The sequence below is a fragment of the Harpia harpyja genome, chromosome 23, assembly GCF_026419915.1.
Source record: "Harpia harpyja isolate bHarHar1 chromosome 23, bHarHar1 primary haplotype, whole genome shotgun sequence".
NCBI lineage: Eukaryota > Metazoa > Chordata > Aves > Accipitriformes > Accipitridae > Harpia > Harpia harpyja.
In genome coordinates, this window is record NC_068962.1 from 7,183,295 (window position 1) to 7,307,337 (window position 124,043).

Here is a 124,043-nt window from a genome sequence, read left to right on the forward strand (position 1 = left end):
GACGTCAGAACAAGAATTAATCCTATCTCTTGCAAATAAGAGAAGACCAAAGTTTATTTCTCCATAACCTATAGCAGGTCTCGCCTAAGTGCAGCAATTAAAAAACTTGTAGCATTAAAAGCTAACTTCAGTGTCATTTAAAAATTATTAATAGAAAAATTAAAATTATACACCCTTAACAGCACTTAGTTGAGCTCTATATCGCCAATAAGACTCAGTAAAGTTAGTATGTTCCAGACCCTCCATTAAACTAAAGGTTGATTTCTGGTACTGTATCATGGCTTTCTTCTTCCTTTCAGCTGTTTTGCTACTGCTTATAGCTTGCTAATGAAAACTGAGCGCAGTCCTGAAAGTGCATGAGGTAAGATTGTGCAGAGCAGTAAATTAGAAACCAGAAAGCAAAAACAGAGATTCATTATTCTTCTTTTTCTATGGTCTCATCAAAATTGGAAGGTCTTTCTAGGACTTAGTTATACACAGATAATAGCCTCCAATATTTTTCAGTTTTCAAGACTGTAATGGGAATAAGGTTTACTGCATTCTTGACTTCATTTTTTTAATGCAAAATCCTCTACTGCAGAAAATATTGGTTTGCTTTTTGCAGTGGGAATTAATAAATCATCCTTAATGTTAACATTTTAGCTTTTTTTTTTGTTCAGCAATTTTTCTGGGGTATTCTTTTAATTCTGTTAGGATATAATAGTAATTAAAACTTTATTTGGACCAAATAATAAATATATTTTTAATATAAAAAAATAGAAAGTCTTTCTTTGATTATTTTTTTTTTAGTGGTAATCAATTATAGTACCTTAGTACCTTCCTATATTTGCACATAAACCACTAATTTTCACATAAAAGAGGTATCAGGCTTGTATTACACAAAGGCTTACATTTGAATACTTGTAAATAAACATAATAATAACGTTGATTTTCAGAGAAGGAAGAGAAGGATAATTAAATACCGGTAAATGCCACTATCTTTCCCTCTGACTCACTACTTCCAAAGTATTGCAGGATACCATGGGTTTATCTCAGAAGAAACTGAGCCATGATTTCATGTGACTACTGAAATCAAAACAGCATAAGCACAGACAGGACAAAAAGGGAAGTGCTGCATCAGTCTGTTACCTATATTCACAGATAGGAACTTTTTTATCCATTTAACCCTGAGTTGCTGAAATGGAATTTTTTTCCAAATATTTGTTAACTCTTACCAGTTACACAATTGACTAATTTTTTTTTTTTTTCAGATTTGTACCATAATGCATCACTGTATTTATTTTCACAGCATACTTAAAATTGGTTACTAAGTAAATCTTGCCAATGGCCCAAATCAGTGTAACTTTGAAACTCCGACCTTCTGCTTTTGGGTTTCTTCAGAAGAAAGAATGTAACCCAAACTAGTGAACCTGTTACAAAGACAACAGGTATTTTCATCTGCAAGGAGAAGACAGGCTTGACATTACCAAGATATCATGTGAGATACTGCAATTGTGTTTTACTGAATAGCACTGAGAACCTAGCACGTGTGCCTTCAAACTATGTTTCAGCTAAAGCACCTTTAGAATTCAGATTTATGACTAAATGCTATCTTTCAGTGAAGGTAAAAGCTATTCACACGTGCTATTTGTAATAAAGACATAAACCCCCTGAAAATCAGGATTCTGCTTTAACAGAATTTGTTTAATTTTTGAAAGTACTTTCCAGTAAATTGGAAGGTTTTGGCCCTGACTCTCCTCGTTGTATGTTCTTGGCTACTTCACTGCTAAGAGAATTAGGAAATCTCCTAAGAAGATCACATTTCAAGGTCATTTATGAGGTTATTCCCAAGGTCAATTACCAGGTCATTACAAGATTGGTGGCCACGCTGCTCCCAGCAATGCAGCTTTTCTGAGCCTGCTGCACATCCACCAAAAATCCTGGCAGGTTTTCCGTATCCCAGTGAGATTCCTGTGTTGACATCCCACAAAATTAATTGAACCATCGAAAGTTCATCTGAGCAAAACACAATAAAACTCTATAAATTGTCTTTTTCAACAATGCTTTACGTAAGAATATTTATTACCTATTCTACTGTCAAATCACTCCAAATGTGACTCTTAGGAATATCACAAATAATTTTCTTATGTCCCTTGATATAACTAACTCTCAGTTTTAAACATAAATTTTCTGAAGCATGGGAGTAATTTTTAAACAATCTAAAACAACTTTGTGTTGTACAATGGGAATATTTGTTACAATTGAGATGACTTATTTTTATTCATTGATTTTCCTAAGTGTATCATCTACCACTTGTTGTACAGCAGCAGTTGTCCAGTAGAACGTCGGTGCCTTGGGTTCCAAACAGAATATTTTACAACTTGCCTTTAGAATACATCCACAGCTCCTGTTCACTGAGATATACACCTACATCGCTACCATCAAGAAAGAAAATGTGCTGACCTGATACAGCCAGTGAAGAAATGAAAAACGTTGGTCTAAAACTGGACTTGGCAGTAAAGAAGCAACATGGTTAGCAAAGGAAATAATTTTGCAAGGTTCCCATTGCCATTTTAATATGCTTTGGTTACCAGTGCAGTCCTGTTCTCACAAATCAGACAGGTCCAGAGAGGCAGCAAGATGGATATGCAAGCTCAGACTTGAGCGTGCCCTTGGACGCACGGAGGGACTCACGTGCCTGAACATGTCCAACTGCGCACTATCTCACGGCATGACGGGACAGGTTACAAGCACGGCAGCTGCGCACGTAGGTGATGTCCTTTCTTTGTACAGAAGGCTGAGGAAAAAGACCTTAAAGAGAAGTTTAGACGACTGGTGGCACTAAATCTCAAACAGAGTCACTGGCAATATTGTTTAGCCACCAAATTTTCCCTCATTCAGGTGGACTGCAGGCTTTGATCACTTCTCAGATGACACCTGGCTGGTACAGTTAGACTAGAAAATCTCATTGCTTAGACACATCTCACCAGCACATTGCTTCGCAGGTTCAACACAGATCAGATCTACCATCTACCTCCCATACCAGCTTCCCATTAAAAAAAAAAAAAAACATCAGGAACATGCAAGGCTTCATCATTCTTTTTCTATAGCCTATAGGGGCAGAACACCTAAAACTGCCTAACATTCAGGGCAAGGAACTCTGCTCCTGTGGCACAAGAGAAGTGTCATAGGGTAAGGCAGGTTCTCAGTCTACTCAATTAAGGGAATATACTTGTCAGCTGACCTGAAACCCTGGGTAAATCCCTCTAGGAGATAGGACCTGATCTGAAGACAAGACTCACTTATACAATCATAATTTTTTTTTTTTTTAAACATACCATCTTGTTTGATGTTAAAAACGAAGAGCAGTAATTCTATAGCAAGCTTCTTGACTGTGTTGCTTGTCCTGAAAAGGAAAGGATAACTGATGTAATTATTGTTTGTCAGATTGTTTAAAGCAATACTGGCAGGCAGTAAGATACTATATCAGAGCTCTTCTCTATAAGTAGACAGGAATATATACCCTTTTCTAAACTTAGCATAAAAGAATTATGGAATATGGGAAAATGAAAGAAAAAATAAAACATGGATGTAGCTAAAATATTTGAAGGCTTAGAAGTTTCACAAGCTAACATTTGACCAATGATTACTGACACCAGTAGAGACAAAGCAGAGTTTTCTTTGGAATTTCATTAATTGTTCCTTAAGTCCATTGTGAGTAGAAAAATTCTATCTCCTAAAATTCACTGAAGGCAAAAGTCATAACAACTTAATTTTTTGTATAAGTGTTAAAGTCTTCAATGCAAGTTACGTACACAATATGTACACGGAATTCAGTTTTGCTCAGCATAAAAAAGATAATTTGGGCTTCATTTAGTTCACTAGCCAGCATATCAAGGATAAGTCTACCGGAGAAGATTCCACCAAAAATTTTCATGGAGTGCAGTATTTCATACTAACTTTTTAACATATTTGACCTTAAAAGCTAAGAATTTTTATTTTGGTCATGTAAAAGTGCAAAAAGGAAGAAAACCAAAGGCCACATCTTCAGTGTTTGCTTCTGATCATCCAAAAGAAGTCTAGTGTTTATTCTAACAACCTGAGATCTTATAAACCTACTATAAAAATGGTCTGGTATACAACCAGAAGTGCTGACCTCTACAAATGCAGAATAAAAGTTGAATCTCCAGTAAGGTCACATAAACATAGGTGTTATAAAGATACTCTGAAGAGTTTAACTTTTTGCATACTGTTCTGAAATATGTAGTATTAGCAGCATTAATTATGAACAGGCTAACTGTAACAAATTATGAATCAACATATTTTCAGGAGTCATCTTTCAGGTCTCTTTGGAAAGTATTCCTCAGATTGTCAGTCTATTAGAAGGATTCATTTCTGAGATGTACCTATACATACACAGAAAACTATGTATAATAATATTAAAGGTATTACAATATTATATATTGCTGTCATCAAAGATCCCACTCACTGAAGCTTAGGCCTGCAGAATTTGTTATTAGGCTTGTCAAAATTATATTCCCTCCATCACCTTATCTTCCATATATATTAAAAATACAAGTATTTTTAAAATCTCATGCCAAATTTAATCTTCAAGCAGGAGGTTATTTTAAAGTTAAATAAATTCATTGCTGACTAACTTACAAGTATTTGCACAGTCAGATAGTTATAAACCCACATGAGCTTCTCTGAGAATAATGTGTTTTCATGTGTAATGAGTTTTCAACTCATTAGAGATTTAAAAATCCAAACAAACACTGTGATTTAACAGCAGAACAATTTATATGCATGTGAGAGTTACGAAACGGGAGATTTAACCTCAGGACCTCCTTTCCTTCAAGTCCTTTTGCTCCAGATCCCACACAATTTGCTTTCTCATCTGATTTCACTTGTCTTTCTGTGTGATACGCTTACACAAGTTACCTCAAAATATATGTGAAAATTCCTATCATTAAAGGAGTGCTTCTATTTGGATAGTATTATTTCTAATTGTAATTACTCAAGAGGAAGAAAAGAGCAACCAAAGTGTAAATAGAAATACAATTTCCATTTCCAATGTTTTCAGTTTGTTTACATAGTAAAAAATGAGGTATCTGTGAGAATAGCTGTGATTATGGCTCAAGAAATCTTTTTCGGAAATGCTATTTGAATAGGCAGGACAGTGAAAAATCTACATTAGCTGTACAAAAATCCATTTAATCAAAGTCATGTCTTGCACAATACTTACTCTCCTCAAATACTACAATGATATATTTTAATGGTTTGTTTTATTACTAATTTGAGTAACATGGCTCATTGAGAAATACTGTAACAAAACTTAGGACAGGTTACATGGCTCTCATTCTCTCATTGTGAGAAAAAGACAGGTTAAGAGTCTGCAATGCATTATTTGATTGGAAACCGCCACCTTCAGCACAGTGTTACATTCCTTTCATTTACCATGGAATGAAAACATGGGCACAAGCAATTATTGGGGTGCAGCTAGTACATTGCAAAAAAAATCCATAACTTTCCTCACACTTAATTTCCTACTTTAGTCATATGCTAGCTTGTCCATGTGGCCAGTAGAAGTCTTTCTGGAAATTTCAAAAACTCCTCCTACAGGATCTGGTCCAATGTACTTTTTGCCTTAAAAGAAAAGAATGTAGAAAAGGGAGAAAAAGGTAATTTAACAGAGCTATGAAAAAGTAACACACAGAGGCACAGACTCTCCTAAGAAACTCAATAAAATGTATGAATAATAATGTGACAAAACAGCCAGAAAACTTTTATATACATATATATTATAAATGTATATATAATATCTATTGCACAATATTAAATATTATATATTAATATATAATAATATATGTGTGTGCATATAAATATTGCATGTACATATATAATATATATGTGTATATATGTATAATTTCCCCTCCTCCTTACTCCCCCATGGGTTTTTTTCTTCATATTAATTTTGAATTTCACTGCAATGATATTTTGGGAGCAAAAATGATTCAACAGATTTGAGATTTGCTTTTGCCTGTTACTTTTTTACCTTATCATCAATGTCATGGTACACCGTATTACTTTTAAATAAAATTGCTGCTAAGACCTTAATAAAATATTTTGCAGGACTATGGCTGTCCGTATCCAATCTATTTCATACTTTTTTTCTATAATTATAGAAGAATGTAAGATCTTATTCATAGATCTGATAAATCTTTTCCTGGATTAATTGTTTGAGTGTATGTGTCTTCTACATTAAGGGATACCTTATAAGCATTTATTTGAACATACATTTTTCCCTAAAAGAAAATGAAAACAAAACAGCTTTCTTCACCAGATTCATATTACAAAACAAAGAAACAAAAAACCTACTCTGGAACACTAGTGACAAGAGGAGGAAAACATTTTTTCCACATCCAGCCTCATCTATCCCACACTCGGGATAAATCTAATCAAGATCCTTTCCTCATATGAGGCATACCTGGTGTCTGAGTTCAAAATGGAATAGTTAAGCACTTAGCTATTGTAGGCCAGAACTCTGAGTTATTTAAAAAGAAAAATCCTTATAGTCATATATTAGATTGTTTAAAAATGATTTTTTTCTTTACAAAATAAATCAGTCCAGACAGAAAAAAAAAAAAAAAAAATGTTCCACACAAACAAGCTCTTCTCTGTGAATACAGGAGAGAATTAAATAAAAACAACAAAACTGTCATCTTCAATAAAGATGAGATAAAGCAGCATGAAAGATGATGCAAGTTGTCAGATGTAATGTGAATGGCTCCGGTGTCAGGGGAATTCCCCTGACTCATAACAGCTTGGGTCCTAAGGAAGACTAAACTAAATCCCCACTGCTCTCAGCAGAATATTGTCAAGAGGCGGGTATGAGAAGCATGCCTTAAAATGTGCAGTCTGAGGGCAGTCTTAAATTAAGAAGCTAGATATAAGCCCAAAACGTCGGCTTACAAAGCAAACCCGCAATAACAGGTTGTTAGACCCCCCCAAAAACCCCAAACACCAAAAAACAAATTAAACCTCTTTTTCTTGATTTATGTTTTGCGCAAGGCTGGATCCTCCCAATGCATTTTAAGAACGGGAAAGGGAGTAAGTCTCCATGGGAACACAAGCTCAGGTGTGCCCATCTCCTGAGGGCTGAGAACGGAACACTTCGGTGCCTCGATGACTCGGGACGGCGCGTGTAGCGACAGAAGCTTCATCCCCGCGAGAGCTCAACAAGCAGAAGCTTAGGGTAGGGTGTCGTGGCAGTGAGTCCTGCGTACGCGAGGAAAGCTTCGGCGTGAGCTGACGGTTGGGCAGGTTTACCGAGGACCTGCATTTCGGCCTCGCAGCCCTCCCGCGGCAGCCAGGTATTTAAGGACCTCGCAGGTCTGGTACGTGCTGCTCAGAAAGAGATGAAACCAAACATCTTCGAGGGAGCCAAAGTTCTGAAGGCAGTCAGGGGGTTCTGGAAAGACTGCAGGCAAGAGAAGAACAAATCTCGTGCTTTTTAAGGGCGGAGGGGGAGGAAAGAAGTGGGAAAAGCTATAATATAGAAAATAGAAAAAGCTTTCGTTCTGCTTTGAGTTTTAAATTAACTGTCTGGTAAACTGGCTTTGTTTAAGGGAAACCTGAGATAGAGCTGTATGTACTTTTAGCAGGTTGTTGCATAGGGATGGATGACAAACTGCCTGTATCCTTTCTTGGGAAAACAGAAGCGTGAAGGTTGGGCCACCAGCGCAGCGGGTAGAGGCACAGGGTCTCTACCTGTGGCCACTGGGAAGTCAGCTCTGGAAAAAGAGGCGTTTCAACACTGAGAAGGCACTGGAGGATGAGGGTTAGGGCAGCTCCTAGGTTTTGGATTAAACCTCTGCTGCTCAGAAAGAATGTCTTAAATTAGGCACAAGGCTGCGGTGATTTATCCTGGTTTGGGATCATGGTGATGGCATTCAGCACCTCAGAGCAGCAGTAGAGGTGGTGAGGGCTGCCTGCGCTTCTGTATGTGCCCAGGACGTTTGTGAGCAAAGTCACTAGCACTGCAGTGTCGAACCTTTACTGCAATACAAACAGGAAAGACTTCAAAATACAAATTGTCACCACCAAAATTTGAATAAAGATGGTGTAATATTGATTCAGTATAAATACGTGTTTATGCCTCCCAGGTGTCAAAAATTTCAAGATAGACCCTCACCCGGCATTTCAAATATACGACTTCTGCTGGAAGAACCTGTTAACTGATGGGAAATAAAATGATAACTTGTCATAATTAGGTTTACATTTGGATCTTTTCTGAATTACACAATTATTATTCCTTTTAACATACTGCAAATACATTCTTTAGATCCTCATGCTCTCAGAAACAGAAAGGAGACACACAAAAAGTTTGGATGAGGATCAGACCACATTTTCCAAAAATGTGTTCAATAATTTTAAAAAAGAAAACCTGGAAAGTCCAGGAGCTCATTTAATTTTTAAGCGTACATTCTCTATGTTCTTTGGAACTGTCATTGCTTCATTGTGATCTTAGAATTGCTTTCACTGCTCTTTTTTTTTTTTTTAAACATATAAAAGATGTATCTAAATAATTTTTCTTTGTCTTTAAATGTAACAAATTATTTCAGCAACCACTTTTTCCATATTGCCTGAATAACAGAATAAAGTAGATTCTACTATTGTTCTGTATTTCTTTATTACCTTAACTGGTTAAAATGTTTCTAGGAGACAATCCTATGCCTATGATTTACTTTTCATATAAATATAAAGTCTGAACCATGTATCATATTAAAAAACAAGAATATAATCTAGTACAAAATAATGGATTTTCCATTTCTTTTTGATTTATAACCAGTTTTTCATTTTGACTATTATCATAATGTATAATAAATACATTTTATTATAGATATGGTTGTAGCAAACTGTGTCATCTTGGCCTACAAGCCAGAGGGCATGGAAACAAGAAAAAAAAGGGAGACCTGCATATTCTTCTCTAACTTCATATTACCCACAATACTGATTACTCCAATATTTTGTAAGGCTTTCACTACCATCTCCAATACATATAAAAAGGCAATATTTGCATCTTCATGAAAACTGAATTCTACTGCAAAGTTTCAGTTACCTCATGTACTCCCCCACGAACTGCACCAGTAACTCAGCACAGGCGACTATGTGGTACTTTGTACATCAAGGGATTTGCCTTAATATCGAGTTGGCCCTTTAAAAGTTCCTTTATTTAACTTATAGTGGGAGCTTCTTAATTCAAAGGAGTAAGATGGCAAAATAATTCAGGAAGAAAATAAACGCGCAAGTCTAGACAACCTATATTCATTGTTGCATTAAGATTTCAGTAATATTACAACCACTGAAAACAGGCAATTTTAATATGATCTAATTTTGCATTGTTCTGTGCAGAAAGATTTCATATGCAAAATACATCAGTTTGCGATAGGCATTGTTACTTTTGCAGAAGTACCTCCAATTTAAACATATGCTCTAAAATAAACAGAAGAAGGGATAGAAATTCCTATCATTTCCTAGCTCAGAGTGTTTTAAGGAAGCACAAAATTTGAACCTCCTGGATCACAAAACTTAGTTCTTTGTTATTACAGATAGCATTTAATGCGCTCACTTTCAAAACTGTTCACAGCCTTAGCTTAAAATAACTCCTTTTTTCTCCCCCCCCATTTTCCTTTAAAGATAGCCCCAAGATATATTGTTCCAGTAGACTGGGCCTTTTGCCTCATTTCCAGCCCAAGTTTATTTATAATTGTTTTCTCCCTTTCTGTTCTTGTACAAACATTGGCTTTTAGCCTAAATGGTAATTTTTCTTCCAGTTTTTATCCTCCTACTGGATATCTTGATAACCACATGCCCTTTTCACTTGTTTAGCCTCAGATAACAAGCTCTAGCTCTTTGCAGAAGGTAAGCCCCCTGCTTTCCTTAGTCACCCAGCAGAGATTTTGTGTAATTGTTTTAGTCTGAATTTATTGTTCTTGGATGTAAGTAATCAAAACTAAGTGAGTATTCCAGATGAGCATCACCAGTGTCTTGTAGTAGGAACATCTCTATTTCTACTGGAGTTAACTTTTCAACACAGTCATCTTATTTTGTGGCTAAATGACTTCAGTAATTTATAATCCTGCTATTATTTAGGACAGCCAAGTGCATTTCTACCTCAGTTCTTTGCAAACTTGTAGCTTTCAACAGAGGCTTGATACCAGTACCAGGATGCGTCACCTTATGTTATCTATTATTGAATTTCATCCCATTTCTACTAATCCAGTCCTAAGAAGTTGTTTTTTACGCGATACCTTACCCTGTATTGACAATGCTTACAGATCTATATTATCAACACATACAATCAGCTTTTTTACTGTATTTCTACCAGGGCCATTACTGACAATATTAAAGAAGTTCACCACCAAGTTCTTTTAGGAACATTGCTAGTAACTAATGTGCTACCAAATATTGCAGGGCTGCCTGTTGCTCTTTCCCTTTTGGATAGTTTTTATCCATCCTCCAGTAACTCCATCAATTCCTGTCATTTGTAATTTAACTATTAGTCTCTCCAGAGCTGAATTTCAGAAAGATGGTATCAAGTGTTTTCTTCATCTGTTATATCAACTATAAAATAGCATCTCAATCTACATAGAGAACTTTATGGTATTTTACTTCCACCTCTCTCTATATTTAATTTATCCTTTTAATTGTCTTAGTACGTCTGTGTATAAAAATCTGCCCTTTGCAAAACCAGATTTGAATAACAGGCCTACTTATTTTTTCCATTTAATTAAAAATAAATCAGTTTGTACCTTTTTTTCCACAAAGCTGGTTTTTTACAGCCAGAGCCTCTCAAATGCCCCACTTCTTACCAAAACTCATTTTAATTAATGTCAACTTTTGCAAGTTCACAGCCTAACTAACAATTTGCTGGCCAGCATGCACACAAATATCCAGGCCTTACCATATTCTTAGCATTTGTTCTCTAGCCCGTACCTCCAAAGTTGAAGATCCCACAACATTTATCTATCCAAAAACATTACAGACAAGATCTTCATCTATATTTATATAGCCAAAACTAGGGTTACAATAGATAATTGTTTATTCTATGTTACTCCAATCAAAACTTTTCTACTTTTTTCTCTAATGATTTTGAAGATAAGAATAATATTTCTTATGGCATGGGTCAGACCAAAAGTCCATTTAGCTTGCTATGGAGTCTCTGACTGTGTCTACTGCCAAGTGCTTAGGAGAAGAGTTTAGGAACAAGTTTAGGAATAGTGCAAGTACACGATGGGTTTTTTTCTCTTGGTATATCCTACCAAATTTTGGGAGTTTGCACATGAGGATCTCCCTAAACCAGAAGTTGCATCTATTTCCTTGCGTTTAATGGTATTTCATAGATCTTTACTTTCATCAATGTAGCTGTTCGGTTCTTGGAATCTTTTATACCACAGCAACCACAACATCTTGCAATGAACTCTAGAATTTAACTATGCATTTTGTGAAGACATTCTTTTTACCAACAAAATTTTCATTGATTTAAGTCCCCCAGCCTGATATTAAGAGAAATAAAGAGAAGTCATTTCCTGTTCACCTTTACTGCAAATTGCGTGATTCTTCCCTGGATCTCTTCTACCCTGGAAAGCCCTTGCATAAGTAATGCATGACCTTTGCAATGCCTTTGGATCAATGTAGTTGCTGTTATCCTTCTCTGTACCTTTTTGAATTCTACTGTGTATGCCTGGAGTTAGCCCAAACAGTATCTGTCACAGCAAAATGACTTGCTCCAGCTCTGCCGAAATGGTTGGCCAGTAAAGTCCTGTTCCCACAGGGACGTGACTGCTGAAAAGCCTGGAGCAGGCAATATGTCAAAGGGGTGACGCACCTCTGAATAGCGCGATCATCTGCAAATGGGAATGCTGAGAAAAATTATTTTCTTGCACTTAATTAGAATTGCCCTTGCTGCAGCTTGTGTCCATTACCTTTTGCTGTGCGTCACCGAGGAGAATCTGGCTCCAGCTTCTGTGCAAATACCTACAGAGAGTTAAAGATTGCAGTAAGAAGCCCCTATAGTCTTGCCTTCTTTAGGCAAAACAAAATCAGCTTCCTCAGCCTCTCTTCACACATCATATGCTACAGCCCCCGACCACCTTGGGTACACAGCAGAAATTCCTTCTGAGAGCAGCCACACTAAATTAGACCCTAGTCTATGTAACCCACTTTCAGTCTCTGAAAAGGAATGCTTAGAAAAAGAGAAGTGAAAAGCAAGTTGGAAGCGGTATTTCTCCAGTGTGTACTCAAGCACCCACTAATCTGTGGAGTGAACACGTCTTGACACACTGGTTATATCTTTGTGTTCAAAAATCTTGGGTGATGGGGTTTTTTTCCTTCTAACCCTTTCCAGTCATGTTGTGCCTGCAATATTCCAAACGTGGCCTTCACAGCACTATTCAGTGCAATTCTACATAAAGGCTCTTCAGGCTGTATGCATAGTCACCCTGAATTAAAATTAAAAATTTGTGAGTAGGGGATTTTACAGTACCATTTAAAAGCAAATTACTATTTTTCCTCTAATTTTGAAGTCACAGAAAAGCAATAAATTCTTAAGAAGAAAACTACAGGCCTGGAGGGATGTTAACAAGCAACATTATGAAGATCGTTGTATTTCAGTAGAATTAAGAAACTTCGTAAAACCCTAGATGATTTATTGCTAATCCCCAAAATACAATGGAAATGCCATTTTTATTTACGTCCTAATTTAGATCATCACATACTTCCATGATAATAAGCTGCTCAGGTCAGAGGCCACATCTTCCAGTGGTGTTATTCAGAGAACCTCAATTTATCCTGTCACACGGAGAACATGGGGTGGATTGCTGCTTACAATTTGAGTTGTTACTGACCTAAACTGTACCAAAGTTGCTACTAGGACTACAAGGAAGGCTATCTGTAAATAGCTAAATGCAGGACAGAAATATAGAACAACACTAGCTAATTGCATCGTTATCCATAGATCAGCTGGTTTTGATATAATCATAATATTCTTGAAATATTGTTCTAGTTTAGCTTGTTGACTCTACCTTCTGCTCCTCCCTTTAACAAGATACTTAGCAAGAGGTCAAGTACAAAGATAACAGCCTTCATCTCTGAAGCGATGATGGACAGCAGATGAACAACAGTCTGAACAACTGCTGCCCCTGGAAGCAGAAACTACTGCCAGCTCAAACCCCTGCCAGATCCCGAGCAATAAATATACCAAATCACAAGACAGAACAGCAAAATTCAGTTACATGGTGTTATGCTCTACATATTATACAACTCCATAGATTTATTTATGTAAGTCTCTGCACGTAGCTGATCATTTGTGTGATTTATGCAACTGCTCCATACTAGGTAATAACCTGAAGCAGTAACTTGGTCATCACCGCCTGTAGGTATTTTTCTGCACTGCTGTTCCAAATAGCAATAGTAATAGTTTTCAATAATAAAGCGAAATGAGCACTCTTCCAAGTGAATGTTGAAATAATTGTGTTGCAGTTCTTTAGCAAAGACTTACATAAGGGACTTATATACATAAGTACCTTATAAATACATATTTAAATCAAAAGCAAAAAGCAGAACACTGAAGATGCTTATTAGTAATACATATATAAAGATTTAAAAACCTTCAGTTAGCCTCTCTCCTTTTTCTTTTTTCTCTTTACAACCATCTGTCCTGGAACACTGGCAGTGCGAGGAAGTACCACTGCTGCAGAAACAAAAGAACACAAGAGAACAAAGGAAAGAGAACCTAAAGGTATTCAAGAAATACAGAGACTGTGTTACTGAAATTCAATCTCACCTTCAGTCTCTTTATACCGTTTCATCTAGAGCTGAAGAAGGAACAGTACACTAGTAAAAACAACTGCATGAAAAGGTTTTTAAACTCTGAAGCTGAGATGGTCAGTAATTGATCAGTTAAAGTTCGCTGTATTTCCTCATCAGCCATGAGGCTCTTGGGACACCCAGACACTAGACAGCCTATGATAACAGTGTTTGTTATTTTGTTATGAAGTTTTAAAACAAAAAACCCTAGATGTCTTCTTGCATTTCAGTTGCTTTCTGTTTTATGTTCTTTTCTTTTTCTACGGTCACAATATGTTTTGTGTTTGTAAACTGAAGGATCATCTGCCAATTTTGTACTCATAATTAAAAAAAAAAAAATAAAGCTGTTCTTTAGGGGAAAAGGTCTTAACAGGCAGCAAGATCATCAAAAGGTAAGAGGAAGCCAATGGAAAGAGGGCTCCTTTTGTTATTTTTATCATAAGATAAACCAGTGCAAATAATTGGAAAATCCTTGGAAAATCCTTATGCATCATTTTAATTTCTTAATCTTTGTAATTTCAGTGTTGCTTTTATCTTTGTGCAATGCATATATTTTTGTTCAAATATATACTTTTTCATGTATATTGATCAGAAGGAAATTACTCCCAAACGTTAATTACGCTCCTTATTTTTGCTTTTCATGAATATTCTAGCAAATTAATTGCTTTGCAATATCTGTAAAAACAGCTGGAGGAATATCCCTGGAAAGGTAAATTTAAATGCAAATATTTGCACTTAAATCTTCACTGTATTCACCCAAGTAAGGGGCAGAAATGTCGTACGGCTCATCCAAATAATACTCGTCATTACAGCTCATACTTTACCTTCATGCAAACACACTCATATAAATACATCTAAAGAAATACTACCCATTCAGCTTCTTTTATGTTTCTGCACAGTATTTGAATTTCACAAGTTTTAAGCTTTCACATACCTTTCATTGTCTGTATTTATTTGTTTGTAGCTATTATACTGGAAAAGCGATAAATGTTTATGTATAGAGCTGAAGAAAACCCAGCATTCCAGACCTGTTTAAAGCTCATTCAAAAGTGTAGAAAGGGTGTTCAGAAGCTCCTTTTAAAGTTCTTTTATCAGTCGTTCAAAAGTGTAGAAAGGGTGTTCAGAATGTCCTTTTAAAGTTCTTTTATCAGTTGTTGTCTTTGTTTTTTTAACTGAATAAGACATGATATTTTTTGCATCACTTCAGAGCACAGCAGTTATTACATACCTTTTATCTTACTGGATTTCAATAACACTTAACATTTCTTGTCATTTGGTCTCCCTCACTTATACCCTCTACAGCTTTCAATATCATCACGCTCTGTCTGTCCGCTAATGAGAAGGCACGCACTTACAGAGAAATTACTACATCTTGCAAACTGAGATAGTCATCCCTAATGTCTGATATTCCTGCAGATGAAACGAGCAGCGCTCCGTTATTCAGCTTGAGGCTGAGGAGAGAGAAGAACTAATCCCCCGTTCCGCAAGCACCACTTGCCACCATCTCCTTTGAGCTCTCGGTACTGGGGAGTCAGCGCTACAGCATCGCGCTCTAATGACCATCACGTACAACAAAAGCGTAGGACTGGGTTAACAACTGCAAATGAAATAAAGGTGAGTGCATGTTCAAGATGGTATTTTAAAAATCAAGGTTTATGACTTCTACTTTTGGTAAGACATCCTGTAATTGTTGTATTTTCCTCCTCCGCCTACTCTCATTGTGCACGGATGAATACACATATAATCACAAATACCTTGGTATGTGCGTTTAAAAAGACAATACCCTGATAATTACACGTAAGGAACAAACATATATGCTGAATAGCTGTAGGAAATCTGAACAACATGCTTTATCTTAATGCTCGCTTCTGTTCTACCTGGAATCCTTCAAGGCTTCACATTCATACAGTTACAGCGTAGAAAAGACACAGAGAATTCATAACCTCGTGTAAAGCTTGTAAGTTGTATCACCCTCCAAAATATCAAATACACCAATTTGTCTGCGACGTTGACCTACCAGTAACTAAAATATTGGCAACTACATATACATGTTTCCACAATGCCAAGGTGTAGTCTGGCATGCAAAGCCCCACAAACCCCAGCATTTCATTTCTTTCTCTGTTTCTGTCCCCATCTGAAAAAGGCTGAGCTCACCCACGCGAGCATGTAACCTCTAAACTTGCTGTAAAGAAAGCTAGTGCCTCTGTATGGACATTTAACAAAAGACATTTACAGTTCTGCAAGCATCGGTGAAGACACAGCTGAACAGGGACTTTTTACTCACTTTTTTTTGATAGTATATTTCTTACGCTGCAGTTATTTGCATTATGCTGGAGTATTAACATTATATTATTTTATTTTAAACAGAATTCCTTAGTTCAAAGTATATGGTATCTATAAAGTCCAATTCTCTTTCTACCAATCTTTGAAAGTGTGACACTGTGGCAGGGAAGGTTAAACGTGTTTTTCTGGAACTGTTTCCTAGCCCAAGAATGTTATATAGCTTATTATGTTGTTCCCATCCCAGGATAATTACGCAGAAAGTTCTGTGATGGTTTTTTTTGTTTTGGTTTGGGGTTTTTTGTTTTGTTTTTGTCATCAATTGCTTTTTGTTTGATGATGTGTTTACACAATTTCTTCTGGCTGCTTGCAAGAGAGACATATATCCCGCATGCAGGACCACTGTTTTGTAGACAGGCACTAAATATTAGACTGCAGAAAGCAGTTTTTAAGTTTTCAAAGAATACTAGCCGCACTAACACTCACTGAATGCTGTAACATGGTATCTATCTAGGATTATTTAAAAAAAAAAAAAAGTAGCATAGTAATGTACGTAACAGAGTAAGCTATGTTATTTTGATCCCAGGCAGGAATGTCTTACCTTTTCGTAAGCTATGTTGGAGGTTTGGGGGACAGATTCTTCTTGATCAGTTGAAACCCTATACGAAGAGTGTTACAGTTTTGTGTGGAGAAAAAGTGAGGTGAAGGAGGGGTGGAAGGAGAGGTGTCTTCCAGCCTTCCCATTCTCAAGCTTTCTGTCTAAGCAAAGCAGGATTCCTAGGCTGAAAGTCAGAGAAGCGTAATTTTGGTTACATGGCAGTGGCTGAAGCAGGACTCTACAGGAGTAGCAGGTTCTGCTGCAGTTCCAGACATTTTGCCAGGCAGAGGTGGATTACAGAGCCTCCGCAAGAAAAAGCCCAGCCACGTACACTCATCCAAATTGGGACTCTTCCCAGTGCTTTTGTGGGACGCAAAGTTTGCAAGAGCCTGGGGCGGGCTGCTAACTTCCCAGAATTGTTTTGATCTTCATCGAGTCTGTCCAAAGAAAACTTCAGGAAGGAACAAATGCCTGCACGTTCAGCCCAAAACTCCATACCCTGGAAGAAGGTATGTGAGCAGCTTTACAGCTACGAGGCACAGCTAGATCTTGCAAAAACCTCATCTGACAATGAAGTGGCAGATGGCTGAACTACTGCACCTGAAGAGCTGCTCTCAGCAACCCCTTGGTCTGGGAACACCCAAGAGCTGGGAGGAAGGGAAAGCTGCTGAGATGTTGTGCTGGACAACCTGCACGCACAGCGCCAAAATGTTTCAGCAGCTTTTGCTTTGGGTGAGTGCTTACTCCTCTATCAGAAAATTGACATTTCTCACAGGTCAGTGCTTTGCTCCAAGTCCCATTAAAGATGAGGCTGCCTACCCCACAGGCCTACGGCTCAGCCGAGTAATAAAACATACTGTTGTCAGCAATTTAAATCCATTTAGGGGGAACTCAGTAACTGTACTGTCATACCTCCTGGAAAACAAAGAACACGTGCATCTTTTGCATCCCGTGGGCACAGAACAAACCTGTGTCCCCTTCAGAGCAGGAGGATCTTCGGAGCCCATCTGCTTCACGCCAGAGAGCCAGTGGGGAATGAGGAGCTGGATGAGAAGTCCCTGTAGGTTTTACAGCTACGCAGGTATTATTTCACAGGTTGAAGCTGAGACCCACTTACCTAAGACTGCACTAATTACATGCAATTTTCCTTTTAAATATACTGAAATTGATGTTATGTTCCAAAATAAGGTGCAGTTCTTTGCATAGTAACTCTCCACAACTGAGCAGAGATCTAAAGCTTCCCATTTCCCTCGGTTAAAGGCTCCAGCAACACACGTGTTGCATGTTTTCTTGCCTTTCTTTATATGAAACCTTCCATCCACAGCAATTTTCCTCTGTTTACTCCTGCTTGACTTTATCTCTTCCAGTATTGCCTAATGTGCAAACTGCACTGCACATTGAAAGGAATTTCTGTCCTACTTCATCCTTTGTGACTCCACTCTGCAACTCTGTACATGCCTGTTTGTAGGAAAAGGTTTCCTATTCTTCACAATACCCAGCTATTTCCCTGACAGAGCTGATAAAAACCAATAGACTGAAAAAAAAAAAAAAAAAAAAGAAATCAGATCTGAACGATGTTTTTAACTGGTTGTAATGCAAAGAGTAATACTTAGAAAATGAAGCCCTAGGATGTTTCACATGCAATACAGACAAAAAAATCTTCATACTCAAAAGATTAACCTACAATTGCACTCGTCTTTCTGCAACTGCACTACCCATAAGTATCCAGTTGTCCCAACTATATGCGTGCATATCCAATTAATCCTTACGTTTACATTTATTTACCTCTTTTTATGCATATACTCACCTGCAAAAGATCCAAAAATTAATCTGACAAAATGCATGAGTCTGCACTGAAATTATATGCACAAATGTGTATAACACTTAAAAAGCTTATTGCAGCTGTACATGTAAGTTTGAACAATTTGTGTATGTATGCAAAGATGATATAAGACATCTCTTCAGGTTTCTTCAGCAACCACTGCCATCGCATCGTATGAGAAGAGGGCTACAAATTATTTTAGTATGCCTGTCCCATCCTTGGAAGTTTCCAGTTCTTGCATATTAATGAAATGGGGAGTTCTGGAAAGGGATTACATTTACGGTGTTCTTGCACATGAGGATGACAGGGAGAGGAGAAAAGATAGGTTGAATTGAAAGCGGAAAAACGCCTGTCGATTATTCTGTTCTATCTGCAAGCAAAGCCAAAATTATTCTCTTTGATAGTTTACCTATGAGCAAATGCTATTTTGATTATTTTTCATAAGTTATGCCACTTCAATTTACTGAACCATTTTTCTCACGTGAGTTTAATTTTAATATGGTTGACACATCCTAACAGGCTAAATACAACTCAGCACACTGACATTAGTCAAAATACTTGTTTTTACTAAAATTTCTTTAAAAGAGACAAAAGGGGCATGGTGCCTGATAACAGACTGAAGGACTTAACTCCAGCATCCGTCAGCTTTCATTAGTCTGATGATTTTAGTTAGTTAAACCTGATGGCACCTCTTAGTATCAATAAACCTAACAATTCTTGCTAGTCCCTAAAGAAGAGCTACTTGGATGGTCAAGATGAGAGCAGTGTGACAGAGGCTCAACTGCAGAAATCGAGAATGTGCCTTTACTCCCCTCTTCAATTTACAGACCGAATGAAAGTGTTGCGGCAACAGGACTCTGGCTGCTCTTGATACCAGAGAGAGGAGAATCCTGGCCTGCTCCATCAGAAAGTACCTTTTCTTACTACTGAGTTCCTTCCATTTTCAAATGAATGTTCCTTTGTATAACCCAGAACAATGACTAATTCTTTTGTAAAACAAAGGTTTGGACGGAAGACTTAATATGCAAGTTAAAGTTTCTATAAAGGTCAACATACCAGCTATTTTAGCTACAAGTATCCGAGTTATTCACAGACAAGATAAAACAGCGATTTTCAAGGTGTGGTCAATAGATTCCTGGGAGCACTTCACTACAAGCGGCACTTAAAAACTTTTGTATGAAGAACAGCTGCACACCACATATCTGTTCCTGTCCGCAGCTTTTAAATCATGTTTTTAAAAACCCACTTCCCTCCCCAGCCCCCCCAGTTATTACCATGCAAGCAATTGTTGTGGTAACATTACAAATGATACATAATAAAGAAAAGTCTGTGCAAGGCCTTCAACCACTGAAAATCCCTCCCACAGAGATAAATACTACATCTTACAGCTGGATTACTGCCCGAGGCAGAAAGCTGAGCAGTTACAGAAAGGATTAAGTTTAAACAGTAGAGTTGCTAAGGAATACTTCTACATCATGAAATAAGACCAAACATGAAGAGTAAGAGTTAGATTTAATGATTAATTAAATTATTACTGAACCCAGCTCTTACACTTCTTTTCTTTCTCGTAATTAAGGAAAACATCAGGTTTAGGTAATCGGTAGTATATTTAAACAAAAATATATGCATTGCACAAGGATAAAAGCAACACTGAAATTGCAAAGATTTTCATTTCATGTAAGAAATTAAAATGATGCGTTAGTGGAAAAGCATAAATGGGAATATTTTAGTAGTCAAAATAAATATTTAATAAAAACCACACACCCATGACAAAGTATCAAAACAACAGAACTTAGTATTTGGAAGGATACTATCTACATTTCCTTATGTTAAACATTGCTAAATTCAGTGGCTTAATTATTATCACACTTCCTTCAGCAATCATTGCTTACATTAGTGTTGTAAAAAGTCATGAGAATAGAAACACTGTTCCAATGACAGAAATAGTAAAGCCAGTTTGCTATAAACAAGGAAGAATTTACTACACACCAAGGAGTCAATCCACAGCCATTGATACAAAGTCAACAAGGACTACTGCATAGCATACTGGTTACTGTACCAAAAGTGCATTTATCAGCATTCAATGAACTGCGGAAAAAGTGAGAAAACCACCCTTTTTTATATAATTTTTAAAAACAACCAGGTGATAGACAGTTGAAGAAAAAACACACATTTCCTTTACAAGTAAAAGCATAGTCTAAAGATCTTAAGAGCACCATAAGATTTCTATCAGGTAAAACAGTACAAACCATTAGCATTGTAAGTAAAGAACGATTAAAAGGTTACTATATCATTCCATATTTAGAATGCAACTGAAAATTTTAGTCTGTTGTTGCATCCTCCTATACTACAACCAGTGGCATTTTGATGACTTTGTTAAGTTCTGGAAACAAATAATGCAAAGATAAACTCTTTTTCATGTATAGCAGAGGTCTAGAAAGATTTAAACTGATGATGTGTAAACTGAAATGTAGATAATGTTAATACAAACAGATTTATATGGGGGAAAGCAGCAGTGTCTGGCTTATCCCATTAATTCTCCATTCAGTTCTTAAGCTGATTCTTTGAAAGTAGCATTACTGAACATCCCTGACTACCAGTGATTTTTGAGTGCTATTTTCTCACTATTAGGATTCTGCATTTAAGATTATTCTCAACTCTTTATCCTTCGATTCCCACCCCCCCATCGTATTTAAAAGTTGCAGTTTTCTCACATAAAGCACTGTAATGCCTTTTGCCGCTTGCTAAGTGATATGCAACTTTATTTCTATTTTCAAAGCACTGAGACCACTTTCCAGTTGGATCACATATTAAACAATAATTAAAAATAGTATTCTCCCCTTACTCTATTGTGACATGATAAAGACTATTCACCATTTAATATACGTTCAATCTCTTCTAGTCTTTTCAAAGCAGCAACTCTCTTTTTCTCAATGTCTTTGATTTCTTTTGTAGATTTTTTGGGAGTCTCTTTGTCCATATTGTTTTTCTCTGTTCGTTTCTTATTTTTTGAGTGCCCTTTATTGTTATCAACTGTTGTTTGGGTGGTTTTCTGCTCATTTTTTACGTCTTTCGAATTTTGAAATGAATTTTTTTTTTCTTCTGCAGCTGCAGTTGCAGTCCCATCTGCTGGAAGCGATGACTCTTCCGTAGCACCGAGTGATGCAATTTTACTTCTAACTATGTTTAGATGACGCTGAATATACTCTTCATGAGGTGCCAGTGCTAGCGTTTCAACCAAACATTTTTCCGCTTTTATCAAGTCTCGTTCTTCGAAGTAAACCACACAAAGATTATGTTTTCCTTGTACATTGTTGGGATCTAGTTCCAAAATTTTCTCAAAACACATTTTTGCTCCAACGATATCCTTCTTTTGGTTCATAAGGATATCTCCTTTCAAAATCAGACCTTTGGTATGATCGGGGTAGTATCTCAGTAGGTCTTCCAGGATGGGCAAAGCCATCAATTCTTTTGCTGTCTGAGAATAAAGCAGTGCCAAATTGAACAAAGCACTTCGGAAGTTTGGCTGTAACCTTATGGCTTTCTTCATCCATGCCTCTGCTTCCATATCCTTTTTGTCATCCATTGCGAGCATACCCAAATTGAAGTACCCATTTGCATCCTGTGGTTCTTCTTTCACATAATGTAACAGCCTTTGTTTAGCTTCAGGTCTAAGCCGAGCATCACCTAAATGACAGAAAATGCATTTAATTCTAGATTTACTCTGAAGGATTTTTAGACCAGGCCTGTAAAATGCTAATTTTGATACAAATTAAAATGTAACATCTTTAATACAACTGTAAAAGGGAAAGGGTTTAAAATGCTACTTTTTATCATTGTTGTGTAACAGAAAAAGTAAATGACATCTGCCTTCTTTACAGAATGAAACTACTTACAGTTGACTCGTAGCCAAAGTCAGCATCATTATTCTATTATCTGTTGAATTATATTTAGGTTTGGTATAATAGATGCAAAAGGTGTCTCTACAAGTTTAACAGAAGTTATTTTCATGTATGGTTGAGCAAATGGAATGCAGAGAAGGCATCAGTTCTGACAAACCAGCTCTTAGAGAGGCAAACTTGGAGTGGAAGATCTCATTTTGTTAAAGATAGATTGAAAGAGTTTAAAGACAGAGATCACATAGGGTGACTTCAGAGGTAGCCAGGCTAAATATCTTCTAACACCAAATCAATAAAATCTATAACTCCCATATGTTAATTTGCCTCAAAGTCTGAAAAAGATACAATAAAATAATCTTGTCTGATAATACCAGGATTAGCTAGACTAGCTTGTAGTCTGTACTATTTTTCTGAATACTCCAGTGAACATATTTTAGTAAGGAATTCCAGGCACAGACTTACTGAAGGATGGGGGAGCAGGAAGCTGATTTTAACCACCTTCTTTCACCTCCTTAAACAGTGCTGCACCTTCCAGTATGAATAACTGAACAGTAGATAGCTAATGCTTCTGCTTGTGTGAAGCACCTTGTGCTTCTACAGACAAGAAACAAGGCACTTCTTGTACTACCTGACTTACAATGTGAGAAGAAATGGAGAATAATCCATTTGCATCAGATCCAATCAACTCCATATTATGTCTTTCTTAGGGGTAGTTTACCATCCTAACAAAAGGGAAACAAACCTTACTAGTCACTTGCCAAATACTCTTTGCAACAGCCTGAATTCACGAAAGGCTTACACTTACCCATACAGCTAGAAGCTATACATATGAAAACAATAAACTCATGAAAATCCGACCTAATTCATCCTAATTAGCAGTATTACAGAGGAACCTATGAAAACATTCACATTTCCTAGGGCTAGATTTAAAGCCCACAGAAGTCAGCTATATTTTTTAGTCAACAAAGAATGAAATCAATCAATATAAATGCAAAACATAGATATTACATGTATTTTACTAAATATGTTTTTTTAAGATTATATAGGCACAATTTTGAAGATGTTTGTGTAACACTATTCTTTATAGGTATAAGATGTTATATTGTAAAACAGCTGATCAGCTAAGGTATATATACACTTTGCACAAATTCTATACGCTACCAATAAATTACAAAGCTGACTATTACAATAAACAGTTTCTTCCTTGATGATGCTACAAACTTCTGCTTTCCCAAACTAAACCAGTTCATTAAAAATTAAATAGTATGGATCCTATAAATGCAAGTACACAATATTTATATAAGGGACAACTAACATACCAGATTCCTGCATTAGCAGTGCCGAGTTGAATAATGCCAGTTTATGCGTTGGGTTGAGTTCTAGTGCTCGGTTGAAATTCTTCAGGGCTTCTGTTGGATCTTTCAGTTCAATGTAAACAATTGCCAAGTTGTACCACAGGTCTGCATTGGTTCTGTCTAGTTCTAGAGCTCTAAGATAAGCTTCCTTAGCTTTCAGAGGTTTGTTCATTTTTAAAAGTAATTCGCCCCTGTTGAAGAATCAGATTTAAGCTTCAACTTTTATTCGCACTAATATGAAAATAATTGAGTTTTTTTAAAAGTTTGCCCTCCTATAGACAGTAGACGTGAGATAACAGCAGTTTTTGTTTGTTTGTTTCAAACACAAAACAATGCAGGACCTTCTTTACATACCATTCCCAAAGCTTTCAGCTCTCAAAAGTCTGTTTACAACAAACATATATGCAGGACAAAAACCAAAAAAGTGATCAAGGGTTCCTGATATTGGCTCTGTAATTACACTACAACAGCTATAGTTCAGGCATCTTTGTACCTCCCTAAGTCCCAATGGGAATCACAACTAACAAAATAGTGAACAGAAGCCTCAATGCCTACAGCCACATTACTCTTATCTATTTAGTTGACATTTATGTGCCTTATAGTTAAGTCCTGCATTTTCTGGACCACCTTTAACAAAGAAGGATAAAGCAAGGTCCACGATTCAGACTAACCAAAAGCTTTTTAGTTCAAAACTAAACTAGGAGATTAGAAATTTGAGTTTGAGATTCATAAAGAAATCTAACAGAAGCATCTTGCTCTACAGTGTTTGAATACACAGCCTATGGGAAAACACACCATTTGAAGCAGGAATTTAAAAGAACAGGGCTTGTAATGCATAACTGATTATTGCCCCAAATCTTCTTCTCATTTGGAAAATGAATTAATTCCAGCAGCTAATTCAACTGTATGAACTAAATACTGCTCATAGCACTGCAAATACATAAATGTTTATTCAAGAATATGTATCTCTAAAATTAGAAAAGATACCTGCTGATGTAAGCCTGCTTGAAATCTGGCCTCATACTAATTGCTTGTCGATATAATTGATCTGCTTCTTCAAGGCGAGATTCATTTGCTCGAATTAAGTTTGCAAGATTAATATAAACATTCAGATGGTTAGGAGCAACTCTTGCTGCATACTTTTTACCTGGAATAATCTGTCAAAAAGAATATATGTACCAAACACAGATGAGTAAAAATATAAAAGACAATTAATACAGATGTCCTCTTCATCACATTTGTTTTAGGGTATCACTGGACATTAGTGTGCAGGCTCTTAGTGATTACAAGTAGCAACTCTTCTTTCCCAGAAAATAATACAAAAATATAAACAGGATATTTTGTCTTCTTTAATTCTATGAAGAAATATATGACTCATATCATATTTAACATATCAGTTAATTAAGCTCTGCTACTACCTAATTAGGCTCATGCAGATAGCCATTAGAAACACACCAGACCTTGCAAAACTTTCCCCATTCAGACAAAGAATATTTCCTAAAGCCTAAACTGACATTTTATCAGACATTTTAATTCTTTTTTTTTAACCCTCCAGCCTAAGATAAGTGTAAGATTTTACCAGCCACTGATATAGCAGATGAAAAGTAGTCATGAAAGATGAAAATGACACTGCAACTGTTGTACTGTTTATACTTTATCCATATAGAATCTTCATACTGTTTCACAATACAAACTTTTTAATGCCATACTTCTACTCAAGGGACTGCTGATTTTTGTTGTCAGCCTCATTTTACCCACAGCTTTTGTTACCTTCATACATTCTCCAAAATATTCCTCTCTTTCTCCTCCAGAGCTAGAATAAGTAATATTTGCTAGGTATAAATTTAACTTAACAAATTCTAAAGGCAACAAAGCACTTGTTTTTAAAAGTATGTTCAGGCAAAGAATTTCTTTGTCGCTGCTGCGGCTACCTTCTCCCACCTCCAGTGCTGCATTTAAGACTTCTCTTGGGAACTCAGTCATCATCAATGTATTAGCTGTAAGTGAAAATAAACCCACTGTGACTAGAAACTGTAGGTGTACATTTTTAACTGCTGCTTTCTTTTATATCCTCGATTTCAGCAAAAAAACCCCAGAGCAGTATAAAAAGTAACTTAAAATAGTTTTACTGAAGAAGTGCCAAGTTAGCATTTTTTTTAACAGCCACGATTGTATACAACCCACTCTTTTAATAGATAGATTTAAAAAAAAAAACCCAAACCCTAACAACTTTAAAGTATACAGCAACACAGAGCTTCAGGAAAAATACAAAATAGGTATCATGAATATAGGTCTGAAAGAGTTCCCTCCTGTGGTGGTAGATAAAATAAAGTTACTAATTACCTGTGGCATCAATGATTTAGCAATCATATATGATTCTTCAGCTTCTTTAGTTTTGTTTAAGTTTTTGTAAGTTCTTCCTACATTCATGTGGGCACCAATATCATCTTAATAAAGAAAAGAATGAAATTTCAAATACTTCCATGAACTAAGTATCACAAAAATAAATACCTATGCCTTCAGAGTAGCATGAAGTACAGGTACTGCAGAAAGACCACCACCACCAAAAAGCAATTCTATATTATTTTAAATCTTAATTATGAAGCTAATAATTTAGCCATGAACCAAAGATGGATTATAAAGTTACTTGGGAAGTGGTAAAAAATCTGAGGTCATACTTTCACATATCTATCTTTAATCTCTTGTTATAGTAGAGACACATAAATTGAAGGTTATTTATTAGGCTTCTAAAGGAAAAAGGAAAGGTTGTCCAGTACTACCTAGAACTTCTTTTGCAACAATATGTAAAATAGAATAAATGTGCACTTTGATACAATCTAGATTTTGTAATTTTTTTATACACCTCCTTAGTTTTAAATAAGACAATTAAATAATAATTATGTTTCATAAGAAATTACACAGAAAGAATGTCATCCAAATAATCGTTTTAAATGGAAAGTCTTTTCATCTTTTTATAGATAGAAACTCTTCTGGAGGACTTCTCTTGAGTTTATTTCCAAAAACTATGGATCAATTAACTTAGTGTATGACATTGTTTGATGCTCAGTTGGAGAAAAACAGATCATTGAGACTATTTTGTTAAGTAAGCTAAGCATACTGAAATACTAGGAATGCGGAGATGCCATTCAATGGCAACGTCAAAGCTTTTACCTGGTTGCACCTGCGTGGCTTGTATGAAGAATTGCAGAGCTCTTTCAAAATTCTTTTCATTTTCTAACGCATGCCCCACATTGTTCCATAGTTTTGCATTGTTCTTATTTACCTAAAACCAGAAAAAAGATACCAGTGCATAAGGTATTAAGCTAAAATTACATAACAACTTATTTTCTTTTAACTATGTCTTAAAAGATGTAAAAATGCACAGCAAATGACAGATTTCATTAAGCTGCTATATGTTAAGAATAACAAAACACTGCATACAGAATGGTTACATTGAACTTGTTGCTCGACATCCATTTATTTTAAGTTATTTGCCCCTAGATATACCAAACGTTTTAAAATTCATTATAATTGTTATGGGATGTTGTACAAACTATTCTATCCTGCCATATGCACATTGAAGAAATTATTCTATGCATCAAACTTGTTGTAGAGTTTTGTACTGAAACATATGCTTTCATCCAGATATGAGATTACATTCAACGGCTTTAACTCAAGAAAAAATTATCATGTATTTCTTGCACATGAATTCCCATGTGTGCATCACACTGCTTTTAAAGCATTCCCAAAAGCAACTAATTAGACGTTAACACTGTCAATGTAGGAATAAAAGTGGCAAAACAAGCATCATTTCTCTCCATTTTTATCATGCTCTGCTGCAGCTTTTTGAGAAGGACAGTAACACAAACTTTCCATTATCCTTTTCAAATAGAATACAGTACCTTTAAAGCTGACATAAACAATGTGTACTCTGACTCCCAATCCCAGTTTCTGTGCAGTGTTTTTAAGGCATGAGTGAATAGTACCGCAGCCAAACAAACCCAAGAAATTTTTCTTAGCACACTATTAAATAAAACAAAGATTTGTTATAAGCACACAAACAATTCTAATTTATGCTAGAGTATCTCATACGCTAGGAGGCAAATAAACTGAGGACCATATTGTGAATGGTATATTCCAATTTATTTGCCTCATCACCAAATGGTGCACTCCAGAATTTGAAAGGGAATAATAATAAAATTAACTTGAAATTGGACAGTTACCTAGGTTTTTGTTATCACTATGTAATTCACTTAGGAACAAATACAATCCACATTATGCAATGTAAACAAAAAATATACAAAAATTATACTTCTGTTGGAGCTTATCTGTAATTTAAGGCAATGAACATGATCATGATGTCAAACAGTGAGATTCTTCAAAACACTGTACAAAACATTAAAAAAATAAAAAAAGCAACTACAATATCATCCCATTCTTTTGTTTCCTATCAGTCAATTCAACACAAATTCTTTACTGCGCACATCACCAATCTTTCTGACACTGCAGAACACATCTTAATAGAAAGGTCTGCTGTGGAAACTACCCGATCTTCCATAAGCAAATAAACCCCTAGTGCTACTGTCACATCTAAATAGGAGAAAGGTTTAATGTCTTCACAGCAATTTTATTTTTAAAACTGCACATTGGGGCAGAAGTCACTCTCTCTGACGAGGTTGTCAGGAACAATCATCTGGATTTCGTGCAGTTTATTTTTCTGGAGTTTAAACATGACTGACTTTAACCACAACAGATATAAAACATACGCTTTAACATGCTGGTCATTTGATCTCTGAATTCTAATCTAATTATGAAAAAAATATGTTAAACAACCAGTAGCCTCCTTACAATTATGAATATCATTTTGTTTTTAAAAAACTCATTCTTGAGCAGACATACAGCTATTCACCATTGCCAGCTATTTCTTATACCTGACTTATGCAACAGCTGTTCACACCACTCTGTACTTCACAGGGGTTTGCTAAAAACTGAAAGGTTTTTTTTTTCCTTCCATTTTTAAGATATACAAAATGCTGTACACACTTAGACTACTGTGCTTGGTTTTAAAAGATATTACAAAATAATAAGTAGAACAGAAGAATTAAGAGAGAAATTCTAAAACATTAGCAAAGCAACCAGTGAGAACTGGCATACACAGTAATCTATATCCTTATGAGAAAGTCTTTTCTTTCCACGCATTTCTAAAGCAAGGAGCATTCTCTCTCTCTCAAGACTTTTTAGAGTGCTGATTTCCAATAATTTTGTAGTAAATGACACTGCTGCCTAATTTTTCTCCCCAGCCATCCTCTCCTGGTTCCCTGCTTTCTTTCGCATCACTTCTATTTTTACTGCCTCGTAGTGCGACTTGTGGTAATACTTTATCCTCACTCCCACAAGATATCACTAGTTTCTCATTATCCAGTGCTGTCAGCTTTGGCAGCATCTGTTAGCATTAAGTTATACTGCAAGGCCTCACCTCTAATGATTGCAGACAACATAGACTGGGAATTGCTGCCTTTTCATTTGTCTGAACTAGCATTAGGATGCCATTTGGGTAACAAAGGTAAAGCATCCAGGTCAGAGGGAGGTACGCGCAGATCAATGTAGAAGATAGCAGAAAAAAAAAAGGTGCATGCAAAACGTGCTTTTAGAGCAGAATTTCCTAAGGAGAAATTGTTATCCAAAAAATTCTTTAGTTAACAAATAATGAATGGCTCTGATGTCCATTCCTAGCATGGCATGTCTGAAAATTTAATCAGTAAAAGACATTCTAATATGCTGTGGACTGATATACATGCATTATATAAACTTCAGTCAGTAATCACCTTTGAATAAACTACAAATCAAATCTGGCCAAGAAATTTTTTTGCCTAATCCTTAAAAATGTCTAGGATTTAAACAGAAAATATTTGTATTTCTTTACAAAAAAGAGATGGGTTATACTACTAGGCTTATACGTAAAGTTCAGTTTGTAGCAATGTGTAACGTTAAGTTACACTGCATTCTAAAAATGTATGGTGCAGTCTGAGGCTTTTTTTAATATATATGCTTATACATATATAAAAAATATATATGCATATACATGTATGTGCGTGTATATATACTTAATTAAATGTTATAATACCCTCAGAATAATTCATTGGTCTCCTAAGAACTTCCTCGTCATTTGTTCACACGACTGCCAAATGGTTTCTTGGTCATTACTCTGTGTTAAGAGCTTGAAAGAGAATAAGAACTATAAGGTAATAAATTCATACTGGTAAGAGCTCTACTGGGGAAGCCTGCAGTTGTAAATACAGTTATCTTATGAAATTAAGAGAGATGAGTTAAACCAGTCATAGGTAACACTACTTTACCTTTTATTTGATAATTTCTTCCATCCATGTGCTACTAAAATGCAGAATCCCATGCTAGGAACATATAACACTCGTTCTGCTACTACGAATCCAACAGGAAAAAAGAGGTTTGAAGCAGGAATGAATGGTAGCACTATTAAGCAGAGTGCCTAGAAAAGAAACCCAAATGCATTAGTAATCAAGATTAGGCAGTGACAAATTGTACCCAAGAAACAAATTATGAAGCAATTACAAAAAAAATCCCAGAAAAACAGACATACATAGTAGATCTTCGGGTTTTTGCTTTTTTCTTTTAAAAATCAAGATCTGTTTTACATTGAGACCATTCTGAACATGGCAAGTTTTAACCTGCAAATGACACTATTCCTTACTTAAGGGCCTACAAGTGTATTTGCTTTTCTATACTACAGAAAAGAGCAGCTGTATAACAAAAGACTAGGATCAAAGGATCAAATTCAACACAATGTTTTAATAAGAGTTCCACATACAAAACCATGACAGTCTGAGAACCTTGGACATTATCTTTTGTAACAATTAAAAATCTATACCAGCTTATATGATGCATAAAGCAGTTATTTTTACAATACAATAAAGTGCATTTTGAGTTTCTGCAAAAAACGTGAAGCAGTAACATAAAAATCAGAATCAGCCACTGAATAAACATCAGTGTTTAGACAGTGCACTAAGTACACCCTGAAATATCTAAAATGACAATGAACTTAAGAACTGCATAATTGCAGCTCTTAGGTGGGTGACAGACATCTTAACAAAAGGTGTGTTCATTAAAAGACAGAGAAATCCATCTGCTGCAAAGGAAGTGGACATGACCATTCGCTTTAAGTCCTAGGTGATTGTTAAATAGCAGCTTTATAACCTCTGGTACCAGAAAAAAATAATTATTTCAAAATATCTGGCCTCCAAGTTACAAAAAACAAAACCCATACAGAAATGGAACGTTTCTTTGAAGAGAGAAAGAGGAATTTTCTAGAAATTTTCAATACAACTGGCTGTCACCTTCTGTCTAGATTTAAACATAACTTTAACTGTTTTTTCCATGCTAAAATAGTTAACACATCCAGTTTGAAAGTCAGTCTAGGATTTCATATATAAAAATGCAACACTGATTTAAAACTTCCAAGTAACGTTTTAGCTCATATTTCAAGGGGCCAAGAATATGCGCATGGATCATTAACACAGCTCAGCTGATCCACAGCAATTCATTAAGCTACACGAAAATAAATACATAATTGAGCTTTGAAGAAATCACAAGCACAATATAGAGAATATGTTGATTACTTGGGGACAAAATGTAATTTAATGCCATTTCACATTCCTCTCCCTTTCTCCTTTACATTTTTATAGTACATGCTCCTTACAGAGCACCTACCAATCTGTAAAAGTAAAAGCCTCAACACAGAACTCTAGACAGATTTTTGAAATGCAGGATTCATCATGCTATCCCCAAGCCAGTCCTCTAGTTTAGTCATAGGAAATGCCTTCACACTTTTGGGGGTGGATTATGGAAAGTGAGGGTATCATTCTGTATTTCATTCTGTTTTGAGCAGCCGAATGCATTTCTGAGTACAAAAGCACGTTCAAAGTGTGCTTTAGCTAACAATGTGCTGTTTTGCAAATGTTTTTACTCTAATGTGAATAAACTCTATTTAGCTTTATAATGTAAAGCTTGTACATAGGCTTAAATTAACTAACTTATTTTATGAAATCTTCTGATAAGCTCATTTGAAGAAGTCACCTCTTAAGATTTTAAAAAATTATTGGTTTATATTATTGCTCAAAAAATGCAGGGATTTTTGTTTTGGTTTTAATACAGTAAGGACATCGGTCGCATAGCTCCATGAGGTCAACAGATGTATAGTGAGAGCCAATTCTTTCCATTGGGTTTGAGTGGAAAGGATTCTGCTGCTGATATAGCAAGTGCTCGGTCTCCACTGAGTGCTTATGATCTAGGCGTCTACTAAAAAGATTTTTGCATGTTCTGCTCTGTGCAATTCCTCTGACAACAAATGTTACACAATGTTTTGCCAAACTTCTCTTTAGATCCTTTTGCCTCTCCTCAGTACGCTGTCCTTCAAACACAATTTCTTGGGCAATGGAATGAAAGCCCTAGTGCAGATAAAAATGCCTTCTCTTCTGTTCATCTATTCTTTCTTTTTATCATAGTCCTTCAGCAAATGTAGAGGCTCCATTCAAAAAATATCCTGGTCAAGGCAACTAAAAACAAAAACAAAAAACCACACACAACAAAGACAGAAACCATTAAAGTATGCAGGAAGAAAAAAGCATATGACAAAACTCTAAAATACAACCATAAGCTATGAAGAGTATCTGAACTGCTAAGTAAGCAGTCAAAAGTTCACAAGGAAACATTTCAAAGCCTGAGTGAGGTGTAAGCACACGGAGTAGAGAAATAAATATTGTTAAATTTAGAAGTACTGATGTCCTGGCACAACACTTAAAATTGTTAAAAACTTACTCCAAGAACCCTAAGGATACCTGTCTGTTCCTGACAGTTGCACAGTAACAAGCCACCAAAGTTTGCAGCTAAGTAGCATGGAGTGCTGTCTTATCAGAAGGGAGGTAAAGCACCCTTGTTTAGGACACTTAGCAAATACCGAAAGATACTAAAAAGCTGTTATTAAATTTCACCAGCCAGCAAACGAATGTCTGTACCCAAGAAATTCTGTGAACAAGGGCCATGATCAAAGCTTGATTCTGAAACCTACTGAAAAGCCACCAAAGTAATTTTAGATCAGTACTATTCTTAGTAGTCAACACTTTCAGTATGTATAGTGTAACCTATTTATAAAGGCCACTTAGTCCGACAGTCAAGTTATCTGACTGTTCACAGGGATAAAGTAAACAGAAAATATAAGAGAATTTAGCCGCTCATACATTGTTTCCAGGGCGTGTCCTTTACTAATATAAAAATAATCAATTAATTTCAAGCAGTATAATGACACCGACCTGTCAAAGCATGTGTTTTGATTTATAATATACAATCCCATTTTTTGGTAGTTTAATACTGTCAGCTGGTAAAAAAAAAAAAAAAAAAAAAGCATTTTATCTGTTTTATCCTCTCCTAGTTCTGTTATTCTGAAAAGACAATTTTAGAACCTATGGCAAAAATTAAAAGACAAAATAAAACATAACGTACCCACTTACCGGGTTTATTTTTTCTAGAGATGACTGGCATCAAACAGATGAAAACCGACTGAACATGTGTCCTTCAACTTTTTCATCTCCCAGTAATGAGTTCATCCTGTGAGACGGTACTTGGGGAGAACTGTGAAATGTCCACTGGCACATAAGGAAGCGAGAGAAGGAATCCCTTTTTCTGTCTTGTCCCTCAAGCAGTACAGCACCAAATCCATATCCACATCAGCAAATACAGAAAGACACGTTCAGGCATACTTGTGACCTCCCTTCTCTTTCGCATTTTGTATCCCTCTCTTTTGCCTTTTTTTTTTTTTCCCCCCAAAGTCCGAATAAACATCTTTAATTCTGCAGCAGGTCTGAAGTTGTACCTTTTGTGATCTCATAAAAAAGTAACTTTAGACTCTTCCCTTAGATCAGGCTTCAGCACGACACCTCAGGGTCTCACTGAGCTAGCAGAAGAGCCAAACCATGCTAGAGATTTGTAATGGCAAAAGCTCTTTACAAAGCCCTTTATTACTCCTTGAGAGTGACGCTCATTAGACTGTGAAACATCAAACAGGTCAATCATGGTACCAGCTGTGATGAAGCCACCATTATACTAATACCATGTGGCATCCCGATGGATAGCACACAGAATCCATACCTGCCAGGGTAGTAGTTTATTTTGACCAGCAAAAATGCAGGCTTTTATTGGCAGAACTGAGAACCAAATGTGAAAAAAAGTTTTTTTAAAATTAGTAATTCAACACAGTTATCTGGAACATTGCCATAATTGTGTAAATTAGTATCACTAAATAAAGATTCACCTTCTTCACTCTAAAGATGGTACTATGATTTCTCTAGTAAGTGAGACTAAGAAGCCATCAGAAAGAAATTGTTCTCTCCCCCTCTCTCTCGGCAGACTACCCAGTCTACATAAGGACATTAATGGCTTACTGGAAGGCAGAAATAGGTTTTGGCCTACAGTATTGTTGCATGTTATAGTACATAACAATTAATTTTTAATATAAAATATTGCACTCTCATTTCCTAAGAAATTAGCTTCCAGGCACTTAGATATTATGTCTGAAAAAAATCAGCACCATACTGAAGATTATATACACAACATAGGTATATATTAAAGGAAAATTACTTTCATTAAACAAGGATTATATTGTTAAGCAACACAGACTCGCACACTGGAGTGAATGATCTCGGAAGACCCCTCCTATAAAAAACACTTGGAATAATAAAAAAATAAATATTAAAAAAACCCACCCTCAAACAAAAACTGACTTACAACAATGTATGCTGACAATTCCATTAACCCTTTCCTCTTCTGAGCTTTACTGGGTAGGGAGTAAACATATTTAGGGAAATAAAGAGCCTTAAAGTTCAAGAGCTGTTCTAAGAAAAAAACTGAACCACTCCCCACGCACATTTTTACTGCCATCAGTGCAGTGGAGAAAAACTGTTTCAGCTCATGTAAGAAGGAAGATTAAACTACTCTTGTTACATTTTTTTAAGTGCTGTAAAACTATAACATTTTTTTCTGGGTATGTCACCTTGCACATTTATTATATCGATAAGCTACCTAAGTTTCTTTTCTTCATACACAGTTTCCAAATTCAGGACAAGAGGCTTCATCAGCAATACTATAGATCATTTTCACAGGTTTTCTAGTGAAACAAATTGCCTCACTCCAGTGACAAGACAAGAAAAACCGTATGAGTCAGTACTGTTAGGTCTCTCTGAAGTGAATCAAAGTTTTTCAGCTGATCAGCGAAGCAATCCTTAGTCTTAAGTTGTGCATAAATATTCCCACCCATCTGAAACTTTTGTTGGCTGAGTTACATATTAAAAAAGTACATTATTTCTGAAGCAGACTAAGATCTGTGCATGCAGGTTTGTTGTACGCATAATTGCACCACCGATTTAATAAAAAACATGGTATCAAGTAATCATTAATCTTGTGAAAATTTGCAGTGGAAGCATTCAAAAACATGACTGTGTTTGGATGAAAAAATACTTGCTCATTTGCTCCTTTCCCTTTCCTCCAAAATATTCTTTCCTGTTAATCCATTTCAGTTTTAAGGTCACATAATACTGACAAACAGGAACTGATCTTAGAGGTTGACAAAATTACTTTTTCCTTAGAGTATGGAAAAGACTACAGAAGAGTGCCTTTGTTAAAAGAACAACAAAAAAAGAGGAAAACTTATATTCCTAAGTGCCAAAATATGTCCTTTTCTTTTATACCTATGAGAAAGAAAATCAAGTCTTGCTAATACACAGCATGACTACTGACATCTAAATAAGGCAGACAGTTTGCGGGACGGAAATGCATTCCGATCCTTAAAACATACCTAAGTTCTATTGAAAACCCCCATTTGCTAGTTGAGTTCTGAATACCTGAGAAAGGCTGCAATACAGTTTGCAAATACATAACAAAGGGCATATTTATTCTCATCTCTTGTGTATTCTTCTCCTCATCCCTGACACAGTCACATACTTCATTGCAATTTAACAGTTTTGTTGCTACAATTTTCCTCTTTTCTCATGTGTTCATTCTAGCCCAAAAGGAGATGCATGTAATACCTCTGGGTCACAGCAGATTAGACATGTAACCAAACAACCTGAGCCACTTATACTCTTAAAAAAAGGACAAAACCAATGCATCATTCATACCATCAATACAGTCTTGGAGGAATCCCCACGGTATCGGAGACTGAAGACAATCAAAGATCCCAGAAAGCAAAAGAAGGTAAGGGTGGCAACATTTCTAACATCTAACAAAGACTCCACGAGAGGAATAGTTCCCATTGTCCAGTCACAGCATAATTCTGAGGGGTTGAGAAGCAGCCAAGCATTTACAGGGAGGAGGTAGTTGAAAGTCAGCTGTCTTGCTGGGGATGGACTAACAGCAGCTGGGTTATCAAACCTAAAGCAAAAGAAAGAAGAAAAAGGAGCTTTTAATGAAAAAAGATATGGTCTTGACCCATTTTATGCTCAGAAACCAGCAAACTTTAGATTCATAGCTAGAACTACCAACTACAGACATGTACAATGTCCTAATCTTCCTGCATTTGTCAGGTGTGTAACTTGGGAACCATGCACGATGATTCATCTTAGTGTGGGACACAGCTTCCTCCAAGTTTAAGAAACTGGTTTGGGATATAATCAACCTAAGTTCGAAGAAACAGAATAATTTACACCTAAAGTTGGGTTCGGTGGTCCTTGTTTGTGTTTTTAATAGTTTGCCTCATTTTTCTAGGAAAATATTAGATTCTTGTATTTCTACATTGCTCAGACACTTTTAAGATAAATGACAGTTCTTCAGTTCTAACATTATTCATATACACTTAGCTTCAAGCACCGTACCTGAAGTCAACCATGCTTTCTGCATAGTACATACCTAAACCCAAAAAAATATTTTGTATACAGAAGAGGAAAAACTTATTAAGAGGTTTGGAGTATTCAGCCAAGGTTCAAACACATAGCCAATAAAAAATATTTTACTAATAAAACATTTCATTTCTGAATTACTAAGACAAACTAACAATCCTAAGTTTTTAAAAATTAATGCCTGCTCAGATATCTCAGTATTTTGGATGTTCTTGTCAATAGGTACTGAAATATACCATTTATCAATTTCAGAAAAAATTTAATATTGTACAGTCATTACTTACCGATATTAAAACGAGTTAATAAACACTTAAGTTGATGTATTTTTAGCCATTTCATTCAGACCTTATTAAGCCACATCTTATTTACCAGTGTCTGTGAATAAGAGACACTTTAGTATTACCTTGTAAACACTGGAAGCTGAGATTGGATAACCTGGACTCTGACAACTACAAGCAGCAGTGTGCTGAACATTAGGACTATGAGCTTCAACAGTGTTTGGAGCATAGAGAAAGGAATACTGCCCTTCCCTCGAAGAATCTGTACAGCTGTGTCCAACAACACTGGCAAGGTGTACTGCAAAGGAAAAAAGTGTTAATAATCAGATAGTGTACTCATTAATCCCTTAGATAAATATGAGCTACCTTACCTTTTTTTTGTCTTGGTTTTCTCTAAACACCTACTCCCAATAGTTACTTAAGTCACCTTTTTAGAGCTTTCATGACAAGCCCCAAAAAGAAGTCCACTATTCTAATAAAAATAACTCTATTCAATTATTCTTGCTAACATTATCATAGCTGAACTTCTATGCCTGTAGTCCTGTATTTTGCACTGACAGATTAAAAAATTTACCATCTTCAGAGACTTCAATAAACCAAGTATGACCATGAAATAAATTTTGAAGAAAAGAAATCACTATTTTTAGAATTATCAGCCCCTCTGAAAACTTGTCCTATAAACAAAATTCCTCAGGAACAGTAGCAATACTATTCACTTCCTGACTGGCCTTGGATTTCTATTTTATGCCTTTATTGCAGTAACCCATCTCTCTCTGCCTCATGAACATTATAATCTTGCACAGTTCCCTATTACATACCCTAATTTCTTCCCTATGTATCTCTTTTGCTTCACATATACTGGTTGGCTGAACTACAGATATTGACAGGGTTTTGAGAACTGCTCAAACTCTTAGTTCATGCCACATCTGTGCCCTCAGAAGAAGCCTCACTTTGGATTTTATCTTTTATACTCAGTTGACTTACACAAACTTGTTAAACTTTCATGAAATTGAGGATCAGATCAAAAGTTACTAAAAGAAAAGGAAGAGTGGATTGAAAAGTATGGTCACATACTGGTGATTTCCTTAGAAATCCCGTTTGAAAATTATATGCTTATTCACTAGTCTTGCAAAGGCAACAGTTACAAACACACATATTTCTGTAAGCACAAAGAAAACATGATTTTGGTATTTTGGCCTTGAATCCAAGACAAATAATCTTTTCGCTTTTACTGGTGCAGTTTTTGCAAAATATTCCTTCAAGTAATTAAGGAATAGTAAACTAGAAAATTTTCTTAGAATATGCAATCATACATTTTTAAATTGCATATGGCTTGACGATTAAAAAGCCAAGAACTACTTCACTGCAGGAACATTTTGTTTCTCTAAACACAAGAAATTACTATTAACTTAAGGACTTATCAATGCTTAAGATGAAACCTATCAGATCAGAAGTTAAATTTAAAGGTATTCTTAGAACAACAAATTTCCTAAGACTATTACTGATTCAAATAAGACTACTCTAAAGTTTCTGGTTATTCATTAGAATGTGATGAAATGCATTTGTATATAATATGTTCTCTATTTACTACAGGAATTAAAAACAAATAATCTCCCATCTTTATGCACCTCAGACTTTAATCAAGACTGTTACATGCTAGTTTTACAAACCTCAGTCAACTAAAACCCTAGGTTTCCATTAAGACATGTCAATTCTTTACTGAGTATATTTGGTAACACCTCTGTATAGCATGTAAAGGACAACTTAGAAGTCATTGGATTCCCTCACCATGAACCGTGCATGTTAAACATTAGTTGAGTCAAAAAAAAAAAAAATCTGAAAAATATAACAGAACTATAGAGTTAGCCTGAACTGACAAAAATCAGTGCTGAAATATGACACTTCAAAGTACTTAATGTCTCATTACAGAATTCCTGAGAAGAAATCCAATTTATTTTTAACTGCTTACCCCTTGAGCAACGAATACTTCATACACACAGCATATCCCCACCACTGTTATTCCTTGTTCTTTACACAGTGTTGCAACAGCTACTAGAAACACAGTCACTGCAATTGGAGTCCACACTGCAAATAAAGAAGACGTTATTGAAAATGTTCTATCTTACAACAAAACTAAATATTTAGTAAAATAACCTAAAAAGTGAAGGCTTTGGCTCTTCATGTTTGAACATGCTATGTTCTATAAACTTATTCAGTATACCAATTGTTGTTAAAGGGAAGATGACCAGTTTTACTCTACAGAAAACAATATACACGTGTCAGTTTTAAAACTGCCTCCCTTAAATTGAAAGAACTAAATGAAAGGCAAAAGACTTATCTATGATAGGAAAACAAAAAACCCCAATCTTTCCTAATTCACCAGAACACTTTTTCAAATGGAATGTTTTATAGGGAATCATGAATTTTCACAAGGTCAATTTGACTTTGGAAAAGAGGCAAGCCTCCTACATCTCCACAGAAACTTTGCAGCTTACTTGTGACTGTCTGTAGCATCTCAGCATACTTCCACTTACTTGCATTAATAGAAGTCAGTGCAAGAGTCCCCTACTCTAGGTGTCACAAAGCAAGTGAAAAAGTGCTTAAGTCTTGAAGAAAAAAAAAAAAAAGCAATTTATAATGGAAAGTACTATAACATGGGTATCTTGGGGTTAAAGGTGTTTTGTACACACTTGCTGAATAACAAATACAGCCATATTACCATTTTAAGAGCTCTATTATCAGTGATACAGAAATTAAGTTATGTATATATTTGTCAATCATTTACCTATGGTATTATCTGGCCCTTTAGATTTTGTATATGACAAAAAAGCAGCTAGAAAAAAGATAGATGATAAAAGCTCTGCTCTACCCACAACTCCAGTTACCTGAAAAGAAAAAGAAGAAAAAACAAGATTATTCTTCTAGTGACCATTCTAGTACTGGAATAGTGCATGAGTGATATACTATCAAGATATGCATAAACAAGATCTGTAAACCAAGCAAAAAAGGCTAAGAACAGTAAGACTGCTTTCAGTTCAATCAGTACTGAATTCAAGAACAGGATGATACAGGTGGCTGGTGGCCACCTTTGGCTGATGTACTTTTTTTTATCTTTAGTAACACCAGCCACAAATAGCATTTGAGGCAGAATTTGGGCATGATAACAACTGCTTTCTTCATAATACTTGGAAGAAACTAGCTTTCATCAATAGAAGCTTTAAGTGAAGCCTGACACGGACTGTTGTATATATACATCCTACATACAGCGGCATATAAAAACTATGATTGCTATTCTTGTTCATACCTTTTCTGAGTGAACAGATCTGAATCTGAAAGAAGCATTCTCTTGACTGGTGCTATGGCAGCTCTTAGGTGAGCAGTCAAGAGTTACAAATAAATCGATGGCAAGCTCTGTGCAATGGAGTTAAAGAATTACTCAAGCTTTACTACAGGTCTGGCAATTTTCTGAATGATAATTTGGTTGGCAATATTAAAATTGCAGGTAGTGCCCCCTTTGGTAATAAGACAGAAAGGAATGGATTTTATGAAAATTTAGAGAAGTGCTAAAATCCATAAGGGAGAAGATTGTTTCAGAATCCCCAATGAAATACAGATTAATTTCCATTTCAGGAGCTGTTTTCAAAAAACACTAAGGTGCAACCAAGAACCAGAGATGGAAGACAGGTCGCTATATTAATGGTTACTGCAGTAGCCACTGTGCTGACCACAGTACCGTTTAGGCCTGCCTTTCTTTCTCATTTGTCCTCTTCTGTAATGCCTCTGCATCCAAAATTCTGCAAGTAAGCTGGCTGAAAAATGGCATGCTATCCCAAGGTAGACAGTCATATTTGGCTAAGGAAACCTCATAGCTCACCATTTAATTATGACGATGCTGAAAACTGACTTTCAGCCATCCGGACCCAGCTGGAAGTATTTATTGCTAGGTACATTCTTGGTCAAGCATGATTCATCCAGCACAGCATAAAAAGAGAAAGTAACTCAATATCCAAGGTCACAGTGTAAAGAAAAGTATTCAAATCTGAATCTGAAATCATGTTCTGGTGCTTCCATTGGGACTACTGTACGTTTACCAAAGGACTCACTGAATCATGCACTGACAAAGCATGTTTCAGAGTTTGTGTTAGCATTTTTTGATAGTATACAGGTGTTTGCTTCCAAAACGTCTTAAGATGTTTCAAGGATTCCTGGTCTGGGTTTCAAAATTGTCCAGCATTAAGACAGAAATTCAAGAGAACTTTGTCTGTAGATTAGTTGAGAGAGATCATTAGTAAAGTAAGTGTGCTGGTGTGCCTCCACAGTCCCCTGCCAACAAAACAGAGATTCTATTTCTGGATACAAAGGTGACTTCTGAGACAAAATTCCAGCATTCACAAGGTTAGTTCACATCCCATAGCTGTAAAGGCAGTCAACATGCCTCTGGCCAGAACAGTAGCAAAGTAGCTAGAAAGACTGAACTGGAATTCTAAAGACAAGGACAAATGAAACTATGACGCTGTTATTCAACCCATTTCCTCAAAACTTCTTCCTCAGATAATGAATGATCCACTACCACCGCAAGAGTCCAGCTTCTCTCTGAAGTCAAGCAGAAAATTATTTTTTATTTGTCCTGCTCTGCTAACTTTTCCAGGAAAAATCCATTTATTATAAGATAGGTAAAGGTTTGAAATGTTTACATATTGCATCTGCTGTTTCAAACTCTTGTCCAGGGGAGTAATAAGCAGGAGACTAATTTGAAGGAATTCAAATCAGATACATTTCAATTATACAAGATACAAAAGGTGCCATCAAATGATATAAAAACTGGGAATGAGACCTGTTTTGGAGTTTTCACTAAAGTCTGAGTAAGTTAATCAGCACCCAAGTCCCCATTTCTAAAATACAAGTCATTATTACCTCCTCTTTTCCATGTACGGAAACTTCCAGTTGTTTTGCCTTTTATACATGTGCATAAGTCTCAAATGCCAACTCTAAGAATCCTTTCTTGGTTGCACGTTAGGCAGAATTCTCAATGCAAACAATTGAAAGGATAAAATGCACTGTTTCTCAAAAGCAGAAAGCTGAAATTGAAAAAGGTGGGGGAAGGAGGAAGAAAACCCCTTAACGGATTCTTCACTGAGCACCTAAGTACAACAGCAGGGAAATTAAATTACAATTGCACTTCAATCTCAGAGTCTTTAAGTGCTTTAAGTACAGCAAGTTCTACCAATCACGTAGCCTTAAAGTGCCCTCATGTGGCCAATATCAGGGATTACACACTTATTACCAAATTGCTTCATAACTGTATTTCATAACTTTGTAATATATTGTCTTACACAACAAGAGCTTTCATTACGCAATGTTTTTAAGGATTTGTATGATACTTTTTTACTAACTCTATTGCATAGTACTAAAAGCAACTGTGTTACTGTTATCTCATACAGAATCTGACAGGTCAAACACGATAAAGAATCATCGTATTTGCAATGAAAGTGATAAAATTACATAGGATGATCTAAGCCACGAGCCAGTAATGTAAGTCACTAGCAACTTGCTAATGCTCCTGTAAAGATACTACCACATTTACTACAAAGTGGCAAAGTCAAACTTCAAAATTTAAAGCATGTTTTTTCAAAGAAAGAGAAAACCAAATGAAATTAACGAATTATTTTTTTAACCCCTACTTTACCCAAGATTTTATGGGGGTTTGTGGTTTTGAGCACAAAGGCAAGAAAAAATTTTTAGGTGTTTAACTTTTGCATTTTTAAACATGCCACTAACTTCTTTTAGCAAGGACATACTAGTAGCTCAAACAGCAGCCAATTATAAACCCCATGAACTTAACTCCTATAAATACTAGCTCAAAATACAAAACTAGCACAAAATACACAGATGCAGGCTACTGAATTGCTACTGAAAGGGATTTGTGCCTTTAGAGAACAAGAGAGAGAGATGTAAACTCTTTACCCAAACAAATTGGGACCAAAAAAATACAACATAAGGTAAGAGCAAACCTTTCTCATTTTCTTAATATCAAAAGACATCCCCCCCAAAACACACACAAAAAAAGGGGGGGTGGGGGTGGGGATAACTCCTCCAAAGCAGCAAAAGGTTTAACCATTTTCTGGTTTTGAAAATCAGCTAATACTATAAGAAAAAAAGAGACTGAGAACAGGCTTTGCAACACCTGTGAAATGGAAATCTAGGAAAGCCAATCTAAGTGGTGCAGAAATAGCAGCAGAGAATTCCACAGGTCTGCTTTATCAGTGTTTCTGACAGAAACAAATCTAATGAATGGCAATCACAAGACTCCATTTACTCCACAACACCGCAAGCCTCGTTGACCATTGTAAAGTATATAATCAGACAGCTTGTATAAATAACACTTTTCACAGCAGTGAAAAACTCCTTCAGAATCAAAGGAAAGGTAAATATGCGAGGAGAGAAATGCATTTCCTCCTTCTTATGTTGGGTATGTTAAAAAATGGAAGGTTCAAACAGAATGGCCCTAAGCTGGATGTAGCATAGCAACAACAACCCTAGAAAAACTCCTGATTAGATAAAGATATTGACATAAAAGAAAGTAGACAGAACAAACTTGGTGACTAGCTAGATGGGAGTGCTTAGCGATTCTGGAAATTAAGAGGTATTCATAGTATTTGCAAAATATGATACTGGATGAATCATCACAGAACACAAATATCTATTTAAGCTAAAGTAGCCATCATCATAAAAGCCAACGTTCATAGCAGAGACCTAAGTTATTTAATAACTAAATTAACGTTTCTTTAACTATTTTTCAGTAGCTGCACGGAATACCAAACAACTCAGGATTAAAATTTGTCACCTCCACCACTTATTGCAAAGGGCAGAGTAAGTACAAGGAAAATCACATACTTTTTGGAGTTACAATACATAAACAGACACAAAAACCATTAAATCTAAGGTTAATTAATACAGCTTGAACAAATTAAACACATCACAGCTATACCTACCGCTTCAGTATGTATTGGGTGCACTGCGAAGAGCAAGGATGCAACTACGCTGCTCCTGTTGTCCAGAAAAAGCTTACAGACCTTGAGGAAGACTACACAAACCACCACATGAAAGACCAGATTTAGGAAGTGGTAAGAAACTGCATTTAACTCGCTGAACAAGTAGTTTAAGCGAAACGTAAGAACTGTAAGGGGACGATAAGATTTATGACTCCTCTCCTAAAATAAAATAAATAAATAAATCAGTCACCACCAACTTACAAAGGGACTTTTACCCCAAAATATCTTTCTAAAAATCTATGCATACATGATTCCCCCCTCTGTTCTCAGGCATCTACCTTTAAAATAAAGACCTGTCTGAAAAACAGTAATACTAAAAAAAAAAAAAACCACACCAAAAAACCTAGTAAATTAAATGAAAAATCAATTAATGTAAAATTAAAATGTTAAATAGATAAGTTAGTTCTGACTATTTTTCCTACTTCCATATAGTTTTAATGTATTATTCAAGTATTTTGATTACTCTGCCATTTCATGTTTTAGATCAGTATTTTATAAAATAAAAATTTGGTGTGCTCAGCTAAATGTATTATCTACATATTTTCAGTATGTCTACCAGTCAATATGTCTATGTTGCCAGTTACTCCATTCATAAACCCTTTTGAAAACTACAATTAACACCATCTTCCTGTTCCAAAAAGCATTTGTCAACCCACAGCCTGTTGATATTTTCCTCAATATGTCAGTAAAACAAAGGAAGTAAATCTACGAAAAAACTGGGGGGGGGGGGGTGGGGAGGTGGGACAGGGAACCAAATTGCACATACAGACAGACAAAAAAAACACAATATAGGAAAAAATATTTTAAAAGCCATGAATGATCAAATTAATCTGACTTCATTTAATTAAAATTAACCTGACTTTCAGTTAGTTTTAAGTGCAAAATCAACACTGAATGAGATGGCTTTCTCCCGCTCCACATGGGTAGGGTTTTTTCAGACTAAAAACATGTTGAAAAATGCTACTTAAAATTTTACTTGGAGGAGTTTAGGAAACCACTTACTCTCAATGACTACAGGACTAGATGGCATCTGAAAGAGTCTAGAAGCTTTCATTACAGTATTATACGAAAATTATGTACCAAAGTCTATTTGTAGAGCTAGCAATTATCTCACAAGGAACTAACCCTGTATGTTACAGACATAAGAAAAGAGAAGTTTACAAGGCAGAATGCCTTGATAGGCAAAAAACCTATGACTGTCAGAGAATTTTTATTCATTTGCTCAGCAATGGCACCATTTCCTTCTAAATTATATGTAAATCCTTAGCCATTGCCATTTAACAAAGTTTATCAACAATTTTAATGCCAATGCAGCTTTTCAGATAAAAACACAGCCACTCTACATGGGCTACAAACCAAAACCTCTGAATTCCACATAAACATACTCATTCAAATAAACGTAATGTATTCAATACCCATTCTCTAACTCCCAGCTTTGTTGCTTAAGAGTGTTATCTTTCCTTCCAGACTGCAATTAGAAGTAAATACCCTTGTATGTCGATGTCTAGCTTTTGCAGGGGGAGAAGGCAAAATGGTCAGAGTTGACCAATTTCAGTAATGAAATTAGGTAACACACAGCACCTTGAAGCGTGATACATGACTTCATTTTCTTTCAAGTTCTTTTTTTGAACAAAGGGAAAGAATATAAGCAACAGGTGTTCGTGATCTTATAGTACAAAACACTACCACCACCAAATTCCATCAGAAGCAAACTATTCTGTTAAAAGCACATTAGGGAAAAGAAGTGTAAGAACTCCCTTCAAGGTTTTTTTCCATTTCCTAAATGTCTCAGTATTTCGCAAACAGTTTACCTCAGACATTGGAGTGCCCCAGAAGTCATTTTGAAACAGATTTTTTAATGGAGTAGAAGGATGCAAGTCTTTATTGTCCAAAATCGCTGAAACGTCATCAAAAACAAAGCCACAAAAGAGACTGTTCCAGTAGCAGGCTGCCACCACACCAACTATTAGTGCTGCTTCCTTCAGGCTTACATCAGCCATCTTCTCTAAGAGTTTTCATGGACAAAAGCTGAAATATATGGACAGAAACTTGAGTAGTTTTACTGATTAAAAACTAAACTTGATAAATAAAGTCAAATTACAACATCCGGTATTTTAGAAGTTAATGACACTACATATCTAAAAATCAGTAAGATAGAAAGCTCTCCTAAAGTGTCATCCATCTTACACAACTTAGTGTTTAAAAAAAATACTCTCATTAAAAAGTCTCACCCCTAAAAAGCCCTCATATGAGCTAGATACACTGCTACATTTCATGTTTCACTAAAAAAAGAAGATTGATGATAAATTGTGATGTAGTTTTTAGCAGACAGCTATGCAGTTCAAGTGAATGCTGCAAACTATGAAAATTAAGTTCTCTAGAACCCTGAGTTGTTTACCATACTGACACAGAATACTAAGTTACCAAAAAGACAGAGAGTGTGTTAATTACTCATGTTTTTTAGGATAAAGGTGTTTCTCAAAATATTTCAAAAGCAATTAAAGAAATAAATTTCAAACATTCTGAAGAACAAACAGGAAATGAAGAACTTCATAAATACAGGTGTTCAAGAACAGGTGAAGAAGGACATCAGTAATAATAATAAGTTAAACTTACCATTGAAGCTCACACTTTGTTCATTCGCATTCTTCATAGAAGTTCATGAAAAGTATTTTTTTTCTCAACTCTGCCAATTACTCCAGTGTCACTGAATATTCATGAGAGTCCTGTCTAAATAAAAATAGCATGCAAAAAAGACACTACAAATGAACTTCATCATGTTATTTCCTCTCGTCTTGCATAAACTTCCTAAGCCCTAGACATTATTAAGCAGCAGTTTTATGATTATTTAAAAAATACATGGGTGACCTGATCAAAAGGTGAAATTACTATGTATTGGGTTGTTTGAAAACACTGTTCTCCCCTGGAAGAATAAGAAGGTAACTACAGGTCAAAGGCATTCTTTTTGACCACTGGATGACACAGCATGTATTACTGGCAATTGCTGGGATCGAAGATACTGGAAAGGTACAGACAGTTGAACGCTGACTTAGTTTTGTGAAGGAGAGATGACTGAACAAAAATATGTAGCATTTTCCCCAAAACTAGAAAGGGGTAACATCTGTAAGGGCACAGAACAGCTAATATTAGCCAGATAATGTGGACCCATAAATATGTAAAAACACTAGCCTTATGTCTATCAGGGCTCACACATCAAAGCTGATGAGTTATTTGGAAGCTGTAGTCTCTTTTGTTGTCCTAAACCCTGAAAAGCTAGTGATTTTTTTTTGCTTTGGTTTGTTGGGGTTTTTTTAATTGTGTTCAGGTTTAAGTATACTATCTTCTAAAAAGAGGTCACAGAGATACCTCATTCAGATAGGTAATCTCAGCTGTGGTTTGCAGTCTGGGCCTGAGAGCACGACAATTGCCTATCACAACTAGTGGTAAAGGAGCAGTGGTACAGGAAGGAATGCATGTGCAACAGGATGCAGGTGCAATTAAACTAAAAACCAGGACAAAGATCATTTAAAAGGAATCAAACCAATCCATTCAGTGTTACTCACATAATGGCAGTGAAGGTGTTTTCTTCTTTTGTAGTACTTGGAGCACTGGCTATTGGTGTTACTTCAACCAAGGAAGTGCCTTTTTTCAAAGCTGCCACCACCTTTGTAATAAAAAAAAGAAAAAACCCACAATGTTAAATGTTAAAGGGTGCTGCTACATCTGTTTGCCAGGCTGGATCACAGTACTTTAAAACACTAAGCCAAGGTTAAGTCTGAACACGTTTATGGTCTTCTTGGAAGCCAGAGAAATCTTATTTAAAAAGAAAATAAAGCATACTGCAGGAATACATGAAAAGACAGCCCACTTTTGAACTTCAACTCACCAAAGTTTTTTAGTTCTGCCCCCAAAAAATGTGGAGAAGAAGAAACTGCTGTTCCTCACCCTGCTAGAAACAGAGTTTGAAACTCCTTGTTTGCAACAGGTTCTCAACAGTGCACTTCCTACTTCCTGAGGTTCACTATTTCTACTGAGAAGCAGTGACATCTGAAAAGGACCTACAGCAAACATGTAATGATTTTCCAACACACATTTTTTAAATACTGTGTTCCAAAAATTAATGGGACAAGATAATATTGCCACACAGAACCAACCACAAGGCTTATTTAAATTCGCCCTTTAAGAAAAAGCATCGCAAGGGAGTAGTTTTTTGGTGATCTGTGATTTTTTTAACAATGTAAGTTTATTGTATTCGTTGAAGCAGCAAGCCCTTGCAGATACTGCTTTGCATAACAAGGAGTAATTCTGAGGTAATTCTTTAACAACCCTATTTCAGAAACAGCTACTGCTACCCAATTAGGAAAAAAAAAAAGGATAGATTCCTAAGTATAGCTTCTTATCAAAAGGAAAAACTTAACCAACCTTAATTGCTAGCTCCTCAAATACTTTTTGTAGGTTTTTACTTTTCCCTACACAGAATATATGTCAAGACAGCTACTCTACTTATCCCTTAATCCTAAGGCAATTCTGATGCTTTCACAAGCCTTTCTTTTTGCTCTGAATTTCTAGTATTTCTTCCACTCAGAACTCTAACTTTACACCACTACTGACCATGCTGTTCCCTGACAGAGCTACGTTACATGCCAACTGTAGGGAAAATACTGTTTTCATTTGAATGAAAGGGAACTCTTAGGCATAAAGAAATAAATTAAGATTTTTAGCTACATCCAAAGTCAGGTTTAAGTGGCTAGCCCACCATCAGGGAACGCTGTTTAAGAACTCCAGAAAAAATTCACTTTTAACATCACAATTTTTTAATTTGAAATTCACCCTCTCCTTTACATGCACATTTCAACCACAGACATGACTGCAAATACATGCAAATATATGGCTATAATTTGGTCTTTCAAGCCAAACATTTGAGCCACAGACATTCCACGCAATTCTGAACATCTTACTAAATTTACTGTAAGGAACGAGCATATGCAACAACGCATTGTTCTGGTTTTAGCGGCAAGTCACAGAACACACTGCTTGAACTCTGCCAAGCTTGGTAACCTGAAATGCATCACACATCAAATTTTTGTTGTTGCACACATCAAATCGCAAAAGCACTAGGAGGTCTTGGCAACAGACAGGCATAATGGATATCTGAAGAGCCCCAATTTTCCAGCAATCTGCTTCCAGGGCAAGCAGAAAGAGAAAAATGGGAAATGCAAGGCCACATACAATCTGTAGATTGCACAAAACTGTAGCACAGATACTTTACTACTTCTGACTTGCATTCTGGCATTCCAAGGTCTTATTTTCCTAAAATTTACTGTAGAGATACATGAAGTTAGGAAATTACTTTTTCCACCTGGTCCAGTAACAGGGTATTTTAATGTTCTTGCTGAATTAAAGCATAAATACGGAAGAGATGTTTTTCCAGTCCTTTATGTTAGCATAACAAGGCAGATTTTGAGGAAGGCTAACCATCAGAACTACTAATTCGTATCTGCTACTTCAGCTGGGTCCACAACCAAACTCCAAGCTTCAAACCTGCAATGACCATCAACATGTTGAAAATTCAAGACTAAAACTGAGGGAGGCCTATAAAACCTCATCTGTACTTGGTAAGCCAGGCAAAAGTATGTCTGCCATTAATCTCAGTGGAAAACAGCAATTGCTGTTTGGCAGCCAACACTCTTTTCACGCCAACTATCTGTTACCAGTTTGATGTTGGAAAGTAAGAAGCCATATAAGGACTATGCAAGACTGAGAACCTCATAGATCACAAATGTGCAAAAGACTGCTGAAGCCTTGGTATGATTGGGGTCCTCAAGTGAGTGGATATATTCCCCTTCCTGCCCAATTGACATGTTGAAATTTGCTATCAACCCAAGTATGGTCTTGCAAGTGCCAGTATTTCACCACTCCCAGTGATGGATGTATTGATAAATACCCGTAAAATGCTGCCTAACAACTTGTTTGTTAATACTGGCTTCCTGTAGTGGAGAACTGCATCACTGACTGCTCCAACACATGTAAACAGATTGACTGTCCCTCAAGTTATTTTTTCATCTCACCTACCTGCTACCTTCACAGCTTGCCATACTGCCCATCAGATACCTTAACCACCCCTTGGGCTGTACAACTGCCAGTTCGTGGTCTATGGAACAGGCACAGAGCCCTCATTTGACTGGATGAAATCAAGACAGACACATACTTTATTACCAAGATTTCTGTTGGATGTTTTAATTTACAACAATATCTGACCATGTCATGAAGAATATACAGCTGTAAACAATAAGCAGCAAGATAAGCCTTGTGAGAAACTGCACGATCATGAGACCTGATTGTGGAAAAACAGAATGCCCAAGCTGTGCAAAACACCTGATTGTTAGTCTAATTTTCTAAAGGTGTTTGGCACAGAAATCTGCGTTTTGCACTGTACTGTTCTCATGCGCGTACAGAGACATTAAGTGGAAAGGACAGACAAGAACCAGAGCTCTCAAGCAGGTTTGGCTTGTAAGGCATGTCATTTTCCTTTTCCAACTTCTTGAGAACCCTCTACCAGTTCATCCAGTCTTCTACTTCAAGAACTACAGAAAAGAGTAACACATAACAAAAAAAAAACCAAACCCAAACCAACCAAACACCAAAAACTTTTAGAAAAGTAGGAAAACAAAATATTTCTCTACAATCACTACCAAATCCATGACATTACGGATGGTTTAGCACAGCATACTGGAAAATATAGTAGTCTGCACAAAAAAATTCAACACAAATGAAAAATGCATAATGATGTTCTAAGAGTATCCTCAGTTGGGAGATTTGGGAGTGTGGAAGCCATTTTCTGCCCACATGAACTTAAGAAAATTTAGGAAGTACACATTTAGGCAGGAATACAGCTGCAATCCCTAGATATGCAACAGCTAATTAGCACTCCATAATTAGCTATCACCTAATAAACATGCTATCTGCCACCTTACATCAACAACAAACCCTTGCAGGAGCAAATATGTTTGTGTTGATTAGACATATCTTACTACCTAACTTTAGAAACTTAAACATAACAGTTAAAATTTTTCTTCTACTGGGTAATGGCACTTTTACACCCTAAAAGGCATTAATAACAACTTCTGTTCCAATCAATCCTACTTCAAAGAAAACGTTCTATGCAAGTCACCTTTTTCTTCTTTAGGAAAAAAGACATGGGTAGTGGCAGTAATAGAGAATTTGAGAACCATGGCACTTCCATATGGGAAAAAGCTTGTACAATCTACTTAATCCTGCTCAGGACTTCCACAGAAACTGACAGGAACAAACATGATCATTAAAACTCACCTCAAACAGATGTCACAATTGCAAAGTTTCAACCTGTTCCAGCTTTTGTACGCAACCTCTTACTACTCCTGAAAATACCCAGCATAATTGACATATTATTGATGTCAAGCTGTCAGAAAACTTTTTTTAAAATTCACCTTATTCACTGTCCATAAGAGAATATTAGTTACTACAATCTAAAGATTGATTTTTTTTTTATATCTCATATTTGGAGAATATTTTCATTCACACTTTATTAAATATTCGTAGATATTAAAAATATACCTGACACTTTTCAGTCATACCAAGATGTCAGCATTTTCAACCATAATCAAACTGCAGCTGTTCTCTGAAGATGACGATGTAAGCATCAGTGAAGCAACAGTCTGCAACTCCATAGAGTCACTTTGATGAACAGTGCTTTGAGTGTGCAATGTGAAGCATAATTATTATGTAAATCTCAAGGAACTTAATTTTGTGTTATATTAATTAGGCTACTGGAAACAAAAACCAGGCAATTTGCATATGGATCAGGCAGTTTCCTGAAAAGCTTTGAAAACAAACTAATGAGCATTTATGCACATACCTAATCATAAAATGCGGGCTTCCCACTCTCCTGTTTGGAGTTCTAAAGCCAGTGGAGAGATGGACATACACAAAGGAGCTGCCAAAAAATAGTCGTGCATCTCATTTACTCTGGAGACATACACTTTGATAACCATTGAAGGTCCTGAACTGTTTAAAACATACTTACAGTTCACACAGAAACCCATCAAATTATCAAAGGTGGAAGAAAACAGAGAACTGTTAAAACACTCCTAGATTTATTTTTAAACAGGTGAGCAACAAGTTCATCTAAGAGCTGGTGGCTGAATTGATGAATATCAGCAGAGATATACACAATGGGTTACTAAACCCAGTAGTATAATCATTTAAAAATGGCGTGTTAATTCAGCTTCTGAGACTCTGCTAATGTCCTAATTTGTCTTGCCTACCTGCTACCCTTTCTGTATTTTTATTTTTGGCTAAATTGAATATTGTTTCTGCTGACTTGATACGAGTGTTCAATGACAGAAAGAGATCATCATTTTGTTTCTGTTGTTCCCTTCCAACACAGCCTTTACATTTATCTTCTCTTAAAAATGTCACTCCAACGTACAGCTCCAGTATGAAACAACTTAGATGCACAGCTGAGATTTAAATGATTGGGTTTGAACCTCATATAGGTGAAGGCAAGCAGTATTTGGGAAGATGGGAGGAGGAAAAATGCAAAACATGCCTGGATTCCCACTTCATCTTGCCGAGATCCTAGAGCAGAATAAATATAACAAGAAAAGTTTTATTGTGGCAACCTTCCTCTGCAAATACTACAGGATCAAGAGGAATGGGACTAAACTGAAGTACTCTTCATTCCCCAGCAAGGCAATGGCCCCCAGCCTTCTCTTCATACAGTTCTGAAGCATCAACTAGATGAGGAATGGCAGCTCTGACATGGAGTCAGCACATGTGTTGCAGGCCAGAGGAAAGATTTCCCAGGGGGAAGACTGTGAAGAGCTTGCTGGCAACCAAGCAGCTGAACTAACACTCAGGACATTTTAGGGTACTCTGGTACAAACAAGGATTAAAACATAAAACAATTTAAAAACAGGCGAGATGAAGATACTGTTTTAGCTGGTGGTTTACCTTCAATTTGTTCAATGCAACTGATGCAACAGCAGTTGAAATACAAACCACAGAGATATGGTTTGTATTTTAAGGTATTTTATAGTTTAGAATGATTAGCAGGATCTCACACTTCAAAGTCAAACCTTTAGGGTTTTTGTTTTGTTTTTTCTACATGCAAACAGTAACAAAGTAATACCTTTTATATTTAGAATAACTACATAAAACACGATTTGTTTCCTCACAGGACACTGATGCAAAAATAGTGTCTCTAAAATAATTCTGATCAACACTCCCAGTGTTCTAGAAATACAACAGCAGAAACTGCATGTTTGTTAACTCCAAAGAATAAACGAACAAAAGCTACATGGGTGGCACAAGCTGAAAAGACAGCCTTTAGACTCTGCTGTGCATGTCCTTATTTAGCATGCTTGGTCTGTATATGACTTCTTGTGGTATTTTTAATAACATTCCACTGGGTCTTTCATATTGCAGTTTTTGTATTAGCTCTTTGAAACGGCATAGTGTTATCAAAACTGTGCTTTAACATGGATGCCTAACTCTTCTATCAGGGTAGGTCAAGCTGTGTACTATAGAGCTAAAATGTTCTTTGGTTCCAGAACCACAAGCAGGTATTCCCACTAAAAGAAGATCCACTTATACAAAGGTTGTCACGCGATTAGATGTGATGCAGAACAAAAGAAAAACCAATTCATTTGCTCTAAGCCATTCTGTATTTTAAACCTTTTCTCATTTTGTGTGGGGTTAATAATTCCATTCTTTTCACTCTTTTTTTTCACTTTTGGAAGTTTTCATGCCCACCTCAAAATCCCTTTTAGTTCTGCATCAATCTTCTTTACTAGCTGCACTACACAATTATAACCTAGATGTGGTTTCACCACCAGTATATGCAATGGTGTATTTTCTGTTGATTCTATAAGTCAAAAAAATGCTGAAGCACATTAAATAAAGCACATTAAATAGCTATACTGGCCTTAACAGCTTGTTAACATTAACCTGATGAAGAGGATTAAAAAAAAGAGTTATTATTCGAAGCATCCTAGCATCAATGGATTATTTTATTTTCTATATCACAGGGGGATCCATTTCCTGAAAGCTCATCTTGTAGCAAGGCAGCATCACTCTCTGTGGATCACCTGCTCCACCTATAGAAGTCCCTCCTGCTAAGAAATCATTATTTTACACTTGACCATAATGAATTTTATTTTTAGTAACATCTCCCATTCATGAAATATAATCCGGTCTCTTTTCCTTCCCTAACCACACAGTTTGCTTTTCCTACCCAGCACAGAGGTGTAATTAACCAATCTCTGGTTGAGTTATAAAAGTCTTTGCTTTCAATCAAGTATTAAGAGTTACGCCACGACTGGAACAAGTTGCGTAACTATAAGGAGTGCCAAGCGTCTTGCGTCTTGTCAGCCTCAATTAAATATCAACACTAATCAGGAGATAGCAAAGAAAAAGAAAACAATGAATAATCCAGGAAATGGCAAAAGTCCAAAGGTGACATTATGACCACCTTTCTCTTTCCATTAAGAAAGAAAAAAACAAATCCTCTTCAGCTCTCCACAGCTATTGAATGAATACGAAGATATACACACACCTCGATCGGTTGCTGGGTTTCCATTCTTATTTGAAAAGCCGCGTTCACACCCATTTACCTAAAAACACAGGATCCCAAACTTTTTGGGCCATCGGACCACTACCAACGCTCAGCCTTCCTCGCTGGCCACCAGTACCCGATGGATCCGAGTAGTTTATAGATGCCATCTTTTCCCTGTACTGCTCTGCACGCTACCTCCGGGGCTCCGACTCTGACACACCTGCCCACGAAGCACAAACCTACCCGGGCGGTACTGCAGCCCTCCCCTCAGCCGGTGGTGCGGGAAAAAGCAGGCTGCCCGCAGCCCTGGGGCGAAGCTGGAAACGTGAGGCCAGGCCGGGGGGTGGGGGGGCCGCCGGCGGGAAGCCCGAGGAAGGGAGCGGGCCGAGGAGCGAGGCCGCAGGCCCGTGCCCCCCCTCAAGCGGCGGGGAAGCGCCGCCAAGGACCGAGGCCGCACCGCAGCGGACGGCTCACGGATAAGGCCCGGCCAGCGGAGAGAGAGAAAAAGAGAGAGAGAGAGAGAGAGAGGACCACCCGCCGCCCCGGGAAACTACCGCGGGCAGCAGCTACGCCGGACCCAAGCCTCCCACCCACCCCAAAGCCCCTCGATGAGGGAACAGCCCGCCGCTGCCCGCCCTACCTGAGGCCGCGGAGGAAGCGGCTTCACCGCTACCGGCTGCTCCGCCGCCCGCACCTCGCTCCGCCAGACACTGCGCATGCGCACAGCACCCCGCCACCGCCGCTCCGGCCAGCAAAGGCCGCCGGGAAGCCGCCCCCCGCCCCGGGACGGCGGGCCCTGAGGCAGGCCGGGAGCCGTGCGGCACGCCGGGACGCGCAGTCCGCCGCCGTTGCGGCGGGGAAGCGGTTCGCCCGAGGGGGATCGGTGGGCGTCCTGCCCACCCCAGCGTCTCTGCCCACCCCCCCCCCCCCCCGCACATTGCCGTGCAATACCTCGGGATTGGGAGCGCCCGGGCGGCACCCTGCGGCCCGTCGTGCCGGCGGAGCGTTGACTTTCCCCGCGCCTACGAGCATCCGGGTCCCCAGGAGCGGAGCCGGCGGAAGAGTTTGATGGCGTCGCCTAGCAGCGGCCTCCGCCACCGCCGCCCTCCCCGGCGAGCGGTGAGGTCCGGGGCGGCGGAGGGTGCTCTGAGGAGGAGGGGGCCAAAATGGCTGCGCTCTGCGCTGCCGCCGCCCGGGGCGGCCCGCGATCCCCTGGGGAGCGCCGTGGACAGGCGGGCGGGCGGGCAGCCGGGCCGGGGCCGCTCCGGTGGTGCGGGAGGGCCGCGGGTGACGGGCAGAGGCGGCCGGGGGCCGGCGTCGGTGCCCGGAGGAGGTGAGAGCCCGCTGTGTCCGCTCTCGCCTGCCGCCTCAGCCGTGCCCCGTTGTGAAGGCGGGCGCAAAAGAAGGCGGTTTGTTAATTAGTTCAGCGGAGTCAGGAGGCAGAATTGTCTCCCGGAGGGATCGCGGTCTGTCACTGTATCGTTCCTGGGGCTGGGTTATACAAATTGGAAGAAAATAGGAACTCTGCGCAAGATCCTGTTTCGGTTGGGGCTTTGTGGTTTTAAGAGCCAGCGCTCTGTGGAGCTAGTGGATGAGAGCTAGTCTGGGTAATGTAGTTTGAAAATCAGAAGTAGCTTAAGCCGGGTTAGTCCTGCTAAGCTGGTACGGAGTTAGCAGAGCACATCTCCCGCATGACTGTGCTGCTTCTTGGTATTTGCTCTTGCTCAAGTATGGGTGACGATGTGCTTGCTGCACGTTATACACGCCTTTATGGAAAATGACAGCTGTTCCTACTGATGCTTAATTTCACTGAGATGATAAGGTGTCATCATGGTAGCTTAGCTGCCTCTCTACATGGCTTCTTTCCTGTACGCAGCGCAGGACATTATTGTTGTTCTGATAGTACTTGAACGTGCCCGCCAGACCGCCTTTTCTATCTGCCCTTGCTGAACTTTGTAACATCTGGCCGTTTTATGTATGTTTGAGTCCTTGAGTAAGTCAAGAAAATTTTGTGATAACTAATGTCAAATGCAGATCTATTTCACAATTTTTGTAGAGCCATGATCTCAGTGTTTCACCACACAGATCATCTGTCGACTAAAAGCACAGGTTCTAGTTGAGGGCAAGGGATCAGCTAAACTTTATGATGGAAAACTCTTCAATTAAATGAGTTCTCTCTTATTGTCCTTAAGTATGTACATACTGTGGAACATACTATATGCTTAGGTTGTGCCCTCTGCACCTTACTACAGCTGGTCTCCCAACAAGTTGGGTTATTTTCTTTATGTACAGATATCTCTCCTTTTGAGTAAAATTTTAGGACTGATACTTTCTTAAGATGTTGTTTTATAAGTTAAGAGAAAAAGAGATTTGGAAGGTGGAAGGTACGAAAAGATTGACAGTAGTAAGGTTGTGTATTTGCTTTCAGAATAGTTTTGATTGTTGGGCGTTTCATACCCATAATTCCTACATCTTATTGTTTAAGAAAAAATTAATGTTTTAAAAAAACCAACCCTTAAGTATGTTAGTGAAATCAAGTAGTATTCAATTAACTGAAACAGTAGGAGTGCCAAGATCAGTATCCGCCTGCATGTGGTTTTCTCATATTTTCGTTTACTATGACAAAGCAGAAAAGGAAAAATGTATATATGATGTCATTCTTATGCAGTCATGCATTATATGGAATGCATGTTTTCTAAAACATTTAGCAAACACTGAAGAAATGGTAAATACAGGGGACCTCTTAAGTAGTTCGCGTATTCAGAAAAGATGAGGGAAGTTTGATTTTTGTCCTCCCTTAAGCGTACAGCTGGATTTCAAAGTCTTAGAGCTCTTCTTTCAGAGTGCTTAGGCATATTTTGGAGGAAAGTAATACCAGTTCAGCCTTCCATTAAGGAAGGAAGTTGCAGTTGTTGAGTCTTTAAACTGCTGAGTGATGAAGAGGGTGCATGATGGAACAGATCTCAAAATATCATGCTTAGCATAGACCATTGTTACAGTTACTGATTGAGCTTTATTTTTTTTTCTATAAAATATGTATCCCTGCTGTGTCATTAGTTTTTTTGAATAATAATGAATTTAATATTCTAGTTAGTTTTATTTCTTTCTTAATTTTCTTAACTGTTTGTGCCATATTCATAATTCAGGGCAATAAGTAGATTAAAAAATGTTCTGTTTTAAACTTGGCAAAAACTATTTTTTTGAAATATTGATAATAAAGGCTAGAGGCAGCTCCAGAGAATAGAATAATCCAAGACTTCCAATCCCTTCTGCCTTTTCAGATACGGCATTGACTTTCAGGTGTATGAGAAGTCACGGTGACCCACAGTAACCAGTAGGTAAGCAGCAGAACAAAACTTTGCACCACTTTCTGACCAGATTTTTGTCAGTTTCCAGGCTGTTTACTGTCCTTTATCAACTCAAATATTCTAATCAAAAGGAAAGGATATTTAATACAAGAGTTTAATATCTTAGAAATTAATGTCAAGAAGTGGATACTCATAGTATCAAACTAAAGCAGGTGTTGGTTGTGTTTTAAATATTAGAAATAATGATTTTGTGACTCTACGGAGATGTTTATCCTACAAGGGCTGGTTCAAAGGACATCTGATTGTGTTTGATTGTTAACATAAAAATACTGCATTGAGAGGTGGGAAGGAAAATAGGGATATTAAGATTAAAATAGAGGTTTCACATGTGTCCTGATCTTCACTGTTAGTGTCAGAAATTCATTGAGTATGCATGATGTCAATTTTAACTTAAAGAAAAAACAGTTTTACTATAGTCATCTTGTTTGCAGGAGACCAAAATGTGAACACAATGTTAATCAATGTTACAAAATCGATAACCGTTATTAGAATCATCTCGTGTGGTTCAGTGGCCAGCCTCCTTTAAATCATTTGACATAAAATTGATTGGCACTGATAATGTCTGATAATTGTTATTTTAATTTTTGTTCCAGGAAAAAATTAGAAATTCAGTATGGCACCCATTTTAGATTGGAAGAAGCTTATGAAAGTTGATCCAGATGCTCTGCCTCGTCAAGAGGAACTAGCGGAAAGGTTGCTGGAGAGCATGTCCAAGGTATTCAAGGGGAAAACAGAACATAAGAGTTTTGTTATACATTCTTCCCTAAACTGTCTCTGGTTCTTCGCATACATAAATGATTTATTTTGTGGATTTCATTGATGATTGTATAAAAACATTGTTGTCTCTTTCCTCAGGTTGATGGGAAAGACTTAAAAACTCAAACTCAGGAACAGCTGATACATCTTTTTAAAATCACTCAGTCGCTATTGAAGGTTTGTATTAATCCTCACTTTCTACAATTCTGCAAATGCATTTGTTTATTTTTTGTTTAAATGAAAGCATCATTACTCTCGCTTTTTTTTTTTTTCTTTTCCTATTCCTGCATTGAAAACACTGGTTGCTCCTAAGAGCATTTATATGCTAAATGTGTGCTTGCATCAGAGTATCTGCTTGCAGCTGTTGGGATTATGGCATGTAGCAGTTGGAAGTGAATAGGCCTAACATAGTTGTATAGTTAAGGAACCTTAGTTTTATAGATGGAAAATACAAACAAATATCTCAAAAATTCATTAGATGTTTTAAGCTGTTGGTAACAATTTTAATTTTAATAGAAGTTTTTGTGGTATGTTGATGTTTTAGAGTAAATAAAAATGTCACCATGAATGAAGAAACACTGCCATCCTAAAACTGATCCTATAAATCTATCATACTTTCTTGTATTTATTCATAAATGTACTGAAAGCAAGAAATAATGGCAGCATAGGTTAGTACATTGGTTTTAGAGAGGCTTTTTTGCTGTTTTTAATTCTCAGCAGTATGCTTTTGAATGTTTAGGTAGCCCTGTGGAATAAATTACTAAAGAAGTTATTTCGACAATCTGAACTTCTTAATTGTCAGTATGGGGAAAAATGGGAGTGGCTTCATTTGTTTAAAGAGAGAAGATCGATATTCTTTTGTAAATGTTTTCATCACTTTAAACATGAGGTCTATGGAACAATCTTTTAATTTACGTTAGTAGTAAATATTTCTTCTTTGTTTACTATACTTTTTTTCCCAGATGAAAGCTCAAGAGGTAGAGCTGGCACTAGAAGAAGTTGAAAAAGCTGGGGAAGAGCAAGCCAAATGTGGTAAGCAAGCCTTTTTATGCTGTTCCTGAATGATTTGTTAAATGTATTTTTTAATTGTGGTTTTTTTTAAGTTTAGGGAACTGAATAAAATACCAACTGCTCTGAAGTCAATTGCTTCAGTGAAGCCATATATTTAAAGACTAAGGTTAACCATTGTTGTTTTATGTACTTTTACCTTGTTGGGTAATTCACTGTATCTGTTCTGTTTTAACAGAAAATCATTTTAAAACAAAGGTGATGAAACTTCAAAATGAATTAGAGGTATGTTTTAAAATTTTGTTAGTTTATAGAGTCCTGTTTGGTGTTTTTTGTAAATGAGGATTTTTAGACTAGTATTCTAATCTAGAAAAGAGATGTAATAGCCCTACATTTTAGCTAGTATTTTGTATTGGCTTTTGAATATTCACAAGCGTCAGGTTTGCAAAGAGCTGTATGTACAATGAATTTTTTTTATGCTTTAATTAATCCCATTTATTTTTAGAGATTTCTGGGTTTTGTTGAAAGAAGCTAGTGAGCCCTTCCTGTTGCTGTTCGTGAACATTAGGAACGTTAGTCTTAGCATCAGCTTTGGTTTTTTAGTTCTTTCTATTTTGAAGAACTGTACTATATTTATAATGTTATTTTAATGCTCTTAAGACGGCACAAAGATCTGCTGGTGGTCGTGATACTCGTTTTTTGCGTGATGAGATCCGCCAACTGGAAAAACAATTAGAACAAAAAGAGAGACAGTTAACAGATACAGAAAAAGAATTGGAAAAAGAGAAGAAAGTGAATGAACAGGTAAGAAGGACCTAGCCCAACATCTCTGAAAGCTGGTCTGGCACATCTTTTGAAAAGTCGCTGTTCTGAATAGAGCCTCTGAAATTAAAAAAAACCCACTGATTAAATAGGACTGCTGTGCATTCGTTTTCTGTTTTGTTTCTGGACTTCTTGGTTTTCATAGTTTGTGGTGTTAGTGATACGTATAAAGGTTTTCCGTCTCGTTCTAGCTTGCTCTTCGAAATGAAGATGCCGAAAATGAAAACATCAGATTAAGGAGAGAGGTTAGTAAAGAATTACTGCTGATTTACTGTATTTTTAACTTTATGTATAAATGCATTATTAGCTTTCTGTATTTATAATCTTTGGAGTGGCATGATGTTTAATTCTGTTTTAGAATGTTTCCTGGTTACTGGTACAAAGAGAATATGGAATTTTAATCACATTTAGCAAATATATAGTACGTCTGCTCCAATGAAACTTAGTTAATTGAGGTCAGGAGGTGTCTACATTTGAATTTACATAGTGCATTAATTTTGTCTGGATTTTGTGTTTTGAATTTTTGGTATTTTTCTTAAATACTATTGACAAGTAGATTTGGTGGATATTAGAAAGGATGGGGTTTATGCTTGCTGCCTTTGCTAAGATTGTCTGATTGGTTAAAATAAAATTATAAAAAGCCAAAAGTTACTATAACAGTAAATGCAAAAGTAGAGTTAACATTCTTTATTATTAGGATTTTTTTTTTAATCATTCTTGTCAAACATTTTTTTCTAGCTGTTTTTGGAAAAAAATGCATGTTTTAGAGCTTTTAATACCTGTAATCTTGGCCTCTGAGAGAATAAAACAGACAGCAAAAGTTAAATTAATGTCCTGGGGGGAAACCTTGAGAATCATTCCTCAAAATGCCCTTTTACGTATGTGTGTGTATGCATGTACATGCATGCATGGGTATATAGAAAAAACTATTTTATTTTGTCTCTATGTTGATTCCTATTTAGTCTTCCTAAAGCAAAGATAATTTCTAATATGTTTCATGCTTTGTTCTCTTGGTCTTGTTCTCTCCTTTTTAATCTGAAGAAAAAATGCATAAAGAAAAAGGTGAGGCTTCTAAGTTTTTTTTTTTTTAAAAGCAGACTGTAGGAATTCGGACAGGTTTTGACTGTCTTAGCTCGTTGTGTTAGATTGCTAGAAAAGCAGCAACTTTGTCTTCAACTCTTCAAAACAGATTTAAGTTTGGATTGCTCTCTCTGCAGAATGAACAATTGCGTCAGGATGTAGTTGACTATCAGAGGCAAATAGAGTCTCAAAAAGAAACAATTCTATTACGAAGAGGAGAGGATTCTGATTACAGATCGCAGTTGTCCAAAAAGAACTTTGAGCTTGTCCAGTATTTGGATGAAATTCAGGTAAAATCTATGCATACTATTGAATATTTATTAGAATATTACTGGCAATAGTGTTTTTCACAAAGCTACGTCAATTTACTGATCATGTGGAGTAAGGGAATTCGTAATGCAGTTGGGTTCTGTGATGCATATTCTCTGCATCTGTGAATCTGGCAGAGGTGAGGTAATGAAGTTACTGGCAATGGGAGATGTGTCTTTTATTTGCTGTTAGGATTTGTTGAAATTGCTGATCTAGAGGTGAAATACTCTCTTCTGTGCTAATTTTATGTAAGACTTTCAAGTCTTGCATTTAAGGTAGCTATCAATTACTGCTTGTTCAGGTATTAAGATGTGCTCTTTTTAAAAGTGACTTTTTCTTTAATTTTGCAGAATTTGACTGAAGCTAATGAGAAGTTAGACATTCAAAACCAAGAAATGAGGAAGAATCTTGAGGAATCAGTGCAAGAAATGGAGAAGATGACTGATGAATATAACAGAATGAAACTAATTGTGCAACAATCTGATATTGTTATGGATCAGTTAAGAAAAGAGAAAGAACAGTACAAATTTCAAGTAAGAACTGACTCATATTATTGAATATAATTTTATTTTAGCTTTATACTGTATTTTCATATTTTAGCTTAAATTAAAAAACATTCAACATATCCAGTTAAAAACACACGGTCTATTGAAATAACACTCTCTAAAAGTAGTGTGGTCTTTAAATTTGGTGCAAATTTTAAAACTTGACTGCAGATCACAAATTTTTTTTGTACAAAATGTTAGTCGTGCTGTTCTTAAGAGACATGACCTTCCCTTGCTGCTGTAATGCTAATCTGTTAAATTGTATGTGCTTGATGTAGTGTGTTTGTACATACACATTGCTTAAGCAAAACATTTTTTGTGATATGATGTTCATCCAAATGGCATTTCTAGGTTCAGGAGCTTTCAGACCAGCTGAAAGCAAAGAATGAGGAGGATGATCCACTCATGGCAGCTGTAAATGCAAAAGTTGAGGAATGGAAGGTACTTTTTTAATACTTTTTAATTATTTTTAGGAATTATTTCAAGTGTTCTGATGGTATTTTATCTTCTTTTCAGAAAATCTTAGCTTCAAAAGATGATGAACTCCTAGAGTATCAGCAAATGTTGTTTAACATGAAAGAGAAAGTGAAAATGGCCCAACTTGATGTAGACAAAAGCAATATACTGGCCCTTCAGCAGGTACAGTCTATGTGAGAAATTACACAGATAGAAATTACCATTCACTGAATATGCTAGTGACCAAATAATTATTTAGCCTTTCACAGTTTACAAATACCAGAATATGTATTACTTATGCTTGAGAATTATGAGACAGGTTGATTCATTCCACTACAAAATTAGCTTAATAGACAGTACACAAAGGAAACTTCTCTTGCTGCGTGTATGAACTGTTGGCATGGATGCTGTTGGTATTTGGTTCTGTTACTTTCATATTTATCTTTTCTAGCTATTAGTAGAGTGATTGCTTTAATATCTAAGCATCCATAATTTAATGTTTTTAAATTATAGCTTAGTTCCTGTCCTCTAACTTTGTTAGTAAAGGAAGAGTCTTACCTAGTGTTTAATTTTCTGTGTTCCTTTGTCTCACCTGATGCCATACATTAAGTCTGTGGTTCAGCCGATGATAGAGCTAGCTGAATTTAAGTATGTCTCATATTCATGCAAAATTACATAGTTCTTTTATAATTTTGAATTTCCCCACTTTCTTGAAAAACATAAAAAGAATAAATAAATAAATAATGTGGCCCATTAGGAAGCCTGAAATATGCATTATGGAAAGCATGCTGTATACCAGGATGATTCCCTGCCTTGCTTCAAGTTTTTTAAGTAAATGTGTCATGACATTTGTGTTACATGTTGGGCCCTTGTAGACTGAGCGGTATGGTGAGATGTATTTGTGCAGTCTTCCAAAACTAGGAACAGATAGCCTCTCAGGAGAAGAAAAACAAAACTGAAGTACAAAACAGCCTCTGGTGATCATAAGAAGGCAGCAGCTGAAAGTAACTTTGATAAGTAGTTGTAGAGTCTGGTTTTAGCTGACTAGATGGCTGTAGGAGTTGCTTTTATTGATAACCGTCATTAGCATGTTTTTCAACAGTTTTGTGGAAATAAGCATACTTTTAAAGCGGACACTTAAAAGTTAAATCAAGTTACTGCACTGTGTTTTAACTCAGAATGGACTGAGCTTGTTATAGTTCAGTTTATGTTTACATTCTGAGAGGTTATGTTTAGCTTCTTACAGCTTTGCTAAGCTCTTTACCTTTAGATTTGAAATGTGGTTATATTTGTCCCCTAAGAAAGCCTGAGCTTTTGTTTTTCATAATATTGGTATAAAGTAAGGTCAGCAACTCTTGAGATTTTTACATTATAATTACTTTCTGTAATTTTTTTGCAAGTCTCTTTTTTATCTTTTTCCTCTTTTTTCTTTTGTCACAGAAAAAATAACATTAAGCTGTCTGTGATATTTCTAAAGTTCATGTATAAGCACAGAAATAGTACAATATCAATAGAAGTCACTTTCGCAGTCTGTGTGTACTTATGGTTGTATATGCATGCAAAACAAGGTGTGATACGAATTTTTAAAAGTTGGATGATTTGCTGAAAGGCAGTCTGCAATACAGGTGTCATGTATGATGGATTGTTAGTCCTCCCAATCTTGAACTTGTATCTCTCGGTCCCCACTGGCAATTTTTTATGAGGAAGCTGTAAGAAACCCGTATCATCTGAAACTTTTCATCATATATTGGCTAACTCTTAGAGAACTGTTCTATATAAAATTGATATAGTAAAATACTACTTTTTTGTGTGTGTTTGAATGCTTTATTTTTACTCTTTATTTTTCCTGCTTTGCCTTTATATACCCAACTTCTAGATAATATCTGAACTCTATATTGTAAGTACAGTATATTTGATGTTCTATAAATTGTGTTGTATTAGATACTTGTAATTTCTTCATTTACTGTGTGGTGTTCTATATTGGTAGCTTGCCTGTTAGTAAAGAAGAATTCTCTAATGGAGTTCCTTGTTTTTGTGTGTGTAGGGTGTGCAAGAGCGAGATGCTCAGATAAGATTGCTTACTGAGCAAGTTGAACAGTATACCAAAGAAATGGAACAAAATGCATTTGTTATTGAGGAATTAAAAAATGATCTCCAAAAAGATACAGGTAACATGACCATTTTATTTTAATGTTTATGGAAAGGAAAGTAAGAAACCACAAATTTACTGTGCAGTCTTTATTCTCTAGAAATACAGAAAAATATTTGCAGTATTTGAGTAATATTAGTCTCTAATTGTTTTTGTTCATTTCTGTTTATTGAACATTCATGAAGAGTTTAAATTTATTCACAGTACTTTGGTGGGCTTTATGGCTAATACAGTGCCTAGTAAAACTATACCTGGTCTTTAAGGGTTAGAGTATAACATGCAAGGTCTCAGCTCTATCAAGAATTGAAAATGAGTAGTAGCATGCAATTCAGAATAAATTCTGATGTCCCTTCCATGCACTTACTTATAAATATTGTTTGAGTGAGCAACTGGGGAAAAAAAAAAAAGCTCTTATATGTAGTCTTTTGTAATTACTTAATTAAAAAGAGCAGAAGATTAAGGTCTCCTTTATAACATCATCTGAAGTGTTTGTTTCTTGCTTAATGGCTGACAGCAAGAATTCCCAGTTGAATTGTAAACAGATCAAGGTTTTTCTTTCCAGGTCACTCATCTCTTGCTCAGCAGAATCGTATTGGGGATATGCAAGAAAAGTTAAAAATGCTAGAAGAGAGAACTAAGGAGGCTGAGAAATCAGCAGAATTAGCAGAAGCAGATGCTAGAGAAAAGGACAAAGAGCTCGTTGAGGCTCTGAAACGAATGAGAAGCTATGAACTGGTAAACAATTTGTCAGAGTGGACAGGGTATTTGATCATATTTTTAGGAGATCATTTTGTCCTTCCATTTTTTATTAACTGTGTTCTGATTAGAAATTAAATGAATGACTTCTGATGCTGTTTTGTTTTTTAAATTTTCTTTCATAGTAACATTTAGTGGTCATTGCATGCAACTTGTTAGCCATCCTTAAAAATTTTTACAAGTTGTCAGTTTTAACATATTCATATGGACTTCTGAAGTCCATTGAACATTAATTGAACACTCAAGATAAAATTCTTCGAAGGATCATGTAGTAAGAGGACTAAATTTTGAAATAAGCAGAGACTGCTCTACTGTAGTCAAAAGACAGATTTGCGGGATCTGATTTTTATTCAGTAACTTTTTTCACTAAGCATAGTGCAGAAGAGTGATACAGGTTGCAAAGCATTTTCCTTATCTGTGTAATGATGAAAGACAGATTCATAATTTATTTTCTTACATCTTCTGTTCATTGTTTTGGTTTTACTTCCATTTGGGTTTTTACAGGGAATATATGGTTTGGAAGAGGCTGTTGCCGAAATAAAAGATTTAAAAAAGCAAATCAAAATACGAGATCATGAGATCGAAACATTAATTAAGGAAGTCAATAAACTTGAACTTAAAATAAATGATTTTCTTGATGAAAATGAAGAACTGAGAGAGCGCTTAGGTATGCTATATCCGTTACGTTTTCAATTATTTGTTGTGTAAGAATTGAAATAACATTATATCATGGAAATCTTTTACTATACCAAATAACTACTTGGAAATAATTTTGTATATTCTGCTAATATTTGCAAGTAGTTTTAGTTAGTTAGGACAAACTGCATGAATGTACTTGCCTAACTTGGCTTACAGATTTTTTTGACTGAAGAAAGTAGGAGAATAGGTTTTGTAGTGCTTTTTTAATTTTGATTCCTCTTTGACTCTACACTGCTTAATTTCATAATAGGTTATTTGGAAACCATAAGGTACTGAGGTTGTAATGCTAGTCTGAAAAACACAGAGAAAACTTTGGACAGGCTTATTTTTACATAAAAGAATCTAAACATAAATACAGTTAATTTTAGGTGGCATTTTATTGCATTTTGGTTTTTGAGTAACTGAAGTAAAACTATGCTTTCTTCTGGTGTTATTATACAGGGAGTATAAGATGTGTATACATATAAAGGAATACATATATATATTCAACTATCAACATATTTTTTTAATTCTACCTATGTTCTTATTTAAATTAACTGCATTCTAACGATTACTAACATTAATGTTCCTCCTTAATGAATAATTATACAGCATATACTGTGTTTTAGGTCTTGAGGCAAGGACAATGATTGATTTAAGTGAACTCAGAAACATCAAAGCCCTAAAGCAGCAGCAATATAGAGCTGAAAATCAGATTCTTTTGCAAGAGGCAAGTGAAAAATCCTGGGTTTGTGTAAGAGCTACATAATAAAAATGTATTTGGACAAAATGAAATACTGATCTGTGCATAATAATATGCAGATTGAAAGACTAGAAGAGGAAAGAATTGAACTGAAAAAACAGATTCGTAAGTTGGCTCAGGAGAAAGGAAGAAGTGTTGCAACAATAGGTAGGGTTTTTTTATTATAAACTGTCCTTTCAAAAACATGCTGTCTATACTTATTAATATAGCTCTGTTATATTTACTCGTTGTTCAAATTACAAGGCTAAATATATTTCATTGAATCTGTAGGAAGAGGTGAGTGGTTTTATATTCTGTAGTCTTACAGCCCAGTAGCTTTTTGACTTGTGATGGCTAGTAATGCATCACTGAGAGTTGTGTCATTGGCTTGCAGTTCTTGGCTTGCAGGATGATCTTGCCATGACTTCCAGTAAATCTATATAATGTATGTGTTTCAAAAATCTTAAAATTTCAATTCTGTGCCACCCAGGGAAGCATAATGTGCTCAAATGGAAAGGTTTACAGCTCCTTACTTTGCAGGTAGAAAACTAAAACTCAGATATACTAAATGGCATATATTCCCTTGCTTGGAGACCAATTAAAAGTTCATAATCATTTTTTACTTGTACATTTACTTGCAATTAGGCTTGGGTGCTGGTGATGTGCAGATAACTGATAGCTTTACTGAAGAGAAGGGAATGAATAAGAGGAAGTTGGATTTCTTGAACAGACATGATATTGCTGAAGTAAAAGCAAAGGTAGGTTCATAAAGCAAGTTCATAAACATTTATTGTATTTCTCTTACAAAATAACATTATTTTTATTTTGAAAATATCTGTTCAAATATTTCTCCAGGTGCTTTTATTAACTGCTTTTAAAAAATCAAGAAATAATTTGTAATTTTTTTTAGGAGACTAATGAGTATTCTATATTTTTTGTGAATATAGGCTAGCAGCTCGTGTAACGTGGAAGGGAGAAACACACTTGCAGATAGAGAAGCATCAGTTAGACTTTTGAAGTCAGAGAGAGATCTAGCTGAAAACAGTAAGGCTGTGGGAAAACTACGTGGAAGAACTTCTGGCACACTTGAGAATTCATATGACTTGGAAAAAAATAGAAATACTTTAGTTCATTTAGGTTCAAAACTTGTGACAGTGTGGCAACTAGTTAATGACAACTGTAATTCTGAAACTCTTACTATACACGATCTTTTCGTATCACCAGAGCTACAGTTTGCACAGTCATCAGGGATAACAGATTATACAGACAATAGAGAGATGTCAAAGGACTTAAAATCAGACCACACAGGTTTGTTTTCTGCTTATCAGCGAGCATGTCAGACCTCAGAGGTAAATAACCAAAATTACAGAAACAAACCATCTTTTCAGAATCAAGTGTCCATAACTTCTAATTCAGACCAAAAAAGTCAGGAAAATTTTTACCCAGGACTCTCTCTCGGCAATAAATCTCTGATTTCTTGTGCATCTGCTCTTGGAAAGCCCTTAATGCACAAAACACGAAAGATGACATTGAAGGATAAGCAAGACTATTTGCAAGTAAAGTTTTCTGATTTAAGTTCCTTTCAAGAAGACAGAGAAGGAAAGAAATGCCTAACAGAATTGTTGCAAGTAAAAACCTTGGAAAGTGGACTTGAAAATGCAGAATCAGAACGCTCAGGTCAGGTAGATCCTGTTGAAAATCTCATAGAGCAATTGAGGAGAGAATTAGCCCTTCTTAGATCACAGGTGAGACACCTTTATAGTATGTGTATGTTTGTATCTGTTGCAGTTATTTAGAAGATAAATTCAAATAATAAAGATGTGTTAGTTTACTTTCATCTTTATTAATTAAAGCTATAAAGGATAGTTCTAATAGAATTTAAAAATTGTTTTAAATAAATACAGAGAAATACAAATGGTAATTTACAAGCATTAGTTTAATGAAGTAGGGACTGAATCAGTCCTTTGGTATGAAAGATAGAAGATGAGATTTCTGTTAAAAATTTGTTATTTGACTAGAGGATGTCTCCTACCTCCAGAGAGAACAGAGGGTGTAAAGTTAGATTTTTAGAATAAGAATGGCCTTTCCTTCTGGGAAGCATCTAAGAAGTTCCTGAGTTGGTTCTTCTATCCTTTTATCCATTTCCATGCCAACTAACAAAGATAATGTATATCTTTTCAGAAAAAAAGATTTCCAATTAAAAATTCCATTATTTATTAAAATTATCTCTAATGATAAAATCTTTTAGGTTCTCAAAAGGATTTTTGAAAACTTTTTATAATCAGTGAAAGAACAGGTTGGTTTCAGGATGCTTGCTGTGTTTTCTTTTATTCACATGATAAATCATGTAAAAAAATTATTCACAGGTAGCTTCCTAAATTGGTACCTTGAGATGCTGTGTTAGTTTTCTGTAAAGTGGAGGACGTTGCTTTAGTTGCTAGAGATGCATTTGGGGCATGGATCAAGCCAGTCCCTCAGAGTCTCACAGACTTTTGGTCTGTACCCCGCCGTTGCAGCTGATGCCTGACCCAAGAATACACGTTTCCCTAGACGGTGTTACATGGGGCACACCTTGTGTAATTCTTCCAGTGAATTCATCTCTGTTGCTGTTGCATTTCAGGCAGGAGATTCATATGTGGACTGGGAAATTTTCATGAAGGCATGCTCCAAATTTGAAAAAAGGCTGGGATTAGAACATTAGATTGCTAAAATTAGAATCTGTGTATTTTTTGTCTGGGAGAAACCATCTAAGAATGTGATGAGGAAACATCATGGTTACAATGTGTAAGATAAGCAAATGGGTCTTTCCTATCTTTAACTGAAATGTTTTGGAGTTGGTGGCATTTCTGCTGAGTCTGTTGAGCTATGTAACTGATCAATGGAAAGTATAATATATATATCAGACTTTTTTTCAATTATACAACAGTTTTTCCATGCTACAGGAGTATGCTTTGCTGTTGTGATTTCTCTTAAACTACTGTGTTAGCTAAGCCGTGGAATGAATAATGCCTACTAATTGCATTTTCAGTAGAAAAGAAGTGGGTTTTGTTATATTGCGGAAGAAAAGTCCTTGAAATATATTTTTTTTTTTGTATACAAATGAAGATAGAATCCTATACTAACAACTTACTGTTGGGTTTTTTTAGAATGAGCAGATATCCAGAGATTTGTTGATCAGGAGTATGCTAAATAGTTATATAGAATTAAATCTTGAAAGATGCAGAAGCCAGGCAGTGCAGGTAGTACAAGGCTTTAAAAAAAACAAAACAGGATAAATATTTATATAAAGTTTATTCATGGTTTAAATAACTTTTTCTTGATAATTTTGTTGCTGCAAAGATGAGGCTATTTCTTTGATTGTTGCCTTCTATATAACATGCTCATTTTGGTTTACACACTGTAATTTCCCTGTTGAATATATATGGATTAGCAATATTTTCAGGCATTTATTCTCATTTAACCACAGTCTTAATGAAAATTCTAATACCAGAATTCCTAAATTACAATTTTTGAGTTGTCTTTGTTCTTTTCTTTAGAATGAGTATCTTGCAAATGAATTAAGTGTGAGAGAGAGAGATTTGGAGAAGAACAGGACTGTAATAGTCAAATTTCAATCTAAATGTAAGTTGCAACCTGTTTTAAAGCTAGGAAATATTATCAGGTACCTGCAGACAGTTTGCTTGTTTAGTTGTTCTGTTTCTGTGACTGTGACCACAAATATCTGACTTCACAGTTTCTGTTTGAAATGCAGTTTACTTTGGTATCTTTCAAAATGATAGAATTTGCTGTGTACATAGAAGTTTATTACACAATCATTCTGATACAATTCTGAACTGTGGAAATTATGGTTGTGAATTGGTCCAGGTGTGAACACAATGATTACAAAACAATGAATGTAAATGGCATTTATCGAATTGGAATTTCTTTGAATTCTCATTAATGACTTTAAAAAAAAGTTTCGTGTTTATATTAGTGTATATCTTTTGTATGCATGTGTATAAATACATATATAGTGTTGCTAATTTTAAACTTAAATTAGTGATCATTCCTGAAACATAGTTTATTCATACTAAATACATTAAACTAGGATCTCTTATGTTTTTCCTTCCTGAATCAGACCTAAAAAGGGTTTTAAGTCTGAGTGATCCCAGTTACAACAATTATATGAGTTACTTGTGTAATTGTAGTGCTTTTCTGGCTCCAAGGAAGTGTTGGGGAACAAACCCACTTGCTGCTTATGTATATATGTATGTTAGCTGAAGTGCACTGCTTGCAAACTCTGAAATAAAAATAATGCTAATTTCTTTAGACAAGAATCTTAATTTTTTCCCAGAGAATGTGAATTCTAAAAATTCTTTTTGACTTTTCAAAATAGACTTGGTGAAACTGCTCAAACTGCTCCAAGTTTTGCAGTTCACTTCTGGGTCTTCAGGACAGTTAGCCATATTGTTAAGATGCAGAGAATGTATTGACAGGTTTGTTGTTTTTTTAAAGTTTCCAGACTTCTTGCCCTGTGCCAGAAACTCTGGAATTCCACTGAGAAATTAATGGTGGCGGGAAAATTGTATGTCTTGAGAGTCCTTATTACAGACAATAATTTAAATGTTCTTTTTTCGCAGTCTGCAGCAGGAATTCAGGCAATTCCTGTATACTTCATTTTTACACTGAAACATTTCCAAGATAGCCAGTTTCTGGATTTGTGAAAGCCAGTCAGACAGGCTACTAAAGAAGTGAAAAAAGTGGCAGGAAACGTTGACGACGGGAGGGTTCAATAAAGTCAAATGTGTTCCCATGAAGCATTTCATTATTGTTTTCTTGGTATTTGTCCAGCAAAATACACTCTCTGGATGTTCCTAGCAGCAATACTTTTAACTTCCTAATTGGTTATGTCTATATATAATATGAACATTCTTTTTATATATCAAATCAACAAGTATTATGATGAAATGTCCTAGGAAACCTTAACTCATTTTTTTAGTCCTTTTAGACGCATTTACAATTTTTATTACAATTTTATTTATTAGTAAAAGAATTATCAGAAGAGAATAAACAACTTGAACAAGGAATGAAAGAAATATTGCAAGCTGTCAAGGAAATGCAGAAGGATCCTAGTGTGAAGGGAGAAGAAACAGCCTTAATAATTCCTAGTCTGGAACGTTTAGTTAACGTAAGCTTGCTTTCTGAAGTACTGTTTAGCTTTATAGGATTTACAGGCTTTTTTTTTCCTCCTCAATTATTGTATAATTAAATAGTAGCTTCCTTATACATATGCTTCCATAGTTACAAGTAGAAGTACACAGTGTGATACCTCTTTAAAAATGCGAATTAAAAATATACAGCAACAAGAGATTGCCAATAAAAATTAAAAAAAAAAAATTTCTTCAGCTGGATAGTATAAAACTGTCTTTGACAAATTTATTGTCCCAGTCATAAAGCTTAGGTAAAAGTTCATTTGCATGTCTTTTATCTCTGTGGGACCTGCAGGAAATGTTTTAAGAAAAATTCTTTATTCAAACATCTTACAAAAAAAATTAGTGTTTTTACAGGAAAATTTAACCATTTAAATAGCAGTCTATGGCAAATATACCATCAGGAAACTGATATGTAGATGTTAAAATGTTACAATTTCATGCTTTTTGCTAATTTCATGTACAACAAAGCTTTTCTGCACTTTTTCTCTGTTTTGCTAATTAAATATTTACTGCATTAGGCAATGGAGTCAAAGAATTCAGAGGGAATCTTTGATGCTAGTGTGCACTTGAAAGCTCAGGTTGACCAGCTTACAGGACGAAATGAAGAATTAAGACAGGAATTGAAAGAGACTCAGAAGGAGGCAACCAGTTTCTCTAATCAGCTGGCAAATGCAAATGAAAAGGTATACAATTTACTTTATACAATTTATTTTGTACTTGAAAAGTGGCTGCTCAGATAAGTTAGAACAAACCACACAATCTATAAGATATTGAATTTAGCTTATCTGAAGAGTGTAATTATACAAATCTTAATTAAGTTTATGTATTGAATCTACCAATTTGTCCATTTTAAGTTCAAATCTTACTCTTCTTAATGTTACTGTATCCTTGGAATAGCCTATCGTGTTAAACAGCAAGCGTGCCTATCTTTTGGGGAGAGCTGTGCCCAAAAAAGCTCACAGATTTCTTTCTTCAAAAAGCCACTAGTCTTGCATTTGTTATTTATAAATAAGTAACAGAGATGAAGTGTTTTAAAATCCTGAATTATTCTCTAAAATCCTGTCTCTTGTTTTAAGTTGTACAGTTGATTCTGTGGAATGCTTCTTCCAGGACAGAAATGAGGAATGGAATATTAACCTTACCAGACGCGAAATTTAAATTTGCCTATTAGAACAGTTTTGGTGGTGCAAAAAGATTTGCCAGTAACTAATATTCTAAAATAGTGTTTTATGTACAGTTAGAACAGAGAACCAGAGAGCTTTTAAGAAGTTAAATGAAACAGCAAAGATTTGTTTAGAATAAACCATCAAGTAACCACTGCAATAATTCTTTCCAAAATTTCCATCTTTTTAAAAGGAATAGAAATGCACTGTGTTTTAAATCATTTGGAATAAAACTGTGGTGAATCCTCGGTATGTGAAGCTGCCCTGATTGCTGGAGTCATTTGATAAATTTGGCTTAAGATATTATGCATTTAATGATTTATGGAATCACAGCATTTTTAAAAGGTTACGTTAAAGAGTGTTTGAATGCTCTAGAATGTAAGTGGAAGTGAATTAAGTTGTTAATAACAACTGATGTAGCACAAGAAAACAATATATTTTCCATCATTTTTTTTTAATTGAATAGCAAGAGCTACTTCTTTATGGTTTTGTTTCTTTTCTTTAGATTGCACAACTGAAAAATGAAATTTGCTTATTACGTCAGTCAGAAGGTGCCAATATTGTCTTCCGAACAGTGAATCTTCCAGAAGGAATGGTTCCTTCAAGTGTTAATATGATTAATTCTCTGAATGAATATTTAATACGTCTTATACAGGTAACTCATTTACACCGTAATGTCAAGAATATTTGTAACATATAGCTAATTCCTCCAAAATCTAGTACTATGCCAGGTATGGACATGGGAGAACTCTCCAAAGCTATCTTGAAGTTCTGACATCCAGTAAATTCTTTGGGCTATTCTGTTTTTTTAAAGCTGTAAGTATTTTGCTGTGTTGTAAGCCTGGAAGGTAATACTTAATTAAATTTTTGACAACAATTTAGATTTTTTTGTTTTAAATCTGAATTTTGATCTAAATATTTGCCCGCTCCTACTTCTACAGTTGCACTCTCTATGAGAAATTCTTTCTTACTGCTGTCAGGATTCCACACCTGAGTCTGCATGTGCAAATCCTACTTGAACAGTTTTTCTCTATACAGCAAAGGTCTCTATTTATTTACCATGTGAATATTCATTCCATTATTTGTCAAAAATATGTCAACATTTGTAAACAGAGGCATAAATACATTGAAACCAAAGCCAGTGATTCCCATGGAAAGCATAGCAGACAACCATATAGTAAAGAAGATTTGACTCTCAGAACTGGAGTGAAAAGAACTTACCTTTTTATTATTATTATTATATTATTTTGTTCTGTCTTTGATCACTTTACTTTTGTTGATTAGACAATATTTTTCAACTGTATATGATAGTAGAAGAGTATTTGGGAACATGAGAAGTAAACATCGCTTTCCAGTTAGACATTCAGTTAGTATTCTGTGTGTGGTAGCAACATGTCATGGTGTTTTGAACTTTGAGGGCTGTAATCCACAGTGCAATAATGCACTGTTTCACACCTATTAATATGAATGCCAAAGTTTATTGCGCTTTTTTTCATCTGTTCCTTCTAAAGAAAATACACTTTTCATACCTGCAGTTCACACAGTTCATGACAGAAGCATCTGTTGTGAAAATACAAGGGACAACTGGCATTTTCATTAATCCCTTCATGTTTAAAACCTGTGTTAATCACTTCAATATTTTTATTTGGAAAATAATCACTAGGAACTGGAAAATAAAGAACAGTTACTTAAACAATTAGAAGATGCAGTAGAGGACTACAAGCGAAAATTTGCAGTAATTCGTCATCAACAAGGCTTACTGTATAAAGAATATCAAAGGTATTGTTCTCCTTTCTGAATTACGAAAGTTCAACTATCTAAATGTTTAATAACTCTGAACAGAAGATTTGCTGCTGTGTTGAAGTAGTTCTTTGGTTAATGTCATAAATGCTGCTGCTCTTGGATATGGACTCTGTATATTTTCTTTAGTCCTGTAAAGATTCAGAAAACTCTTACAAAAACATTTTCTGATGGACTCTTTTCATATTGCATACTTTATAATGAGGATTGCATTGTGCTTTCTGCCTCTGATATCTTGTATTTTATTAGAATTTGGTATTATGGAGTCTTCAGTCTCATTTTCTTTTGCTTTCAGGTATGGGTCCTAACATTTTTTCTGAGTGGAAAAAAAAAAAACCTGTTACCCAAATACAGTCACACAAGATCTCTGTTTCAAAATTTCAGATCATCGGGACTTCATAGTTGGTTTTCTTTCAGACTCTTTGTTCCTTTATATGCTTCATTGAATCTAATTTCTATAAAATTTTTCTTATGGTCAAAAATCCAGGATTTTCATCTGTTAGGAGCATAGGCATGAATATTGGTGATTTGGGTTCTTCAGTTAACAGACTGTTAGTTGTGTCCTCTTTATCTTTGGGTTGGAATGAACAGTCACTGGATGGCTTTTGGAATAAGGGTTTTTCATCTCTTAGGACGTTCTGTTTGTTCTTTGAATCAGTTAAGACTTCCCAGATAACATTATCTCTGTTTAGCAATTATAGCTTTTTGAAAATATTAAAGGCTATAATATACTACCTCATTTACTACTAGATTAGAGATCTCCAATGACAGGGATAAGATGATGATTCAAGGCTCCTTCTCCAAACCTGTTACAGATTGAAGATAGGGGAGGGGATTCTTTGACTTGGCATCCTATAAAGACTCACTTTTAGAGCATTTTCTTTCCTTTTCCTCCATTTTCTTCCATTATGGAAGAAACTAAGAGATCCTTTTTGAAGAGAAAATACTACTTCTGAAATACCCTTGATTATTTGTTTAAACTATCCTAAACTATCCTATACAGTCTATAGAAACTTCCTTATTAAACATGTATAAACAGTTCACAGTCTTTTCTTGTTTCCAAATAAATTAATAAAAGTGGATAGAGGAGACCAGTTTGGGCCAAAATGAAGTTGAATCTTTTTATGTTTTTGTTTCTTTTTCACTGAAATAGAAAAACTATGGTGGGAAATTCTGTCCTTTATGCATTTGAAATAAAATGAATGTAATAGAAGGAAAGATTTGCAAAATGATTGAAAAAATTGAGGTAATATTACAGCCATTGCCTGCCCTGTTCTTTAGAAATCTGACCTCTAACGCAGAATTTGGATATGGGAAACCTAAGTTTAATTCTGTCCCCTTCCTGAGGGAAATTTGGACCAACATCATTTAAAGAAAAAGCTAGCTACTATGCTGTGGGGAATTCTCACAGGATGACCGAGTAATCTTTGCCTTATGATACTGTACTGTTCTGTATGATGAATTAAAAATACTTAAAAATCAACTTAGGTATTCTGTCTCTCAGGAACTGCAGAAGCCTTGTTCCCCTTGCAAGTTGTCTCTCTTAGCTAATGAATGTGCAAGTGCTTCATGCAAAGGAAATGGTTATGGAAAGAGACATTAATTATTTGTCAAGCCATTTTATCTAGCGGTAAATCTTATCAGCCAAATTACTGGGCACAGTTGTGAATATCTGCTGAAATCTGCTGGGCCTAGTCTGCTTCAAAAAGAAAAGGCCCATTTCCAGACTCACAGCGTGGTAAGTGCCAGTAGTATGATTTTTGTGTCCCTTCCTATAAAAGGGAGACCTGGCGTTTCCAGAGAGGTACTCAAAAGTGGAAATGTTTTTATTTGCAAAGTTCTAAACTTCACCTATTTTTACAAAGACACGTGCAAGAAAATAATTTGAAATACACGTGTGTAATTTAAAGCAGATTACATCCCATGTGTGTATATTTTGGGGGAGTAGGGCATCTCTATCTCTGCACTATAGTACACATGTGAAGAAGAGATAACACACTTTAATTCAAGAATTATTTTCATCATTAAACCAGCTGCAGCCTAAACAGAGGGGATAGTTTTTCAGGAATCCATCTACAATTTATAATGTCGTTTTCAAATTACGTTACTGCTAAAAATAAGTATCTTGGTCTGCAATATTTCAGGGTTGCTGTTTCAGTTACAGTTTTAAAAATCATCAAGTCTTTCATCATTCTAAATGAAAATATTTAATTACTCTTTTAGTCAAAAGGAAAGCTGGCAGAAAGAATCAGAAGATATGAAAGAGGAAAAGAAAAAGCTAGAAGAGCAAAAAGAACAGGATGCTACAAAAATAAAGGCATATTCTGTAAGTAATTTTGTTGCTTTCATTTTTCAAAAAGGTTTTAATAGAACAGAGGGATTAATACAATACTGTAATCTGTTAGATGGGGAAAATGTTGCAGGGAAAAACTGCTCGATTCAAATCAAATCAGAAGGGAAGTGGTTTATTGATTTATTAGTGGAATGTAAATAACTAGCAATCAGTGAACTATACATGCAGAATCAGTATCAATACAAAAGGTAAATCCCAATATTAAGGCACATACAAAATGTTACTGTAGACCTAAAAATCTCTAAGCACCATTCAGGAATTAATCCCAAATATTTGTCATCCCACACATCCGCATTCACACAGTTACGTTCACTCCCTGGCCCCTTCAGGTTACCAGCACACCCCCCCTTTCCTCCACGTACACACCCCCCTCTCGTGCGTGTGCTCCGGGGTGCTGTGTACGTGCGGGGTGCTCTGGTGTTACGCGTACCCGTGTGCCTCCCTGCAGTCTGCTAATCCGTGCACTGGTGAGAAATCGCCCCAGGAGGTCACATACGCACACGCGAGGTGTGGGTGCCTGCTTGTGGCACTGGGTACCTCCAGTCCGTTCGCTGTGGTGCTGAGGCTCGTGGCGTGCAGCAGGGAGGAGGCACTCACATCTGCAGGGACAGTGGGGAAACTTCTGAAGCTGAACTAGGTTATGAGTGCTGCATTATAACTCTCTCTGCCCCCGCTGTTAGAAGTTTTCATGCTTCTTTTATACTAATTTTCAAGCTGACTACTTCTTTATTTCAAATCTCTAATTTTATGGTTACTATTCAATCTCGTTGATGGTCATCTTTCTCTTTATCAGTTTTGAGCAAATGCCCCCTCAGACAGTCTCAGGTATTCTGTTCACACACACTACTTACACTCACGCTGCTCTCTTAATGGCAGTTGTTATCCAGGCTGTTTGATTGGGACGAGGAACAGTGCAGGCACCCCCATGGAAAACACATTAATTTATACTAAGAATTAAGGTTATTACTTTGAATTACATCTTATTTATGTATACCTGTTACTGTATGTGTATCAGTGTTTCACAAAAACAGGAAACAAAATTCATCTTTCTATTTTGATTTACTTCCACCAAGACTGAATTCAATATTCTATTAAGAAAACTGAAAAATAACTTTTTAAGAAGGTAGTATTTAAAAGTTCCTGGAATTGATGCAGGCGCCTAATCACAGACATAGTGCAATTTTAGATGGCTTCAGGTGTCTTTGTGCAGATACCAAAAGCTGCCAAATACAGCAGAAGACATGTGGGACACGCGTGTCCTTTTAGAGAAGCAGACACAGGGCAAGGACATCACAAGGTGTTGAACATGACTGCAGATGCCTAAGTTTGGACAGCCAAGTTCTAACCCTTTTCTTTTGCTGAGTGGTAACTGTAGTGGTACGTGGTCCTGCTTATAATCATGTTCATAACTGTAATTGATTTGCAAAATAATTGTATCCTAAAGGAAATGAAGTCTAAATATATTTCCAGAAAAGTGAAACTGAAATTGTTTTCCAGATGTTTCTACTGCACGTTTAAAAAAAACAAAAGAAAGATAGAGAGAGTGCCATTTTACTTAATCTGTCCAGTATCTTATTCTGCATTTCCAAAGTCCCAGGAGTAGATTGTAGCAGGATTAAGATATTTCTGGGATTATTTTTTTAAATGTCTTTAAAATATAATGGAGTTTTATGATGTTAGCAGTGCTATCAAAGTATTGCTGAGATCTTTTAAGAAATTACTGTTTCCCAATAGCTTTTGTTTCCAGAAACACATCCTATCTAAATATAAGAAATATGTACTATTATTTAGTATTATTTTTTGTTAGTAATTTTGATTAGAATTAGGTGAACATTTTCAGATTAAATGTTTCTCTGAAATTAATTCACTGTGAATGATCAGTGAAAATGTGTTGCTTGCTCTTAAAATCTTAAGAAAAAAAAGGCTTCTTGATCAGATAAGCCAAATCTTTGCCAGTTGTTACAGAACTAGATTTTTTTCATGGCTTCAGGCTTCCAGGACTCTGGAGTTTTTTTCTAGCTACCTGCTCACTTTTCTTCGTTAGTCTCATAGGAATCTGGGATTTTACAGCTTCAATTTCTACTCCCTGTCTCCTTGGCAAGCTGATGTGTGCGACAGCAAAGCTAAAGCTCACATGCCTTCTGCGACCTGAGTTGCTGTAGTTCCCTCTCCCCCTGCCGCCCCTCCTCGGATTTATACATGCATGCAAACACATGTGTGTGGACGCATACACACAAACATACATGTTTCCACAGGAGGGGTCCTGTGGTTACTTTACAAATACTGGTTTGGTCCTCACAGTAGGATGTTATTAGTGTTTGTTAGGAGCCATAGGGATTCTATTTGGTTTAGGAAATTGTTCCAATACATTTGTTTTGATTCTAGTAAAAGGGGGAAAGACTGATGACAATGAATGCATAAAATTATTTTTATTCTAAATTTTGAAAATTTCAGCACTAACTAAAATTCCAATTAGTCAGCGAGATGTATTTAGTTTCTTTTCCTCAGAAACTAATGATTTTGAAGATTTAATTTTTTTCTTTTGTTTTATTAGAATATTGTATGCCCATGCATGTGTTGAGTGTGAGTATATGTTTTATTAGCAAAAAGAAATTATTTCAGGCAGTTGAACAGAATTGTTACACCTAGATTAAAAAATGTACAAGAAAGCTTGTCTACATAGCTGAGTTTTACCATATTTCTGTACAAAGTTCTTATTAAAAAAATCATTTTACAGAATTTACTTAGTGCACTTCAGCTGGATCCTGATGAAACAAAAAAAGTGCTTGCAGAAAATAATAGAAAAATAACTGTTTTACGAGTTAATGAAAGGTCACTAACAAGGCAGTATACCACTTTACTTGAAACGGAACGGCATCTTAGAAAAGAAAATGAGAAACTAAAGGGTGAAATAACACATATGGAGACTGCAGTTATAGAAAAGATTGGAAACTTGCAACGATTCAAGGTATGGTTTATAGTAGTAATAGTACACATCTTTATTTTTACAATTTGGCAATAAAGACACTTTTTTTAAATGGAGGCAGTACTAGTTTCTTGACTGCATTACCCAAATACTTGTTAAATGCTGTTATAAATATTGTCAAAACATTCTTTGTATTTAAATAAGCATCATAATACGAAACCTGTCAGTTTTCCCCTTCTGAAGTTGCTTCAACAAGTTCTTTTTATTGAAAGTGTCATATGAAATCAAATCTTACTTTTTGGCCTTGCAGGTTGCTAGGGCCTGTATTAACTCATCTTTATAAAATATGTTTTTGACAGTGCCTTATGACTGAGAAGCAACTATTTATAAAATTACCCAGAGAGTTGGAATACCAGAGAAATTTTGTCAATGTGTATTGCAAGTAATTTATAAAGATGGACAGTAATTCAGTAAAATAAACCTGTATTGTGTTCTAAAGCATTATATTAAGTGGTATTCTTTTTCCGTGGAGTAATTTTTCAAAGATCTAGCAGACCTTAGTAACACATTGTGTTGATTATTTTCATAGGAAATGGCTAGCTTTAAGATTGCAGCTCTGCAAAAAGCTTTGGATGGTAGCGTGCCATTGTCTGAGCTAGAACTGGCTAATAAGCAGTATAATGCATTAACTGCTAAATACAGAGATATGTTACAAAAAGATAACTTGCTCATCCAACGGACAACAAACATGGAACACATGGAGGTAATGTTTGCGTTATGTTTGAACCCTAAGGGAAAAAAACCTCATTATACATTTGTTCTGCATTGGTTTTTGTCCTCACTTAATAGATAGAACAGAGGTCCCCGTGCTAGAACTGCTGGTTATAACAGTTCCATAGTGGGTATGAGATGTTGTAGGCAGTCTTACTCTTGCTATCGAATTTTAATTTGCTTACCTGGTATTTTCAGTAGATTAAGAAACATACACAAAGTCCCAGATTTTATGTCAATGGGCATACACAAAAGCATTTTGTTAAATTGTTTTGGTGGGTTTGGTTGTTTGTTTTTTCTGTTTGTTTGTTTGCTGTTTAAGTTAAGCTCTGGGTATGTTCCCTCACAAAATATTTTTAGTTCTTTGATTACCAAAACAAGGCTGGTAGAAGGAATATTTGCTATCATCCTCAGTTTTGGAGGTCATAAGGAAAGTAGAATGAGTGTAAACACTTTCAAAGCTTTCTCTCAAAGTAAAGTGCTCTTACTAATTCCTGACTTAGAAGAATGAAATGTTTAGTTCCAAAAGGCAGTAAACCTTTGGAATTTTACTTCAATAAAAAAAGTAAATAACCAAAGATTGTTCACAGTGTGTTTGCAAAATGTCATAGGGACTGCAAATATGTAAACATTCCTTTGAACTTTTATTCTCATGTAGAAGGCAGCTTCTTTTCAAGAGCTGTGAAGCTGGCTTCAAAGATACGTTACTATCCCCTACTTTTCATTTATATCAGAAATAATAGTCCAGGAAAGTAGTAGTTTAACCGGTAGTTAAAGCTCATGTCATGTTCTTGTCTGTTGGGTTTCTATGGTTGACAAGGGTTAAATACATGTGGTGGGTAAACTTACTGAACTATTAAATTTGTGTGCTTGGGAACAGGTAGGTGCATTTGTGTTAGCTAAAGAATGATTCCTTCTCTGTTGTATGAAATTTTGTGTGTATGAAAATTTGCATTGCCTATTTCAGCAATTTCATAGAGCTAGAGAATCATTTATCAATAGCAAACTAAAAATGCATTTAGAAAACCAGAAATTGAAAATTAATATTAAGTATTCAATTTGTTTTACTGGTTAATGTGGAAATTTGTGTTTCTATTTGGAGGAGTAAAAGAACATTTACAAAACTAATGTTTGGCATGATATTAGATGCCTAAAAGAACTAAAAGAAGCATATGCTCAAATATGTATTTATGTGCAAGATGAAGTATCCTGTGTAGGATGAAATATCCTCCAGAAGTTCCTTCCCACTGTTAATGAGGTGTTTAGTATGACAAACATAGATTTCTTATCTAATTCTAGACACTCTAGGAATCACAGTCACTGTTGATAAATATTCACAGTAATACTAGTTGACAGTAAGATACAACATAGAGAGCAAAGACTAGCATTTTTACACTTAGGAGGAAACTTAGGCTCTTCTGTTGCCATATATGTAGATTATGGGTTGTGCATAGGTAAAATCTGTTAATTTAAAAGATTTTATTGATACTAAACATCAAGTCTGCTACAGTTAAGTAGTTTGCTGTTACGTTGTTACTTTTTTGTCATACAGCGTGAGAATGAATCCTTGAAAGCACAGATAAATTTATTGAATAAGGAACTAGAGATTACGAAAGAGAAACTTCACACTGTAGAACAGGCTTGGGAACAGATGACTAAACTAGGCAAGTATGAAAGTTATATTGCAACATTAAAAATCAAATGGTATGTCCTGTTTAAAAGTAATATTTTAAAATGTTTTAAAATTGATGTATCTTAAAACAACAACAAAAAAAGTCAAAACTATTTTGTATCTTTCATTAACAGTCTTAAATTTTTTTGGTGAATTTTTTTATTTGTTTGTTTCATTTTATTTATCTGTTTGACCAAACCCACGTTTGGTATTTTCCTCTGGAAACTGTTCCACATTGACTTTTCTTGGGTTACTGGGTCAAGGGCTTAAAAGCTGGAACTTGTAAAGCAACATCACCTGGTTTTGTTTTTTTTTTTTTTAATAAGGTGCAATATGTTCTAACTTGATTGTCAGCCAAAGTATTTCATAGGTTGTCAGGAAAATTATTTCTTTTTCCTGGTGTCATGCTCTGCAACGAAGTACTTTTTCTTGATAGCTGGGGCTTCTTTGTGTACAATTTACATTCCCATTATTCAGGAAGAACTCATCCACATCTATTTCTTTTACAGAACTTAAATTTAATTTCCTGAAGATTTACCAGCTGAATTAAGGATAAAGTGAAAGGCTACATTGAAAATAGTTATCAGTCTCAATAACCATGGTTGCAGATATACCCATTTATAATTGATAATAATACTTTATTCAAATTAGGTATTTCTCAAACATGTAATAACGCAGGATAACCATGCCTCCGGTTTAAAAAAGTAATACAGGTGTTTCAATAAAGTTTATCTGACAGAGAAAAAGCAAAACTCATGTTCTGTTTCATGATGCAAATTAGTTGAATCAGCTTGTGTATTCCCTAATTTAAATATTTTTTAATGTAGGGGATGACAATGCCATGAACAAGGCCACAAAAGCAATAACCAACAGTGAGATTTTGTCCATTTCTAAGAAAATCACAATGTTGGAAATGAAGGAACTAAATGAAAGACAGAGAGCAGAACATTCGCAACGAATGTATGAACATTTACGGAATACTGTAAAGCAAATAGAAGAACGTAATTTTGAATTGGAAACAAAATTCGCTGAGGTAAATCTGTTGAGATTTAGCGACATAATTTGGTGCATCTTAAAAGTATATTTTTGAGCTTTTCAAAAAGTATTAATCTATTCTGTATCACGACTGGCAAATAAGCTTATGATACAAAATACAACTGCCTTTAAGAGCTGCAATTTTGCATGCACAGGACATTTTTAAAAAAATATAACTAATTAATTTGTCAGTAGTTTATTTCAGACATTAGTTAATCTCTGTAAAACGTGGTATCTTGACAGACAGTTTGCTAATTTTTCAGCAGACTGCTAGAAAGAAGTCTGTTCTTGACCTGTTATTTCTTGTGTCTAATTCATATGATCCCTTTTCTGCTAATTTTCCCTTAATTACCAATGTTCTGAAAAATGTTAGACTTTTGCATCCCTTTTGCAAATGATAGTGTCATGATTTGGCTGGCTATGTCCTCTGTCACATGCCAAATATTATAATACAGGAACAGAAGAGAAGTCATGTGCCATTGAAGCTGATGATCCTTAGTATTCCTGTCATATCAGTCTTAAATTTCTTAGATTTTTTTGTGTCCACTATTTGTATTTGAAGTTTGTTACATAAATTCATTATTTAACAGTAGGAGACTTTATTATAATTTCCAGTCTAAATTTATTTATAGGCAGTTGTACACATTTGTTCTTGTGCCAATGTTGGCCTATAATTTAAACACAAGGGAAAAGAAAGAATAGTTATGTTGATGGGAACGTTGATAGATTGTATTCATGCCCCCTCTTTGTGCTTTGCTAGACTTTAGCCTAGCTATTTTAGATTGCTGTTAACTCACTCACTGTTTGTTGGTTTAGTAGTATTTGTTACACTGTTTGATTTGGGACATGGAATAACTGAAAGCGTATAAAGCTTTTCAGCAACTGTATTGTTAAAGCCTTTTCTGATGGCATGACTTCTTTTATTTCATTAAGAAATACCTCAAGTGATGAACCCTAGGATCACATTTTCCTTTTTCTCTTTTGCATATATTATTAGCTGTCTTGTGATACGTTTAGGTATGCTCGTCTTCCTTCATTCTGAGTTGATGAACTCCTAATGCCACAATTTTTTCGTATTAGTTCCTCTGTGTATCCCTTTTTTCCTCCTTTCTGTAGCTCCAGGACGTACATTTTCTGTTTTATATACTCTTGTTGTCAGTGCCTCCTAAGCTGGCATCACTGCTTTTTTTTTTTTAGAGAGAGAGAGAGAGACATATATCTAACAAGATTGTGCTAAGGTAATTAATGAAAGTTTTAAGTGATACCAGTTGAAGAACTGGTAACTAGAAGAAGTCTACTAGTCATCTCCTCCTAAACTCATAAATCTACTTCAACACAATTGTTAGTTTTCCAGATAGTACTGCCTTAAATATGTGAAGTGCAGATAATAAGATACACCATGCTTTTTTTGTTTGTTTAGGAAATCAGTTATTTTATTAAGGAGTGGTATCAGATTAGTCTGCCACAACTGTATTTACTAAACTAATTCCAGAGGCTTCTCTATGTTGCCTCATGCTTTCCAGATATCTGTCTTTTCTTAATGCTCTTTGGTTTGAATTGAAACATTGATTACTCAGTATTTAACAATCAACTTGAAAAATCAGGCTGTTTGAAAGAATATCACTTAATTATGAAAGTTCTTTTTAGAAAGAACAAAAGAACTACACTATTGTGAGTCTTGGCACTTATAACCTGTACTTGTGTTGCCAATCCTGATATACTAGACAGTACAGAAATATATAGGTAAGCCTGTTCATTTCCTAAAGAGTTTACAGTCTTATTCTTTTTTTTTCTTTTTTTCTTATTTTAGTTTGTTATTGTGGTAATGTTTTTAAGAAAATTCACTAATAAAAATTGTGTTTAATTTAGAATCCTGTTCTGGGCCGACCTGTGTATCTGTTCCTATGTGTATGCAGTGCTGCAAACAAGACGTTTAAGCAGAGAGGAAAGGAAATTGTTTTTTGAACACAGCTGAACAGTGTTTTGTAATGACTAAAAAAGAAAAGATACTTTTGGCACTGCTTTTTCTTTGCAGGGTTGGGAGCAGTTGTGTGCTTAGGATACCATTTTCTTTGTTTCTGGTTTTGTTTTTTTTTTTAAGCTCACCAAAATCAACCTTGAGGCACAGAAAGTCGAACAGGAATTAAGAGATGAACTGTCAAAGAGTGTAAGTAAGGCAGTAAGTGATGCAGATAGACGACAAATCATGGACCTAGAGAAGCGTGAGATGGAGCTCAAGACTGAAGTATCGAAGTAAGTGTTGAAGTAACAAATTTTGAATGCAGTGTGTTCAGATGCACACAAAAATGACTATAAAGAAAGTAATTTGCTTCATTTTTATTTGAACAAGGAATTAAGTGCTGGCCTGGATAGACATGGGTAAGTGTGCACTTAAGATACTTATTACTAGTATTTTTAAACTAATTAATTCAGGTTTATTTTGTTTCTGTGCCACAACCTCCCTTAAATTTATGAAAATCTCATAAAAAATATGGGAAAGTGATTCTTACTTTCAAAGAGTCATAGATATCGAAGATTAAACTGCAGGGGGGGTGCCATTTACTTACAAGGGATTAACTTTGTATGCATAAATTGAAAAACTGATCTTTTTAGATATGTTGATATGGACATTTGTCTTTGAGTAAATAATGTAATCCTGTTCTACTCCTAAAACAGCAAAGTCTGTGGGGATGTTTGCAGTGATTTTTGACACTGAAAATGAGTGATTAGACTTGGGGAAGCAGAGAAAGGAATTGAGAATGAAACCATTTGAGCATTTATGTCCTGAAGTGGGAGAGAAATAGAGGACAGAGATGCTTAGTTCAGGTAAAAACCATGGCATTGTTTTCCTGGAATAGGTTAACTGCTAGCAAACTTCTGTGTAACTTACAGGAAAACGTCCTGTGAAAAAGTTGAGAGACAATATAGAAGAATTTTCGTAACAAGGACTCTGAGTAGTAGAGAAAAGTATGCTGAAAAGAACAAAGTCTTCAGATGTTTTGATATGAGGAAACATACTAAGCATCTTTTCTTAGCATTTTCTATGTAGAAAACTTAATAGGTTATTCAGTGGTTTCAAGTGACACAACACTCGTTTTCCCTGTAAGGTTAAGAGAACTGTCTGATGTAGCAAGAATGCAAGTTGAAGCTCTGGAGGCACGCCAGCAATACAGAGATAAAGAAGTGGAATCTCTTAGAATGCAAATTTTAGACTATCAGGTAAAATTCAACCTTTGTTAACACTGCAGTTTGGATTTTTCTCCCTGGAGTGAGAAGAAATGAAGTGATTTTACAGCGAATTAGGAAACTGCAAAAGCATTTCAGAAGGCAGTTGCCTTGTAGTGGCCATACCCTTTCAAGAGTTCTCTATTACATTAAGTATTCCCTTCTCCATTTTTTCCATTTCTAGCTGTACAGCTATTACAGATCCTGAGCTTTTTTCCATGTTATTTAGGTAATATTTATTCCTATATGATTAATAGCTCATGATCAATATTTAAATATAATATCAGGAAAGTGTGATCTTTTTTATAAGACAAGCAATGACTTGTAAATCTTGAAGACTTGTAGTAGACTTATTAAATTGCTTTGTTATTAGCTGAAAGAATTTCTTGGGATTTGTTTTCATGTTCTAGAATGGTTTGAGTGTCTAAATACAACACTTGTGTCAGCTTTTACGTTACCATATTTTCTAAGTTCAGGTATACATTTCTTCCTCATTTTCTCTGGTTTGGAAAGATACAATTTTTAAGATCAGTATCTGAAAAGGTGCATTTCTAAAATCTGGCTGTAGAAACAATAGTGGAAAAGTAAAAAGCTGGTTTTAGAGGCTAATTCTTGCTCTGATCTATGGAATAAAATACATGCAATATATAAAATAAAAAAAAAACCCTAATTTGTTTATATTTACATATACACTCCATTGACATATTCAAAATGAAAAATAAATTTGTTCTGTAAATTTTGTTCTTAGGCACAGTCAGATGAAAAAGCAGTTATTGCAAAACTGCATCAACATATCATAGCCCTTCAAGGTAGTGAATCTGTTGCTATAGGCAAATTGGAGACGCTTAAATTGAAACTACAGAAGGTGGAGATCCATAATCTACGTTTAGAACAGAAGCTTGATGAGAGAGAGCAAGCCTTATATTTTGCCCGACTGGAAGGAAGAAATAGAGCCAAACATCTACAACAGACAGTTCAGTCTTTGCGGCGACAGTTTAGTGGTGCTCTGCCTTTAGCACAGCAAGAAAAATTCTCTAAAACAATGATTCAGCTACAGAATGACAAACTGAAGATCCTGGAAGAAGTTCAGCATGCCCAGCAGGAGCGTCGAAATGCAGAAAACAGAGCATTAGAGATGGAGTTAAAACTGAAAAGTTTAGAAGAATTAATAAGTGCATTGAAGGATACAAGAGGAGCTCAAAAGGTTTGCTGGTTTACAACTTTGAATAGCTTCGTTCATCTGATCTGCATTTAAATTACATTTCAGATCAGCTTGTTCCCTAAATGTCTGTTTTAATGTAGGTAGAACTTAATGATTTCAAAGTACACTTTATTAGAATATGACAGCTACCATTTTTTGTTTTCCTATTTTAAAAAAGTAATATATCATTAGTTATTTGCCCTGTAAAAGTCAGTGCCGTCAGATTTACTAATTTTCTTTTGTGGCCAATTAAGAGTCATAGGAAGTAGAGGCTATCTATGAATTCAGTTATATTAAATTGAAGTAAATTATGAATTGAATTAAATAACAAATGAAATTAAATTAAACACAGAGTAGCATTCTGAAGTTCTGTTTCATGAGCTTGCATTGAAATCTTTACTACAAATCCATGCCCTTTTAAATAAATGCAGGGGCAATAATTTAGGCAGCATGGTCAGACGTTATTGTACTCATGTAATTCTACTCAGTCATATTTTGCTAGTGTAAACAATGATGCCTTGAAATTTGAATACAGTTTTCTCACTTCTCTTCCAGATCACTGTGTATTTTATAATATGTTTATATTTGTCATAACTAAAGATGTCTGCATGTAAGCAATAGTTGTAGCGCTCTTGGCATGTTTTAGTTTTAAGCCAGTTTTCAAATATTTTTCTAGAGCATTTTGACATAAATATGTCTGTTATTCTTAGTACATGTGCATTTTTTAACACATACAGGTTTTAATGTTTTTGAAAATCTTTTGCTGTTTTAGAAAAGTCAACCAAACTTCTTGAATGCTTTTTTTGTTAAGTCTGGACAGAGGCATAGGGTATAGCTTAGGTCATTTGAAAATTATTTGCAATGCACTTGTCAGCGTAGGGGAAACCTGTTGCCTCTCAACTTGTCTGCTGCACTTTTCAGTCATTCCGCTTGCAGTTTCATGCTCTTGCCATGCCTCCTCACTCAAGAGAAGTGAAGAAGCTTAAAAAGGCAGAACATCTTTCTTCCTGTTGGTTTGATAAGTGCCATACTGCCTCAAAGTCAAAGAGTGTAGCTGCATCTAGTTGACCTGTGGGCTTGGTAAATTACAATACTGTGTGTCATTCATTATTAGGTAATTGAATGGCATATGAAGATGGAGGAACTCCATCTGCAGGAACTTAAACTCAATCGAGAGATAGTCAAGCAAAAGGAAGAGGTGAAGTATTTGCATAATATAATTTCTGAATATGAACGTACAATCAATAATCTGGAAGAAGAAATTGTCCAGCAGAACAAGGTATGTATTTCCTGCATGCTATTAGAAAAACAGTCTATTCCATATTTCACTAGGTGACTTTTAAAAAGGAAGAGTCTTCCTAGTAAGGTTTTTAACATAGATGTTTGTATCTTGGTTCTGTAATTTTTTTTAATAGCACATTTGAGTATTTTACATTTTGGTATATCTTTTTTTCTGTTATAAAATTCTGGGTTTTGTTTATAAAATTCCCATTGCCTTCAATAAATAAAATACCTTTATCAAACATTTGTTACAGTTTCATGAAGAAAGGCAAATGGCTTGGGACCAGAGGGAAGTAGAACTGCAGCGCCAATTAGACCTGTATGATCATCAACAAAATGAAATACTTAGTACAGCTGTAAAGGTACATGCACCGAATTAACTAAAAATAGACTTATAAGCACATTTTTCAGAGCTGTCAGATTACATGAATATGAATCTTTCTGTGCAGTTAGAAAAGGCTACAGGATCGGTTCCAGACCCTAGCTTGCCACTCCCACAACAACTTGAGTTGGCTTTGAGAAAGATTCAGGAGCACATTCGAACAATCCTGGAAACTAGGGCAACCTGCAAATCACTGGAGGAGGTAATTAAATGTATAAATTATCATATAAAGGGACAAAGTTTGTTTTTCTATGCCCTTTAATTTTTATATATAATGTCGAATCCCTTATAAGTATTTAACACAGAGAAAATGTAAATAATATAATCACACTGTGACTAAAATGAAATGTTTTTTCCATTGCAACAAATTATTGGGGAAAATTTTCGAATATTTTAGATTGTTCGTTTAGTAGGGTAAGATGCTCTTGCTGTACAAAATTCAGTTGACTGTAGCTAGTTAAATTTACCAAGTGTTACATTAAATTTAACGAGTAGCACAGCAAAATCCTTTTATCTTGGGTTACTAAATTGAAAATCTGTTACAGAAGATAATTTGTGGTTCTTAAGAAATTTGAAAAACACCAGCTTCTTAATTTGGTAGCACAACATGAGTTGCATAAGAGTCTTGTGCCAAGCAAATAATACATAAAGACACAGTAATGATATTCTGGGTCTTTTTTCATCTAATAGTAATCCCATACAGCCAGAACCGAGTGCAAAACGTTTTGTGTTTACAAGTCTGTTAAGACAAATCTTTCTGGTACATTTTTAAAAAGTAAGATCTTTTTGCAGTGTTTGAATTCTGGAAATGCAACAACTGCCTTTCATTGCAGAAATTAAAAGAAAAGGAAACTGCTCTCTGGAAAGCTGAACAAAATGTTTTATCAAGAGACAAAGTTATAAATGAACTAAGACTTCAATTACCTGCAACATCAGAAAGAGAGAAAATAATGCCTGAATTAGGCAAACAAGAAGATGATCCAGAGTACCATCATGCCATAAAAATTGCTCATCAAACCATTGCAAATATGCAAGCAAGATTAAATCAAAAGGAGGAAGTGTTAAAAAAATACCAATGTTTGCTTGCTAAAGCAAGAGAGGTAGTTAAACTTTTTGTACAAAATTTCTTCTACTTGTAAGTTGTTTTAGTTGATTCTTTGTTTCTCTCATTGCTAGTGAAATCTTAAGAAGTTTCTGACCTCAGCGGTAACAGAACAGAGATGATTAGTAATTTTTTATGTAGAAAGTTCATGTAGAATTTTTTAACTTCTTAAAATAGGAGGCTTGCTCAGTCAAGAGGCTATGTATATGATGTCTGTCTAGGAATTAAATTAGTGTGACAGGAAGAAAATTAAGATTCTGCTGTGATAAGTGGTCTCAGTATATTGTATATTTATGTGGGATATTCCAGTACTTGCAACAATGATCTCTGGACTGCATCTTGCAGTGAATTTGGAAGGTACAGGAAAGACATGTTAAGGCATATTTTAAATTAAAGCATATTTTAAAGCATAAACAGTGTATCTAAGCATACTTTATATTCTTTATACCCTTAAAGCATATTTTAAAGCATAAACCATGTGTCTAAGAAGTACTTCAAGAATAAACATGCATCAGTTTTGGTGTGTTTGGGTCAGGAGCATATTTCTGAAGCAGACTTCCTATCATCTTAGCTTAGTGTGCTGTGCTTACCATGCATAGCTATTTCTTCTGGGAGAAATGAAGTTTTTTGGTTTGGAACTAAACCAGAAGATACAGTCTAAAAATGAGCCTACTGTGCTCTGTCTGCTAGCAGACATTCAATCTACAGGATCACACTGTAATCTAAAGTAAATAGACTTGAAAAGTACATACTATGGATATCACTATCCATATGGATATTCATAGTTGATGAGAACCAACACCAACTGTTTTGCTCTCCAGTTCCTGTCCTGTTGTGCCATACTGCTTGCTACATAGCTTAAAACTGCAATGGTAGGGTTTTTTCAATAGTGTTAAAAAGGGGGAAAAAAAATTATTGATTAAAGCAAGAAGAAAAGAATTTTAAGAACTGCCAGAATTAGAGGAAAATTTGGGGAGCAATACTGAGCAATGAGTGAGCAATCAACATGAAAGTACTGTAGTTTCATGACTTTCTGGAATAGTGTGCATCAGTAGAGTTGTATTTTTATTTTGAACTAACAGGAACAAGAGGAAATAGCAAAGAAGCATGAGGAAGACCTTAGAGTTCTACACCAGAAGTTAAATTTGCATACTGACAATTCTCTTAATAAATTCAAACAGACTGCTTTGGTGAGTTATGTGTATTTGTGGGATTAGTGAAGTTGTTCCCAAATTTTTGAAATTGTTGCTCAAAAGAACAGTTTTGCAGTCAAAAGTAAGTAAGAAATGATGGTGGGAAAAATAAATGGGTGGTTGATACAGAATTACTGTATTATTCTTGAGAGAATTTGCAAGAGATGGTTGAGAGTCAAGTGTAAAAAACCAAAGTTACCACCTCAGTATATACGAGTATTTTTCATATCTTCCTCATTTATGGAGACTTCTAGGAGAGGTATATTTTGTTTTCTGTTCTTTTCATTGAATCTGTGGTTATGTTAAACTAATCAATTTCAATACAAATTTTCTCTTGACACTTTATGATAATGTGAAACCTGTATTTAACTGGTTATTCTGTGGATCATTAGATGCACAAAGCTCTTTCAAACCAGTGTGACTGCTTTCTCTGCAGACTGAGATTCACATCTCAGTAAATAAACGGTAGATATTAATGTTTGGCTATATTCAGGATTGAGTTTAAAATGCATCAGTAATGTTTACCTTTGATTTAAAGCTTAAAATGTTCATCACATGCATTTGTTCTGTTTTACAGGAGTTAATGAAAAAGACTTCTTTATCACTTTCCAACAACAAACATTTTCTCCGCTTAGCTGAAATGGAGCAAACAGTAGCAGAACAGGATAATTCTCTTGCTTCACTTGTTGGAAAATTAAAGAAAACATCATCTGATTTGGAAAAACAAAAACAAATTACTGTAATGAAAATCAAAGAGTTTGAGACTATCAGAGCCCAGTAAGTTTTTAGACTGTTAACATAAATCACAATTGGATTGGATCAAGTCAATTATGTATTGCTGCTACAGGACTGGTCTATCGAATTGAACATGTTTTTGCTTAATTTAAGATTTGGCTGAAAACACCAACTCAAAAGAGTTACTGTGTTTGGTAATTGTAAATTATTTTTAATCTGTAGCGCTTCTGGGGGGCTAATATTGAAAAACCGTGGCTTGGAAAAATGCCTTTCAGTTGTTAGCTTTGTGCCATTCAATGGAAAAGAAAGTATTCAAGGAGTCTTGGTATGAGAGTTGTCTTTAAACTACCGTGCTATTTGCTGGTTTGTGTTTTGGTTTTTTTTATCCCCTGCTACATCCATTTGGGCTTGCTGCCTAACAAGTTTAAACTCACGAAAATTTAACCCCTGTTTAAAAGGAGAAAAGTATGATGCTTGCTTTACCTCTGAGGGCCAGGAGTTAGAATGAACAATGCTCTAATCTGCTTTTGCTGATCTTCTTAAGTAATTTTCTTTTTCAGTGGAGGCTCCCTTTGTTGAGTCAGTCTTTTTTTGCTGTTTCCAAATCTATGCGTCATTTGCTTTAACAATAATAAAAAATATAACATCGTGCCCTTTGTTATTTATTTGGAGTTTGCTAACTTGATTATTGCAGTGTACCCTATTAATGGTTATTTTTTATTAGGCTTCAGGAAAAGCACACAGTTGATGTGGAACAACTAAAAGATGAAGCAAATGAATTGAGGAACGTGTTATGTCAGATGGAGAAGGAATTAGCAAATGTAAAAGCTGAACTAGAGGTCCAGAAAGAAGCAAATGATAGAGCACCCACAGCAACACTGAAAAACCTGGTGGAACAGCTGAAGAGCCAGTTAGCCATAAAAGAGAAGCAGCAGAAAGTTAGTCAACAAAAATTTATCCCTATGTCACATAAAGGTTTAATGTTGCTTAATGCTTAAGAATTCTACGTACAGTACAGCAGGAGGTAGAATATAATTGCATAATATAATATAGTAAAATATAATTGCCTTTTCTTGTTTTGTAATGTTCATATTAGCAGCTTCTTCACTTAAAAGAACTTGAATTTATTATTTTTAGGCTTTGAGCACAGCACTTCTGGAACTCCGAGCAGAAATGACTGCTAATGCTGAACAGCAGGTTATTTCTGCTGCGTCACAAAAAGAGGCATATATGAATGTCCAGGAGATTGTTGACAGGCAAACAAAGGGGCTTACGGTGAGTGCTAAGTAATATCATTGTATTGCATTGTTGTATTGTTGATAATCCTGACTTTGGGGGCTTGCTGTTTTGTTTGTTTGTTTGTTTGTTTTCTTCTAGACACAGATAGAGGAATTAAATAATCAGATTACAAAACTTACAGATAACCTCAAAATAAGTAAAACCAGGGAGAGTTCTTTGTCTGATGAAAGGGATGAGTTGAACCAAGAACTTCAGAGGAAACAAAAAGCATTTGCTAAAATGTTGAGAGAACAAAATGAAATGGAAAAAGAAAATGAAGAACTGAAGAAACGGATTAGGAGGCTAAGCAGTAGCATTCAGGTAGAAGTGATTTTTAAAAATATGTTTGATCTTGGTCAAGCTTCTGCATAGATGTGCTGGTTTGGAGGGGAAAGATGAAGTACTTTCGGCAGGCATTGAGACTTATACTTGATTTTAAAATTTATTTTTGCTCATCAGCCGGGTTACATGTGAGCTATTAGCTTTTGCTGTTGGCAGCATGCCTCAAATAAAAGGAAGAGACTGAAAAATACTTGCTCCTTGGACTATGTTTGAAAGAGTTGGAGGAGTTGAATTACCACTTTCAAGGCTTCTTTAAAAATGGAATTTTGTGGTCTTTCTGGCTGTCCTTATTTCCCCTTTCAGAAGAAAAGGATTTACAGTAGAATCATCTAATTTATTTTTTTTAATTCAGCTACTCGCTGCTGTTTATTCAGTTTAGAATGCAAAGTTACATTGCAATACTTTTAATTTAAAGATAATTTTTAAAAGATCATTTAGGTTGTAAACTAATTCTACCACTTGGAATTAAAGTCCTTATTTTTTGAGTGGAGAAAAATACTTAGGTAGTGGTCATTAAACTTTAAGTTTGTAAAAGTTTGTAATTTTTCAGAGCAAAGCTGATGAACAAAATATGATAGATGCACTTCAGAAAAAAATTAAAAAGTTGGAAAGTGAGCTTGAGAAGAAGTGTGAAGAAATGGAAAAAAAAGGTGTAAAAGAAGACAAGGTAGGTGATACATAAGATTGTGGCTTTGAAAGACATCATCAGCCTAGGTCTAGGCAGTTTAACTCTCCCTATTGCCTTTAAAAAACCCAACCAACGAACCAAACTTGATCAGAAGAAAAGCAGTTTCATGAGTGTAACCTCTTCATGTTTCCCATGTTCTTTATTAGTGCTCTTGTTGCTTAGTACTGGTACATTAGTGTTTTCCTGCCCTTTTTGTAGAATTAAAGATCCGTTACAAATCTTAGAAAACTAAGATTTTATAGGTAGCAGTGAAATTGATTACGTAAGTGCTGTCAAATCTGCATTTGCAAAATCAATGCAATGATAAAAACATGAAGTACTTAGGATCAAAAGTGTGAATCTTAGAAGGGATCATGTCTGTGTAAGTGATTATTCTTCGTAGTAGTGATCTCCACATACAAGAGGTTCTGACTGATTGGAGATGTGTTCATTTTACCAGTTGTTTTGTTTGGTTTTTTGCTTGTTATTTTACTACTTCAGTAACTAATTAGTGGCTTGTCAAAGTAATCATAAAGTATGCTGGAATATTATAGCATGCTTGTATAATGACATTCAGACTATGGTATTAAATACTATTCTAGGACTGTTGTTTAGTGTCGAGATATTTTTCTCAAACTTTGCATGTTTCTTCCTTTTTCCAAGATTTTGCTTTCTGTCTGTCCCTTAGTAGCAGTAACTGTTCAGAATGGAGACAGAAAATAAAGTACAGGGGCTAACTGGCAAAGAGAGAAGTCCAATTAAAAAGAACAAAAATTGCTTACAGGAATGTTGACTGTGATTTTTCAGTAGCCATTTGTGATCACATAAGTAGAGGTTTTAACTGATGTATAATTTATAGTTACTGAATTGTAACTTTAAGTAAAAATGACCAATTTTACAGCTGTGCAGCAGGGACATACAGACTCCTGGTGAGCTGCAGAAGACAGATCTGCTGTAAATTGGCATAGAAAAACACTTCTGTTTCTTTAATCTGTCTTCTTTACTAACATGTAATTCAAAGTAAAAGGGTACATTGCACTAGCACCTCTAATTTCATAAAATGTGTCACTCCTTTTTTTGTAAAATAATTATTAAAAGCTAAGGAAGAATTTGGGAATAGCATTAAACTGCATCAGCTTTATACACCAGTCACTACAGTATACTTAAGGTATCCAGCTGGGCCTGCTATTTACCTTATCTACCATAGGATAAATAATATATGCCTGCTGTGGCTTCATGTTTTAAATTGATAAATGAAGAATATATCATTCTTGGTTTTCTAACGTGTTTGCTTATTTTGCTTTAAGAAAAAAATTCAGAAAGAAATACATAATTTGTTTATGTGCTTCACAGACCTCCAAAGAAGAAATAATTCGGTGGGAAGAAGGTAAAAAATGGCAAATCAGAATGGAAGGATTGCGGAACAAACTAAGGGAAAAGGAAAAAGAAGCAGATGCTGTAGCCAAACAGCTGAATACATTGAAGGAAATCTATACCAAGTGAGTTGGTTTTAACAGATTCCGCTACAAAATGATGACATAAGGGAAATCCAAATATGTTTGCTACATAATAATTATAAGAGTTTGTTATGTTTATAAGACTGATGTCTAGAATTTGATATTGCTATTGAGATTAAAAAGATTAGTTAATTTTCAAGTAGAAGGCTACTCCTCTAGTATCCTTTCCCCTGTAGAAGCCTTTATTAGAAGAAACTGTCTCTGAATAAAACTAATTAAAGTCCTTTATTATGCTTCTTGTATATAGGGTTCTGTTATTCCCATGAAACAAATAACAGCTTTATGAAGACAGCCTGTTTCTCACCTCTGTGTTATTTAATCAGATTACTAGGATTGGATACAGTGCTACTGTTACATGGAGTGCTACTGCAGTACTGGCAGTTCTAGGATTATGAGATGGAAGCCCTTTAAAAAAAACACCTGCGCAAACCCTCTGCAAATGTTACATTTACTTCAGTATGGTAATGGCAGGGTTTTACTGATAAAAGGTGCAGAAAACAAAGGAAACTGTGATGGTGATTGTAGCTGTCGTTAGATTGTGGTTTGAAACTGCTTCAAAATGGCATTTAGTCTTAGCAAGTCTTGCATGAATTTCACATAAAAAGCAGGCAAGAACAGCAAGGTTTTTATGACATGCATAATACTGATTTAATGTTCATTGTTTTTTCCAGGTTTGGTTTTTGGTTTTTTTGTGGGCTTTGGGGTTTTTGTGGTAAAGCTGTACTGTCTATAAGGTAACCTTATTAAACAGAAAAGGGGTTGTGGTTCAGTGAGCAAATAAATTGCAGTTGTGGATTCTTTAAGACAGAAAGTGTTTTCTCCTAAAGAAAACAAGTTAGCAAATAAAGTTTTAAATGTAAATTTACTGGATGTTACAGGACTGAAAAAGAGAAAATTGCTTTACATAAGAAACTGAAAACTACTGGTGTCACTGTTGACCATGTTGTTGGAGTAAAAGCCTCAGAGACTGAAAAAGAACTGGAAGAACTAAGAAAACGGAATCTAGATTTAGAAAACGAGGTTGCTCACATGAGGTGAGAGGCATTTTAAAAGAATCTATAAAAACTGAAAGATCTAAATGAGAAAAAAATCTGTGGAAAGAGATAGAAAGTCTCTATTAGAGCAACTGATTCAATAAGGAAAAAAACAGATGGGAATTTCAAAAATCCTTCTTTAAGTCTGTGATGAGCAAACTTAAAGCTACTTGGGAGCAATTGTGCATGTTCAGAGAATATGCAGCATTGGTTCATTATTCTAAAAAGCTAAGTAACGTGAAAAACATCTGGCTCCTATTGTGTGAAATTATAAGTACAATTCAGAGTTGGTGAAAGTTACTGGAACTGCTAAGTTGCAGTTAGGGAGTGTATTCTTAATCAGTGTATCCACTATCACAGTGGATAGTGTACCTGAGTAATATAAGCTGTACACATATCAAAAGAGCAGATTCCTTTTGCCAAAGTAAGTACTTTCAATTCACAGGAATTAGCTGAAATAGCCTGTGTGGCTAACGTTGATTTAGAATAACTAGCCCAGTAATACTAGAAAGTCCAGTCTAGTAATCCAGAAGTTCATGGGGTTTTTTACCTTAAAGGATGCTTTTCTGCATTAATAGCCATTTGTTTGTTTTGGCTTGATTTTTTTTTTTTTTTGATACAGAACACAGCAAGCAATGCCACGAGATTCTGTTGTAGAAGAATTACATTTCAAAAATCAATACCTCCAGGAAAAGCTTCATGCATTGCAGAGACAATGTTCGAGAGAGATGTATTCTAGACCCTCGGTAAGTTAATAATGTAACCATATTACCTAGAGGAATCACACTTACTTAACAAAAATATTTGTTATCCATTTGGTATTCTGTGCCATTTAAGTGGTTTTATTTCAGATGGTAGTATTCTAGAACAGGATAGAAAATACTCAGCTTTTAGTGGTTTTAAAAAACACAACAAAACACACCAAAAAAACCCCCAAACCCAAAACTTAGAGTTTCTGTGTTCTACAGATAGAAGCTGAAATATTCAGCATCCTAGCATATGTGGAGAAATACGGGATATGTATTTTTAAATACGTGAGTCTGCAACTGAGAGACTACTATATTCCATAATGATGGAAAATTCAGGATACAAATAGTTTGGGGAAATACTGAGCTGCATTTCAGTTACATTAGGTGTTTTTGTTGTGTTTTGATTTTTACAAGGTTCATTATACTGCAAATATTGCATTATGAGTTTATCTTAATCTTTCAAGAAATCGATTTAACAGTACATTCTAGTTTTCTTTATTTCCTGTTTTGTTTTACTGTCTTCTGCTTTTCTTTCATGCTTCGTTCTATCTTCAACTTGAATCAGAGTACATGTGACCAAAGTGAACTGACCAAGTCTGTTCCTATCAGTATCAGTAAACAAAAGTATTTGAATTCCCTTCAAAAGAAACCTATTTCAAATAGGGATGAAATCAAGCATCAGACTAATCATAGCATTGCTGATGGTAATGAAATAGATGAGGAAGCAGACACGCAGACATGCACCATGCATAATGAAGGCCATGAGGCTACTGCAGATGCAAGCACAGAAGCGTCTCCTGAAAACCATCCTGAAGATGGTGAGAAATGCAAGGACGCAGATATTTCTAGGGAAGAACTGGAAAACAAAAATATAGCTGAAGCTGATGAGAACTGCAGTGAAACAGAAGAAAATATAACCCAACCTGAAAATGGAAAACTTAATGAGGAATTTGAGGAAGAGGAGAGGAAGCAAGAAATACTCAAGCACTCAGATGTTGATGAAGAAGAAAGTGTAGAAGAGCCTGATACTGGCAGAATGAGCTGCAGTCAGTCTGATTCAGGGGAACCTTCTAATCAAGCTAATGACTATGAAGCAGAAAAAATAAATGTGAATAATGAAATGAATCAACACACTGCAGAGGATAAACATGAAACTTACCGAAGTGGTACAGAGGGGCTTGAAACAACCCCAGAATTTTGTGAAATGCCTGAGGTTTGATACTGTAGAAGTCCTCTAGCATTTCTTCTGTATAAGTGATGTAGAAATAGAATAGTTTGATCTTGATAATGCAGTGACTTCCTATGTATGGTCTGCAGGGATACTGAAGTAGTCACCAAGTGGTCCATAAAGCAAACCTTACACTTTCATGATAGGCATGCATGTCAGCTCACAAGTAAGCTACTGTCAATTCTAAAATTTTGATCCAGAAAGTTTACAAATAATCCCAATGAAACATGCAGCTAGTTGATGACTTTCATTCTTTAAGAGACTTATGATGTGTTATTACTTACACTAAGAAAAAAATATGCTTTATTGAAGCAAATACCTTATTCCTATTGCTATTAGTGATGAATTAATCGATCATTCTGTTAATTCCGTAATTACATAAGTAAAAACTGCTGATTATTATATCATCAAAAGGTTTTACTCTTTACTAGTCAGGCATAGTAATTTACCGTATACTTATGATTTGAATTGGCAATATAAGGCATGCAAAGCACTCTTTATGTAATAGAAATTTCTGGCCTCCATGGATAAACACTTAAGATTGTAGGAACTAACAGAGTAAGAATTAGAGTTACATACTACTCTTCCTGACTTGCTCTGTGATCTGTTTGACTTAAGTGAAATTCCTTATGCCATATGTACTATTTAATAAACATACCAGAATATGTCCTTAAAATTAGATGCTGTTCCCAGGTACAGTGTCACAGCTTACTATACTCAGTAGCTTTTTTGTCTTTTAGACTTTGAGATTAATTTTTACCTGATTGATAGTTTGTGAGTTAATTTTGGTTTGACAAAATTTTTACTGGTTTATACTGATTTGTAAACTTCCCCTAAAGGTTAAGCAAGTTTAGAAAATGTAAGAAGAGTTAAAGTCAGAGCAGATTAGATCAAAACTGGCAATACAACTGTAATCTGTTTTATTTCTGTGAAAAATACTAATTCTGTGTTGCTCTTTATCAGCTACAACTGATACAATGATTACTGCATTACCACTTAATAATTTTTTTCCCCTCTGTTTTCTCAAGACATCAGGAATAGGATCAGATGATCAATATCGAAGAGAACAAGAGCTTTTAAAGGAAAATTTAAGATTGTCATCTGAAAACGTTGAGCTAAGATTCCAGCTCGAGCAGGCCAATAAAGATTTGCCAAGACTAAAGGTAACATCTTCTTACCTTTAGTCCCCTTTACCCTGACACAGATTAGGGGATTGCTTAAAAAGAAATTGATATCTTTTCTGTACATACTGTAAGTTTTTAATGGTTTTAGGGAAGATGAGAAGGCTGAATGGCTGGTAAAAATGATGAAAAATGTCATTGTGATGGGAAATTGCTTTTTCTTTACATTTTTCAAAGTAAACCCACTGTATTTTTGTTACTGATAACCTCAATTTGAAATCTAAGTAAGTTGCTTATTACTTTGGTTTTTTAGGACCAAGTAGGTGACTTAAAAGAAATGTGTGAACTTCTCAAAAAAGAGAAAGCAGATGTTGAACGAAAGCTGGGCAGCATTAGAGGGGTGAGTATTGTAACAGCATTTTTCATCATAATTAAATGAAACTGAAATACAGAAAAGCACAATGTTTTATTAAAGCTAAATTATTTGGAATCAACCAAAAGCAAAAAGGAATTGTTCTTACTTGTTTATTTTATTGCCAAAGTCCTATAATAAATGAATGAAATTCAGTTAATAGGACCATTAGAAGGACTAGAGCTACACTATTAAATATTTGCACAATCATGGCCTTATTTCATCATTTGGATTAAAGTTATCTTCAGAAACATATTGGTACAAAAAAATAGGAGTTGCAGCCCTAGTAATGAAAATTATATTCATGTATTTAGGTAAATGTGTAATACAGTTACAGCTTTATGATTTAAAAGATAGGATTTTATTTGATGCAGATGTTAAAAAGTGTAAGTTATTGTTAGTGAAGTTGTCTGTTTGTTGTACTACGCAAGATGACACAGTTAAATTTTACCCTAGCTACTGTCAGCTACTTTAATAGAGCAGTACTTCAGAAGTTACAGGAGAAAAAGGCTTCAGTGCTGCCTAATATCTCGCTTGCCACTAACTTGTCAAACTATTTGTGTGACCTTTCAAAGGAAGCTGACTTAATAAAAGCTCTTAAGTGCCTTCATAGCTCTTTCAGTATACAAGGAGAATGAGTTCTACTTCTGGGTACCTGGAAAAGATTGTGTATTTCCCATTCTTTTACTTGTACCTTGCATGGACTGCTTGTGTATCTGCCTGTCTCTAATGCAGTGGTAGTTTTTGGATAGGGAAATTCAGTTTATAGAACTGTTTCATGCAAAGGTTCTGAGGAGGCAGCAAATTCTGAATCTTCCTCCCTTTTCAGGCACCAAGATCTGACAGAGGTTTTTCTTTAACTCTGCCGTGTGCCAACACAAACCTCCTAATCCCTCCAGTTATTTTAGAGAAGAAAGAATAAGTCATTTTTACTTCCAAAACTTGGCCACTGTATAGGTTTATGTAGGGCTCCAGGGAGTAAAATCTTCCAGATTTTCCACTGTACTGTGTTCATTACCTCAATAGAAAGAAAAGGAGGTACTTCATGGGCCCAGAATTAGAAACAGCAGCATCTTTAAGTTATTACTGCTGAGGAAAACAGTTGGTACAAAGATAATGAGAAAATAAATGCATTTGAAGACCCTTTAACAGCTTTTCTACCTCATAAATGAACATAGTGCAAGAACTAAAATGGAGAAATTACAAGCTTTTTTCTCCATATTTATTTATTTATTTATTTATCTATCACTCTGCAAGAATATATGCCTTGGGAAAGGGAGAAGATTTACTCATGCTTTAAGATGCAGTTCTGTCACTTTAATCCAGCAGAAGTATGGTTGCTAAAAAAGGGCCCCTCCCTCAAGCTCCCAGCCATTTTTTAAATTTTTTTTTTCCCTCCAGACAGTATTAGCTTTCATGCAATTGCATGGTCTGTTGTATCAGGGAATTGTTCTACAAGAAAAGCTAAAAAAATAAAGTAGTACTTTGATTTATTTTCCTATGTTTTAGTTTAGTTCATAAAGTACAGCAGATTTTGAGACTAACTGCAGCTTTCTTGGGTAACACAGAAAATGAAGGAGCTGACGACTTTGGGGGTGAATATATCACTAAACATTTTGGGGAGCTAAGTATGCAAGAAACTTTAGGGTTCAAGTCACACCAAAATATAACATCTTTTTTATAAATATAAATTTCAATGGGAAAATAAGCGATAAAGTAAGATTTGGAGTATCTCTGAACATTAAGATGAACTGTTTACTTCCTTGCAGTTTTTTTTCTTCCCTCTCTATAGGCTGGTAGAAGTGGAAAGACAGTCCCAGAATTGGAAAAAACAATTGGTTTGATGAAAAAGGTTGTAGAGAGAGTCCAAAGAGAAAACGAAGAGCTGAAAAAAGCTCCAGCTGTGGTTTCTAATGAGAAATTACTTGGTCTTGAACAGGAAAATGAGAGGCTAAAGGTACTGATTTATCTCCAGTAACTACATTTAGATAACACTTTATATGCATTTTAGTAGGAAAATGGAGCAGCAAACCTATTGTTGACACTGATTGGCACAAAAGTGTTTTAAAAATACCAAATATGAAGCGTGTAGAACAGAAAAGCAAAACTTCATTTTAGCATAATATACTGCATGATTTATGTAAAGGTACTCTGTATATATAAAATATATACATATATTTATGTATATATGCATATATACATAAATATGATGAAATGAATGTGATGAAATGTTATGTTCACTGTGCTAGATGGCTGTAACTATGCTGTGCTTTAAAAATGGAAATCTGAAATTTTCTACTAAGCAAGGTATATGTGTTTTAACAACCCGTTTCCTATTTAGTCTGAAATAGAAAAAATGAAACTTCATCTGGGGGGCCAGCTGAGTATGCATTATGAATCTAAAACCAAAGGAATGGAAAAAGTCATTACTGAAAACGAGAGGCTGCGTAAAGAACTGAAAAAGGTACGATCATTGTAATGCATCCCTTTATTTCCATTAGTTACTGGTTGTGGTAAGTATCTTTTTTTTTTTTAAAGTGGTTGATATGGAATGGACACTTTTCTAAGCACTGATATTGCTATGACAGAATTTTTAGTTCTATGTGGAGAGGAGACATCCAAGGAGCAGCCCAAGACAGAGTTTGGAAGTTGTAGTGCTAGTGATCTTGGATGCACTGTTTTCCTCTAAATCAGCGCTGACCCTATCTCACCACCATTTTAGATAATCCTGTGCTTCGTGTGAGGTTAAGTATTCCATAAACCTTTGTTGTTTTTATTGAACAATAGGAAGCTGACAGTGGAGAGAAGCTACGAATAGCAAAGCATAACTTGGAGATATTAAATGAGAAGTTAACTGTACAGCTGGAGGAAACCGTTAAGAGGCTCAATTTGGCTGAGAGCCAGTCTGACGGAGCTGACAGCAAAAGCTGGAAGTCTGTTGTTACAACAAGGTAGGAACTGAGAATGAGGTAAGGAAGATAAACAGAAGTGTTAATTTCTCTTTAAATATTAGCAAACAAATTAGACTTTCATTTTTGTAATTTTTTCTTTCCTCTTTTGAAGACAGTTTTACATTATCCGTATTTTATTTTCTGATTCCGTATTAGTATGTAGAATCAGTATATGGGTCTCTGATATGAATCCAGCAGAGATCTAGCATCCTTAAGTACTGGCCTTGTTATCTGCTTCTATACAGTAGCCAGGTACTCACGTCCCTTCTTCAGATCAGCGGTAGACTTCTGGGTAGTTCTGGTAAAGGAAATACTTTGTGTTCCTTCCTGCTTAAATGTATTGTATTTGTGCTTGGTGGAATAATGTCGGCATTTTTGCTGAACATAGAAAGTATTTCAGTACCTTACCACATGGATGACAATCTGAAAAAACTGGAAGCCAGCAACCTGCATTTTCCAGCCTGGCTGTATTCGAATCTCCATTTAACCATGTGAATGTGCAGAGGTTGTGTTAGAAAACCCACTGGGATTTCTGTACTACTTGGGACATGTAGGCATAGCTAAAGATCCTTCATGTGTGTTCTGAAGGCCCTGAAAGCTAATTGCAGTCAGCCAGTTGATTCTGTTATCTGTAGAAGGAGAAAAGCTCTGAGCCTAGCACTGGATTATCTTTTCCAATATATAAAATGAAGTGTGGGAATCGCCATTTCTAGAGTTTTAGATAAAACTCAGACTTTGAAATCAGCATCAAAAATGATTTTTGGTTTGGTAATAATAGTAAATGTCTACAACTCTTTACCAATAAGTTATCTGAAAGTTACCTATCAGTTGTTACAAAATTCAAGTATCATCACTTGCATCACTCAGCGTGGAACAAACTAAAGAAAACAGTTTTATGACACCAATTTCTGCTTTGCAACTTAGGTATATATTTTTAATTTATCTGTACTTCCGCAATTAGTTCAGATGCTTTTTCTATGGCAACCTACTTATACAGGCTGTACATCTTAACTCTATAGCCTGAACAACTTTGATTGCATTTCTTCCTTTGCTAGAAGCAAGCTGTTTAGTTCTGTTTTGTGGTTTGCTTACAGAAATTATTTTGGCAAACAGTCACCTCAAAACCACTGCCAGTCCAAAAAGCATTACTATCATCACATCCGTCTTCAATTATGAGCTATGCACAGAGATGCTAGTTATGTGTCATGCTAGCATGTTTAATAATGAACAGATTGATATAGAATATGAAGTTTGATACAAGATACATTCACATGAAATATGCCTGTGATTCATCAAAGTGGACGAGGAAGGAGAATTTTAACCCTCTTGAGGCAAGGGTTTTTAACTGGGTATCATCTCTTGTACTGCCGTATCTCAGAAAAGGATGAGAAAATGAAACAATGCTTATGCTATTAAGAGAAATAAACGGCCTGTGTCCTGCATAAGGATGGAAGAGAGCAAATTTTTTGGAAGAAATACTTAGTCCTGGACTCCTGGATGACCTCAGGATGAAATAAGATGACATTTTGCAAAAGTACTTTTTAATAGTTGTAAACGGAGATGGAAGGTATCTACAAAACCAGAACCTCTGACAGCAACCTTACTGGGGCAGAAAATCAGCTGGACAGGAGAGAGACTTGTCTGATTTCAGCTTAGGTCAGATCACTGTTGAACAGTCTTATCTGCTGATGTCCAAGATTTTACCCACCTCCCAGTCTTGCACTCCCACGGGATCCCTTGGAGGAGTTCTAGTGCTTCCCTGACACCTTGCTGAGCCATTTCACTTCACTGGGACTTCAGGAAAGCCATTCCTTTTTTTTAACCTTTCCCCTAACTACGTAGTGAGGTAAAACGTCTCTATGCAAGGGCAGATGACAGCCATATTTAGCATAAGGAAGGACAGCAAAACTGGCTGCCAGTCACAGGTGGAGGAGGACAGGAACATGCAGGGGAGATGGCAGGCCCTTAACAGGTAGCATATCAGCTCAGTAGTTTGAATATAGGTTTGGTGGTTTTTTTTTTTTTTTAGTTCTTTACCTCCTTGAAAAACATTTCTACTTAATTCTATTTAGTTGATATAGAGAGGTAGTTGTGTATAGACAGATACAAAATACATGATTGTGCTTAATTGTATTTGCCTATTTCAACTGGTGAGTAAAAACTTTTATTTGCATTTACTTTAATGTGATTTTAAAGTAAGTAAGTGAATAACATGAAGACATTACTAACCTAGAGGAGCTCATTGGGGCACTTTAACATGCAATCCACCTCACCAGTACATCTTCCAAAGCATGTACGTGGTAACAAAGTATTTGATAGGGCAGACAAAGGTGTCATCCAAGTGATCCTTCGGAAGGCTCTTTGGCAGGTAGCAGGATGTTGGAGATTGTATGGCTAGCTGAAAACCCACTTCAGATGGGAGGCTGGACTACATGATGTCCAGAGGTACCTTCCAAACAACATTTCAATGATTCTACAAAAACCTTTTTGTAGCCTTGTATGGCTCAAAGCAAAACACAATCCTCCTCAGACTGCAGTCACTCTAGGGTAAACGTAATTTCTTGCAGAACACTTTTGCCCTTGGAGTCTGCATCTTCTGTATCTGTATTAGCCCTTTTCTCAGTACATTATCTTCCATAAATTATTAAATCATAAGAAAAATACTGTCAAAGTTATGACACTGAAGAAAGACCTGACCAATGTGCACTCTACATCAATAAGACACGTGCCTGTTTTTAACAGGAGGTAGTCTGGGGTTTATGTGCAATACCATAAAAAGATTCCAGTCCCCCTGTAATGAAAAGTAGACACAAAGTAAGATCCACAAAGGTGTAACATTTGGAAAAGCCTTTATTCTAAGATTAAAAATGTATTTTTCATTATGCTTCTTTCAGCTCACTTATAATTACTTAATAATAACCAGTGATTATTTCAAGGCCAATGCCTCAAACATATTTTAGGGTGTATTTTATGGCATTTAATCTCCTAAAGATATTTTAATCTCTATTTCTTCAAAGTATCAGCTTTTGCTCTTATCTTTTTCTAAATAAAAATACTACCAGAATGCATGAAACCAAGATGAAGGAAATGGAAATGGATATTGCTAAAAAAACCCAAAGCATTGCTGACCTTAAACGGCTGCTTCAGGAAGCAACAGAACGCGAACATGAGGCTGATAAAAACTTACAAGATCTAAAAGAACAAGTGAGTAAAATTTAGCCAGATGACTCTGAGAATACATTGCTTAATATTAATTAATTTCTTTCTAATGTCTATATTGGCAGAGTACATTTTTTTTCTCTAATCCATGCTTTTACAGGTTTTTTCAGTCCTAGTTGCCCTAATTGTACATTTACATATTTTAGCCAATTAATAAGGTTTACCACATATTATCAGTATAGTCATAGACTATTCTATGCAGTCTTAAAGGAAAATTAATCTTTTTCTACTGTATTCTTCTGTAGGGTTTTTTTATTATAGTTTCACTAATCCCATGAAAGCCTGTAGGTACAGGTACTTCAAATGGTCTTAAAATCTTTCTAGCTTGTTCCACAGAGCAAGTTTGCTGCAGGGACTTCCCTCTTCCTTCCAGGTCTTTTTTGGGGGATTGACTTTGCCATCCTGGAGGGGATCTTCATGGCTGTTTCCCATATGGCCTCTTACATGCAGTCCCTAATAAGTCTTACAAATGTTATTTCACACATGGAAGAGTTGATGAATTTTAAACTCAGGTACCCTTGAAAAGATGTATCAAATTTTGGACTTTTAAGTACTCCCCAGATGTAGCCCTGTGACCATCCACCTTCTCATTTATTAATACGTGCATGGTTTTCTTCCCCAGGCATCTTGTACTGGCCATTCTCAGTGTAAGGTATTGAATACACAACTTTCAATATAGGAAGTCATATATATTATGTAAGCAAGTAAATGTGTTCAATAAATAGAACTTGGAATTGAGTCCTATAAAACAATTATTTTGTTAGTTTTTGCTTGTTTTCCATTTTTTAAAGTCAGCATTATTAACGTGAAGTGTGTACCAGCAGCAAAATTAACAGAGAGATAAAATTATTTCATTATGTGATATTACTCTGGAGCAACACACTTTGAAGTTTCTTTTGTGTCTCAAATACTGATGAAGGGATGTGGTCATGGTTAACTACATTTCAAAGATTGTGAAAAAAGCCAAATCCTTACCGTTTTAGGTAATAATAGAACAGAAGCCTATCACTAACAGTAGCCTTATGAGAATTTATAAATTGTCACTGCATTCAAACACTGTATATAGTCTCACATCTAAACCACTAATTTTTTGCTCCTGCATCTTCTACTGAAGGGCACTTCCAGAGGCCAATGCCCTCTCCGGTCAGGGACCTGTTCTAACAACTGCAGGTCATTTCTAGTCAACATACGCACATTTGGGTTTTCATTGCAAAATCACAGGCTTTTCGTATTAAAAAAGGAACTTGGACACCTAGGTATGCAAATAAACACATCAGTAGTATTTTTAAAGCACTTAAATGATTTAGGTGTATCACTTCCTTAAGCATGTGTATAAATTATACTAATGTAGCTATGTGTCTTAACTTTCTTTGTAGATCTAACTTTTGAATACTTTTTTCTTCACCCTTCATGAAATATGTAGCAATGATGTATACTAACTTTAAAAAGGCTGTAGATAATTAGCTTTGTGGAAACTGTTACTAGATGAACACTTGGGGTTTTTTCTGTCATAACCTAGTACTTGGTTATATCCTTAGTATTATTTTCATTTGTTTTTTAATCCTGTATCAAAGAGAACTCCATCTGAACTGCATTATCCACGGATACTGTTTTCAACAGTAAAACTTTCTTACTTTTTCTTCTAAGGTTGAGCTTCACAAACACTTTCCTGAAGGTGCAAGGACAGAGCAAAGCCTCATCAGGGAGCTTCAGCTTTTAAGGTAATGTACTTTTAAATAACTAAATAAATACCTCAGCCAATACACATGAAATAAGAATGATCAGGAAATGGCCATTGCGATTTTTAGTTATATATTTCATATTCCAAAATATTTTAATATTTTTTTTAAATTATTCTAAAACTGTTTTATATTCCAGATTAACTAATAATCGGTTAGAGAAAGAAAAAGCGGAACTAGCTCACCAGGTGGAAGATTATAAGCACCATGTACACACATATACAAGTGAAGGTCCTGCAGCCGGTAATCATTTTCAATACCTAAAATAAAGATCTTCCTGTAGTTTAGGCCTAAAACTATTTTTACTTAATATGTGTGTACAAAATTATAATAAACCTATGGAATTATTTGAATTACATTATGCCAGAGTACTGTAAACTGGAGCAGACTATGGTCTTGGATTTTTGAGTACTTATACAAGCTTTTTATAGAGAAGTGTTAGTAAAAATCTCCATAATTAATTATCTTGAACAAGGGGCTGTAATCTTTGTAAGATTTCCCTCTCCAAGAAGATGCATAGTTCATGCTGCCCTTTGCTTTATAAACCTCAAAAGACTGCTTGCAAGATGTCAGTCATTCACCGAAACCCTCTTGCCTACCCCTTTTGCCTTGGCTTCCAAGCTGCCAGAGAATGTCTCTTTCCAGATACCAGCTCTGTGAATGATTTAAGACTTAGCAGGCATCAGTCCCACAGGAAAAGCAGAGCACTAGAGAACAGCACGTTGCCATGACTGGGAAAAAAACCAAAGCAAACCAAAACAACAACCCTCTTGAAATTATGAATACAATTAACAAGATCCTTATACTATGTTATTTCCAAATTTCCTGCGTTTAATTCAGAGAAACCGTACATGTCATATTTCTCAGAAGTGTGCTAATACACTGGCCACTGGAGTACTGCGTTCCATCACGGGAACTAGACACCACCACCTAATTTGTACAAGAACTAAAGAAAAGCCCAGATGACTTGAATTTTTGGTGGTTGTTGATCCCAGTTGGGTTTACACGCTTTTAACTGTTTCAGCTTTCAAGAGATGCAGTTACTGTAACAAGATTATTCATGTCATTGATTTTTCACTACCTTAAATTTCATAACAAATTATCATTATTTTTGCAGGACATAATGAAATTGTAGAGAAGGATAAAAATGACAAGTTAATGACAGAAATAGCTGACCTTCAGACACAGTTGAAAGCCTCAGAGTTGGAAAAACTGCAATTAAAGGTGAGTTGCCAGGATCATCCTAGGCAAGATAATGAGCAAAATTACAGTAAGCTAGAAAGAGCTCTTTAATACCTAAACTAATATTTAATGACAAAGTCAATTGCTAAACATTAACTTTATGAAGCCTATTTTGTTGTTAGTGAATGTGCTGTTCGTGGGTAGATTTTTGTGTCTCTGGAGAACATGCTTATTTTCTCATCATTTAGCCCCCTAAGAAAAAGGCAAAAAAAAGCTGCTGTTGACGTGTATTTCCTAAGTTCTGGATGAAGGTGGTACTCCTTTGTTCTTTTTAATAGGAAGAAACAAAAAAGCTGAGAAGAGAACTAGAAAACTTTGACCCTTCCTTTTTTGAAGAAATTGAGGATCTGAAATATAACTACAATGAAGAAGTAAAAAAAAATATTATCTTAGAAGAAAGATTAAAGCAGCTTTCTGAAGAGTTTGGCGTTCAAGTGGATAGTCCAGGCAACGTTTCTGTTGATTAGACTAATGTTTAGTATCCTCAGTATTGATACAGAAAATAAATTCTGGGGCAGTTACATAATATTGATTTATTTGTCTGGTTTTATCTTGGAATGATACAAGTCTATTAAAGTTACAATAGTTTGGCACATACCTAAGAGTGCAGAATTGGATTAGTCAACAGATTATGGTCAGTATTTATATACACCAGTCAAAATAAAAGTGAGTTTTACCTCTCCCAACTCCTTTGCAATATTTTAATTCAGAATAGTAGGATGGGTAATACACAGGTGCCAGGTGAAGTTGAAACCTTGGACTGACTTACCCTAAAATTGAGAAACTCTTAAAATGTGCTAAGTATGCTAAGTTCCAGATCGATAAGAATATGTAATTTGTTCTTGCTGTCTCGTGCTATCATACTTCTTAAACTACGGACTCAGGGTCATCGTGCTGGATGTCTGTTCTTACATCCCTGGTTATTTTTACCTCAATTTTAGAAAATCCAAGAACAAAGAATTGAAAATAAAGTTATAGTATTTCAGGCAAATTAATGGTATTTTTGTAGATAAATGATTTTTCATTTTGTATACTTTATATAGCTGGATGTATACTTTTATAGCACAGATAAAATAAAGCCAACTCAAATAATCATGCTTTCTCACCTTTATTATTTATATGCCATCTTACTTAATATGCCCTCGATGAAGTTTCCTCATTGAGATGGTCTGAAAATAGGTATATTAAGCCATGTATCTCTCTAATTACTAAGCATCTCCAAAATAGAACTAGTATACTTTCTATTATTTACTCTTTTTGTCCCAAAATAGTGGAAGTACCTGTAGGATATAGCTTAATTAGGTTTTCAAGTAATAGCGTAATGCTGCAGCTTACCAGTTCAATAATACAGTGAAAAGTTTTCCCCCAAAATTAAAAGAAAATATCAAATTTCAGGACTGATTCTGGTCCCACCTGAAATATGTCCTTTACTGTTAAGAAACAACTAGATACTAAGTCTGAATCCTACATATAACAGTGTCAAAATATTTATAAAAGTGCAACCTATGGAATTTTGACAGTTGATTGCATTCATTAGCTAAGCTATTAGGACCAGCCAGTGATAGACAACATACTTCTTAACACTTAACTATAACAGTTTCCAGAAATGGCTTCAGAAGTTAAGGATTTTTCAGAACTCAAATAAACATGCTGAAAGCTAGATCTCAGCTCTGGGTGTCAGATCTCTCATTATATAAAATCAGTCATTCTGGAAAAACTTAAAATGATACAGTACCTAGCCTGCTGCCTAAGCTAGAAGATTATTTGTGAAGAGTTCTGTGGTAGACACAAGTAAGAGGAACGCAGCACATACATAAAACAATTAACTTACTTAAAAGAGAAAAATCATTTCAAGCATCAAACTTGATATCTTTGAGTCTGTCAAATCTTTGACCATCCAAGTTTGAAAAACGGTGAAACAAACTCTTTGGTTCAAAGTCACAGTCATATTTAGTTCTATTAAAAGAAATTACAACAGGCTGAGAATTCAGGTATGTCTCTGCAAGTGGCCAGTGTAAACCAAGATGATGGCGATGGAGCTAAAATAAAAAGAAGTAAGATCAGTTTAGAGATTTTGATATAGTAGCCCAACAGTTCCCAACTTGCGGGGTGTGGGTGTGGGTGTGCGCGCTTTAATTCTAGGCTCCTCCGTATTAGGGCACTTACAACCATTAATCAGTTACCTGAACAACACGAGTAACAATGAAGCACAAAAGGCAAATGAGACCCAAGGTGTCCTCCACAGCTTCAGAAATAACATAAACTTGCTAATTAATCAAAAATCACATTCTTATTAACAATACTTCTTCTGTAAGTCAACATTAACAAGAAGTGAATTTTTTAAATAAAAGAATTAACATTTTAAAGCTTAAGTGATTCCTATACAGGGAGGCAAGAAAATACTATTTTATGCTCTCAATTACTTTAAGTTAGTAGCATAACGTAGATAATGAAAAAGTTTAATACGTTGTCATTGTAGTGATTCACCGCCTTGACTAATTCTACTGTCACCTGATTTGCTAGGAGAACATTTACTACTAAGGAATTTGGAAAACAAGATAAAAAATGAATACCTGACAATACTTCACATATTATGAATTATTATAGTGGTTTCCACATGCCTGTCTAAATATTTACCTTGATTAAACACCCATCACGGCAGTGCCACACAATTCCTTCAACTTTACCCTCACTGCAGCCTTCAAACCAAGACACTATGTCAGTTTGTTTCAAAGTAGGTGGATTCTTTATCTCAAATGCTCCATGTGGTACAAGAAGATGTAGAGGCTGCTTCTTGCTTCCTAATCCTATGTTAAAAGAAACAAAAATCTTCCCGCTAGTTACATACGATAACAAGATTTTCCTCACTTTTGTTATTACAGCTATCTTAAAAGCACTCTATAAAGGCAGACTACTATTAGATACTACAACATTGTCCTGCCTTTAAAAAAAGTTAAATGTGGTTTTAAGTGTCAAATGTAGCTTTTTCCTCCTCATGTAATGTTTTATCTACATCAAATAAACATGACATAGAGATTTATACGTTTGTCTGCTTTGTCCTTGTGGTCACCTCCTCAGTAACCATAAAGCTACTAGGTAAGTTCTTCAGGCTTCAGATCATGATCCATAGCACAAACATCTTAGTTCCTGAAAATCTGGCATATTTTCTTAGGAACATGGATTAATACTGAAGCAGGGTTGTTAACAAATGCAGTGCCTCTTCACTGACTGTTCAACAGAAATCTTCATCTAAGAATACAGCTATTAGATTTTTTTTTTTATGCAGTTCCTTTACATTCTGTGAAAATGCTTAGACCTGGAACTACTATTTTTCCTATCCATCCTTGCAAGTTATCCTAACAGCAAAGCTCAGAAGCTAGAACTCACTTGTGCTCACACCTCATTTTTCTTTTGTTGTAAGGCTTTTAAAGGGAGAAGCCATAACCAAAATTTAGCTTAAATTACATTTCCTTAAAAAATATACATAATATTTAATAATTTAAAAACTGCACCTTATGACTAACTCCAATGATGCAAAAAAAGAAAAAAAGACTGAATAAAATTTTCTACTTTAATGTACTAAACAGCATCAGAAGAGCAAATAAAAAAAAGTCAAGAAAAGGTACCAACAGTCAATCTTAAAAAATATTTTAACAGTAGTATTTGAAACAACTTTTCCAGTCAAAATATTTTTTGAAAGACTAAAGCAAAGCATTTTTATAGTAACTGGTAAAGAACAGGTGCAAAGAGGTTTAATAGACATAAACACTCTCATGACAGCTCGGCTTTCTGAGGTGAGTATTTTTGGTAAGTGTTTTTTGAGCTAGCCCTTTCTCTCCTTTCTAAAAGGTTACATTGAAAAAAAAGTTCTAAGGTAGCAAACTTATACAAAGAAAATGCATCATTTTCACTCAAAAGTATCACTAAATAAAAAAGTATTTAAGAACAGATCATACAAACTTACCATATGGATTTGCATTAATATTAGTCCCAATAAGCTCCAATGTTTGTTCTAAAATTTCCGATAACGGCACTGGACTGATTTCCAGAAGCCCTGGGTCAGCATGGTGTTTCAATAGCAGCGCTATTTCAGCCTCGTAATTTACAACAGATGAGTGCCAGCAATACTGCTTACTATTTTTCTCCACAGGCACCCAACCTATGAGAAAACATTGCATTTACCAAAGTAAATTTCTGAAGTTATCAAATGTGTACTAGAACTGTACATGCATTAAAAAAACCCACAGTTAACTACAAACAGAAAGAGTAACAAGAAAAACCGTGTCGTACCTCAGAGGAATGCAAGTGTGACAACTATGCCTTCAGTTGAAGCCCTTTAAGTAGATTAACTACTACTTTTAACATTGGAACTAATTCTATTTCACTTCAAAAATTGAAGCCCCCCCCCATTTTACCTGTGCTGCATCATAGGTACCTGGCATATGTCCATTCTCATCGGGCAAAGGATTGCCATTACAGAACTCTATGTCCTTTGCTGGAATCCAGGTATCTGGAACAGGCTTGAAATCCTCTTCAACATTCCAAACAAATTCTAGACATATAAATGTAACATTAAGTTTTTGGCAAACTGTTAGCCAATTTTATGTTTTGATCATCTTTCAATGCAAGTATTAAAATACCATTGATCTAAACCTTGTTTTACAGACAGTAGTCCCAGTTACTTTGTACAAGCACCGAGATCTGGCACACTCAAGCACTCTACAGTTAGGGGGTTTAAAGAAGCATAGTAGCCTTTGAGTAGTTTAAAAGTTCAAAAGTAACTACGATCAAAACATAGCTACCTAAATAGCTAACCTTATATTTAAACCAGAGCCAGAGAAGTAGAATAGAATAGACTATTTCAGTTGGAAGGGACCTACAACAATCACCTAGTCCAACTCCCTGACCAATTTAGGACTGACCAAAAGTTAAAGCATGTTCTTAAGGGCATTGTCCAAATGCCTCTTAAACACTGTCAGGCTTCTTTCTCTGTAAAGAAATGCTTCCTAATGCCTAGTCTAAACCTCCCCTGGCGCAGGTTTGAACCATTCCCATGTGTCCCATCCCTGGACCCCAGGGAGAAGAGCTCAGCACCTCCCTCCCCATGTCCCCTCCTCGGGAAGCTGCAGAGAGCAAGGAGGTCGCCCCTCAGCCTCCTTCTCTCCAAACTAGACAAACCCAACGTCCTCAGCCGCTCCTCACAGGACATGCCTTCCAGCCCTGCCACCAGCTTTCTTGCCCTCCTCTGGACGCATTCAAGGACCTGACCATCCTTCTTAAACTGTGGGACCCAGAACTGCACACAGTACTCAGGGTGAGACCGCACCGACGCTGAATACAGCGGGACGATCCCCTCTTTTGACCGGCTGGTCATGCTGTGTTTGATGCACCCCAGGATGGGGTCTGCCCTCTCGGCTGCCAGGGCACACTGCTGGCTCCTGTTGTGCCTGCTGTCGACCAGCACCCAGCACCCAGATCCCTTTCTGCAGGGCTGCTCTTCAGCCTCTCCTCTCCTAATTTATACTTGTGCCTAGCCTTACTCTGTCCCAGGTGCAGAATCCAGCATTCGGACTTGTTAAATTCCATCCCATTAATCATAGCCCAATGCTCCAATCTATCTAGATCCCTCTGCAAGGCCTCCTGTCCCTCAAGAGAGTCAACAGCACCTCCCAGTTTGGTATCATCATCACACTTGCCAATGCATTCAACTACTGCACCCAGATCGTTGATAAATGTAGCGAACAGAACTGGCCCTAGAACTGAACCCTGAGGAACACCGCTGGTGACCAGTCACCAGCCAGATGTAGGCCCATGTACTACAACCCTTTGAGCTCTGCCCTTCAGCCAGTTCTTCACTCAGTGCACCATGAACCCCCTTATCCCACAGCTGGACAACTTGTCCAGAAGGATGCTGTGAGGGGACAGTATCAAAAGCCTTACTAAAATCCAGAAAAACTACATCCACCACCTTCCCTTCATCCATGAGGTGGGTGACCTCATCACAGAAGGATATCAAATTGGTTAAAACAGGACTTTCCCTTTGTGAACCCATGCTGACTGTGCCTGATGATTGCATTAATCTTAAATGCCTTTCAATAGTACCCAGTATTATCCTCTGCATATATTTTCCAGGAACTGAGGTTAGACTAACAGGTCTGTAGTTCCCTGGGTCCTCTCTCACGCCCTTTTTGTAGACTGGCGCAACACCGGCTAGCTTCCAGTCAGCAGGGACCTCCCCAGACTCCCAAGACCTTTGGTAGATGATGAGAGGGGTCCTGCCGTAACATCCGATGACTCCTTCAGTGCTCTGGGATGAATCCCATCAGGCCCCATGGACCTGTGAACATGCAGCTGAAACAGCTGGTCCCTTAGAATTTCAGCACCCACAAATGGAAAGTCACTGTTCCCACACTCGTGGTCTTCCAACTCAGGGGGTATCAGTATTATTAAAGACTGAGGCAAAAAAAGCACTGAATGCCTCCGCTTTTTCTTCGTCCCTTTTAGTCAGATGACCATCTTCAACAAGTATCGGTCCAATGTTTCCTTTAGACCTCCTCTTGCTGTTATAAAAGGGCCTAAAAAAGCCCTTGTTATCTGAAACAACACTGGCCAGTTTCAACTCTAACTGAGCTTTGCCCTTTCATGTCTTCTCCCTGCATATACGAATCACAGCTCTGTAATCATCCTGCGAAGCTTGACCTTGCTTCCAGAGATCATACAGTTTCTTTTTCCTCTTGAGCTCCGCGAGGAGTTCCCTGTTCAGCCAAAGTGGTGTTCTGCCCTGCTTACTTGATTTACAACACAGTGGAATTGCCTGCTCCTGTGCTTCTAAAAGGTGGTTCTTAAAGACTGACCAGCACCCGGGGACTCCTAAGCCCTCAAAAGCAGATTCCCAGGGTACTCTGCTAAACAGCTCCCTGAAGAGCTTAAAGTTTGCTCTCCTGAAGTCCAGGGCAGCAACTCTACTGTCCTTTTTTCTTATTACACTGAAAATTTTAAACTCAACCATTTCACGATCACTGTGACCAAGGCAGCCACCTCCCATCACACCCCTCCCCGAGTCCTTCTCTATTCACAAACAGCAAGTCTAGGAGGGCATCTTTCCTAGTTGGCTCACTGACTACCTGTGTCAAGAAGTTCTCTCCTACAAACTTCAAGAATTTCCAAGATCTGCTCGTCACAGCCATATGATATTACCAGTTGATGTCTGGGAAGTTGAAATCTCCCGTAAGGACAAGGGCTACTGATCCAGAAATTTATCCTAAGTGCCTACAGAGTAACTCATCAGCGCTTACCTCCCAGCTGGGCGATTGGTAGTAGATACTGACTACATCATCTCCTTTGTTTTCCATTCCCCTAATCCTCAACCACACCATCGCTAACTCTAAGGGCTGTACAACCAAACCTCTCCCTTACGCATAGTGCAAGGCCTCCACCTTGCCTGCCCTGCTTATCCCTCCTGAACAGCCTGTAGCCCTCCAACCACAGGACTCAATCCACCAAGTCTCACTAATACCAATGATATTGTAGCTCTGGGAGGTGACCAATGCTTCCAGTTCATCCTGGTTTTTTCTCATACTGCGTGTGGTGGTGCACAAGCATTTCAGATATGCTCCGGAGCCCTCAATGCTCCCCGGAGGGTTGCAAATGTTCCCACTAGCACCACCACCCTCCAGTGATGCCATGCCAACCCTTACCTACTGCAGTGCTGTTGGTATCCCCTTCCCCAACTGATTCTAGTTTAAAGCTCTCTTGAAGTAAAGTTAAGACTGACATTAAGAAAAATTGAAGCAGGATCACTGACATTTCCTGTGTTAGACTATAGGTGTTTTTCCAACTGGATAACTTACATTGACAAAAAGAAGGAAAGAAATCTTCACTAACCTTTGCAATCTTCCAATGAATACAAGAATCGTTTAAACCTTTTTTCAGCTTGCTTGTTGGGTTTTCGATCCATCCTGGCCCATAGATAGGGTTGCCCTAGAGTTTCCAGAGGGATAAAAATCAGCAGTTTACTGAGGCAACCACACCCTGCAGAGTACCGAAATCAACCATGTAAAAGGCACGATAGGCCTTCTCATTTGCCACTACAGAAATCTTATATCCAAAGACACTACTTAAATTCATAAGTTAACTGCCGTATATGAATCTAAAAATCTATTCGTAGAATCGTGGCTAGTGTAATACAAAGCTTCCTTACAATTGCAGGTAAAGGCATGAACCCCAGTGATGCAACGAACCACCACAGTCTTCTCCTTTCCTCCCCACTTTCATACTTCTTTTCATCCTCCCCAAGGAAATTAGACACCCCTTATTATACAAGTTCTAGTGCGCAAGGAAGATTTTACTAATAGGAAATTTTAGAACTGGAATAGGTCCCCGATTGGCATGTTCGCTGCAACCAGACTTCCATGTATTTTAGAGAGTAAAATCTGTAACAACTTTATAAAACACCTCCTACGTTTATGGTAAGTCTTACTTTGTGGTCAAGGTGGTTAATGACACAGGAATTCACAACAGCTGTGATCCAATGGATCATACAATAAAAGTGAAAACAAAGTAAAACAAGGCTTCTAGCCAACATAAGAAATCTGCATACGGATCTTCTTTATTACCTGTATAGGTAGTTACGTAACAGCAGGTTCCGTCCACCTTTTCAGTAGGGATTGCATTGTATATATCTGCCTCTAACGCCTTCCCGGTTATAGCTTCAGTTGCCAAAACTTTAAAGGGCTGAAAAGAAGACAGGTATTTTAAACCCTCATCATGGCTGTTTCTCACATGGATCCTTGCTCCTCACAGCCGGCCTCTGTAAGTCCAGTACTACACATTATGTTGCTGATTTCTAATGCCATTGAAATACACCATTGTTTCTTCAAGACACGACAGCCTGGGAAATGCTCTAAGACAAAAGAACAAAGGCAATCTGTTTGCAAACTCTCTCCCTCTTCTCCGTTCTCAATTAGTATTTACAGATGACTTTGCCTTCCGCTGCAAGTAGTGCACATAAACTAGAAGGGTCCCAGTCCAACGCTACGAAAGTTTGAGACGTGCCTTCCTCTGTTACGATGGCAATAGCGATTCACCGTGACTAGCTGCTCCAAGCTTGCAGTTTGGAGCTGAAAGTCAATAGCACCATGTTAGTGCAATACACAGACCCGTGCGATGCAAGGTGGCAAAAGCATCCTGGCATTAAATACGTAGTATCGGTGCTGCCAACTAAACACGCTTCCGCTTAAGAAGAGCAAGGAAAGAAGTGATCCAGGGGTCCGAGACAAATATCCAGCCACAACTAGCCCCCATTTCCAGGAGGGCTTCTCTAACAGTTTCCCTGCAAACATGGAATCAGTTGCGGCTGGATTCCAGTGTTTTCCTGGATAATCAGCACCCCTCCCTCCTCTCTTCCCAGCCAGCTTTGACTTGTGAGCTGGGCACTGTCTCTTTCTGCTAGCAAAACACAAAGCAGGTCCTTGTCTGAGGCAAAAAAGCCTCAAAACAGAATTCAGAAGTCACAAAGTGGGAACCTTCTACGTGCTGTCGTTGCGTTACAGGGCTGTTTTCTATTTCAGTAATCAGATGCGGCATACGTGAAGGTTTTAGGAAGATTACACGAAAAAGAAAACGTTCAGGGGGGAGAGAAAACGTTCCTGTTGCTTTTCCCACCACCACCACCACCGTTGCCACCGCCGCCCCCCTTCTTCCCTAGCAGTCATCGCCCCCTGTATTACCCTTGCCTGCCCTTGAAAACCACAGAAAATAGCGTAGGCCACTTCCAGACCTAACCCCCTGTCGGCTTTTTCTGTGTGAAGGAACAACAGGGTAGGGAAGGTACCCTTACGTGACCATTACCGAGATGCTGTTGGTACCGGCGGTCAAACAATTAAGTTACCGACGTTTTGGCAACCGTTTCAGCTCTGCCACCCAGAGGGCAAACACCAGCGAGACAAAGTCACCCAGATGCAGCCGACAGACAGCATTAGGAGCCACTACTCAAACCGGGAAAGGCAAGCTGGAGGTCTACAGCTAGGCAGGGGAACGGCACCCCAGCCTGTCCCAACACTGCCTTCTGCATCTCGGGAAGAAACAGCTCTGACTGGGCTCCGCTGCTTTCACCTCGGCACGCACTCCACGTCTCGCAGCCTCCAACCAGTCCTTCCCTCAGAAGCCGGAGGTGCCAAAACAGCAGCAAAAAAAAAAAAAAAAAAAAGAGAGGCGCGCTTGGCTTCGCCCCACGAGGCTCACAGGCCCGCGGGGACGGCAGGGCGGTTTCACACCAGCTCCCAGGGCGGTCCCCTCGCAGCGGCCTCACCCCTCGCCGTGCGTGACCGCTGCCGACACTCGGGAAAAGCACACGCCGCACCGGGCTCAGCACCCCGGACGCCCCTTGCCAGCAGAAGAGCGGGACGGAGCCGAAATGGCTCCCACGCGGCCTCTCCTTCCCGCGCGGAAGGCGGGGAGCTCTGCCGTGCATGTCGCTCAGACGCGGCCCAGCGACTCCCCCCCCCGAGCCCGAGCCCGAGCCCGAGCCCTGGCCCTGGCCCTGGCCCTGGCCCTGGCCCTGGCCCTGGCCCGGCCCAGCGACTCCCCCCGCCCGGCCCCGTGCCGCCCCGGGCCACCTGGCGCTCCCGCTTGGCCGACGGCTCCTCCTTCACCTCGGTCACGAACAGACACGGCACCTTCCGCTGCACCGCGCCCCGCCGCCTCATCGCCCCGGCCGCCCGCCCGCCACAGCGCCCAGCCGCGACTGCGCCTGCGCCTGCGCTCGCGGGGCGCGGCGGGAAATGGAGTCCGTCCCCGCCCGCCCGCGACGCATGTGTGCGCCGGGGCGCGGCGCGGCGTCGGCCGCCTCTCTCCGGCAGCCTCCGGCCAGGCCGTGGCTCCGTCGCTCCCCGCCGCTCCCCGCCGCTCCCCGCCGTCCAGCCCGAGCCCGAACGCGACCCCGAGCCCGAGCCCGGGCCCGGGCCCGGGCCCGGGACAGCTCCGCTCTCGGCAGCGGCGGCTCCCGCCGTGGCGCGGCCGCGCCGCGCCAGCTGTGCTCTGAGGCGCCGGCCTGAGGCGGCAGCTCGCTCCCGCGCCGCGGCCGTTGGCCGTCGTCGACCTTTGGCCGTCGACCCTCGGCCGTTCCCCGGGCCGGGCAGCCCAAGTTCCCCGGGGCTGTCTTCTCTGCTTCCCGGGGTGCCACACGCCCAGGCCGGGCACAGGGATGCCCTGTCCCCAGGGCGCCGGCACCTCTCCGGCTTCGCCTGTGCCTCCCCCGGTTCCCCAGTACACCTCGGTGTCTGTGGTGGCTTGACCCGGCGGGACGCCAGGCGCCTGCTCGCTCGCTCGCTCCCCTCCTGGGCTGGGCAGCTCCTCAGAGGGCTCCTGGGCCGAGATCCCTCGCCCGCCACCGGCACGGGCAGAGCAGACTCCGCTCGCTCGGGGACGGCCGTTCCGTTTATTGCCGATGGAAGCCCGGCAGGGCAATGAGAAGGCCAAACGCAGTCTGAAAACGCCTTCCCCCGAGCCCCGTCTGCTTCCCGGGCTCGGATTTGCTCCCGACTTCTCTCCCTCCTCCCCCCGAGCGGCGCAGGGGAATGGGGGTTGCCGTCAGCTCCTCACGCGTTGTCCGGGCCGCTCCTTCCTCCTCACGCTCTTCCCCTGCACCAGCGTAGGGTCCCTGCCACGGGAGACGGTCCTCCTGCCACGGGAGACGGTCCTCCTGCCACGGGAGACGGTCCTCCACGAACCCCTCCAGCATGGGGTCCTTCCTGCGGGCTGCAGTTCTTCGCAAGCTGCTCCAGCGTGGGTCCCTTCCATGGGCTGCAGTCCTTCAGGCACAGACTGCTCCAGCGTGGGGGGTCACAAGTCCTGCCAGCAAACCTGCTCCAGCGTGGGCTCCTCTCTCCACGGGGCCGCAGGTCCTGCCAGGAGCCTGCTCCAGCGTGGGCTCTCCACGGGGTCACAGCCTCCTTCAGGGTACATCCACCTGCTCCAGTCCTCCACAGGCTGCAGGTGGAGATCTGCTCCACCGTGGACCTCCGTGGGCTGCGTGAGGAGGACAGCCTGCCTCACCGTGGTCTTCCCCACGGGCTGCAGGAGAATCTCTGCTCCGGCGCCTGGAGCACCTCCTCCCCCTCCTTCTGCACTGACCTGCGGGTCTGCACGCTTGTTTCTCTCCCATACCCTCACTCTGCTCTCCGGCCGCAGTTTCTGAGTCCCGGCAACTTTTTTCCCTTCTTAAATATGTTATCAAAGAGGTGCCGCGACCGTTGCTGACGGGCTCGGCCTTGGCCAGCGGCGGGTCCGTCCTGGAGCTGGCTGGCATGGGCTGCGTCGGACGTGGGGAAGCTTCTAGCGGCTTCTCTCAGAAGCCACCCCTGTGGCCCCCCACCGCGCTACCGAAACCTTGCCACGCAAACCCAATAGAGAATTAATTCTTCCTGACCGTACCTTCTTCTGTGCCTCCTTCAGGCAGGGCCATGCAGCTACAAAGAGCTCCTGTTTGGATAGCTCTTGGCAGTGTTAACACTGCCTGCCGATGGCTGCTCCTGCCCCCAACAGTGCATTATTCATGGCCCTCATCTGCTCTCCTGAATTTTCCTTCCCCTACGCCCCCCAGTCAGTTGCAGGGGTTACAGAACTGTGGGAGCCTTTTCACATCGCTTCTCCGCTCGCAGGTCTCGCCAGTACTCCCCACCTCCATCCCAGTCAGCAGTTTCATTCGGTACTGTGGTGACGTCATTCCTGTCGAAATCCCCTTCTTCCAGTGACAAAGTCCCGGTGGCCAGGCATGCGGTATTTCCCTTCGCAGTTAGTCTTCAAGGGGCCACCCGCTGATACTCGAGTTACAAACAAGTTGATAGGCTCCTTAGAGAGACGAGGAGGCTTCCAGTCGTCTCAACGGCTTCGTACTTCTTCCCCAGCTTGGCTGAGCCAGCCTTGTACCGCTTGTGCCCACGGGGTCACTGGCGCCCGCTTCTCACGTACGCATCGGTCACCATGCCCACCGGCAGACCAATGGCGTACAGTACAGGTGTGCTCCGGGGATGAGTCCGTCCAGTCCAGTGGTGCTGGTTTTTCCCAAGGAACCACCAGTCACGTGCACTTCTGGCGGTGCTAGGAACCACTACTCCTCTTTCTTGAATTCTGCCTTGTGTCTACCTCCCTTCTCTTTGGCTTCATCTGTATCCTGATGATCTTCAAGCGATGGCATCCTTCT

At 36.9% G+C, this 124,043-nt stretch overlaps 3 protein-coding genes across 8 annotated transcripts; 1 reads left to right on the forward strand and 2 right to left on the reverse strand.

Annotated features, from left to right (window-relative positions):
- Positions 1-20,043: 20,043 nt before the first annotated feature.
- On the reverse strand, positions 20,044-55,697 carry TMTC3 (transmembrane O-mannosyltransferase targeting cadherins 3). Of its 6 annotated transcripts, none has more exons than XM_052774554.1 (16): positions 55,595-55,697; positions 47,613-47,713; positions 46,666-46,775; positions 45,861-46,077; positions 43,990-44,208; positions 39,783-39,882; positions 38,967-39,082; positions 37,123-37,295; positions 36,003-36,255; positions 30,159-30,307; positions 27,705-27,825; positions 26,974-27,085; positions 26,146-26,249; positions 24,790-24,959; positions 23,767-23,993; positions 20,044-22,235 (listed from the first exon to the last, which is right to left on the reverse strand). In XM_052774554.1, the coding sequence occupies exons 4-16, from the start codon at positions 46,047-46,049 to the stop codon at positions 21,415-21,417; spliced, it is 2,754 nt and encodes a 917-aa protein (XP_052630514.1). In that variant the 5' UTR covers positions 46,050-46,077; positions 46,666-46,775; positions 47,613-47,713; positions 55,595-55,697; the 3' UTR covers positions 20,044-21,414. The 6 variants fall into 6 exon arrangements, with proteins under 6 accessions (XP_052630514.1, XP_052630511.1, XP_052630515.1 ...); XM_052774551.1 differs by having other exon boundaries at positions 46,666-46,779; XM_052774555.1 differs by lacking the exon at positions 55,595-55,697 and adding an exon at positions 55,284-55,370.
- On the forward strand, positions 55,650-111,935 carry CEP290 (centrosomal protein 290). Its single transcript, XM_052774166.1, has 56 exons — positions 55,650-55,762; positions 57,925-57,981; positions 58,605-58,726; positions 58,867-58,944; positions 59,730-59,799; positions 60,014-60,060; positions 60,436-60,579; positions 60,789-60,842; positions 61,639-61,659; positions 61,815-61,967; positions 62,337-62,519; positions 62,883-62,972; positions 63,048-63,170; positions 65,032-65,155; positions 65,699-65,871; positions 66,397-66,559; positions 67,200-67,300; positions 67,393-67,480; positions 67,958-68,070; positions 68,260-69,105; positions 70,849-70,933; positions 72,337-72,479; positions 73,023-73,187; positions 74,173-74,322; positions 75,331-75,446; positions 77,691-77,793; positions 80,558-80,788; positions 81,336-81,509; positions 83,070-83,181; positions 84,017-84,222; positions 86,326-86,477; positions 87,332-87,443; positions 88,198-88,653; positions 89,765-89,929; positions 90,186-90,293; positions 90,381-90,515; positions 91,147-91,413; positions 92,498-92,605; positions 93,186-93,385; positions 94,068-94,281; positions 94,481-94,618; positions 94,721-94,942; positions 95,514-95,630; positions 96,984-97,129; positions 98,026-98,181; positions 98,804-98,927; positions 101,187-101,321; positions 101,593-101,679; positions 103,484-103,648; positions 104,033-104,155; positions 104,479-104,642; positions 107,705-107,846; positions 109,509-109,582; positions 109,740-109,843; positions 110,718-110,824; positions 111,121-111,935. Exons 3-56 carry the CDS (start codon positions 58,625-58,627, stop codon positions 111,307-111,309), a joined length of 8,268 nt encoding a protein of 2,755 aa, XP_052630126.1. The 5' UTR covers positions 55,650-55,762; positions 57,925-57,981; positions 58,605-58,624; the 3' UTR covers positions 111,310-111,935.
- LOC128135534 (uncharacterized protein C12orf29 homolog) lies at positions 111,361-121,572 on the reverse strand. Its single transcript, XM_052774557.1, has 7 exons — positions 121,459-121,572; positions 119,458-119,575; positions 118,727-118,822; positions 115,278-115,394; positions 114,807-115,001; positions 113,480-113,649; positions 111,361-112,881 (listed from the first exon to the last, which is right to left on the reverse strand). The coding sequence occupies exons 1-7, from the start codon at positions 121,546-121,548 to the stop codon at positions 112,693-112,695; spliced, it is 975 nt and encodes a 324-aa protein (XP_052630517.1). The 5' UTR covers positions 121,549-121,572; the 3' UTR covers positions 111,361-112,692.
- Between the last annotated feature and the right edge of the window lie 2,471 nt (positions 121,573-124,043).

Excerpts from the sequence above, each read along its gene's own strand:
- TMTC3 (XM_052774554.1), bottom strand. The coding sequence starts at position 46,049 with ATGGCTGATGTAAGCCTGAAGGAAGCAGCACTAATAGTTGGTGTGGTG. Across the intron at positions 44,209-45,860 it reads GGGGCACTCCAATGTCTGAG|GAGAGGAGTCATAAATCTTA; the intron begins GTAAACTGTTTG and ends ATTTTATTTTAG. Across the intron at positions 30,308-36,002 it reads CCTCCAAGACTGTATTGATG|GCACTCTGCTTAATAGTGCT; the intron begins GTATGAATGATG and ends TTTCTTTTCTAG.
- LOC128135534 (XM_052774557.1), bottom strand. The coding sequence starts at position 121,548 with ATGAGGCGGCGGGGCGCGGTGCAGCGGAAGGTGCCGTGTCTGTTCGTG. Across the intron at positions 119,576-121,458 it reads CGGCCAAGCGGGAGCGCCAG|CCCTTTAAAGTTTTGGCAAC; the intron begins GTGGCCCGGGGC and ends TCTTCTTTTCAG. Across the intron at positions 112,882-113,479 it reads GTGATGGGTGTTTAATCAAG|CTCCATCGCCATCATCTTGG; the intron begins GTAAATATTTAG and ends TTTTTATTTTAG.
- CEP290 (XM_052774166.1), top strand. The coding sequence starts at position 58,625 with ATGGCACCCATTTTAGATTGGAAGAAGCTTATGAAAGTTGATCCAGAT. Across the intron at positions 62,520-62,882 it reads AAGAACAGTACAAATTTCAA|GTTCAGGAGCTTTCAGACCA; the intron begins GTAAGAACTGAC and ends TGGCATTTCTAG. Across the intron at positions 107,847-109,508 it reads TACAAGATCTAAAAGAACAA|GTTGAGCTTCACAAACACTT; the intron begins GTGAGTAAAATT and ends TTTTCTTCTAAG.